The sequence below is a fragment of the Labrus bergylta genome, chromosome 5 (genome assembly GCF_963930695.1).
Source record: "Labrus bergylta chromosome 5, fLabBer1.1, whole genome shotgun sequence".
In the NCBI taxonomy this organism is placed as follows: domain Eukaryota; kingdom Metazoa; phylum Chordata; class Actinopteri; order Labriformes; family Labridae; genus Labrus; species Labrus bergylta.
This window is the reverse complement of record NC_089199.1, coordinates 14,415,180-14,537,075: the sequence shown is the minus strand read 5'-3', so window position 1 is coordinate 14,537,075 and position 121,896 is coordinate 14,415,180. Positions and strand designations below refer to the sequence as shown.

The window sequence follows — 121,896 nt, the reverse complement described above, 5'->3', positions numbered from 1 at the left end:
CTAGCTGGGGACAAGACAAACTGGCACTACTGAACGTCATGGCCACCATCACAAGAGAGGACCATAGCTCTACTGGGACAGGAGGCCTTCAGACAAGACTTTAGGCAGGACTGTTAGATCGTGCAGAAGGACTAAGCTTGACCCCTCTGGGTGAATCTGCAGCAGTCATTGTAAACAGCCATGCATGTAGTTTGTATCCCCACGACACATCAGTGTTTCCTCTGCTCTGAGAGGTAAAGCATGGCCAATATACAGGCAGAATAGGACATGAACACTATCAGTGTTATGTGTAAATATAATGCAAAGGAAATGGCAGAAAGCACTGAAGAGTTTTTAACACAGGATTAATACATGTACAAAATGTGCAGGATTTTGTGTGATTGTAGAATCACTTAAATTATTAGGATGGTATTGGATTTGTTGTATTGGATCAAGGCTCAACAGCTATTATCGTCCTACATTAGTTGTAAATATTTTGCTAAATATGTTTAATTTATTATAAATGTACCCATAATAAAGACTGTTTTGAAATGGATTTATGTGAAAACCAAAATACATGGAGATTCAAATTTCTCAAGTGTGGCAGATATACTAAGGGGACTGGCAGAAGATAATATTTTGACATGTTCGTTGTTTTCGTGAAAAAGAAAAAAAAAAACATCATGTGTATTTGTTACCAAGAGGCTTCTGTTGTTTAAATGACCACCAGGTGGCAATAAATGCTCAAAGACTGCACCCCATGTTCATGCATACAGGTTTACTGGAGAGAGAATTTGAAAGGAAGGGATTTGCAGTCTGTCGTCAGATGTTGGTGTATCCTCAGAAACACCTTGTTTATCTGGTATTTTCAGACTTCTTATAAGCAGGGAGACCAAATGTAGTGTGAAGAAGTGCTGGGAAAGAGCTTTAGCAGTGTTAATGCTAATGACTAATTTGACCCCTGCTTGATTAACCTGCTAAGACTTGTATGATTTAGACCTTATACACACTTATTTACATAACATATTTGACCAAATAGTCCGTTTTCAAAGAACAAATATCTCCAAGCATTTGCCTGATCTCCCATGTCTAATATAATAAATAACTGCTTTAGTCAAAAACAGATCGTCTTTCTAATGAGGGGAAATTGTATCCTGCTTATTGCTGAAATAGAAGCTGGAAGATAACATTGATGGTATGACATGAAGGGAAAAAAAGTCAATCTTAAGATGTCTGATACTGTAAATGGTATGCAGATGAATTACAGGCCTCTAAGTTCAAAAACGCTGACATTTGTTTAAAATGCATTATTTCAATCTTGTAGTACTTGCTGATATAAGGAGTCAGTTGTTTTAATTCTAATGACAGCAATAAAATGTAATTTCTCCTTATAAAAAAAGAAAATAGTGCTCTTCATAACATTCATGCACGGCCTGCTCCGAACTCCACCTCAGCATCAAGGAAGTGTGGACAACAGGAACACAAAGGAGAAATCCTTCCCGCATCTTATCCCATTTCCCCCATCTCATTTTTCTTAACAATGAGTATGGTCTTTTACATGCTCTTTTGTAAAGCGTCTCCAGATAACACTAGCTATGAATTGGCGCTTAACAAATAATGATCGATTGATTGATTGAATAACAAAGCAGATACAGTAACACGCTGATGATGGTTACATGTAGCAGTTTAACTTGATATGCTGGGCCTTGACATTGGTAATTAGCATCTAATTGTGACATTTTGCATCCATATGTTTTAATTCTCTGTAAATGTAGATGCACAATATTTAGTAACATCATCTCATGTCGAGTCAGTCATACAGCTTGTAAAAAACATGTCTTCCTTTCAGGGCTGTTGACAAGAAACAGATGGACTATGATTGCTGCCTCATGTGATTTACAGAAACTGTTTATCCTCGTGCGGATTCACTTGTTGTTCTATTAGTGGGCACAGACGTTTAAGCAGCAGGGGAGCCCGGCTGCAGAGCCATCATTACATAAGTGTTCCCTATGACACGAGTGCAGGAACTAAAACTGGACAGATTGCCTTTAATTGATAGATATTTCCCCCCCACACACACACATTCACATAAACAGTCAAAGCCATTTTCCACAGGAAAAAAAATACTTTATTTTTACACTTATATAATGTATATCAACATTTATAGACAAAATATGTACATCAAACATCTTTCATGTAGGTCCCAAAATATAAAATCTTAAGTACCTCTTTCTATAGAAAACTAGTCTTCTGGTAAAACGTTTTACATTCACTTCTCTTCACCTCGCTCCTTTGAATCCAGTATTCATAAGCAGTACAGAGAATAAACATCTGAGATTTATCAGCTTTTCACACGTAAAAGGCAACGGCAAGAACAAACACCAGGTTTGACTTGAGCAGAAACAGATGCATGATGAGTATGCAGACCAGGTCCAGCACAGTGCTACAGTATGTACACAGTTTCTGAGTACACAACGTACAAATGTCCACTTTGTATCTCTCCGGACGGACAGACTGCAAGAACAGGTATCAAAAATAGAAATGTACAAGAAGTCTATGAACAATAATTACAGAAAAATCCATCTTAACTGTCTGTTTTTGTCAATGAAAAACAAGACTTCTCATTCAGTGTGGTCATGTGCTGGCCCATTCCTTCATTCGTGCATCAGGTGTACCCTTTACTATTGTCTGTACACACTTGAGGAAACCCTTGAACTTTATGGTTTCCGGTTTAAATGGCGTTTTCAGTAATGACAATAGTGACCTAAAGGACATAGGCGACAAACTCTGGGTGAATTATTAAGTCTAACATTTGGTGCAACACTTTTCTTAAGTACAAAGATGCTGTGTCTTGCAGCTACAAGTGAGTGCATCAGTGTCATCTGCATTTATACTTTTAACAGCAGCATCTAAAATCTTTCTTTACATTCAACCGAGTGTGTGTGTGTGTGTGTGTGTGTGTGTGTGTGTGTGTGTTTGCGCAGGGCAGGTCCAGTCTATATGATACATTTGCATTGAATAAAACAACTGAGCTTTAAACATTCAACCAGAGCTTTGTATCCTCTCCTTTCCACCTCCTCTTGATCATTTCTACAAGTCTTCTTGTTTTGTGAGGAACAGAGGTCAGGAAAAAGGAGGGATTATGGAAAGGCTCAGTCATGTTCTCTTTCCTACTATCGTCTTTGATCCTGGGTACTAGAACAGGATAGTCTCTTCACCCTTTATCTTATCACTCAGTCTTTGGTTTCCAGGTTGAGGGGTGGTACCTGCTTTAGTGCCTGAAGGAGGGCAGGGGAGTCCATGGGGGTCTGAGATATGGATGGTGCTGGAGAGCCTCCTCTTGGAGACAACACAAGCTGAGGTGGAGGTGGCCTTTCGCTGGATATGGCAGATGCAGAGCCTCCCATCCCAGAGTAGAGCATGGGCACTGCTCCAGGGTACCAGCACTTTTCCAGCATGGGCAGGTAGGCTGCAGCCGAGGGAGGAATGAGGTAGAAAGGCATACAGAGGGGATGTGGAGGAGGGGGTGGATGATTGGGAGATACACTCATGTAGCTACCGAAGCCACTTGAGGACGATGAAGATTCCCCACCTGAGAGCTGCTCATCCTCAGACGACTCCACCCGGGCTCGTTTGTGGCGGAGCTCATCATCCTCTCGCTTCAGTGCTCGCTTCAGCTGGCTCTCATGCCCGTAGTAATCTGGACGAGCCTGCTGAGCCCCCGAGTCGTTCTTCTCCAGCTCCCCTCCATAGCCGCTGTCTGTGTCTGTATCACTGCCACTCTGCTCACTGCTGGTTGGAGCGTAGGCCCGCTGAATGACGGGCACGCAGTTCCTCCTGTAGCCCTCACTGGGTTTGGGTGGGAGGCTTGTGGCCATCTCCTTGTTGGGTTGGTGCTGGTGGTAGGTGGGCATCTCCTCCGGGCGAGGGCTTGCAGGAGTGCGCGGTCGGACTGGGCCTTGCAGCACCTCTGCAGCCACCTTGTGGAGGTGACTGATGACATGGGATGGCGAGAAGTCTTCGTCAGTCTCATGATTGGCAAGATACTGAAGAATTTCCTTGGCACACATATGGAAGCCAGAGCGGAACATCTCTTCAGACTTCTCTTGGCTGACAGCAGGCTGCTCTGTAAACACAAAAGAGGAACCACACAGTGCATCAGATACAGTCGTAGGTAAAAATCTTCTTATTTCATATTTTTTGGACTAATTAACTTGCAGTTGTACATAATCCTGTCATTGTGCTTTCAACTAAGTCATCTGCATTCCATCCAATAACACTATCCTGTTCCACATGCATTTTGATATGTGTGCAGGATCTTTAGCTCACCAATTTGCATGCCGTTCTGCAGGGCGAGGATCTTCTGCTGCTGCTGCTCCAGAAGAGAGTTGAGCGCTTTCACATGCTTGAGCGTTAGCTCTAAAACCACGGCCTTCTCCAGGTGTCCCAGAGTCTGTAGGAAACACACAGCGTCAGTATATCCTCTCCTCTTATGTAACAGAGACTACACTGTACAATTCATGTATGCAGGATTTTGGCTGTTCTAAAATCAGCAAACATAGAGGCAAAACTAACCAAAAACACATGTATTTCATATAATATTAGTCCATATAAATTTCATAAATAATAAATGTCCTGTATGAAAAGTAATCATATTACAATTGCATGTTATTGTTAACTGATGAAACTTTTTTTTTTTAACCCTCCAGTTTAAACAATGACACACGTCCTCATCAGTCGTTAGTCAGATTGCTGACGCACTCAGCACAGATGGTGTAATACCAGGAAACAGCCACAAGGTGGCGCATGCCGCATAATGCAGTGAATCATATTCTCCCTCCCTGCAGCGACTCCAACAACATGAACTCACCGTAAGTTTCAGGTGCTCTGGTAATAAATCTTTCAACTGAGCGATGCACTCGTTTATCCTGTCACGCCTTTTCTTCTCAATAAGTCGATGAGGCAGCTTGTAGGTTTCCTGCAGCAAAAACACAAAAGAGCATTCGATGGGTTAATTCAGCGGATCTGTGAAAGCACAAGCAGCCCTCTGTGATCACAGGCAGACACACCGATATGGACGACTCTAGGAGTTATGTCATAGCAGGAATTAGGTCAGCCATTTCTGGGACTACAGGACTACTGCCAGCACACAGCCCTCCTTCAAGTTTACACCTTTTTCATGAAACATCTGGTAATTATCTACCAAAAGAAGTATACAATACACAAAATAAGTACGAACCTTGCTCTCATCTCCTCTCTTCATTCCCCGCCTGGGTTTATATACATACATCGGGTAATCCATCCTATAAAAAAAAAAGAAGAAGCGAACAGTGAGATATGGTTCGTCCAAGAAGCAGAAATAAAAATCAAGAAGAAATCTTTTCTACACAGAGCCGTTCCGTCAAAAGACTTTTCAAAGTAGAACTTACCCGTGCACGTCTGACAGATCAGCCTGGTGTTTGGACAGGGGAGGAGGTTGTGCGCTTGGAATTCGCTCCATTCTTTTACTCCAGTCACGCAATTAAAGTCGGCGTACTTTTCCAATACAGTCACAAATAGCCTAAATTCGCATTTATTTACCCTTGTAGATCAAGAGGTAGAAAAATGCACCAAAATGCTTTTTAAAAAAAAAACAGGTGAAATTTTCAGTTAATTTTCTCCTGATTCATTACTAATCTAGTCAAGTCGTTTTGGTGAAGTTGGTCCCGGCGATCTCCACCCGTGATCAGTCCGCAGGAGGAAGGCAAGCCCTCTTTGGTGGCGCGATGGGAAAATGGGGGAGGACAGAGCGACGAGTTAAATAAACCCTCTGACTCTCCGCTTAGCATGACCTACCTCTGTCACATGAGGCTCACGTGTTAAACGGCGCTGTATCCTCGGCGGAGGGACCGCCCACTTTGTAGCGATAAGGAGCCTCAGTGGGCGGAAGGCTGCGGACGTCAGAGTGGGGGCGGTGCGGTTCGGATCCCGTGTACCACCATGCTGAAGTGTATGGAAACAAGCCTGAGCTAGCCACGGCTCGGGCAACGTGCACAGATCCAGAGCAGGAGTTCAACAGGCCCGTGGCACGGGACCAGTGCGTATGGTACCGATGGTCCTGCCAATAAAAACAGACAATAACACAGTTCAAACACTGTGGTAGCCATAGGCGTAGTGTTGTTATTGTGCAGAAATGATGTCATTCAGTGTCATGAAGTCAACATTTTACTGAGTGCTTTAAGAGTGGTAAAATTATTATTATTTTTTTTTTTACTCCTTCATGAATGAAATGCACTGCTTTTAATTTACTTATAACAAGTAAGCTTTATCTTTTTCCTTAGTAAACTACGATGTTATGCCTATAGGCTTACAGTCCGTTCAGCCCATGCAGTGTTTCTGTTTTTTTGAATTTTTTGAAAGAAAGTGTTCGATTATGAAGGGATGTCTCAAAAATACAAAAAAATAAATCAGACATTTATCATTTTGAGATATGTATATTCTTTTGTAGGAATAGACGCTGCGTTTGAACCCTTATTAGCCTTTTTACTTCCAGTTAGATTTTAATTTCTTGCCCTAAATCTACTTGCCAAATACTGCCTTAGCCCATACAATACTCATGCTTCAAATAATAATAAAACAGTCGGCTTCATTCAGTAGTCTATATATTGATGTAATTGTCAGCAGAATGCAGGTGAGCTTTATATCGACAGTGCTACCCCAGCACAAACACCACGTGCGTGGATGAGTGCGTGGAGACCTCGTTTGTTGTCATGAGGCGTTGCCGGCTGTCACGTTGATCTCCTCATGGACCCAGGAGCCTGCTGAGCATGCAGGGCACATCCAGCAGGTCAGTACATCCAGCACACAGCGGCTGCACCTGTCTGCTGCAGGCTGGGCGCACGTTCACATCACACCAGGGCCAGGACCACCTTACCCTTTAGAGACGCAGGTAAACATGAAGTCATTTTACTGTAGCAAATGAAAGAGGCCTGTAAGGACAAGTTAACTGAAATTTACATGGACTTTACCATGACTCCTTTAATATTGAAATTCTAAGAAAATATATAGCCTACTATTATTTATTTTATAGAGTTTTGAAAGATGTAAATTTAGTGAACAGATGCCTTCAAACCTCTTAATATCAATTCAATATTTTTGCATAACAACTGTAGGACATTTTGGGGGGATGCTTTGGGTTTGATCATCTTTGAAAAATTCAACACACAAGAGTTAAGTGTCTAAAAAGATGAGACATTTCTAGCTTAATGATCTATAATCAGGATAATAACCCTAATACATTAAAAGTGCATGTTTTTTTTTTTTTAAAGCTGTAGGTGATCAAAACAGAAAGTACAAGATTATAAGAGAATAATTGTGAGGTTTCAATTTTTCTTATTTAACAAATGTCTCATTATTTTTGCCAGGTAACCACTTTTAGCACAATCGCTGCAGTAGATGAATCATAAAGTATTTACTCACTATTCTTAGTGTAATGGGACAATTAATTGATTTCAATGACAAGAACGAAAAAACCAGCTCTGCAAGCCTGATAAAACTCACCAGGTCACACAAACAAGCACCACTCACCTTTCTGCATGTATACAATTTGGAAAGCAGATCCTGCATTCATTTGGATAGATTAAGTTTCACCAACTCTTTTAAGATTATTTTAACTATTTACACACAATTTACAGGTGTTGAATGTTGTATTTAAAATGATTAGTGAAGAAGTGACAACTGCCACATGACAACCTTTTTAGTTTTGGAAAATGATTCTCTTTCAGAGTAACAAGTGGCATCCTTCATTCTTAGTAAGAGCATCCAAAGGCTCACATGCTATGACCATTATAGGTTAACTAAATTCCTAGAGTGTAGTGAATTTAATGCAATTGGGATGGGCTCCAGGAATCAGAAATTGCAATATGGGTGAAACACAGGTCTCAGTGATTTAACTGTAATTAGATAAAAAACAATGATGGAAAGCCCCCTTGAAGATAATCCGTGCAGATTTAACACGATTTAATACATAGAAAGATGCAGACAATGCTGCCCCTTTTCAGTTCAATTATATACCTTAAACATTCACAGGGAGCATTGTGGAAACCCCCTGTTTGTATATGATGTTAATAATTAGAAAATACTGCACATAGTCTTCCCGTGCTGTGAAAAGAATTCAAAAAAGGTCACATTAAAGTATCTGAGAATCTGGTTAGTTCTCAACATGCTAACAAATTTACTCATGCAACTTGGTGATGAGATAAATGAATTTACTCATTTGTGACAGACAACAGATTAGATTTCAAAGTTCATTTGTCTTAAATTCTCAAACTGACTTCTCTGTCTGAGGCTCTTCATCTAATAGCAGCGCATCAGAGGGATGGCACCACTCAAGTTGTCAATAAACAAGTGGTTACACAGACAAAGTACACTTCAGGAATAATAACAACATCCCTTTGACCATTAGTCCCACATGTTTTCAAAAATCACCCCAACAAAAAAATATTTTTACACACTTCTTTATTTAAATAGACTCCAGGAATGGAATGTACAATCAGACACAAACCATTTTATAATATAAAGTTCAGTTTGGTCAAGCAGCACGCCAAAAAAAACAACAACTTCATCTTCTTTCTTTCTCCCTCACATGCACCCAATCGCTCAAACAGTCATTCTCTTGTGGATCTTTTACACACTTACCAACCTAAACAAAACTATGTTTGCGTGCTACAAAAAAAGAAATCAGTGCTTTAAGGACTAAATGTATGAAAGGAAGATTAAATAATTCAGTGCAGAGAAAACTATTCAACTTCATTTAAGTTTCTCCCAAAATCCTCGAATCCCCTCCTTGGAGCTACAGTACTATTCCTATGTGACTTCACATCACGACTATAACAAAGCACACCATGAAACTGGCTTGGAAATGAAGCAGTCATATGAATTCCTTCTGTTTCTCTGTAGGTTTTTGTGATTTTATTATTACTCAAAATAATAGTAATGGAAAAAGTTCTATGAGCTCAAAATGATTTCACAATGTTCGAGTATAACCTTCATCTGAGATAGCAAAGACTTACAAAAGACATACTTGCCCAAAAAGTTAATTCAAAAACACTTCAGATTTTTTCACAGTTGCCGTTTGTCTCCACATTTTAAATAAAGATAATATAATTTGAAATATAAAACCAAACAGTTACCAAAAACAGTTTTTATCTGAATAAGATATTGCATATCATTGAGCCTTCCTATTGCTGTCGGACAAATGCTAAATATTGAATGTGTTTTAGAGTTCAAACAAACCTTGAAATCCACATGTGACCTGAGTTTGCTGGTGCAACACTGAGCGTTGAAACCTCAAATATTCAAGGCCACTTGAGAGGAACTGTCCCTCAGAAGAATGGCTGAGCTTTGGCATGTTGTTAGTGTGGTAAAACACAGAAAAGGCATTCTGGGTAGTAAAGCTGAAGTCAGTGTTATTAATCTCTGAAAACTTACAGGACTGGCTTCTCAGGTCCTGAGGCACTTGATGCACACTCCACCCACACCGACACATCCTCACTACAGGCTGTGAGTAACACACTCACATAGCTCTCACTTCAGACACACACTCAGAGGCAAACATGTTGTAGGAGTGTCTGGACAAGTGTACAGTCAGACGCTGACCTAAATACAAACTGGGTGGACATGTTTTGGCTTTCTCCTGACTAACATGGGTTACACTGTCTGGAGTGCTCAGGCACTGGTGAAACTGGACCCCCGAGGCCCTCAGGCAGGCTGCTGGGGATTAATGTTCATATGAGGTGGATGACCAAGAAGACCAATTCTTTGTTTCTGTTTCCTCTGCTCTGTCATCTGCACAGAAAAACAAAAAGAACAGTGTTAAGTATCCAGCTGCAATGCAATGTATTATCCTTCGGTCTCTTCTGATTCATGCTGTAGGAAAAGGGATGTGAGGATTTTAGGACCCCTAGGAGTGCTTAAGAGCATTATTTTTAGGACTGGGTCCCTGTGTTTGAATTCAATGGGGGTTACAGTATACACACTAAATCTGACAGTATCATACTGCTCTGTGGTATTAACAAGTTAGTAAATATGCATCTAAACAACGCATGATTTTTTAAGTAGAGGAAACCTCACAGAGTTGATAAATTGTGAACTTAAGGGGAAAGCTATGTTATTCTTTACCTCCAGTCGATACATAGTCTGATATGTATTAGAAGCAACAACCTCCTTGGCTGCCAGCCTTCACATGCATGTAAAACTGTAGATGCTCATTTGGCTACTTGAGGCTGGCTCCCCGTGAGTCAATTGAAATAAAGGCCACACTATATTGCCCAACTCTATAGAAGAATGAAACATGTTAACAGCATTCTACAACAAAAGTTAAAGTCTCTGCAGCTCAGTTGTTCAATAAAACTTTGATAGATTTGGGTCAGAGACTAATTCGAATGAATTAACAACCCCAGTCACCTAACATCACAAACTGAATCTCATTCTGTTCGAAAGAATTCATCTGCCATGTTTATTGGCCAGCTAATGAGTCTGCATTGAGCATCTACTGGATTACAGTATAACTTAGTTGCTTGCTTAACTCCTACCCCTTAAATATACTCACTCTTAGCTTAAAACAAACAAAATGGCAACCTCCATTATGCCATGTTCAAGGCTTCAAAACGGTCTTTCCCAAAACCGGTTCACCCTGGTTCCAATCTGTAGGCTAAGCTAGGCTAACTGGCTGCTGATAGCTTTATATTTAACTTCACATAACTGAGTGTGGCAACGACCTTATTATCTAACTTTTAGAAAGAAAGCAAGGAAGTTTGACGTGTGCTGCTGCCCTCTTGGTCAAGTCACCCTTGTGAAAGAGCTCTTGATCTCAATGGGTTAATTACCTGGTTAAATAAAGGTTAAATAAAATAATAATTAAGTGTCTTACCCAGATGAGAGTTTAACCCCTTTCAACATTGAATTGTTCATTTTTAACTAGTTGAAGAAGAAAGTCATTCAAGGCTAATGAAGAACAATAAAATAGACATTCAAATGTAGTTGGTACCTTGTGTTGTCTGGGTACAATGATGATGGTTGAACAACACTTCAAATCCTTCAACAATATTTTTGTTTTGTTTGCTTGTTTGGTTTGATAATGATGATTTGAAGATGGTTTTGATGCTGATTAGAGCTCTGAAGAACAGCTGTCGATGTTGTTCTGTGCCTCTGTTTTGCACTTACTGACATTGTTCCTCCTTTCTAGATCCCTGCTTGTGTTGTATTTACTCTCGGATGAACGTCGCTTTGGATAAAAGCGTCTGCTAAATTAATTGTAGACTTTCAGATTGTTGTTCAATAAAAACGTTGTGATCTAAAGGAAAAACTTCAGTGAAGAAAGTCTATAACCTCTTCATGACTGAACAGTTTTAGTAGGAAAGAAAATGAAACAAAAGAAAAATAAATAAAGACTGAGGTAATGTCTGATCTACTATCACATGACACACCTGCTCTTTGAGCTCAGTCAGCTGTCCGGACAGGTTCGCTACCAGCCTCATGGTGGACTCCAGTTTTTCCTGCAGATTCCTGATTTCATTTTGCTCCCCCTCTGCATCGCTGCTCACCAGAGACATGGCACGCATCCGTGGGAACCAGTCCAGGTTGTGCTCCTGTGGTCAAACAAGCATACCAGCCACTGACTTTTTTTTTGTTTGTTACAGAAATGTTTACTGTATACACTAAGATAGAAGTTAATCAAGCTGGATTTATGTCCCAATACAATGTGATATTTTAGCAGAAAGTTGCTACTGTTCGGTAATCAGAAGCTTAAATGTGAACTATAAAGGAGAGGGGTCTCCAATCACTTTTAAAAGGAACAGGCCTGATTTGTATGCGGGAAATCAATGAGAGGTTAATGTCCTGAAACTCTTACTAAGACTTTCTTCCATGGAAATCCCAGTGAAATGACCCAACATCAGTTTTTGGTTAAAACTGAAACTCATGTTGTCTTGTTCCACTGTTTGTGTTCACAAGTGTGTTTGTGTCATTAAATGTGCATGACTGCTATGTTTATCAGTTTAGAAAAGAGGAACACACATTACTGTACTAAGGTGTGTGTATGTGTGTGTGTGTGTGTGTAACACAGGCCTGTACTAGTTAACAAGACTGACTCAGTAGTATAATCTGATGAACTCTATCTGGCCAGCAGTGATAAAAAAATAAATAACACAAAGGGAGAAAAAAAAATCAGGATTGGTACACAACATCATAGTCTATGAAAATGAAATTAACAAAGACAGACAATAATTGCACGGCTTTGGTGAATAGAAGGAAACCGTATAGAAGTCATCAAGCAGAGAGAAAAAAACCCAGAAAAGACCTCTTTAAAAAAATATAATCCCTGTGAACACTATGAACACTTCAGGTCCTCATCTCATTAAGCACGGTGGATTATTATTTAATCCAAAAAAAGTGCAGTCAATACCTTAATGAAACCCATTTAAAAGGACAAATAAATCCCAAACAATGAACCGTGAAGGTAGATATGTGTTTTCAGGGTGTATCTGTTTTTTTTATTTTTTTATCAGAATCAGAATCATGTCCTTATTTACCTTGATCATCTCAGCCACGTAGCTCTCGGGCCCTGTGTATTCAGTGGAATCTTTCACTTTTACCAGCACGATGAAGAAGAGGTAGTGCCACATGTTGTGCTCCTCTTTGATGTGCTCCTCGAAAGTCACGGTCTTGTTGTCAAACTTGTCCCGCTCCAGGCCTGCAGAGGGGCAATTACAGACTCTATAAATTGTACAAAGTTATGCCAGTTTTTCAGAAAAACAGAGGTTAGCGTTTTATTACAAAGTACAGCTCTTTTTCTAAAGTGTCCTGGGAAAACTTTGGTTCTGAATATGCAGTTTACAAATAAAAAAATTGATAAATTTAAACAGTTTATATTTCAACATAACTTGGAGAAGGGAACGTTTCCACTTGTTGGAATAATGTCATTAAAGGTGAGAAAGTGAAGAGAAGTTAATTATGTGCCGTCAGGATATTTAATTGATTTAAAAGTATCTAACGTGGCGAAACATGAGAACATAATTATATTTCTAAAAGGAAGAAATGAGTCATTTAAACTCAGAGGAATCATTATCTGTAGCTGCAGTACGTGTGAGAGTTTTCCTCCAGGATTAAAAGTTGCACACTTCTTCAGAACCACAGTTAGTGTTTTGTTCTACACTTATTGAACTTTTTACTCTTGCCTTTGCTGTGATATCAATTTGATCAATAAAATTCTCTATTATCTCTCTATTAATGCTGAGTAAAAACATCTATAAACGGGATGCACCTAATATTCAAGACTGTGCATTTCCTCCACTCAAGGCTATTTAAGTGCACAAAAAAAAAAAAAGAAAAGGAAAAAGCACATTGGATAGTGCTGGTAGAGAAAAAAGTAGAATACAGACACCTTAATGGAACTTCTTACAAAAACAAGAGTATAAACACCAAATCATGGGTTTAAGTTCTGAGAAAATGTAGAACACTCTTATCAGGGAGATAAAGGGGATTGGTGTTGTGTCCTTTAATGAGATTGAACAGCATTTTCTCTTTTATGGTTAATTGTATTTAACCTCAAAAGAGGGGAAGACAAAGGATGATTTATTTTAAAATGTTCTTAGACTGAATTGACGAGCAATGTTTGAAACAGAATTTGCTTACTTTATAAGTGAGTACATTGAAAGATGAGACTTTAGGGGGCTAGATTTATACAAACAGGGGTTATTATGTACTATGTGTATTCATTCTCTATTTAATATAAAACCTGACTTCCAGGGATCTGGTTTCAATGTTTTTTCTGGAAATCTGTTTTAAAAAAAAACAATTAAAGGGTCGTAGAAGGCCAAAGATTAAAAAAATAAAGTGAAAGTGAGTTGTTTGGAGCAACTCTCCAGAATGTCAAACACAGTCTGACAGTGGTTTTAATGGCTAAACAGAACTTATACTAATGTTCATTGCAGGTCTTTCGAGATATGGAGTCAGTTATAACCAGTTGTTTACAGGAAACCTGTTGACTCCTGTTGAGTTCCTCTTCCCCTTTTCTATGCAAAATGGAGAGTGCATTTTTCAAGGTTAAGCCTAATTCATTTTAAGAAAATCATTTCATGTGCAGGTAAAAATCATCTAACCTGAACAGATAGCTCTCGACATAGATCAATCTAAAACCTAATACAAAACTGAGCGAGAGATCAATGACTTATAAAACCGAGCAGGAGGATGTAGAGCCACTTAAGCCCACAGAGGTCAGCTCCTAATCTCTGCATCTCCTGTTCCCTTGAGGTCTTTGTGGAAACCATGGAGACGGCAGCTCCCCCTGTGGCCTGGCCTTCTTTAACATGAGTGAGTCACAGCTGAAGGCTGCATGGTGACATAATACTGTTCTCCTTCCATATGTTTACCACTTGTCCTCACTGCCTGATCCAACATGCACACATCCTCACGTACAGAAAGTGCTGCTAGGCTCACACAAGTATACTGTAACTATACACACATCTGCACTATGTGCTTATATATGCACACACAAACATCATTTATATAAAGGGACATGCAGTTTCGGAAGTCAGCAAAAAAAAGTACCATAAAAAATATGGTATTACAGTTAAGTTTGTGTTTTTGAAAGTGTGGGAGAAAATGTGTGTTTATGTGCGTGTAAGACAGACATGAATTATGGAGGCGAGCAGAGCAGCAGCAGGAAGCTCAACATGACTCAGCCTTCTTTGGAACGACAGCGAAGTGAAAAAAAGGGGAGAGAAGTAGGGTGGGGGAGATTGCAACAAACTTCTTAGACTTCCTACAGATGCTAGCAGAAACCACAAATAAATAAAAAAGATATTAACAAAAGATATGAAAGATTGGAGAGGGAGAACTTGGGAGGCAAGCAGGTGACCTGAGATGGATTTGTCAAGGGTAAGAAGGACGCACAGCCTTTGAACAACAGAGCTCTTCATACGCAGACTGCAGCCCTAGCGGACTGACATGATGATTACAAATGTAATCCTTTCACTGCAAAGTTGGAGGTTTGATTCCCATGATAGAATTATTAGAAAAATATGCCACCATGGGCCACAGGCAAAGTTCATCCACAGAAGATTAAGGACAGAAGTAACACACAACTTTTTGAAGAATGAACAGCACTGTAGCTTAGTAGTCTCACCACAGATGAAGCAGGTCGTCTTCAGGACTTCCTCTTTCTTCTGTTTTTCACTCCTCAGGTCAGCGAAGGTGTCGATGATGACACCGAAGATAAGGTTGAGGACGATGATGATGACCATGAAGAAGAACAGCAAGTCGTATATCACTCTGGCTGCAAACAGAGGCTCCTGAGAATGGAATACAAACAGGGTTAAATGGAAATTTACTTCTACCACGGATCGAATTAATCATTTACTTATTTTGGCAAAGTGTCACTTTGTACAAGTTGTGGATCATTGAGGATGAGTCTTTAAAGATTGCCCCATTTAAATGTGTGACCTAAAGGGCGGCTCTTTATGTTAACATGTGTTGGGGATGATGTTATGAGTTTCAAACCAGGTTAACCTTCGCCATCATGGATGTTAATGGTAACACAAGACCGCAGATGTAATTTGCCAGATGCTACAGTAACAGAGACGACAGCAGGACGGTAAACCTGCTGTAGCCTCGCTCTGTCTCCAGGTACTAGGACACAGTTTGAAAAGCTCCACAGCATCATAAAAATAAACACACCCTAACTGACACACTTAGTTAAAACACTCATCTTTCAAAACAACAAACTCTGACAAATCCTGTTCCTCATGTGAGCCATGTCTGGCCGTCCGCTGTTTTACTTCAGAATTTCACCTCAGCAGTCAGCAACACTTTATTGCAAAAGTGTTGCTGACTGTGTTGTGAGTACGTGAGGAATACATTCACATCCGCTTTTGACATCATTAGTGGTTGAGCCTGAATTCAGTGGAAATCTATTCAGAGGTTCAATTCTCAAAACGCGGTAGAGGCAGTGCAGCTGGATGGAAACGTTGTGAAACCGCTGTGAGACAAAAACAACTTCAGCACACGATGGGCTCACAGCCAACTCTAATGACCCGTGCTGCAGCTGTGGGCGCTTAACACTCTCATCTTGTACACACAGGCAAAGTACAGTACAGTCAGGGGGCCTTTATCCGAGTCGTCGTACCTCCTTGGAAGGCTTTCGGAGGACGTCCCCTACACCCCCTCCACTCCTCAGGCCATGACTAAGCACAGTGACGATGCACATGAGAAGAGAGTCACAGGTCCTCTCCATGTCGCTGTCCTCCTCACCGTCATCCCCAGAAACTGACAGAGCAGAAAGGAAAGCTTTAGTTCAACAACTTCAGAGGGTGTTAAGGCAGGAGAAAGCACATTTTTTTATTTTTTTATTTTAATAAGCAGGCTTTTATCTGTTCATGGACTGTCAAAATGACTCCATCAATTTAGCACATGTACATAGCCATAACCGATGTCTGGAGGTACACCCGATAATTCCATATCTAAGCATCTATCTGCTTAAATTTGTTTAAACTCACACTGATAGCTCTGTAAGATTTAGGTCATCATATTTCTTAAACAAAATAAAGATTGGGGTAAAATGCAATGCATTTTTCATTATGAGTAGATCTTTAGCCACATTTATGACAAAGTGAGTTTATTATGATGTTGTGTATACATTTTGACATGATGCTATCTGTGTTCACACATACAATATTAACTCTAATGAATAATCTTCTGTGGTTTTTTGTTCATATCTGTCCTTGGCTCAGTTGCAGAACTTGCTATCTGTTGCAACCTTGTATGCATGTTTTGCTTCACAGTGTGAAGGCATCTAGCCTAAACAAAAGTGTTCTATATGAGATGACATTCGACAACAGCTTTGGTTTAACTTGATCTGAGGCCAACAGAAACAAATAATCAGCATAGGTGCATTAGTTCTCGCAGCTAGCTGTGTTCTTCATTGATGCACGAGCCGAGTGATCCACCGCTAAGAGTTGTCCAGGTTTTTTTGTTTGGATTTCATGGAGCGCCACAGTTCGGAGTTTGGATTTATGGGTTGGACAATATTTATAGTGAGTATGATTTTACTCGCCTGTACCCTGACATACATGGGCCTTTTCAAGGGTTGCATATCTAAAAATGCTTCAAACCACGATTCTTTATCTAGTGACAAACAAACCAAAGTGTAATTGAGTCAAAGATAAGTGTATTTTCTGGTCTAATTATGAAGACACCACACATCCGGAGACCACAGACTTATCAGGCCTGTAAACATTTTTTGGACTCCACATGCTGATGTCATGTGTGGAATGAAGAGGTCACAAGTCAATTGGTAGGTCAAATGGCAGTCATGTGATAGTCTGCAAACCATTTCTACTTGAACACAACTCTGTCTGGTTGTTTTTTTGCACTCTTTCTCAAAAATGTCTTTGGGGACATGGCTACAAGTCTAGCAACTTGAATGATGTGTGTGCTCAGTGTGTTGGTACCTTCAGGCTTCAGATTATCTTTACAGTCAGTGTAGGCAGTGAGCGATCCCAACTGTGTGTCCACTCCCCTATTCTCAAAAGTTAAATCTCTGACCTCACAACTAAATTGAACCATATCATAAAATGAGCTTCTTGCTAGAAATTGTCCAGACATTTTAAACATCAAAAAACAAATGGCACAACAACACCTGCCATTATTTATAAATTAACTCATTTTCAAGGAGTAAAACTTTTGACTAAAGACACATGTCTTCATGCAATACAAAATGACTGCAGTGTCTATTACCTTCCTGCAGGGCTCCTGTGGTGCAGTTCTCATCAATTCCTCCCTGACACATTCCTGCACTCAGAAATTCGCTGGCCAGACTGGCTCCATTTTCTAGAAAGTGTGAAAGGAGAGTGCATCCTTTTTAAAAGTGTTTTCTAAATAAGAAAGCTGGGGGGGGGGAGGGAAGAAAAAGTTGACAAGACAGAAGTTTGTCCTCACTCAATGTTGTGTTTGGGATGCGATCAACCTCCAGGATGAAGTCATCTTTGAAGAAAATGTAGCCGACGATGGAGAAGAGGTAGACCAAGATGAGAGCAAGCACAGCAGTGAGCACAATAGAGCGTCCGTTACGGGTCACACTCTTGATCACATTCAGCAACGTCTCCTCTCTGTATACCAGGTCGAACAGCTACAGGGCCAGAGCACGCATTCCAAAAAGATATGCAAATATAAACAAGGTTATTAAATCATGAAAAAATTCAGGTTCCATATTACTTTACATACTGTTTTACTTTGTAGCAAGGTGAAGGTGAAGTAATACAATCATGGTAAAGTCTTTGATTGGATATCTTTCCATTATGTGACTTTAATAGCCTTTTTCTTCCTCTGAATCCGAAATGTCTGAAATGAATCCCATATGTTTACAGCATCCTGTTATTACAGTTAAAAAGTATGGAAATATGTTTTGCTCCATCTTCAGGAGAGCAGCCCAGGCCTGTGTTAATGGAAAGCAGTCTAAATATTACTGTATCCAGTCTGACACTTTATAAAACAGACCTGAGGATCCTCTAAACACCCTAACTACAACAACAAAAGAAACATAACAACAGCACCAAATAAGGCAAAATCAAGCACGCAAATAGGATATGTCCTTGAATGCACCATGATAAAAGGTATAAGGCTATATTCAAAAAGAGAGGGATTTTTTTTTACTCATGGTTTAATTCAAAATTTGCTGCATTTATATTAATTATTTCTCTCACCTGCCTGTCTTCATCCCCTCTAAGTATGTGTGTACCCAAAGGATGTGTCTGTGTGTTTCTCTTACCAACAGACTGTAGAAAAAGACGTGGACAAACACCCCCAGACTGCAGATGATCAGGTAAAGGAGGTGGTAGAGGAACTCAAAGTCCAGCACCATGGCTTTGTAGCCACGTGTGAAGGTTCCTCTGTTCCCCACGAAACTCATCAAGAAGATGATTTTATTACAGACCTAGAAGAAAAACAGTTTGGTTCCTTTAATAAGTAGAATCCTGGATAATTCGTTTATTTTAACGTAGAAAAATCCACCTGGGACACAAAACACGATGACAGCAAGATGATGAAGATCGACACTGCTTTCTTTAATATATCTTTCAAAACAAAACAGCAGACTCGTAGCTGAAGCAGTCAGCTCAGTGAAGATCTGAAACATGCAACACGATGACATGATCTGGGACATTATTGGCAACAAACAGTTCTGTTTGAAGAGTACCCGAGTGTTTTTACATGTGTTTGTTGTCTTTCCGCAGAAAAATTATTTCTTAAACCTCAAACAAGACACCAGGGGAAGAGATTAACGACAACTCGGGTTACCACAGCACGGTAGAGAAAAAAACATGACTTTTTAGTTGTATATGTAGACACATTTCTAACAGGGTTTTTCCCTGTGCGGTGAAGAAAATTGAGACAGGACAAGTATCAGTGTGTGAGAGGTTATGAGCAGAGCATTTTTATTGGAAAAAATGAAGTTAAAGCCCTACCAAGAATGGAAAGGATGCTAAATAACACTTATTTAGTCTCTAGTGCTGAGTTAGAAAAACAAGCCTTAACGATATAGCCTCAAACGTAATGAGAAAAACTAACAAGGTGATATGTGACCACTGAACAGCTGCATGTAAACTATATTTGAAAGGGACCAGGTTACTGCAGGCCATGGTAACGTGTTCTCTGATCTCCTGCTCTAACCTGCTCTCCTTTAATAACCCGGTTTCTTGTGCTTATGTAAACTGAACAAATAAGAGGAGTGATGACGGCTAAACGTTATTTCCCGTGTGTGTGTGTGCCTGTGTGTGTGTGTGTGTGTGTGTGTGTGTGTGTGTGTGTGTGTGTGTGCGCGCGTGTGTGTGTGTGTGCCTGTGTGTGTGTGTGTGCCTGTGTGTGTGTGTGTGCCTGTGTGTGTGTGTGTGTGTGTGTGTGTGTGTGTGTGTGTGTATGTGTGTGTTTAAGAGCACATCAAGAAAATCTCTGGCGGGTGCTAGGGTGGTGTCACACTCTCTAGAGTCCAGTGACGCACTTCACACCCAATAACACAGTGCAAGAGAGGACTTCAGGGGCAGGAGTGGGGGGTGGTGAGAGGGGGGGTAACACCATAAGTAGATGTGCAAGTGGGCATGGGTGTGAGAGAACTAGAACTGGCGTAAAACAGGTTCCAATTACGTAACGAAGCATGAACGTGTACTTGTGGTAAAATACTGTACAAGTTGAGTTTTTGGTGGTTCTTTGGAAAAAGTGTCCGACATCGCACTCAAACAGGAGAGATATTTGACTTGAATTCATTTGATCTGCTCACATCCTGCTCGAAGCTTCTGAGGAACACCATTGTGTAAAAAATAGTTCCAGTGAAACAGTCAATAACAAAGTCTCTAGATCAAAACACTTCACTGTTGATACTTTTCATTACTTTGTCAGATGCTTTCAGAGCCAATTGTCAGCTAACCTGCATTTTTATTGTTCCACCCAAAACACTTTGAGAAATAATGATTGTTTCTATCGTTTTTTTTAGAGCCCAAGCTGACATTGTCAATTCCTTATGGGTTCTTACAAACAGTCCAAAACAACACAGTACTACCTGTATAATTATTTAATTATTAAAACATAAAATTTACTGCATGTCTTAATACCTTTAATAATAATAATAATAATAATAATAATAATCTGACACTTACAAACATGTTTACTCACATTAAAAGAACCAAGAAGGAAGAGGGTTGGCTCCAGGCCAACGGAAAAGATGAGACGGAGGATGGTGATGATGACGAGGGCACGGATGCCCAGTGGTTGAGGCATAATAATAACGATGGCCAGCGTTGCCATGACTCCCATCCAAAGCAGAGCAGACAGGTGGGGGTCAAGCACAACTACAGGAGAGAAATTTCCATACACAAATGACGACATCAACTTTATTAACGAAAATATGAGCAAAAAAGAAAATACAGTCAATACGTATTTGACCTCCCGTGAATTTAAAACGACATGTGGAGGATTAGAGTTGTGAGGATGACTTTGCAGTTTGCAGCTTAAATGAAGCCTTTCTCCGGATCAACAGATTTTTCATGGGCTTCAGCTCTGTTCTGCCTCTCAGGCAGGCCCCAGGCCTTCATTAGGGAGACTTTGAACTCAAAAACAGCCACTTACATAACACCCAAAAGTATATGACATACTTTTTTGTATGCATGAGTGTGTGCAAGACTCTAGTTAGAGACTCCCTGAAGCTCTCCTTGATCCTTAAAATCCAGGATTAGTCAGGAGTTTCATGTTGCAACGAATCACTTAGGCTAAAACCTTCTACCAAGTTTGACCAAGCTAAAAACAAGGCCACACCTAACAAACCTGCTGATCTGTAACTGATCCCTCTTTGTTTAAACACATCATGCACAAGTATGTGTGTTGGCAAGGGCTGTAGCTGTATCAGCACTTGGGACAGTCCTACCTCAGAGAACAGAAAAAAAAAAAGAAAATCAGAAAACGATGTGGATGTTAAAATGGTAGAAAAAGAAAGCAAGAAGGAAAATGGGGCAGGACTGTGAGAATTAAAAAAAAAAAAACAGAGTTCCTGTGGATTAGAAAGCAGAGCAAGAGTAATGTTGGTGAGGGAGCCTTCCTTTTCTTCCCTCCTTCCCTTCCCCTAGATTCTCCCCCCTCCCAATCCGTGTGGAGATCACATGACAGGTGCCACTTACATAACAGCAGTCTCTAAAAATACCTCCGCTGAAAGATTTATGAGGAGTGAGGAGGGAGCCGCACACAGCTCCAGTGATGTGGCAGCCTAAAAGAGGGGCGCTTACGTGCACTCACAAACCCTGCACTTATACCTCACACTTTAATGTGCAGGAGGATTATTGTGCGCTAAGTAAAATCAACAGTAGTGAAAGCTTTAAACACGGATGTCAGCATATTTAATGACGTGAATTTAGGATTTTCACCCAAATGTGGTTAGTGATGCATGAAGAAAGAACACACTGACACAGATCTCCTGCTCTTGTAACCTCATTGTATAGCCCCGAGCAGAGGAGGACGAGCCAGCTCAGTGCAAATGCGTAAGTTAGAGAAAGGAGGGTGCCTGTTACAGCAGGCCAAAGGTATGCTCATGTGACGATGTCTTCAACGCAGAGCAAGAAACATCGAAGAGGAGAAAATAAGTCAGACTTACTCCTATTGTGTCTTCTGTTTGTTGCAAATATGCATCTTTTTATGAATGAGTTGTAGTTTTGTCATAAGGTTTGCATTTTTACTGTATGACTTTTTTAAAGTTGTACTTAGTGGTACAGTAGCTGTTCTTCTCTGCCTGCACTAATGACAAATTGTTGTCATTCATAAAGTACACTCACACGTTCACATTCACTACATCCCAATGTACTGAGTCTTTTTTGTTTTTTACATTTTAGTTTTGCACAATGTTGGTTCTGAAATCTTTAACTTGAAGATGTTATTAGTAATAAGAGATATATGAAATGGTTGTAAAAGCTTGATGTCATATTCTCTCACCCCCCCCCTCCACCCCACCAGCACAGGAGTGCTCGCTGTGTGCAGCCTCCTCACTCTAACATCTCTCCATTAGTACATGTCCATAGGATCCTGTTTGTGCATGTGTGTGTGCAGCATGACTCAACAACTTTAATAATGGATATCTTCTTTTTCTTTATGTACTCAATGTTTAATTAATTGAAAAAAAACTTTGTCATATGATCACTTCTTTTTTATATGAATAAATGTAGGATGGAAACCATTCAAATGGAAAACTGAACCAACTAAAAGTAAATAGACAAACCTTAAACGAGGAGGATCCGGCAGCTGAATAGAAAGCCTTGTTCAAAGTGTTTGACATGATGAATGACTTTTTGTTTTTGATGATTTGACATGTTTGTTTGTTCCTACCTGAGTGATTGTAAGTTGTGTTTATGGAAGACTAAATGATAGTGGGCGCTCCTGTGTTTACTGTGGTCGCCATAGCATTGACAGACAAATATGAGTTCAAAGCCTCGACAACATGAGCTGTGGTTAGCCCATGTATTTGTGTGTGTTGGTGGTTGGATGTGGGTGCAGGTATCTTACGAAAGTAGAGGGCTTCTAAGGTCCTGATTTTAATCTTGGTCAGGTGATTTGAAGTCAGCAGATCTGAACTTTTTAAAAGGAGATCAGTAGGTCAATCGGAGCCTGAGTCAGAGCTCTATCAGTGTCGCTCGCTGCACCATGTCACCTGCCTTTTCAAATAGATCCTTAAACCTAAGTGTGATGGAAATGTAAAAATCTAAATAGTGAGTACAAGCCTATTTTGGTGACGTGATATAGTAATATTGTCAAGGCTTTTTGTACATCAAGGCTTTTTTTGCTTGCTGCAGAATTTAGTGCTATACATTCAATACAGCCAATCTAATCACAGTGATATTATTCTATCCCAATCTATCCAATATTCCATAATAGTGTAGGCCATATAAGGTAATAAGAGCAGTTCGAGACTGAAAGCATTTCAGCAAGTCTCCTCCTTCCTGTTTGCATCATTAAGGGCTTAACCTTTCTTTGACTGTGTTTCTGAAGAAGTCGAAAAAAAAGCAGCACACATAAATACGCCTCTGTAGAGCTGCATCGATACAACATAAACAAGTATTAAAAAAGTCCCTGCAGAGACAGTAAATGTTTGACATGCATGAAAGCATCTCATCAGACACTTTTTGAACATCTTATTATGATTCAAAGTAGCTTTCGAGAGTATCAGATATTGAAAAGCACAAAATGATTCTCTGTTTGAAGTGATTGAGCAACCAGAGTTTTAAACTGATATTAGAATTAGGGTTTAACAGGATGCACTGACCTCCTTGTACCCCCTCCAGCGGGTAGAAGAAACAGACGAGCAGGTTCATGAGCACAGCCAGGTTGAAGGAAACATTACTCCACACTGTCATGTTTCTAGAGCACCAGTACAACACCTGCTGGGCTGGAGAGGAGGTGGACACAATGAAACAGAAGAATTAATTTCATAATTTGACTTTATAGTCATTTAGGTAGATTTACATATTTTTGAGAAGAACTGTAAATTTCAAGTCTTTTGACAGGATGTTGCTGTCCAACCAATAGGCTATAGGCTTAAGAAATGTATTTAAAATGGTATTAAAACAAAGAGTAAATAAGCAGTTATCACAAATGCAAATATGAACCGGTCCTAGTATCTTAATTGTGATAAGAGACCAATAATAAATCTTGCTTTTAACATACTATTTCTCAAGCAACTACGATTTATTCCCCCAATAATCTTAGAGCATAAAAACGTTTGGGTTAATCTCAAAATATAAACTAAGACTAAATCTGCTTCTTTATAAGTCATCATTTTATATAAAGTAACACAAGGATGGAGTTTTAATGAAAGAAATGACAGCGGCCGAAAACTTCATTTAGATTTTTAATGTATTTTAAAGGTAGAGTCAGTAACTTTTATCTACAGAATTAAGTATAGAGTTATACAAAAGTAATGCCGCTCAGTTATCACTTATGGGCCTCCATACATGTGTGGTGGTGACTGTGTCTGCAGAGACCCTGTCCTATGCTTGGATTTGGATGTTTTATGTGTCTTGTTTGACTCGGGACGTTTCTGGGTGGGGAGTGGATGTGTTTCCCTCAGCCAATGACATTGGCAGGTGAGTTTGGGATCGTTACGATATCATGAATATTAGCACCCGGATGTATCGGCAAAGAAGAAATAAACAAAACTTTAAAAAAGTGAAACACACCGCTACAGATGTACAATATTAATGTTATATTTTCTGTCGTGTAGTTTTGTGGAAAGCGGTAAGAGGGACTTTCCTCTGTCCATCTAATCCTTTGAGTGAGAGACATAATATGGCTGTGGGTGGGTATGCAGACATATTCTTGAGTTCGAAGTGTGACTGATTGTGGGTGCGGGTCAGTATGTATGTGTGTGTGTATGTGTTTGCATGCATGAGCAACAGAGCTCTCAGTTGTGATTCATAAGGTTACAGTATAAATGTTTCACGGCTCAGAGAATGTGGAAATCCCCAGTCTGCTTTTAGACTGTGGAAACATGCACATACGCTACTTGAGCACAGACAATGAGATAGTTAGCTGTGACTTGTTGTCAGTTTCTAATACACATCCATGCTTCCTTCTATCTTCCATCTCGATTATCCTGTTGAGGCGCACAGGTCTACCCTAAAATGGATAATGCACTGGATATGATGTGCATAGACATGTCGCCAAGTCTGTCACTGGCAAACCTAATCACACAACATTCATCACTGTGGTAGATTTGGGGTTCCAGTCCAGACAACATACCCCTCAGGAGTAGTAATCACACACTTGTTAAGCACTTTCAGGATACTTTGACCAAGGATTTTCCAGATGATCTAGATTTTTATGTTCACCAGGATTGTTGATCCGTTTTCAGTGTCCCTGGAACCCAAGGGTGGTGATTTGAGTGGGTCCTTGGAAAACTGAATGGATCCCAAATTACATTTTCATTTGTCTCTATCATTCATATAATAGTATGAAAGACACAAAGACACTTTTTTTTAGTTGATCTACAGACATGTGATTTCTTTCAAAACAATCCAGAGACCTGAAAAAACATGTTTTGTTTTAGAGACAACATTTTTTAAGGCTAAGATGAGGTGCTTCCCTATGGACTGTGAGTTTATTATGTCCTTTTAGATTTTGATGCAGGGATGCAAGACGTGCAACAAAACTGAATACAATCGCAAAAAAAAAACTAATAATAATTTACTGGATTTTTTAAAGCCCACAACTTAATCAAAGATTGACATTTTTTGGGGGGCTTTTTTTTATATGTTTTGATTATGATTATTGAAAACTTTCATTGGGAACATGTGGTTTGTGTCAATTCTGGCAACCCCCCTGTTGGAAGATGTAAACAAAGGCTGTTTCATTTAGTCTGAAACCTGCATCAGAAGTTTGGGGAATTAAAAATCACAAGATAGAAATCCCCAATCTTGTCAAATATAGTCTAAGTTTGCTTTTGCTGGTAACATAGAGGCATCAGTATTCGTTTCAGTCGGTTTCATAGCCATTTATAAACTCCACAAACAGGAACTTTAATACTCAATAATTTCCAGCTGAAGGAAAGACCACAGGCCTTGCTAGTTATGAATGTGTGAACACGAGAAAAGAACTCTGCTTATTTCAATTTCATTTTAAATAACTGCCCGTTCATTACTTTGAGGGATGAAAAAATGAACAATTTAGCATGCTGTAATAGAGTGTCGGATATTCATCACAGTAATGAAGCATGACGCTTTTCCTAGAGAAATAGACTCTGCAGTTAGTCAAAACATCAGCTGATCCTCATGAGGGGCCTCTTAAAATAAACAGTCACAGTATTTTAAGAGGTATGAAGTCGATGCAGAAGTCCTCATAACCAAACTGGCTCACTAAGTCGTGTTGCTTTTCCTTGATTTGTATGCTTCACTCTGACTTGTTGCAACTTTGCAAACTGTGTATACTGACACCTCCTCAAGTGAATAAGCATTATTGAATAACAAACGGCGGTTCTCTATCATGTGATGTAACGGTAATATTGACGTGTGTATTTGACCTCTTCATTCACCACACATACTACATCCTGCTCCTACCCCTGAGCTTTTTCTGCCAGTTCATCTCGTTGAAGAGGTCCTCTGCGCTCAGGAAGAAGTCGTTGATCTTGCTGCCCTGCTCATCTCTCTCAGTGGTGTAGTACACTCGCAGCTTGGACTCCGAGGTCAGGAACTCACAGATGTTCGGCACGGGAAACACGATCTCCTCCATTGTGCGATCGTGGCGCACAATCTGAACACAAAGACACACTGTCACTCAAAAGAAGCAGAATACCTATTGTTTTGTTGCATATATACAGTTAGTATGCTGGGTAATTAGCTCGCTCTGTGACATGCAAGAAGGGGTTTTGTGTTTAGACCTCTATCTGAGCCGTGTGTTTAGCGTAGAACTCCAAGGCCTCATCCCCCTCTCCACAGGCCCCTCCTGGCTTTAGCATCATGGATAGCTCCTTATTGTGGCGCGCCAACTATATGAAGGAATTACGGCCAAGAAGTATGTTTATTTTGATGATTTCATAAAACTATATTATATTTAGATTCTGCAAAAAGAAAAAAACAGCCGACCTGATGAGCTAAAATGTAGATGTTATGTCCAACGTTTCGTGGTGAAGCAGCGTCATGCTCCTCCTCTTCCCCGTCTTCCTCCTCCTCCTTTGTGTCCTCAAACTCCACCTCTCCCTGCAGGTAGGCCTTCTTTATCACCTCCACCTGTGGATGGACACACACACACACACACACACACACACACACTGTAGTTTCACAGTATATGTGACACCTAGAAAACTATCCAGATAGCTTTGTAGCTTTTTGAGAAAAGGTGAAGTGTTATTACCAGCTCTTTGGGCCTCATATTGTAAAGGATCCTCTCAGCGTTCTCGCTGTCATGGCGGCTCTCCATGATGGCGAGCAGCAGCTTTGATGCATTGTTCTGAGATTTCAAAGGAAAAGAGGGAGAGAACACTGAAATCTTAATCTCGGGCTTCATCCAAGAGAAACAGACAGGAACCCTGCTCACTGTAGCTGTTTATCTTCCCCTGCGGGAGCTAATCTACATCAGAACCATGAATGTCCAACCACATGCTTCCATCCTGCTACCAGAGGAAGGTAAAGTTTGTTTTTTTACATTGTAAGACCCAAATCCAGAACTAACCCATATTCTAATTTTCAAAGAAAGTGTAGCTCTTTCCTCCACATACTTACAACACTCTTAGACAACTCACCTTAAGCTCCAACACCAAGTCCATTCTCTTTTTACCAAGTGGATTGATGTCATTAAGGATCAGCGCTATTATGATATCTATTCCGTTGGACTCGTGGGTGGCAATGCAGTTCTGAAAGAAAAAATGAACAATGTCTAAAAAGCACACACTACTGCATTACTACAGTCCAAGCAAAGCCATGACATGGTCTCTTTCTGTACCTGGTTTTCGTGGCAGGGGCCCTGGCAGTATTCTGTGAGGCTCTCCAGAGTTTGGTTGATAAGGGCCACGTTCTTCTCGTTGATGTAGAGCCCCAGCAGGCCGAGACCTCCTGTGGTGCTGCCACATATACAGTCCAAGAACTGCAGAGTCTCACACACCAAGTTGTAGTTGTTCTTGTTGTTTTGACAGCGAAGGAAGTTCTAAGGAGATCAAATTGGTTGGTTTGGTAAGACATAGTACTTCTGTATTAACTAAAACCAATAATAAACCATTGGTGACCAAAACAGTAAAATAAAGTTTTAGCTACATATTAAAATTTGATTTGGTTGCACAGAGCTAATAGGAAGTTCAGGAAGACAAAATGCAGAGCAAGTGAATAACCACATTTCTATTTTAAAAGGGGACTTTCCCTTCTTAAGCATGCTACTCTCCAGTCACAACACTAAAAGTAGAGCTCAGCAGACTGCTGTGATGTTAATCTTTTGTATTGCAGAAAATGAAAATTCCTTTAGGGTTTGCTCACCAACAGGAACACAACTTTTACATTGTGAGGATGTTATGACCCCTACTATGTTATCACTTAGTAGGGGTCCAAAATAATGAGGTAAAACTTTAACATCTACATTATGATATTTATTTTGTATACATTATACTTCAGATCAACTAGAGTGTACAGCTTTTGGTTGTCTTTTAGACTTGTTGACTTCTGATTAGACGTAATTAAGAGGACTGTTTGGTCAAGCCTTACTACAAGAATTAAAGTAGCTTTTCCACTCACACATTCATCACTCTTGTAGAGGGGAGCACAAGAGGTACAGTAAAGTTTACAGTAAACAAAGACCAGCTGAGATGTTCCCTACTGTGTAGTAAAAACATACTATAATAATATCTATACCTGCTGTATTCTTTCTGTAATAGATAAATGGCTAAATGGAAAAGAGGCCTTCTGCATTTCATAAAGAAGTATGTCCTGACCTTCCACACATGGCACAGGTGATGAAAGGATTTGCCATTAGTTATTCAATTGTGGCAAGTGTCTAAAGCCTGCAGTGAAGAATAAGAAACTGTGATCCACTCTAATCTGAGCCTGAAGCTTGGTATGCCCACCTGCAGGTCTCGATTGTGATTCTCACAGAGAAGCTGCAGGAAGCGAAGGATGGGTTGCATGATGACGATCACAAAACTCATTTCTCCCTCATCCTGGTTCTTGTCCCCGGAGCTTGACTGGCCGTCAGCAGAGTTAAAGTGCTCCTCTGGGTCTGCTTCTCGCCGGTAGGAGTTAAAGGCTTTCTTGGTTGCAGACGAGGCCTCTAACAGTTGCTCTCTCACGTCCTCTGTCATGACCACTGCTGAGTCTCTTGCTGCATGGACAAAGGCAGCAAAGGCTAAGATTTAGTATACATACATTCTAAAACAAATCTCTATGTATAAGAAACATCTTATCATCAAGTTTGTAAATTGTAGCAAGCTCATCCTTTCTCATCCTTTGTCAGTAAATTCCTATTTCAGATTCTAGAGAGATCTCTGACCTTTTTTGCGAACAGGAACATCTTTGTCCTGGCTGTCATCGTCTCTCTTCCTGTTTCCCAGGTCGCTGGTGTTAACTGTCACTGTGGCTTTGATCTCTAGCTGCGCCAGCTTCATGCGGTCATAGAAGACTCGAAAGAACTTTTCGGATTTCTTGTCATCTGTCAGGCGGCAAAAGAATGAACGCTGGAGACAAAAGCAAACAAAAAGAAATCTTAAGGATCTTATTGTCCGATCAATTCTGTAATTTTACAAGCAAAGTTGTTGAAGTCCCCTTAAGATCAAACTTCTCACGATTAAAGACTTCCTTCTTTTAGAAGTATAAAAGGTTTCTGTCTATATAAGTCATTTGAAGATGTTACCGTGGAATTTGTGAGCATTTACAATAATCATTTTCAGTTTTTTCAGACACTTTCTAGATAAAACTTGTTACACTATTAGTCTTCATAGTCGACATTATTTTTCTCTTCAAGTTTATATTATGCAACTACTCAGCGATTCAAAGTGCAGTGAACTTAGGTTAAATGACCATGCTGCTCAAATCGTGGATTGGCTATGTTGCCATGATGTAGATCTGGTGTTTTATTATGTTCTTTAAAATTGCTCCATTATGTCATGAAAAAAAAAAAAAGCTGAATATGAGCAATATGGTCTTGACTTGACCCTCACAAAACAGAATCCACAGTAAAGAGAGTCTGGATTTACTGCCACGCCAAGGCTTTAACGCTGCAGTTCTTACTGTGGAATGGGGTCACGCAGAATTAGAACACTTTGGAGCCTGCGAGCACACCGTGTCCCAACCCACAGGGCTGTTGTTTTGATTATGTAAGATCGGTTATCTGCTGCTGCTGCCGCCTATGGAAAGGCTTCGGCGAGCAGAAGCTGCCTCACCACACTAGCTGGGTGAAAAACAACACGAGACGAAGAAGCCTGGCCTACTTACACAGACAGAGAATCAGGGAGATGGCGGGGAGTGGAAAGAAGAGATGCTGGGGGGCGAGTAGCGGATACTAAAAGAGGGAATGAGGGAGCAAAAAGTAGGGAAAAAAACAGACGAAACTGGAGAGGGGGAAACAAGAGCAAATAGTAGGGTGGAAGGGAATGTTATCTGGCGGTATCTAGGCCAGTCCTCAAGTTTGTTACATAACCGTCAGTCTTTCCCGGTTAGATGTAAAACCAGGCTACTGGAGGAAACAAATAGATAATAACAGCCTTTTATTTCCTGCTCTTAGGTCATTACCTTAAGGTGTTCCGGCTAACATGATTACATGCGCTGGAATTTCTTGTTACACAATGCTTTATCTTTCCATACAACATTTAAAACACTGGCCAACAAAGCGACGGTGTGTGCAGCTCATTAACATGACACAGAGCTGGGCTGACCCAGATATGTGGCCAAGTTTCTTCCAAAGAATCATTTACATAACTGTGAGCTTGTGCCACAACGCAAATTCCAGAGCCTTATTGTGCCCCACCCCGGCCCTCCTCCACCACTGAGCAGTAGCTCTCCTGCACGTACGCACTGCCAACGCTCAGGGACGAGGAGATGGGAGGGGGGGGGGATGTCCATGCAAGGCCATCATGCAAAAAACAACTTGATGACAGAGAGGACAGTGCAGAGGGGGGGATTAGATGCACTGCCGGCAATTCACTTCAGCTAACAGCATGGACGGAGGATAGTGTGTGGAGGGGGAGTGATGGTCAGTCTCTGTGCTCACATAACTCTAGGTGTGAGGAGGGGTGAGGAAGACGAAGGTGAGGCATCAGGCAAAGGGCCAGGATAACACACATTGATTCTAGCCGAGCAAACAGGGAGAAAAGCACTCAACGTCACTACTCCTCCCCCCTCTCTACCATTACATAAGAAGCACAGATACACACACACACAACCGTACAGTATGAGCACACCCGAGCTGGAGAGTGTAAGAGCGCATAAGCTAATCCGCCCACTGACTTTTGCACTTGAAAACTATGTCAGCTGTCTCCGACTAAGGCACATGCCAATTTGGCGAGGACACGCCACATATCATACGTGCTCCGCAATACAGTATTCTCTAGCAATCACAGCAAACTTTGTTGTCATGTAATCACATTCATTTTGCACTGCCTATCAATTTGATTAAACCTCGCAGCTCTCAGCTGCATGATGTGGAGTGTTAGAAAGGCTGCGTTCAATATGAGCGTGCAGGATGAGCATCACGCCAGCAGGCCTGTTTCGTGTTAAACACGCGGGTTAGCTGAGCTATTATATTTCACTATGTTAGCGGCAAGTTTTTTTGATTAATGTTGGCCAGGAGGGGGTACATGTTGGTCATGCAAGAGTTATGAACTGCTAAGATCCAGCAGTGGAAGTTTTCAGCCTACAGCAGCAGACAGACAGAGTTATTTTTTAAAAGGCCTGTTTCCAAGAACTGAGCTGAGTTCAGTGGATGGAGTGAGTCACTGAAACAAAGACAAAACCTTTACTTTGAAAGGGAACACCACAGCGAAGGAAAAACACCATAGCAAACTTTTATGTAATGGGTCCTCTAGAAATGATGTGATGTGTAAAACCAGAAGAGAAAACCTGAACTATCTCACTAACTATGGCTAACCAGTATCTGCCTCTGAAGAATGTCCTGCATCTTTATACACTCGACGAGAAAAAACCTGTGCTCTGGATCAAGACACTGTACGCGTTTTTAAAGTACCCGAAAAAGCAAAGACAAGAGGGGTATAATGGAGGGATGATGTAATGTGTGGTGGCCATCGAGAGAATAGATTGATAGTAACAGAGGAGGATGAAGGAGAGAGAGATGGATGATCATCTCAGGGGCCCCCTGTAGTTTGGGTAAACACAGAGAATGTCTGTAGCCATGGTGACAAACCCTGAGTGGTATGAGACGGAGGAGAGCAGGGTGAGGTGGGGGCGGACAACACTGAAAAAACAAGGTCAGAGCGCTTTCCCTTCTCTCCTTCCGTTCTGCCACTTGGCATCAACAAAGGGATGTTATACAACATCTATTTATACGCGCGCTCCCTCTGCTCCTCGCCCTCCCTCCCGCTCTAACAGGCAGCACCGCATGCAAACCAAGTGAAACAGCAAATGTGTTCTACAAGTCCTTTTTCCTCCTCTCCTTTGATCCTTCCTTATTCCCTCAAATCAGGCTCCTCTCATGTAGTTTTCCGCTTAAAAACGTTTCAGTACTCCATTGTTTTTAAAAAAATTCAAATTAATACACCCTCATTGATTGATTGTGAGACGAAAACAGAACAGCATGCCATGGTGTTCCACTCCAGATGGCTAATAATTTAAATGTCATAGGTCGCTATGTGAGAACATCATTTACAGCTGAGATCTCTCCAAGCATTGCAAAGCAGGAATATGACTTAGATGTGATAGAAAAAAAAGGTTAACGCCAAGAAGTCTAGAAAGCAAAGGATAAAATGCATGTTAAATATCAGAAGTTCCTTGGACAGCTTTACATCAGCTTTGCACGACAGCAGAACAAGTGTGTTTGTACGTGACTAAGCACATAACCTTTGTGTGTACTTTTATAGGTCACGAGTAAATAGTTAACTGTGTTACGTGAGAACAAGATAGTCAGGAACTAACAGGTGCTCATCCAAGCATTTCAAACTAAGACACTGACAACAGAAAAATAAAGTATTTTTAGCTTTAGTGTGCTTCTTCAAAGAGTGCAGAGAGAAGGTTGTGTTATTATGAAATGTAGCTACCAGTATAATGTCAAACCATTTTAATAACTATTTTTAAAAAAGGGCAGTAGGTGAGTTCCTGCAATAACTCATGTCCCCTTAAATGTTTATGACATGATTCAATATCCTAAGAAAATGAATATTTGTACTTTAGGGTATACAGTATTTGTGCATACAGGAGAAACCTCCCTTTGCAGAACACATTTGGGTAAGAGGAGCTCCGGCTTCTCTTCAATCCCCTCTGTGTTCCCCTGTCCCCCCCCACCCACCCGCCCTCTCTCCCCACTGCCCCAGTTCCGGAGGCCCAGCATGACCCAGTTTGGGCCGGCAAGAGAGAGCGAGGGAGAGGCTGGAATGTTTTGAAGGCTGAGACATTCCTCATTGTTCATTCACACAGGCCTTATGTAACGCAGACTGATCACGTGATGCAGCTCTGCAGCAGTCGTGGGAAGGCAAAGCATTATCTCCACCACGGCGGCTTCCTCGCTCTAACCTGATTATGCAAGCAGAGCGGTTACACAACAGCGTGCATAGGGAAGGACAGACGGATGAAAAAGACAAGGACATCAACAGAAAGAGCAGCAGACACGGAGGGAAATACAAAAAGGGGAGAAGAAAGGACAACATGGAGGTAGAGGAGTCTCTTTTGTCAAAGCAAAAAGGGAGAAAACAACCTCTTTATACTGCCTTAAGATAAGATAAACAGTACAAAGTGATAGAAAAGAAAAAAATATTCAATTACATACTAATCTTCAAACTCCTGTCATTATTAGCAGCTGGCTTGGCCTTTGAAGCTACAAGATATAATTGTCAGATATGAGGAGAGATAATTCAGTAATGTATATGAGCAGCTATGGTGGCACACTGACCCACATACTGCAGATCCTCTAGTAAGGAAAAGACCCATCCATGACACACTAGTGTGTTTTTCCCCCTGATCTGATCTTGGGCAGATCCTTTGCAGATGCACTGTGGGATAAACTAAGCCTTAATGCCGATAACAGCAAATGACATTAAAACACTGTAGATCAGTTACAGTTTATGGCCAGGTCAGTAGGTAAGTGAATTAGTTTTTTTCCTTGTTGGATCATCCAACTCAGAAATCCAGACATGTTGGATGTCTCGTCAGCTTCCTGATGAATGACAGATATCTGATGAAAACTGACCTGGATGGTTGTGTTTCCACCTTCCAGCAGTGCGATAGCAAGCAGAATGCTTTCTTGGAAGACCCGGTCACTTGTGGTGTTCATGATGAGGTCGATGACCAGGTCAGAAGCTCCTTCTTTGTCCAGGTGACACTGAACCTCAGCCAGGCTCATTTCCCCACGACTCAGGCCCCCCGGACCCCCCAACGCTGCAGGACAGAGACAGTGAGGCAGGCCAGATCAGAGTCACATGTATGAGGTATACAGCCTCGGAAATACTTCCTCCGATTAATGCGATTATTTATCAACTCTAACCAAAAAGCTTCAGCTGCTAATAGTCCCTGCATTCGATCAAGATTACTACGTGTCACTATTTAGCAACAAATAAAGTAGTGGCCACAATGAGAAAGAATCCTCCCCAAAATGCATGCCTATGAAATAACTGACACGATTTTTTTTTTACCATCAACATATTTTAAAATGGACTCCTTATATCAGCATGACTCTAATTGATTTAACCATCACCAACTAACATACAAGTATTTGAAAAATCTCTGGTGTTTGGTTATTGTCGATTCATATTATTCTTTCAACGTTTATTAAATACTGTTTCATCAATACAATTTTCTGCATTTACAAAAAGTCATAAGAATATTTTACATCTATGGTTGAAGGCATTTGACAGACAAAATATCTCCAAAGACAAAAGCCAAAGAATAAACGGATACAGTTTAGTTCTTACTTTACCTGACCCCTAAGAATACTTGACAAAATATAAGCAAAGTAAACACAATATAATTAATTCATCCAAAAAGGTGTTATTGGGGTTTGTGCTTGTTTAAGTTTGGTGTGTTTGAAACATTAGGAGTCAACCAATACTTTAGACAAACAGGCCACAACCTCTGTCATGTTTTCTAACCTCTGTGAAGCGATCCCTGCTGTACTGACCCCTGACTATCTTTACATTGTGTACAGTATGAGTCTGCTGCACATTTCCCCTCTGAGGCCTCATCCTAAGGCTCAACATGGAATCTCAGCTCGACTCATGTTTCTGCAACAGGTGCAAAGGCTGTTTTCACAGAAAGTAGCCGCCTGTAACCTAGTAACAGTAAAAAAAAAAAAGGGATCACACTGGGGTGAGGGTGAGGGTGACGGTTCGGGGGTGTTCTTGGGGTGTTCTTGGGGTGTTCTACCTTCTGTACCAACGTCTCAGTACCAACAGACAGGACAGAGATGGTAAACTGGGAAGCATGAGGATTTAAGTTCAAAATCAAACAACATCTGTGTGATGTACACAACCTGCTCACATTACAATTTCACACTCATGTCACACTGAATGTGAAAGTGTACATGAAGCCGTTCTTGTTACTAAGTCAATATGATTGCACTGAATTTTATATGACCACCAGACTCGCATCACATTCATTGGCACCAATATGTCCTCCAGAATCTGTCTCCAGATAAAACGTTACCATATGCACGCTACATTTCAAGACACAGAACTCAAATAAAAGCAGAAACACTGAATAGATATGCAAAGCTGCAGTATTTTGACTGCAGACAGTAACACAATGACCGTGTTATCGTTTACAGATAAGAGTATTGTGCTCTGCGTGCTCAAAGGGCAGATCACAGCACAACTGTGCAGCTGATAACGTGCTCAGGGCCAGACACACACATGCACACACACAGTCATATCCTTATATAACATTATTAAAAGAAGCTTGCTTTACTACAACTACAGGGGCAGAAAACATTTTGGCTAAACAAAAAACAAAAGAGGTTTATGAGGACTTTGCTCTCTGATAGTATCTGCTGTTTTTACAGGCAGCAAAGTCAAAGCTCTCTCTGGCAGGGGCCTTTGGTTAATGCATTACAGACACATCAGCTCGGAGATGTCAAAATTAGTTTTATCATGGATATGAATGCACTGACCAAGAAGAACTTTTCCCAGCTGTAAAGAATAAGTCCAATATTGGTGATATGAAAGCGATTGAAAACAGCAACAACTGTCCCCACCTGATTGGTTTTTGCTGGGTCCTACCGGACTGAGGGGACCATTGCTAAATGACGTCAGGCTTTCCCTCCGCCCACCACTTCGATGAAAGTTGCCATAGTAACGGTTCACCAGAATCTGTCTGAGCGCCTCGCCCTACAGGAGGAAAAAGAAAGGGGAGGATGTAATAACATGATGTCAGCAATGAGGAGAGAAGCTCTTGTATAACAGGGGTAACACGTAGCATCAGTTATATCTTGTATATTTTGATGCATTCAAAGAGCCTAAAACACCCACAGACCACAGGAAACGAGAGCCTGCCTGTCTTTACGACCACGCTCTTTTATTTGTACTTATGTAGAAGTACAAACTTGAATACTTCATTTGCAGAATTCCTGGATGTCAATGTCCGTACCAGGACAACTTAGGTCATTAACACATTTCTGTGATCATTATTAGCATTGCGTTGACCCTGTAGTAACAATGAGAGGTCCTGGTTTTAGCTCAGACAGACCTGCAGCCAGCCCTCCCACACCATGACTCATTCTCCGCTTAGCAGCCACTGCACGACTTTGTCGTCGTTATGGCAACTGAGGCCCAGAGCTACCTGACAGACCTCCCATGGGATAAAGTGAAGGAAATGAAAGAGAGGGGATGTGTTTTTTGTGTGTTTGTGCTTAAATATGTGCAAATCATTGTCAGCTGTAGGCGGTCCTTGACAGATGACAGCGATGTTATGTAAGCTGTGCTGCCATCATTCTACTCCGGAGGTCAGGATTCTAACAATACTCTCATCTTTCCCCGGCAAGCGACTCATCAGCTGTATGCAGCGTGTTGAACAACACAGCATGATGGGGAGATGATTCTATCGTCTCATAGGGAAACACTGCCCTTCAGATAGCGATAAGTATTGAGTCACAAATCCTTGTGTCTGAACATCATCTAAACTGTCGGCACAAACCTGGTGTGTATCCAGCAATATCAATGAAATGAAACTTTAACGCAAATAAGTTATGACGCTTCAATCAAAGCTGGCTCCAACGACTTGCTATCTCTGCTGGTGAGGTCAACATGAAGGTTGCACCTGTAATGGTACAAAAATTCTATTTTTTGATTCTTAAGTTGAAGACAGGAAAAGTGTCACATCGATGGAGGTGTGGCTCAGAAAGGTTTCTGCAAGCTATTGTGTTTATATTCCTGCATTTCTGCCTCTTCCGTTTAAAGAAAATTATAATTTTAAGGGAATAGTTGTGTGTGTGTAAGTAAAAAATAAAATTGTTGGCACAAAATAAAAAAATATTCCAAATTGAAGGTTCACAAAAAAAGTTTTAGATAGGTTAAGTCCTCTCGTTAGGGATTCATTTAATCTATGTATATGTTAAATAAAGTGATTTCTGGAGATTATTCTAAAGTAATGAACTTTAATCAGCGTTTCATTCTGGATAACAAAGATGGAAAATGACTTCTAGATGGAAACATTTTAAGCTCTACAAAGTAGCATAAATACAACAGTAAAGAGACGGGTTGGGTGGGGGGTTGTGGAAGGGTTTGAATGAGAGTTACAAAAAAACAAAACAAGTTCCTTCCTTCATTCTTCCCTTTCTTCTTTGTATTATGCAGCTTTAATGAGCAGTTAGATGTTGCTTAAAGAATTGAATCAGGTGATCAAAGCAAAGGTTTACTTTTCATTGAAGTTGCATAACCGCTGCTTGTGTTGAGTTGTGCTGCCATGCTGCTGTGAGTACCTACCCTCTTCTGGTCCTCCAACAGCTTCTCAGGCTGGTTCTGATCCAGCTGCTGGGTTCAGTGAGGAGTGTGAACAAAGTGATCAACAGATAAATGCACAGGGTTAGTATTCATGCAGCACAGAATAACTTAAATTTCAGGATAAGAAAAAACACCATTCAGAGGCCATTCAGCTGTTTTTAGTGACCATGCAAAGATTTGTCCAGTGTGAGCGGGAATGCATTCATTGCTGTGTTAGACACCAGGGAAGCAGGCAGGCTGAGACAGGAGATGAGCACACGTTGACTGTCTGTAATTTAAGTATCAGTTTCTGTATTCACTCAAAAGCAATGCAGATTACTATTTATGTTGTTGTTTTTGTTGTTTTTTGACAAATTATTTCCTATTAAGCTTACTTTTAATTTCAGGTTAAGAGAATTTTAGAGAAATTGCTCTTAAATTGGAATATTGTTAAAACTGCCATTTCAGACGAAGCTAAATAAAGCAGGAGCTAATGAAGTAGCAGCCATTAACCTTAACTTAGCTAAGCTTAGTTAAGCTTGGCCCAAAAACTGGAAACATGGGGATGGTGGCGATGCTAGCTTAGCTCCAGCCAAACCTTAAAAAAAAAAATAATAATAATCTGCCATCTTTACAATAAATGCTTATTCTGTACAAAAAAACCTTGAGGAATAAAAAAGGACTCATTTGGAAGAGTGTGGGTATTTTTCAGCCAGGTGCACTTCCTTGAGTCTCTGCTGGTTACAGTGATTGAGACATTTTTTCCCAAAAATGTCAAGTTTTTTTTATAATACGTAAGTGAAAATGAGTAAATACAGTTATTACACTGGCACAGTCATTTAAAGTGATGGATGAGTAAACACAAGCTGAGGGATTCTCACTTTGAGTCAAATTCTAAGTTAGATGAAACACCCTGTCATCACATTTATTCTATTGGGATCCCTTGCTTTTGTCTAGCTTCCTCAATAGTTTACACAGACAGGAATTTAGCTGAGACCCCGTTAGCTACAGTGCCTTTTCTCTGACGGTGGAGAGGACACTGGTAAAAGGCAATGCTGCACATAAACTGTTATGTAAAAAGACACACTCGGAGGGGCGGGCGAGAGGAGAGGAGAGGGGGCGATGGGGTTAGAGTTACATAACCACTCCAAAAGGAACCAGGCCACTGATCTAGTGACACGGCGCTGCTTACTGTGGCCATCTGTCACCAAAAAAAAAAAAAAAACACAGAGAGCAAGAGGCAGGGTGAGTGACGGACAGAAAGAGAGAGAGAGAGTTTTGACAGGTGAACTAGTCGCTCTTTGTTAGTCGAGGTCAGGGCCACGTTGTACTGTACAGTGTTTAACAGAGGCGTGGAGCTCTTCCTGGCACAGTTTCTACATGTTTCTGAACACAACACGATTCTTCCAAAATATTTTCCCTCATTTGGTGTTTTGATAATGGATGTGGAAAGAGCTATGTCACATGTTACCAAGTAATCCACAGGTGTTCTGAGATCTGAGGGGATTTAAATCCTTTCCATAAAAACAATTTCTTCATTCATTATCCATTTCTCCTTCACTGAATGGAAGCATTGGTTCGGTTTCTACATTTTCTTTATTAAGTGAATCATCCAATTCAAAACGACTACTTGTGTCACTAAAAGATGAAATGTGTTAACCAAAAAAAAGGTTTCTGACTTAGTGAATTCACTGGTTTACCTCAGTGGTTAAATTGCATGTCCCATGTACAGAGATTAAAGCCCTCGAAGCAGTGGTCTCAGGTTCGTTTTTACCTTTTATTGCATGTCATTTACCACTCCCTCATCCCTGTTTCTGACTCTATTCTCTCTCCAGTGCTCTCAATGAAGGCATGAAAAGCCAAAAATTCAGTCGAAAAAAAAATTCACTGGATCAATTAATCAAATCAGAGACAAACTAATGCTCAAATGCAACACCTGGTTCTCTGAAGTTGTAGTTCTCCCACCCAAACATCTATAGGGTTTACAAAGAAGACCACTGACCCCCATCTGAAAGGATATGTTTTAAGATGTTTCTCATTTGTATGTTTGTTCAAACCCATGATCAAAACAGTCACACCGTACTTTCCTTAAGTGTTTTACATATGGATGGAATTAGAGTGAAAAGAAAACCCCGATCCCACTTTGAGAGCCACTGCCTGAAAGAGTACACTCTGGACCTTGTGTAGCTTAACGCTAAGGCTTCTTTATTTATAATGTAAAGCTGCCCTGACAAGAAACATCTGTGCAGAATCCCCTGCTCAAAAATGATATTACAGTGTCATGCTCAACACACAACGTCCTTATCTCTAGGCTGAAGGCTTTAAGAACCGTGTACACCGGAAACATCCCATTTTTTCAGAGTTAAAAAAAACACATCCTCTTTTCAGATACTCTAAGTTCCCTGAGAACTACACACCGTCTGGCCATGGTGATGGCTCACATGAAACTTAAAGTGACCTAGGCCAGCCAACAGTGATTTATTTTTTGTAGTCTTGTTTCAGTTTCTTCATCTTCTCACTGCACTGCTTGGCTGTGTGGTGGATACCCAATGGAGCAAGCTGGCAGGAAATACTTCAAAATATTTTTATACTCCGCTTTGACCTGTCAAATTTGTGTTCCTCTGTCGCATAAACACTCAATAATGCCTGGTGTTGGTTTATTTGTGTTTTAATCACTTTAAGAGTCTTGACCGACTGTTATTTTCTGCCATCCGCTAATGTTTACAGTGGGATTTTAAAACGGTGGTGGGTGATACTGACCAATCAACATTTATTTAGGTCACTCTATGTCCCTCTTGTGCTGCGAGAGTACCTACTCTGAGGCAGGAGCTAATGAGATTCCTCTAAACATGGTTTTAGGAACTAAATTAGTTCATAGTTCCTGCATTGTGGAATTCATAAAAAGGGGGGAGGGTTCCAACAGTTCCTAGAAATATGAATATGTTCCTGTGGACGACAAACTCCTATCGTCGGTGTTGCATAGCATTTCTAAAAGATAAATGGTGAAACAGAGAGATTGAGTTGTTTTTCTTAGAGCGTAGGTGCAGTGGGTAGGCAAAGTTGTAACAGAAAGTGAAAGAAGAAAGGGAAACACAAAATTTACTGCATTCACAAAACGGCAATAGTTACATTTCAGCACTCACGTCTGAAAGCTTCACTATTGAATTAATTATTTCATTGATTTGAATGTCTTCTTTTTTCACCAGTCCCTTTGTTAAAAAGCTCAACTTAAAGGTGCACTCTGTAGTTTTGGTAGAGAATTGTGAACACTGTTTGGAGATAGAAGTGAAGTGGGAAGTTGTGGTGAGGGGCCCGCAACAGTGAAAGCGTAACTCTCATGGTAGCTTTTAAGCCCTAAACAGTGTTCAAGGGACACATTTTCTTCTTTGAATACAGTTTGTGTATTCAGTTCAGAAAATAAAGCATTGGAATTGTTTTAATTCTCCAACTTTCACTTCTAAATCTACATAGTGCACCTTTAAAGTTTGAGAGTTGATCTTGAACTCCTCGGTCTTCACTTGTGACAGCATTTGGATATTCAAATCTTACTCTTGACGTGAAAAACACTTTTCCTCCCAACTGAACACAGAGTATATACTGGGACCGAGCTCAGCAGAGAGTCAGTGAGGTGCTCATGCTTACTGCTGCAGCTCCAACTGTCTTTTGGTGTCACCACATCAAAGTGATATGCAGAGCAGAGCAGATACTGTATGTGCTGTTAAGCTTTCCCCAGCCTGACCAGGGAGACCACAGCGTAACCTCTCACAGGCGCCCCACAACAGTGCATCCATCCCTGCACACTGGAAACTCCCTGGGACAAACCCCCAACCAGTCTCACACCTTTCGGGCTGTCAACAGAGGTGATACATTAAGCGTACACACACACACACACACACACACACACACACACACACACACACACTGTGTGTGTGTATAAACATGTCTTTACAGGCTGACTCATGTTTAAACCACTCTGCAGCTTGTTATATGCAGACACAAAAGTAGACTAAATTAAAAGACGCTAGTCTGACATTTTCCTAGCAGCTGACCTACTTTTACACCAACGCTGTAAAATGAATTTAACACTCAGACCGGAGCAAGCAGTGTGAGTGTTAAACACAATGTACTTAGAAGATTTAAACATGAACTAGATACTATCTTCAAACTGAAAGGCTTAAATAGAGGATTATTATTGTACATTCTTCTGGCGACGAGAAGAAACAGAGCTAGAAACAGAGACGTGGAAGGGATGAAACATAACTTATTCCAAGTGCTTGCATAACCACTCTGACTAGACCACACACACATGAGGCCAGGTGAAGAGGGGGAGTCTGTGAGTGAAAAGCCCAACACTGTGTATCCTGCTCTCCTCTGGCTCTTACATAAGACTGACAGTCGAAGAGCGATGGGTTATGCTGATAATCACCTCCCTTACATTTAGCAACACTGTGCTGTGTACACACCGAGGAAGTAAAAAACATATCTTCTGCTCTCTGGACTCCAAAATGTGCCTTGATTAATCACACCTAATACTTCCTTCTGTTTCTCTCATATCATATGCTCAAAACCACATCAACTTACTGTCATTGAGGAAACGTTTTACTACAAAAGCAACGTATAGGTATGTTAAAGCAGTGAGTCTAAAATGATCACAGATTAAATCAAAGCACTCAAAAATGTATTGAAAATCTTATTATTCCAAAATAAGGCTTGTTACTGACTTATTTTGCTTAACACTGCTTCATGTGGCCAAAACAATCCATGATTCCTGTTCAACGGGTTCACACCCTGTTGCTGTTGTATTATATAATAAGCTAGTACTGCTTTACACAAAGGTCACCAGAGGAGACAGGAGCCAAAGGCGTGTTTTTTTATATAACACTGACACAAACACTAGCAGACTACTTCATTAGGTTGACACTGAAAGGGTGTTTGTTTGCAGTACTTGTGGTGCAGAAGAGGAACTGTGCCACAATGGTTTATTGGGGCAATAAAGGGAAAAAAGAGGAATATGAAGATTAGCACGTGGGGGGAAGAAAGGAGCAGCTTTCCATTCAACTGCCTCATCTATATCAGAGCTTTTTGTGTGCAGACAGACAGACGGAATCAAACAGGTGTGTGCAAGGATCATCTTTCTGATTCTCACACTCTCATGTATAACCCCTCTTCTCTCCCCTTCTCCCCAAACTAGCGTTGATACACACAGGAGTGCACGCAGACAGGCACGCATGCACGCACACATTGTGGGTAAATAGCTCCTCCACACTTTTATTGGCAATTACTGCTGAAGGTCACACATCAGCGGAGGGGCTGAGTTCCAGGAAGAAAAAAAAAAAAGCCAGGTTCTTATGTAACCTCGGCCAGGACTTGGCAGGGGCCCAGGAATCGTGCAGCTCCCAGGCAAGGAAAACTAGGACACAGCCTGAATGACTGCCACAGCCTTGCACATTCATTAATTCACACGCAGTCGCAGCACGCACAGTCACAGTGCCCCCTATTGGCGCCTATAGGAGATGCAGGGGAAACACCCTGTAAAATGTCCAACAGCTTTGTAGACAGTAAAACAAATCTATAAAAAGAAATAAAGAAGGCAAAGAAGAGATACAAGTTTATGGCTTTACTATCTTCATCTATTTGTTAAACCAGACCTCATACAGATATGGAGTACAGATCTACATTATTATTACTATTATTATTATTATTATTATTAACATGACATCCCTATGAATTTCATTCATGAATTGTGTCATAATTTGCCTAAAGCTTCATGATACATCTGACTTTTTGTGTAAGAGTCAAATATAAAACTGTGATAATGTTAAGCTAATGTTATATACAAACTGTGATAATGTTAAATGATCAGGCATATATGTCCCCAAAGGGTTCCTTCACACCTTGTAAGATACAGTGCTTATATTAGCAGGAAGTAGAGCATTGTTCAATGCACCATATGAGGACAATGTGCAGACAGAGAATGCAGAACTGGAAATAATGTCACAATGTACAGCAAACATGTCCCAAAATGACTTTCCATGCGTGGTGCTTATATTGGCAGAAGGTAGGTCATGTTTAATGCCCCGTGTGAGGACATTGTGCAGACATAAATGCAGCACTGGCAGGTTGCCAAGCCAGCAAGTTCTTCACCTTGGAATAACATCGAGCCTGTTGAGTAACACGCAGTCACACCACAGCACTCATCTCTGCACACAACACTATCTCTTTTGTCTCTTAGGCAGTGTTTTCAGTTAAATTGACGTTAGTAATTATAGCTGAATGTGCAGCAGGTGACACAGAATCAGTGACCCCTGCTTGTTACCAGCTGTGCCTCTACAACCTACAACACAAAGCAGCTACTACGGTACAGTTACAGAACAAACTAGTACACAAAACAGACAGCAGCTAGGGAAAATAAGGGCAGTAATAAAAGAAAAAGAAGAAACAACCTTAGGCATATCCATCTCATCATCAAAGGCCCTGAGCTGAAAGAGAACACAGGTTTGACTGGGTTAGATAACATCACAGAGAGGAGGAAGCTGGAGAAGAGGTGGGTCATGTTAGTTAATGTGAGTTAAGACTGCAGAGATACTTCAGCAGCATAGAAAAATGTGTCTCTATGAATGGCTGTTACCCAGTGTGAGTAGAGTTAGTGCACTCTCAAACAGAGGTGAGTGTGGCTGAAAGCATTTCTGACACGTGCTCAGTGACTGCAGAGGTGAACTCAGGGGGACGTGCCAATTATCTTTAAGATAGTGTTCCTTTTTTTATTTTTGTGCTAAATCTGTGTGTGTTGTGTTTCTATCCATCTGATCCTGTTAATTATTAACAGAGACACCTTGATATATGATTTATTGAAATCAAAACATAATAATGAGCTTTTATTGTTGTTTTATTATCGACTTATTTTTCTTTGAAACTGATTATTTTTTTTAGTATCGATTTATTTTCCACTGAAATTAAAGTGAAATTCTATGAAATCGTGAGAAATAGAACACAAATTCATAACATTATAATGCAACAAAAATACAAAGCTCTATTATTTGTCAATAAATATATCTTGTATATTATTGCATGAACATCCAGTTACTTTTGAGAAAACGAAATTAAGGAAAACAATTTAAGGAAAACTTTCTACAGCCGTAATAACTCATTAAACACAGTGCAGTCGAGAGTATATGCTAAATCCTGGCATGTTCCTAAAGTGTATCTCCCTACCTTATCTGTGCTTTGCAGCTCATCCTACCTTTTCTCCGTATCCTCGGTCTTTTGTCATCATTTCTCGTAGCGTCTGCAGAACTTTGATGCACAGTCTCTCCTCATTCTCCTCCAGCAGCTGCTTTGTATGTTTGATCAGCCTGCAGATTAGATAAAAGGTCTTAAAATATAATGTATACTCTTACTCATGAGTCTTTGATACAAAAAAAAAAAATTAGAGGAGGATGATATTTGCAGTGCTTACTTGCATATGAAACCTCCACTCTCACACTTCTTGCGTGAGTCTGTGTTTTCAGGGAAAAGCAGCTCAGGCCGGTGAAGCACGTCCACCAGAACGGACAACTCGGCCTGGACCAACGGGCGCAGACGGTCCTCGAGGGCTGACACAATGTCCTGAAGTCAGGACAAAGGAAATGTCATTACTACTTGAAAGGAGTTAGCACACATATGTAAGCAAACAAAACAAGGAGAAATACTGCACCTGCAGCCTCTCAATGATGTTCCTGTAGTCCCGTGAAGCAGTCACCACAGAGTCTCTGCGGGTGGCATTACGGGCAGAAAGTCTCCAGCTCATGGCTGTCTTCTGGACGATGTTATTGGATTTCACAAACAGGTTGTTCACCTGGTTGTCCAGGTCCACGGGGATGGCTATAGCTCTACCTTTGGCTGTGTAGATAAATCAGATCATGGCTTGAAACTGTTAAACTTGGACTAGTCATAGACAACATTTATTTTAAGTTGATGTGAGTGCTCAGAAGAATTTTGGTCTTACCGACATCAGAGAGCACCTTGATACAGTTCTCAACAGAGCCTTTCTGCACCGGGATCAACCAGTTACAGTGGTAGACCCTGAACACAGCCTGCAGCAGCTGCACAAAGACTGGCTGTCTGGTCTGGAAACATTAGACAGGAAAAATAGCACAAAGGTTAAAATTATAGTATTTATACAACTTTTCTGGTACTTTGAGGAAAGATGTGTTCCTAGACAACATGAAAGATACCCGTCTGTTATCTACAGCACCAACATCTGGACCTTATGCTTTGCCTTTACGTTTTTAAAAACAGGCACATATTTCCACACAGTGATGCATAGAGAGAGAGAGACAGAGAGAGAGAGAGAGAGAGAGAGAGTGTGACTACACCTGTAGTCAGAACAGCTCGCTGACCCAGTGACTGTTTCTTACTTCCCCAGGAAAACCACGAATCCCTGAGCAGACACTTGTCCAACATAGCCCAGTTTCAACACAAAATATCACACTAACATACATTTTTAACAAGGCTTGTTGAAAATGTGTATCACAGCAAGCACCCAACTCTGTGTTCCCCTGCTGAATTAAAGGACAGCAAATACCTGGAATTTTTTCCCCAAGAGAGAAGCCTGCAGCAGAGGATACAAGCAGTGAAGACATAAAGCATGCATGCAAAATAACCAAGATGTATTACAAAGTTATCTACAAATACATTACTCTACATTTAAGAAACACATTAACATTCCTAGGTGACACGTTAAGTGCTCTGATGTGCATTTTCTATGAATGTAAAACTGTGTGAACCTGTTTGTAAAAAGTCTGATATCATAAGCCAAAAATGTTTTTTCTTCGTGTGTGTTTGCACAGAGTCAATCATACGAACAAATCTGATAATACTGGACAAATCGTTTCTAACTGAGCAGTGGAAATATTTTGTTTAACATTTATTTGTGTACATTTATTTCATTGTTTATGTATAACACATGGAGCTATTTTTGACTCCTTAAAGGAAGTGACTGATCAGAAAAAAAAGGCTTTCAACAATCTCGATACCTAGTCTAAACTGAAACTGTCTGAGCAGCTCGACAGAACTATGACTAAAAGAACTCTGATTAACACTTAGTGGGGGGAAAGGGTAGTGACGTTAATCAGAGTAAACAATTCTCAGGAATTAAAAAGTCACTGATTTCATCACTCCAGGATGCACTCAGGGAAAAGGAGGGCTCTGTTCAGGTCTTAGTGGAAGGATTTTGTACGGGGAAAACAGCTATTTGGTTTGACGTCACATGGTGAAGCTGGTACATTCTCTATCTGTACTTACATTCTGTCTGACGGCCACCTAGAGCACAACACATACTGAACATTACCACGCTTATCTGTTTGTCAACAAAGATCGAGCAACGTATGATGTTCCCTCAGCCACTGTTGTTCAAAACAACAATAAAATCAACGATTTGTCCTATTCCCTGTTAAAACATATTTCCTTCTGCACGCAGTGATCATATTATTCCAAACTTTAATGCTACTGTAGATTCTGTCAAATTTTGTGTACACATACCTGCAGGCTGGTGCTCTGGTCAGAGAAGGGGGAGCTGAAAAAGGTCGTTACGATGCTCATGACCGTCTCCGTGACGTAGCGCTCCAGGATGATGTCGGCATGCTTACGGTCACTGGTGTTGTTACACACCTGTAAAATGCCGAAACGTGAGAAAATGACTCCTTATCTAACAATCCTCATATCTTCAGTGAAGTTTAAAATGTGTGCCTGGTATTCCTTACTCTACAAATGTCAACCAGGAAGTTCTCAAAGAGTTTCCACATGTGGTTGGAGGTGTAGATCTCCTTCATCTCCACCTCGGTGTCTACATAGCAGTGGTTCAGGAAGTTGATGTAAGCGATCTTCACCTGAAAAGTTGAGACAACGCAAGAGCAGTTGACCTTACATGAAGAGATCGCTTGACTGTCAACATAATTCTGTTGCTTTTATACGTGAAAATGAAAGAAAATTAACCCAATTGTTTCATTTAACTTGTAATGATCCTTTCAATTTGATCATGTGTTTGCTCAGCATCTGCATGTACAGTGTGTCAACCAAGCCTGCTTCATAGGGCTCTCACCTCAGGGATGCAGTCTTCATGGGTCACCACCCGTACAATGTCATCAAGCGGCAACAGCGAGTTACACTTGATCTCTGTGTAGACATTCTTGCCCTCAGTACAGACTGCCAGGAGCTCCACCAGGTGTATGTGGTACATCAGAGGACTGTTCTCATCCATGCGGTCTCGCTCGGATCGCATCATCTGCACCAGGGTTTGGAAGGAGGCTCGGTCGTTGTAGAAGACCAAAACATCCTCTCCAGCATTCACCAGCTGTAGGAGGACAGAAATGTGTATCAATATATCCGGGGGAAAAGAAGGAAATGGTAGCCAAGTTGAAACATTAAATAGGAAGGTAATGATGCATGACCTCTGCCATGACGATGTCTTGACACTTTTTGATGAATTTATTCTCTGCTTTGACTATTGTCTGAAGGAACTTGAGGTACTGCACGTTGCGGCCGTGTGTTTCTATGCAGTGAACAAAGTGCTGGACCACACGCTCGTTGATCTCACTGCACAGCTGGAAGTTGTTCATGAAGATGTGCTGCATGGTAACGGCCTCTAAAATCTTTACAGGAGGAGCAAAAGAACAGAACCGCTGTGTCAGTGAGCTCAGTGGTAACACTGTGTGTTTTGAGTGATGCTTTGTGTGTCAGCATCGCTTACCCCTGGGTTTAAAAACAGGTTGATGTGTTTGTGCAACAGTGCTTGGTTCTGCTGGTTTCCTGCACAGAAGTTTTGTAGAAACTGGTGAGCCAGCTTCATGATATCCTGCATACGCAAATCTTCTCCCTAAAGCGTAAAAAATACTAAATTGAGAGTTCACCCACTTTTTATAGACAAGAATTAGGTCATTAAGCAATGTTTTTCTGATGAAACCTTCTCATAGGGGATCTGTAGGAGCTCCAGGACGACAGCATGAGCCCCCATGTTCCTCAGAAGCCTCTGCTGCTGTTTCTTGCTCTTCCTGCCTGACAGACCTTCCTGGACACACAGCCTGCTGAGCCGCAGCAGAATCTGATACACAACAGAGAGAAATGAAAAAAATGAGTGAGCGGATGAGTTGTTTGGAAATTTTTTATAAAGAAATGCAAAACAAAGAAATGCAAGATAGGCAGATCCAGGCTTGTTAATAATAAGAAAGTTACCTCTTTTACCACCCTGTAGTTGTAGCTGCTGGTGCTTTCTGCTTTCTTTGGTTTGTCAGTTCCCCCTGAGTCCCCCTGCAGAATGCATGAGAATCAAAAACAGATTGTAAAACTATTAATAGCAACAGGCTCAATGTGTGTGTGTGTGTGTGTGTGTGTGTGTGTGTGTGTGTGTGTGTGCGTGCGTGCGTGCGTGCGTGTATGTGTTTTCTTTTGACGTTCAATGTAACTAACCCTATTATGCTCTGGCTCAGCAGAGAGCCCCTCTCCTGCATCCATGCCTTCATCTGGCCCCTGCCTCTTGTACACCCACAGCTCAGACTTCTCCACAATGGAGCGCAGCTGGTCCAGGTCGGACTTTATCTGCTTGTAATTTTCCACATCCTGACTGGTGACAAGCAGCTGGACCTGCAAACACATTTAATGTAAATGTATTTAAGAATGCATGCATGCATAAAATTATTTTGGAATTTCGCTCAGGATCAATCAATCAATCAATCAATGTATATATATCTTTTTATCTATGTGGGAAAAAAAGTTAAAAAATCTCATGAAAATCACATTTCACTTCAAAATGTTATTAATTAAATTGCATGAGATGGTAGGATACCTGCTTAAAAGCCTGTAAGACTTCCTGCCTCTGGCTGAAGTGCCTAAAGAGCAGGTGGAGCGCTCTGGACACCAGAGGAGGATAGTCATGCATAGTTAAGTGGAGAAGAACCCTCAAAAAGGTACGGCCTCCATGATCGTCCAGGTCCAGAGGGGTGTTCTCTTCGCTAGACACACAGAGAACACACAAACACACTTCAAGGAAAACATCTACCATCTCTGTCATTTTGTGACTCTTTCTTTACTAAAACTGGGATTACCTTCCACCAAATATTCCCTCGGCCTGTTCTTCTATGTGCTCAAAATCCAAAGCCCCTGGAATCCAAAAGAAAAGTTATTCTTCACAAAAGAACTCAGTTATATCGTCCAGACATTTAAAAAAAACACAGCTGATTATGGGTCTGACCTGGCATATTGTTTGGCCCTTCCACCGCTCCAGTTATGGATAAATCAGTCTGGGAGTTACTCTCATCAAACTCCCTCTTGAATATAGACAGCAAACAGGAAATCCTGTAGTCCAGGCGAACATTTAAGATGAACTGCAGGGCAACACAATACAAAAACGTTGTTTGTTTTGTAGACTAGGAGAAAGAAGAGACTTTGTCTTTGATATTCTGTTTGCCTGTATATGTATTAAGGTGTAATAGTTCTTGTCTTTCACCTGCAGGATCTCAATAATCTTGAGCTTGGTGTCCATCACCAGTATGTCCTGTTTCTCAGGTTCTGTCTGGGTCTTGACCGTTTCTCCATTTGAGCTGCTGCTTAAAGTTGTGGGAAGGAAGCCCCCTCCTCTCAGGACCACTTGGGACATCAGCTCTCCTACTCCATGAATGGACCTCATCACATTACTGCCTGGAAACAAGCAAACAGATGTGCAAATCAACTCTTTGTCCATGATGGATTTCTGCTCCTTCTCTGGCCATGCATTGTGCTCATACCTTTACTCTCGTCCTCTTTTACCAGATTGTTGAATGGGAAAATGTTGCTCACGTGGACACAGTCAAGAATCGCCAGCAGGATCTTTGTCAGTCTCAGCAGGTCGCTGAAGTTGTAGAAGCCGAAATAAATCAGGTTCCTGGCAAGATTAACCACCTGAACATGGAAGATATAGTAGATGTAAGATGCACGATTTTTTACCATCCAAACATAACAAATAAGACATTAATTCGATTTTTTTTATCCAGAATAAGTCTGACTGACCTCAAAGGTGAGCTTGTTCTTCTCCTTATCTGCAAAGGGAAAGCTCTGACACACCACATCTCTCAGGTAGTTCTCTACAAACTCCATCGTCTGACAGAAACGCTCCTTAATTTCATCTTTAGATGTTCCATCATTGTCATAACTAATGAGACAACAAAAAGAGGTCAAATTAATTTACAACAATAAAAATATCAGCTCTCTGCATTACAGAAATGATCAACACTAACACAATCCACTATGTTTGTCTATGTACTCACTCCTCAATGTCGATCTCTGAGGGGATCTCAGACCAGAGTCGGGCGTATTTGACAGGTGTGACCTGCTCTTGAGGGTCACGGTCAACATGCATGTGCAGCATCATGCGGCAGAAGGAGGCTCGCAGGTCGTACGGCAGGTCTTCATCTGACATGCAGCGTAAGATCAGGTCCACATCCAGCTGGCCCGAGATCTTGTTGATGGCCAGGTATTGTCGGTCCAGACACATCCTGGCAAACAAATTCAGCTGGTACCTGAAGACACAGATACATACAAATAAAGTGACTGGGACTGTGCAGTGGCTTATATCAGATTGGACGACAGCATCATCTCCTTCAACACATTAAACCACAAGGAAAGTACAGTAATTACCTGTAATAGCTGATCACCTCCTGGTCCTCCTTCTGGCCCTCTTTTGCATCCTGGGCCAGCTCCTTGATGCTTTTACTCCGGATCTCTTTATTGCTGTCTTTCCAAAACAACCACACCTCCTCCTCGTCCTCCTCCGACTCCACAGAGTTCTCCCCGAGCGGTGCTCCCTCGATCTCGAATCTCGACAGCACAAGTCTGCAGGAAGAGGGACTGTTTCTTAGGGCGCGGTCTCACTGGCCATCCGTACCGTGCCCAAGCACGCTTCAACCCTAAAGTCCAGTTCGTTTGGCCAGTGTGACTGCTCCATATTGTGCTCAGGCACGGTACACTTCATGCACGAGCACAAGCATGCGGGTACACAACGCTGACAGCCTTCATTATGGAGAAATCCAGAGTTTCATGTCTGTATCTGACTAACGTGACACAATATAAGACACAAAGTAGCTGTCATGTTCTCTGTGTTGTTCTTCAATGTGCGGCTGCGGACTCGGCCGCGCGTCTATTTTATTTATTTATGGCTGTGTCTGATTAAAATGGCTTAAAATAAGCTGCAAAGTCAGTAAAGTAGCTGTAATGCTCTTTGTGTTTCTCTCTCTCTCTCTCTCTCTCTCTCTCTCTCTCTCTCTCTCTCTCTCTCTCTCTCGTCCGCCTGTTTGTAAACTGAGCACGCTTCATAATAACATAAAGCGTGCATGTGTTGTATTAAAACGTTATGTACAAGAGGTAATCGTGCTTAGGCATGCCGGCCAGCGTGGGAATGGCGCAGCGGGGGGGCAATTGTGCTTGAGTACAGTACGGTACAGGTGGCCGCGCCCTTAATGTAACCACCAATGGAAATAAAAAGAATGCATTTGTAACAATTTTTGAAAAACAGATCAATATGTCATCACTTTTGCACACTTCTGTATTGCTTTATAATGAGCAACTTTTCATCTTTATTTGATCAGACTAAGGATGCAGCTTTTTATAAATTGATAATTTTCTCAAATTGCATTTATTGGCGGATGAAAAGAAGTTAAACTAAAATAATAAAACACCCAATTGACAAGAAAGAAATTAAGCATCCAAGATAAGTTTATTCAAATTGTTTGTCAATCAACCAATTGTTTAAACTAGAAATGAACTAGAAATGAGTTCCTTAAAAATCCGTTTAAACAGAATTATTGCCTTTATAAGAAGGTAAGGCAAAATTATTTGTATAGCGTATTTCAGCAACAAGACAATTCAAAGTGATTCACACATAATAGAGCGAACATCAGGAAAAAAGGATATAAAGACACACATGTGAGCATTTAAAAAATATTAAAACAAGATATTAACTAATATTAAAATAAAATCAAAACAGCTAACACAAGTTAAAACACATCATAAAGTTGTAAAAGATCAAAGAAAAAGTTACAATGCGATGTTATAAATAAGGAATAATTTACTGTTGATAGAAAATAATGGTTTGATAATGATTACATATTTAAAACTTAATACTCGTAAGTCCTCTGTAAATGATAAAAACAGATATTTGTGTGAGAAGATCATCGTGACCTTACTCACTTCGTTTCTATGAGGATGTCTGCGTTCGCTGGATCAAGCACTGCGTTACAGATAAGCTCCTGAGTCACAGGGATAGACTTATTCATTGACACACACAGGTCTGACAGATAATCCAGGAACCTGGACAAAAAAACACACAAACACAAACACAAACACACAAGGTCTGCAAAATTCAATCGAACCCAGAGGTCAACCTCAAAAGTATCAAATGCTTTCAAACTGCACAGGTCTCATGTCTTAAGTCTGCTGACTTATTGACAGACTTTACTTTGACCCCCACACACATTTTACATGACTTTTAAGCATAAAACTGACTCTACACATATGTTCAATTCTTAAAGTTTAATGACTAAATGTTGAATGTCCTTACTTGTCCACTCTGCCAAGAAAGTGAACTAACTGTGTTTAAACATGTACTTCGTTGTGATAATATGCAGATAATAGTCAGAATACTGGGGCACAGATGGCCTAGCGGTTAGGTCGCGCCCCATGCATGGAGGCTATAGCCCTCCAAGCGAGCGACCCTGGTTCAAATCTGACACATGGCTCCTTTCCTGCATGTCATTCTGCACTCTCGCCGAAGTTTCCTACTCCATTCACTGTCCTGTCTAAATAAAGCCCGCCTCAAAAAGTACAAAAAAAATGCAGATATAATACTTTCTCTGAAAATGATTCTGTTTCTAATTGTAACCCAGATCATCGTGTTTATGGTGTTCATACAGACAGACGGAGTGACACAAACCTGGGCTCCCGGTTCTTGCGGACCAGGCTAACAAACGTGTCGATCTCTGCCGCAGTGATGTGTTTCTCCAACAGCTTGCGGTTGTTGTGGAGCAGGGCTGTGATTGTGTCCTCAGCCAAGACATCATAGCCAATCTGTTTCTGCATGAAGCGGAACTGTTTGGCTATATACTCCTATAGGGCAGAGGGATAAACAGACTGAGCATATAGACAGCAAAATGGGAAAGCACAGACACACTATGAAAAAAATCTACTTATTCTTTATCTTTGACCTGGAATTGACATTATCTGTTCCTGGAATCAACGGACACGGGCCAATTTGGCCCTTTTTCATCTTTGTTCAGAAAACAGAGCGTGTTCACACAGACCATACTGCCTTCTACGTATATAATGAAATGAACCGCGTACCAATTACACTGTAACGAGATTAAGAGAAATCGACTCTTCTTGGAAAATGGGAATGTTGTCTTCTACATTCTACAGAGTGAGCTTGTTTTATGTTGCTATGAAACTAACAGGAAATTTGATTAAGAACAGTGACCCTTGAGGAAAAGCATGGGACATTTTGCAACACATTTGTGGATTCTCTACTTTTGCTGTTTCACTAATGATGTTAGGGCAGCTACAGAGCAAAGGCCTCTTTCGTCAATGTTTTTTGAAATTCACTTTTTTTTTTTACCAATTTGAATTTTTTTGTCCACCCAGTACTAATCCACCCAGTACTAACGCTCATCAGGCAGGCTTTTAGACGGACAAACTGCACCTGGTTCTTGCGGTAGTCCTGCTGAGAGTGACGTAAAACCCGGTAACACAGGCGGCAGATATGTCTGAAAGGGGCATGACGCTGGTCAGCCAGCTCCTCCAGTCGGAGCATCGGCCCATCCCCACTGTCTGTGAATGGAGCCTGCAGCAGCTTAAAGATCTGAGCACAGGGAGAAGGATGTAAAAGTTGAAACTACAGTAAAGTTTAAGCCAAGAAAGCATGCTAATAAAAAAAAGCAAGAGATTGTTTGGTAATGTTGAAACAAGTTCACATTCAATGAAAAAAATGATCTAGTGCTAAAGATTGACCTGCTTGAGAATATTCTGCTCTCTCATGAGTTTCTGCCGTTCCCTGTTAGGTTTGTTGACCATGATCTCCAGAACATCCTGTCCATTATTGGGAATATCCACCACGAAGAACACCAGATCCTCCAGCAGCTTAGTGACTGCTCTGATCGCACATTTGAAAGAAACAGGTGAAACAATAACTACTTCGTAAACCTGTTAGAAATGTAAACTCTGGCACCATCAGGCCTTTCTTACCTTCTCTCATTCTGTGTGATTGTGCCTTTTTCCAGCTTTCCAGCGATGGAGGCCAGCACTTTACTGGCATCATTGGCAAAGTCGAGGTCTCTCACTTCAGCCGGAGAGACAGGGACGATGGCAAACGCCTCTTTGTCCTCCTTCATCGCTGACGTGCCAATCTTCAGTCACAAGGGAAATAGACAACGTTGTCAACTATCAGAGCTTTTTTTTTTTTTTTTACATTTATTTCTGGCCATTTTGTGCCTTTATTGGAGAGATAGGACAGTGGATAGAGTCAGAAATCAGGGAGAAAGAGAGTATGGAATGACATGCGGGAAAGGAGCCACAGGTCAGATTCGAACCTGGGCCACCCGCTTGGAGGACTACAGCTTCCATACATGGGGCGTGTGCTCTAACCACTGCGCCACCAGCGCTCCAACTATCAGAGCTTTCTATGATACTTTTAAGTATTAAACATTTGTACTTTGGCCAACTTATTCCAATCCTTTTTTTGAATACTCTAACAAGCCATAATGTAAAAAGCCATTGTACGTTTTCTTTTTTTAAACCACTTACACGTAGCATGACAGGTTTTTCCTCCTCCTTGTCGATTGGTTGGTTGGTGCTGTGGACCCATGTGTTTGTGCACAGGTGTCTCAGGCGCACATACGAGTTCCTGAAACACAAATTAACATTTTGACTACTCCTGATATGATTTGTGAATCAGAAATACTTGAAAGATACAAGAGGACATATAGAATATGAAAATGTTTGACTTGACAGTCAGCATCCTAAACCAAAGGTTGCCAATTACAGCAAACACAGAGAAGTGTTTTTTTCTGAGGTCCACCTTAAAATTAAAAGTTCACATATAGAGCAAAGTAAAAACACAAGCAGTCAGTACTCGCTGGTAGTCCAATGTTAATAACCATGCTGCAAAAGGGCCCTCTTGTATGCTTTTATGGTAAATACAACATGAAAAAGTGCTTTAATACCCTAGTGTGCAAGAAAACTGAATAGAGTGCTCTTTAGGGTGCCCTTAAAATGTGTATTTTGTTTTACTTCTCTGCCTCTCAGACAGCCTGCATTTCCTGCTGCATGCACTCATAACCATGTTGCAACTAGGAGACACACATATGACAAAACTGTCTGGCTCCATCTTAAATGAGCCTCATTACTTACTTCTTGTTTATCTCTGCAAAGAACTAGAGTTTTAGACCAGGTAATCAAAGAGTTTACTCATTTTGGTTTGTCTTATGTCAAAATATCCAGAATTTTAATGCCAAATATGTAAACAATGTCCACAAGCAGCATCAGCTAGATACAAGCAAAATGTGCTTACATGTCAGTGCTGCTTTGTGTTGCAACTTTAGAGGATAAAGTTTACAAAAGAAAAAAAACCTGCTGTGTCCAATTCAACACTCATCACACACCTCTTCAGCTGACCTCAAGATCACCTCACAAAGCTGTTTACTGATAAACAACAAGCACAACTGGACCTTTGTACGTGCTCACATGAACACATCACAACACGTAGATCTACACAGCTTCCTCCTTCCTAAGAAATTATGTTAAATCTCATAGTATGTCACAAGGAATTATGTTTTTCACACACACACACACACACACACACACACAGTGTAATTTGTAATGTGGAGAAGGAAACTTTCTCTACCACAAAAGTAACATCATGCCAGAAACATCATCTGTTTGCTTCCACTTTATTAGAGTGAAAATTCTTATTCATCTGTGTAACTACATGAAGAGAAAATCTACAAGTATAACCAGGATGATATATATTATCAAGAGAAACAGATGGTCACACACATCTTATGTTAACACACACACACACACTCCATCCTTGTTTTATAACCATTAAGATGACTTCATATCCTGTGGAATTCCCAGACTTATGACGTGTCCAAAGTTTGGATTTCAGTGGAAAGACTGACGGTTAGTGATTAGACAGTGCTTTTATCTTTATCACAGGCCTGAAACACTTCCCCGCCTTCACATTACGGCCTTCCTACCTGGGTACTAGTGAGTCTCCACCTCTCAATGTGGTGGGGTCGAGCTCAAATATAGAAGAGATATCATTTCCATCCGGCACAGACACAAGCGTGTACATGACTTTGTCCTGAACATTCCTCAAACGGGCCCGTAAAGCTTCATGCTCTGTGTCCAGCTGGGGGAGGAAGTAATTACATAAATCAGCCAGAATAACAGATCATCTTCTTAAAAAAACTACATGATTCAAATTGTAAGCATGTCACTGCCTAGGTCAGATCAAGATCAATAAATGTCAGTGAAAAGATGAACTGCTACTCCTGAAACATTTCTAGGAATTGACTTAAGTTTTCAAATGTGACATACAGGATAAAATTGAATCCCTGATCAAAGTCCCTCTTCCTCAAAAGAGCACAATGTGCATTATCTTTTTGCACCTGTCTAAGTTAGATAACAATGTTTTCACAAATTGACATATAATGGTTAACAGAAAAGACTCAGTCAAATTAGGGAGAGCTCTAAATTTGTGCATCGAGAGGAACATTTTAAAAAAAAATTCTCCTTCATTTATTTTTGGCCTTTAAAAGTTAAATTTAACTGAAAATTAAGAGCGATTTTTAAGTCCAATTTACAACAAAGCTTAGCTGTAATGAAAACAGAAAAGGCTTAACATGAGATGGTGTTTTTCCCTCAAAGGTCTACCACATTTTTAGCTTTTTGATTCTTATTATAGCTTTAAAAGCTACACAGTAAACTCACAGTCTGTGAGATGATTCACTTCCTGGTCAGCAAATGCAAAAAGCTTTGCGCTTACAGCAGTCACAGTGAACTGCAGCAAAAACACCATGGCAGCAACACAGAAATAAGTATTACAAGTGAACTGCTGCCATCTGCTGGTTCAGGATGGTGCTGCTGCAACACCAGCTTCGCTGAAATATCAAGCAATCCACAACTGAAATAGTCCTTAATAATACCTTTAAAGCACCTTTAGCCATGGACTGTTGATTTTGAGCAGACATTAACACTATAGACACTAACCAGAGCTGTAAATGTGTCATGAAAAAATGTAAAAGTGTGGCTACTGCCAGCCAATTAGAAACAAAAGCATTTTCAAGTGTCATAGTATCACTCCCAACCAGTCATGTTTCGTAATCCATTAGAATATAAATGGTAATTGTGTTGGTAGTTTCTTGCATATAAATGTTAGCCACTATAAACACAAGTCTCTCTGTTTGGCTCACTTACTGAGGAGCGAGACTCCAGGCACTCCTCTTCATACTCTGGATTCACCTGCAATGTTACATCATGATTCAACGGTCAGAATTATTGCTGAGAGCCAGCACTGCATTCAAGTTTTACACTTAATTAAAGACTAATGTATATAAAAAAAGAAAGCTTCAAAGAAGTTGTTGTTGGTGTTATACCATAAAGACAATTAAGATGTATACAGATACAGAATCTTGCCACAGAGATAAATACAGCAGATACATGAACTGTCCATGGTGCACCAACCTCTGCAGCCAGGTAGTGTCCTGTGGCCAGGTGTTTGAACCTGAACAGGCTGTTCCAGTAGCCGGCTCCACCTCGACATGGATCATGCTGCACAACCTGATACCAGAGCATACAACAGAATGTTTGACTCAACAGCACACCATTTCTTTTAACATGTTCTTTGACTTAAATGACCTTAATACTTATGGTGTACAAAAGGAGAAAAAGACTGTCCAAAAATGATGATATTACTACAACACTGTAACATCGTCATACCAAAATCAGCAAAGGAAAAATACACGTTTCTTGCCCACCTCTATCTCCCATAAGGCTTTGCTGCTGGTTGCCGAGGTAGCTGACTGACGTCCAGTAGTGCGCAGAAAAACATATTGTTTTTTTCTGTGGTCATCACATGTTAGGAATTTCTCCTGCTCAGCATGAAACAGCCGTACCACATCGCCCTAGAGAGAGGGAAGATATTTGCTACCATCAAAGACATTCAGTTTTATTATAAGTAAATATGAAATACATTTTTTCTCTCTATATTTATATAAACTTCACTCTAATGTGATCGACACGACTTACGCTGGTTTAACTTCTTCATATCATCTGAAAAATCCCCTAAACTATTTATTATTCTCAATTTTTATTATTTTTCAAACCAAAATATTTTGTAAAAAACACGGACATGCTGTTTTCAAACCCTTTTTAATAACTGTCAAAATAAAATGCATTTGTTTGCATGTACAGTAGACAGATTAATTCTTATGAGATCTGGAAAATAGCAAAGCCAGCTGCCCACTGAGGTCTGATAAGGGATGTTACACAACACCTCTGGTAAGACAATAAGATAATGTAAAGGAGTTTAATACATTATGTAAACATTGTATTGATTATCTCAAGGATGTATTTGAACTTCTTCACTGAAACGATGTTCTGTTGACTGCTGGTCGTATGTTATTAAAGTCTCTACCTGCTGCTGTAGGTATAAGAATGTATTTGTGTCATAATCCCTCAATTAACAGATTGTAAAAACTCTTTGTCTGAGAGGTACTATTAGACAAACCCCTTTAAGGATGATCTCCTGATTGTCGCTCCATTTCATGAACAGGACTATCTTCCAGCTAGTGTTACAGTTGACAGAGTTCACCTGAAACACAAACAATCAGAGATGTGACTGTAGGTACAATCTCCTGGCAGCGGTCCAACACAGTGGGAGCACACAACAACTATGTTGACATTAATGGGATAGTTCAGTGCTTGTGGAGTTTAATCTTTTCCTCATTACACAGAATCAGACAAAGGCACAAAGATTATATTGTATATATTATATATACAAAGAAAGGATAGACAAACATATTTCATGTTCTTGGGGATAAATGCTTTTTTAAATAAACAAACAGTGCTTCAAAATCACATTATATTTTAAAAATAGTAGTAGTTTGATAAGTCATTATAAACTTAATGAAAATAATAGTATATAGTAATAGTATAATTTCTTCATTGCTGATCTGTTCTCATATATAAATTGACTACCTCAAAACTGAGCAAACCCTTTAAGTAACCTCTGTGCTTTTGTAAGACAGCCGTACGGCTCTCTGATATAATAACTGAGGTAATATGTTAAAGTAACTCAGAGCACTCTAGTGTTATGGGGAGAGACTACTCTAGTGTTAGCTACACTTGGATGACAAGAAAACAATCATGATGTGTTGGACATCAAGGAGCAAATAACCAAGAAGCAGTTCTGAGAAAAACAGCTATAATAAGGTTTTGCAGACACTCCCACACAAACATGTGAGGAGTGATGATGAGTTGCAGCCAAACCTCATTGCAGCCTGGATTATCCACGAGCTGGTGTGTGCTTGCATGGAGAGGCTGACCGGCATTGACTGGGTTAAGGACCACTTTGTCTCCAATCACAACCTGCAATAAGACAATAAGATGCCAGGATGAGAAATAAAGGATAAAAAGTTTAGCATTGCCATGTAGCACAAGCAGAGCTACCAAAAAGGCAGTGAAGGATGAGAAGTTAACTATATGTAAGAAAGGGTAAAGTTATCAGCCTGCATCTATTTCATAATAGACATACTGAACCGTATTAGCAATGTTTACTAGAGTTTTTTTTTTCTCAGTCTATACAATAAGATATGCCTTCAACTGAGAAAATGCTGTTTTTTTTCACAAGGCAGTCAGATAAGTAAATGATTGTAGGCCTACACCAAAAAATGTGATGATTCTTCTTCACCTAAACAAAACATGTAGCCTAATGCTTTTTTATGACGTGTGCTGCTGCCCTCTTGGCCAGGTCACCCTTGTGAAAGAGATCCTGATCTCAATGGGTTATTTACCTGGTTAAATAAAGGTTAAATAAATAAATAAAACCCTGCAAAGCAACAACATGCATTATTGCCTTGGCTAGCAACTACTCTTTAAGAGCAGAGCAGCAAAGGATAAGAGTGTGCTGCTAGCTAAGACTCTCAGGCTAGTAAAATTTCAGAAATAAGTGTTTTTCAATCACTTGTTCTAGAGAGGATTTTTAAATGAATCTTAAGTGAAATAACTATAACTGGTAGAACTACAGAGTTAATAAGCTTTCAGATAAAACTTGTATTTTTGCATTTTTTAGCTAACAGGATGTCAGAGGGCTGCTAGCCACGCTGACGCTAATGTTCGCTTGGCTTTTTTCAATGTGCTCAGCCTGGTTTTAGGTTAGCATTTCTCCACGGTACTGAGCCAGCTAAACCAAACCATTTTTTCACTTCAATACAGGCTAGTCGTACTACTTCTGATGGTACTCCTTGGCTAATACCACAAAACAAATAATTAGCTAATACCAAGTCTTGGGGCTGGATCCGTATCAAGAAGGTAAATGGTATTGAGACACCTCTAAATCAAACAAACTCTATGCACAAATAATTTATATATATATATATATATATATATATATATATATATATATATAGTAGAGTGCAACTCAAATGCAGTATGAACTTAACATTGACTCTAACATGCGTACAGGTGACAGTGGAAGTGTATCTTCAGTCCTGCTGCTTCGTCCATGTGCCATGCCTAATCTAAGAAGATCTTAGTAGAGAAGCCCTTTTCCCTGCCCAGTTTATTCAGTCCTTTGGCACCAGCACATAGCTTCCTGCTGCAGGGTGGACAAGCTGGTGCCAACAAGAGCTTTGTAATCAGGAAAAGACCAATTGGGTGTTGGCACACTTCCATTCAGGGATAGATGTAATCAGATAGATCCCTAACACGGAGCCTAAGAATGGTAAAGAAGACCTGTGCCCTCAAGGTCTGAACCTTATAATACTGATTCACAACAGTAGACCTATATCAACTTGAAGCTCAATATTAAAGAATGAGACCGTCCATTAAGATACACATCTGCTACCTGTATTATTAAACGCACACAATGTGTGTTCCCACAATGCACCATGTCAACCGACATATGACACAAGATGACTCACGCTATCCCCGATTGAGCGTAGCTTGTAGAAGGGCTGGATGTAAAACCAGGAGCCTTCGTTCCCCGCAGTGTCCAGCATCACTCTCATGGCGTTCTTCTCTAACAGAGCGGGCAGACGCTTGTTCACTGTCAGGTATTTGTTGCTTTTCAGGTGGAGGAGCTGAGCAGAAAGAAGATACAGCGTTACACAATACAGACAAATGCAGAAAACTGAAATGAGGAGAGAGTGCTGCTAAGTACACTGACCACAGGATTGAAGATTTTTAACAGCACAAGAACCCATATTCCTAACTAATAAATTGCAAATTACTTTTTTATAACTTCTGTGGCTTACATTAGGAAGTGTGTTAGGTTTATTATTTAAAAAGCTATATCCATTTATTTCCCCCCACATTTCTGCTTTGCTCAGGATGCATTTGTATATTAGTGTTGAATAAATTTGTTGTTTGGCTGTGACTGCTGCAAAAATGTTTTCACCTCCTTCATTATCAATGGAACTTTGCCAAAATTCACCACACTGCAATATAAGAACATGCAACTTTTTTATTTTTTTTATTTTCATTTTTGCACATGCTTTCAGTTTGATTTGTAGTCAGCCCTGATTTTATATTTAAGATTACAATTGCTAAAAAATGTGTGAGATTAAATCCCTTTCTGTGATACCATGTCAGACCCATTTCAGTTAAAGCGATAGAATACTTTTTGACTTAATACCAAGCAGAAAATTAGGAACAAACCTGTATGACATTCCCGTATTGAATTACTGAGCCGAGCAGTTTTTTGTTTTCAGAGTCATTTTGCTTCTTTTCCAGGTCAGCTGCACTCTGGAAGTAAAGAATGAGATTAAAACTGGCTGCAACATTGTTCATAACACCAGTTAAACACGATAATGTGATCAAAGTAATCTGACTGGTTAGCTGCTAAACAGAGCATAGATGCAACAAAGTTTTTCAGACAAAACGTGATGCTTAAACAGAAAGGGCTTTGCCAAAAACTCTGGCTCACATCTCCATGGAAACGTAGTAGAGATTTCTTTCATTTTATGGTCAGAAAGCAGATTGCTTTAAATGGTATTGTATCCAAGCAGATAAAGAGAAAAGGAGTGTAGAGGGCAGAAAGGTGGGACAGTAGGAGTAAAAGCCTTCAGAAATGTCTATAAAAGGACCTCAGCAGATATACATACTAACTCGACATTGCTCTTAAACAGCAGGAACATTTGTGCTCCGTGCTTTGCATTCAGTTTCAACCAAAGCTATCTTGACTAATACCACTACTTCTTGAAAAGTAATGCAACCCTGTCCCTTTTCTGGATCCTTTGAGGCATGAGGGCACGTCTGTATGTGCCATGCTGCTCTGTGGTGACTGCAGGCACTTGAACATGTTGTTACTTCACTCACATGGAGTTTGTTGAGCAACACCGTGTCCGTGTTCCCTCCGGGCTTTGCTGCTTTCCAGAACTGCTTCTGGGCCGAATAGCGGTTCATGGGACACAGTCTGAACAGACAGTCTGGACAGAAAGACAGAGACAATAAATAAAGATATACAAGACGCATTGATAGAGGGAGGAAAATACAGACATGGAGTCACAGCGATAAATTCATATTAATTTGTGTACACAAGGTGGGGGGGGGAGGAACACAATAACATATAAACAGACAAAAACACATGCTGATAATCGAGTGGAATATCAGTTTATAGTTAAGAATGGTACATGGGTTTGAAGCTAAAAAAGAAATAAAAATAACTCAAGAAAAGTAGACAGAACATGTTGATGCACTTTGCAAAGGTCACTTCTACAGTGTGGGAGATGGGTCACTGCAACAACTTAGCATAAACCAACACACACTGAAGGACAGAGCAAACAAGATGATACAAGATGTTCACCCATGGACAAAAAATGACATAGTTGTATGTCGATATGTCACTGAAAAAATCTTATACCTTATAATATAGACCTATGATCTTAACACACTACTCTGTCTTTGCTTGTATCTGTGTGTGTGTGTTTGTGTGTGTGTGTGTGTGTGTGTGTGTGTGTGTGTGTGTGTGTGTGTGTGTGTGTGTGTGTGTGTGTGTGTGTGTGTGTGTGTGTGTGTGTGTGTGTGTGTGTATGCACTTACACATTCATTATTCTCCTTCAAAGAGATCAAAGGGCGTTGTGTGTTTTAGGGAGCAGAGATGAGGTGCAGGGAAGCATGTGTGGATTTGTGTGTGTGTGTGGGTGGTTGTGTGTTTGTGTGTGTCTGTGTATGTGTGTCTTGTGTTATACAACTGAAGCAATATGTGGTTACATCCTGCGGTCAGGACATGAGTATTGAAAGTAACTTCTGTGTATGTGTGTTGTTGCCGGTCAGAGTTTGCAACCACAGCACCAATGAGATTCCGCAGACGTCACCGATCTTATTGTGCTGCTCATTTTCATAGATACAGTAGAAACATGCTGGGGGGGAGGGGATGGGGGGGATTCAGACCGTTAATTTGCATGTGGAAACAGATTTAGCATCGCACAGTTCCTCTTCTGTCCCAGGAGAGTTCCTCCTTTCTGTCAAGCACACGTATGTGTTTTGAACCAGCTAATAGTGTGGTTTGGCCGCTAAGAGTTTACCAGAACAGAAACATGACAATTTTCCCCCAACTCCTGCACATCAGCGACTCCTCCCTCCGAGGCCTGGCTTTCCTCTGACTTCGCCTCTCATCAGACTAAGTCCTCTGTTCTGAGAGAGCAAAAGAGCTGAGAAAAAGAACAATCCGTCCATCCTTCCCATTTCTCTCTCTCCTTCTTTCCTTCTGCTATCGCTGCAGTAACATGACCAAATAAGGCCAGCCAAGAGAAGGGGAGTGGGATGAGAGAAGTAGAGGGTTGGGACTCCCCTATCTTCCCCCCTCAATGTTCTGTCATCCCTCCTTCTCCCTCCTGAATTCCTCAACCCTTTCACACACTGCTCTCCCCGGCTCTCTATCTCGCTGATCTTCCTCCTAACCCCCCCCCCCCCCCCCCACCCCCACCCCCCCCCCCCCCCACCCCAATAAGATATGGTTTACTTTAGTTTGACCCAAATTGCAGCAAGAATACCACAGAAAAGGGAAGTGAAAGAAAAATTAGGAAGACAGGAAGAGAGTAAAAGAATGAGAAACAGAGAGGGAGTAGTATAGAGAACTGAGGCTGTTTCATGCAGAGGGAGATGCCCTTTCAGTTGACACAGACATGTATCCCTCTCACACACAATCACACAATCACAGCTGCTGTATTAGTGACAGAGGATCAGAGAACCCACTTAAGGCTAGCCTTTAATCATAAACAGCTTGAAGAAACAGCATGTCAGCTCAGAAATCTGGAGTGAGAATTCCTTCTGGGGTCACTGGGCAAGATGGAGAAGGGGGAAGATGTTGGGCGAGTCCAGAAGGCAGAAAAACTTCAATGATTCATTAACATTCCTCCAGTTTAAAACAATCTTTACAACAACAACACCACCCCATGAACTATATTTTATGAAGCACACAAAATATCTTGTTGAGTCGTCTTAGAAATGACCAAATCCTGCTTTATGGGTGCCAAAGAATCTAACCGTTTTGGTACTTGACCTATAAGAAATATATTTGAAATTAAACATAATTAAATGCTGTCCAATCTCGCTCTGATTTAGACCCTTTTTTTTACTACCATGTCTTAAGAGTGGTCCAAAATTGGATGTGAAGTGCAGTTCTCTTTTTTCCCCCACAGAGAAGGAGATGAATTTCACTCTCACTTCTGTCTGTTAAATATAAGACTTGACCAGCAGCCTCTTAGCTTGGCACAAGGAATGAAATGTCACGTCTCAGGACAACTCAAATGAGGTTGCCGAGGTTTTCTCATTTAGGTGTCTCACTGTAACCAAAGACTATTGAGGGAAAATTAATTAAATTATATCAGTCAAGAATTCTGGGAAATGGTCTGTGTTTATCCTCCAGTGTGTCAATGCCTCTGCTGACGGGCATACCTGTGCACCCTGCAGTGATGTTAGCTTGTTTGTGGTTGTCACATTAGTGTTTGTGTTGCTGTGGGCATGGCATGAAAAAGTTGCGAAGGTTGGCTGTATTTGTAAGGATGGGCCAATCACAGATCAGTGTCAAACAGGAGGAAATAAGTCGATTCTGGTCACTAGCCGGTCAATCAGTGCATCGCCTAGCTGTCAAACTTAAAGCATCTCAGTTTTTCAATCCATACAAAAGTCTAAAAGCTGCAATATCTACATGTTATATATCTTTGTAATGCCTGAATAAAAGTCAGGAGGGTTCAAGGATTCAATGAGGTTGATTGTCAAAATCTAAATCTAAATCTGGATTTTGAATATGTATAAAAATAAAAGTAAAAATAGAGAACACTTGGCTAAGTACAGTATAGTACAGTTCACTTGGCAGATGCTTTTATCCAAAGTGATGTACATCAGAGAGTAAGTACAACACTAATCCATTCATACACTGCCACGGAAGCAGCGGGAGCAATGCAGGGTCAAGTGACACATCAGTTCGAACCCTCTACCTTTCGGTTGAGAGGCGACGACTCAAGCAACTGAGCCACAGCCGGCCCCTAAGTAACCTCAGCAGTACATTTCAAACATTTAGCAATAGCATAATTAATAAGAGAAAATAAAGAAATTAAAAAGAAATAAAGGTTTAGAAAAATGGGTAGCTTCTGAGCCCCTGAAAGCTCAGGTCAAATAAAAATATATTTGCAGATCGAGTCCCGGAGTTTACCTAAGGGTGTTCACGGACTTGTAAACTGTGCACACTGATTGTAAATTGTGCACACAAATTTCAAAACCATGGGGATGGATTTACAAACCAGTTTTTTGTATTTTATCTTATGTGAAACTTGTGGGACTCCTGAGTAACAGCACTGATTTGAAAAAAAGTCAATGTGGTCAGTAATCAGTGGGGCATACATGTCTATACCGATTCCACTATTTATTTGTTTTTCAACACTACTTCATAATTTGTCATGTCTGATTTTCATTGTATGTATTTAAATTGATGTAAGTAGTCCCTCCTCTTAAAATTTCTATGGAACATGTCTCACAAACTCCGATCTTTCACAGAGACTGTGTAAGACGCCATCACTGCCGAGGTTTTCTCTCACTCGATCATAAAAACAAATCAGAGCTCATCCAACAGGTGACTTCCTCTGCCCAATAAAAAAAACTCCTCTCTGAATCAGCAGTTATACTATCATGTCAAATTGAAACTGATTTATGGTATAATTATACATTTTTTGCTACTTAAATCTGACTTATATGTTATACAGTATGAAGTCTCACACTATAGCTACCATTGTTACTACGTCTATTACCATGAGAATGTATAAGTCTAAGGACTCTGGACTAGGACTTTGTCAGTATGCTGGAAATTCTGTGAGAATAAAATACCTTAAATTAAACCGTATATATGAATGAGGAGTAGAATAAGGAAATTTTTTAAAAAAAGATACCATGACCACACACATTAAAACAAGCATGTCCTCATAATAATTCTCCTTCTTTAAGCAGCTCTTGACAGCCCTGCTCCCTCTCTCTCTCTCACATCATGTTAGCCTCAGATTTTGACGCTGCATTTTAGCATTAGCTGTGACTTACAGAAAACTACAGCGGCTTAGTGTTAATGACATGCAGGGAAGGTGTGAACTCTTAAGCAAGTAACACCCCAGTTTTTATCTTTTGTGTGTGACTGTTGTGGAGACACAAAGAGCTTAAACACCACATTGATATATGATAAACTGGTAGAGGAGAATAACTGAACTAAATATCACCATGATGTGTGTGAGTTAAGACAATAAACAACTGAATATTGCTTTGATTAAACTTTTACATAGCAAAGATTGTATTAAATCACATTTGAGATACGACGATCTGATGATTGCGTCAAATAATCATAGTCATTTTTTCATTTTTAGATGTTTTTCTTAGAATTTTATCAAGAAATTCAAACAACATTTAAATGTAAATTAAGTAAATATAATGTCACATTTTCCCAAGCATGCGTAAACAAGCATGTTTTTAAGGTTAAAAAAAAAAAAAAGAAGCAGGGCCAGTTTCAGTATACTGAAGGAAAATCTGAAGGTTTATTTTTGTAGAGGACCTGTTGATGATGAATATTTATTTACATACAAATATGTCAGATTCAGGACTTGTTGGCAGGAGAGAAAGGAATATTTTGTTTAACTAAAAATGTAACTTGTTTTTTTTAGCTTTCAGACAAAAAGAGACAACATATTAAAACAAGCAGAGTGCATGTATACACTTTAAAACAAGGCGTCATGCATTACTGCTTCAAGTGGTTTTGCACAAGGGGCAACAGTTGTGTCACAGAGATCTCTTAGGCATGCAAAGAGCAAAAAAGTAGCAATAAAAAAATCCTGCAGTCACTGAGCTAAGCACCACATTTAAGAGGATAAGAGATGCTTGTAGCCGTGGCGACCTTAAAAACTACTGAGGGAATCTTAAATCCACAGAGATGATGAGAAAGTTTGATCAGAAAGCAGCAAATATTCTTTTCTCACTGTACTGTAAAATATATTTGTGACAGAAAATAAATAGCTGCATATTTCACAATTGTAACTCCAAATGGTCATGGTCTTGCACTGTAGAATTCAAGTTCCCCATAATAATGTCTGCCGCCATGTGATAATAGTAGCTGAATTACAAGAATCACGACTTTTCTAAACACAAGAACAAAAGCCGACTGTACCTCTGTGACAGACCTGAGCTGCTCTTCCCTGCTGTAATTAAACCACATACGCCTTAAGGAGGGCCTGGAGAGACACACATTGCACAATACTACCTCTTTGCTGTGCTAAATCAACAATATCCTCAGTGATGTGTCTTGTATAAACTGCTACGTATGTGTGCCAAGGTTCTTATCCTGTTGGAGATATTATAGAGGAAGCGATCAAACACGTGTAGCGCATCTGAGACAATAAATGGGTCTTGAGACAACAGCTTCACCTCACTGTTTCCTGCAAGACCTCTCCTCTCTGAAGACAGGAAAGAAGTATATGTGGATATTAGGAGAGGAAGGGACTAAAGACAGAAGTGTTTCTGGTGTTTATCTCACATGTACCACCCAACTAGTCTGCAGTGTGTCTCTGAAAGTAACACTGACAGCAGATTGTTAGAGGCAGGTTAGTGCTACATAGCATGTTTGATTGTATGATGTTTAAATGTTTAAATAATTCAAGATTAGATATGAAACCAATTTAAAAGTGGAGAACTAGTGCATTTTTGTTTATTATTATTTTTATATTGTCATTCTAATGTTCCTGTGTATGCTACCTAACATTGGATTATGGCTTTAAATCAGCATTCTTGCTAACTCAGAAATGATCCCATCTCGTATTTTTATACTGGAGTGTATTAGGGGCCGTGACACGTCCAGACTTTTCTGAATGGGGTTGCCCAGCCGGGGCACTGAGTAGTGCAGGGATGGCATGAAGTGTAACAGAAAGCATTCATTTACCCGTTCTGTCACAACTAATCATATCTATTTAAACTAACTCTACAGTATCCTATAGTTGTTTTATCCTGTGTGTATTTTTCAAGTCCTGCCTCTGACAAATAATGTAATAAATAAAATCATATAAAAAATACTGAAGGATGTCAGTATTATCAGTTGGCACCAGAGCTTCCCTCCTGGACACACTTCATAATGTGCCAAGTCTCTATCACATAAACGACAAGTCAGGGGCGTAGATGGCCTAGCGGTGAAGTCATGCCCCATGTCTGGCTTAGCGATGAAATGTCAGGCTGATAACAAACTAACATCTGTCGTTGTTTCAACATCTTTCTCTGAACACAGCGGACAATACGGTGCCTTCATCTTTGTGTTTTGTTTCAGACATTATTGTAGCTCTAATCAAAGGCGTACAGCTCCATTGTACATTTATGAATGTCCATTATAACTGTATTGGGCTTATATATGCATTGCCAATTTGTAGCCTTAAGAAAAAAGACAGTTTAAAACACTTTGAAACATTGAACCAATTAAAGTCTTTTAACTCATAATGATTCAGTGAAAAGCAAAAGCAGACCATTTGGAACAATTCCTTCAATGACTTCAACACCAAACAAAAACAGCAGCTGTCACAAGCAACACATGTCATGACACATGTTCAACACTTCAACAAAGTCCTCAATAATCCAATGTAGAATTATTTCAAATACAACAAGTGCTGCTGCAGTGCTTCCTCTGCTGACTGCTGAAGAGTATCTGACCTCTGAGTGTGTGTAGGTGGATGTACGTGTTGTTACATCAAATAAAAATTAACTGAGATACAAAGTTCCTCAGTGTGTGCATACAGGAAAGATGAGCAAGAATGTGATTGTGAGGAGGGTGCTTGTGTTTACATGAAGTGGAAATGTTGAGCATACCTCAGCAGTGACAGTAAAAGGTCCTGACTGTGGACACAGCTAGTCTGGCCCTGCGTGTGCCCTTAGTGTCCATAAAGAAGGATTATCAGTGCCCGATTGTGTCCCTCTCCAGCAGCTGAGGAGCCTCCTGAATGTGTAGGAACTGAAGATATATATACTTACTATATACAATATACTCTGCCACTTTAACGCAGAGGCCTCAGATTTGAAGTGGCTACAGAAATTTAAAGAAAATAATTACAGATGTGTACACACAGAAAGCAGTGCTGTGTGTTTGTTTTTTAAGATTGCTTTTTGGGCTTTTCCGCTTTTAGTGATTGAACAGCTTTAGAGAAACAGGAAATTCAGGCACAGAGATTGGGGGATGATATAGACCAAACAACATCAGGATCGTGAGTCGACCCTGTCACCAGTATGATGAGGACTATAGCCTAACCCAACTGAGCTAAACAAGCCCCCCGGGAGTGGTTTTAAAAGAAAAAAATATATTTTCTCCAAGCACGCGTCTGTATTTATACAAAAAAATAAATGCTGGTAGGTTTGGAAAAAAAACATGTTTTCGAGAAGAATAAAACTTTGCCACAAAGTAATAATTGCAAATCCATAACCGTAGAATTTGATGTAATTTGCACAACTTTAGAGAATATATTTCGTCACATGACCTCCGAAATTGAAAGTGATACAAAAAAATCAGTGCACTGTCCCTGGCATGGGTCAACACTGAAGCCTACATTTCCCATAATGCAACCACAAGTTATTTTTCATTAAAACCCCCTGTGTTTTAGAAGATACATATTTTTACCATACTTAACTTACCACTATACCTACTTTATCACCTTACTTTTCAAAAATCTGTAGTCTCAACACCAAGGTTGACAACAACGTCATCATTTTGTCACACTAGATCCAAGGTCTACAGAACTACAGACAATCTCCACATGCTGAGTATAATAACTCACTATACTCACTTGCCACTGTTAGTTTGCTCAATATTGCCAAATGCTTTTCTCATGGTGGATTAATGTTAGGCCTCAGTCAATAATATGACAAAGATAGTTTGATAATATATGTTGTGAATTGACTCTATACAAATAAATCTGATGGATTGATTGATTTAACGATGAGTAGGCCTAAATGTTGAAACAAATTAATTGTCTTCATTGCCAAGCTAATGTGACAACAAGGTTACTGTCTCTTTAATATTTCAGAATGGCCATTTTCCATGTTATCTTTCAGTGCCTATATTGACCTCTTTGTGCCTTCTGGTAGACATCCAGAGGCCTCTCACAGTGACATGAGGGCCTCTTCAGGTCAAAACCAGCTGACATGGTTATGGAGTTACCAAAGCCCCTTACAAAACACATATAGCTTATAGTATGTGAACGTGTGTTTAGTATACATTTACCAAAAAAAGGATCTTTAACAACCAGTTCAGCCAGTTTCCTTTTATTACCCAAAAGTATTATTGCACAGTGTCTAACAGAAAAAGTAAATGAAAAACAGCCGCTCAAAAACATAACCACATATCTATCTATCACGTAGAAATAATGTAACATTTTTCATGGAGATATACTGATCTGGGTCACGTTTAGAACAAGACCTTTCCTTTGAGTGCTCTAATCTCGTGATGAGTTTAATAAGTGCGTCAAGGAAAAACTAAGAGTGGGAGGCTTGAAGATTAAATAAGGCATAGTGATTAGAGAGAGGCTTCTTGTATAAGTGAGCCATTAGACAGTTCCTACAGATATATGCTTAATGCTAAAAAAAAAAAAATACAACCCATTTTTTTTAGACTACAAAAAAAAAAACGTTTTAATGCTGCAGATTTTAAACTTAAAGTTAAAATTGTGTTTTCATTCTCTAATCCTGGCCATTAGATAAACTCAATCCAAACTTGGCTGAATCTCTAGTGATGCTACTATACCAATTCATCTTCTCATTTTAGAGCCTGATTACAGCAGAGAGAGAGAAATATGATGAATTAAACTTCAAATGTCGTGGGTGGGTGGATGGATGGATGTAAATTAATGTATTCCAACCTCTCTCAGCAGGTCTATTACATTAAGTGGACAGTTGTTGAAACACACAAAGCAACAAACACAGGGAGTGTGAGACTCATCTTTCACGATGCCGCAGTAGGGGACGTATCAGTCGGCAGTTTGTGTTCATCTCAAAGACTGGGATTGTCTCTAGAGGGGAGATAACCTTGTACCCGAAACATGAGAGAGCCCATTGAAGAGTTGAGCTGTGTGAGCGCCACTCAGATCAAACCTTTCTATTTTCTAAATATAGTGCAATCATCGTTATGCTCATGAGACGGCCGACAGCATCCTAAATGCAAAGTGGGGGCATGTGAATGGGGAAACACTCATTATAGAACTGAAACAAACTGCTTTACCTTAAAATACCTCACATTGCACATAGTGCCTTACATTATTACTGAACCCTCCCTAAATAGTCACCCTGCAGAGCCTGGCCCCCTTCTTTAATGTAACTTAAAAGTATCTTTTTTTATTATTACTACCATTATTATTATGCATATGTTTTTTACATTCACCTTGTCTAAATGTGTTGCCTTGTGTTTTACTCGCACCCGCGATCAATAACTGATCCATCAAATCTCCAAACCACAACAAAAGTGATCTCATGACACCTTAAATAAAGAGCAGGTACACGTCATACTCTTTAGTTATTATCAATTAGTAGTTCTTACTCATTGGTTGAATAATACTGAGTGTCTCTACTAGAAGAACTTCCTTTAACAGGCAGAAGCCAGACTGATTGTCCCCATTGTCTAGAGAACGTTAGAAGGGGAGAGGCAGAAGAAGCAACATGTGTAGAAACAAACACACAAACAAAGAAGCAGACAGACAAAAGAGAGCAGTACTGATGCAAAATCATTTCTACATGAAGTTTTTCTTCAGTACTGAACAAGAAAACATCAGTTTTCAAATGTATTTTTGTACCATAACCTGTAAGATATACTACACAAGCCTTCAATACACTCATACTCTTTGTACTATAATGGACCAGCTCTCCCCAGAGAATTAACCCTCCAGCCTGAGAACTGAGGGTCATGAGTTCTACTTCCTGTATGGGAGCTAATAATAGCGGGTTCACCCAAAGAGGCATCTCAAAAAGAAGCTCTTCAACTGTGTTGTTTTCCAGCAACTCTACATTACAGCTCCCTCTCTCTCTCATCTTCCTTTACATACACACACACACACACACACACACACACACACACACACACACACACACACACACACACACACACACACACACACACACACACACACACACACACACACACACACACACACACACACACACACACACACACACACACACACACACACACACACACACACACACACACACACACACACACCATTAACATTGTCAAAGGCAGGCCTGTTTGAAGTCCTGTGGGCAGAGATATTGTGGTTGTCACCAAAGAAACACAGCATAACACATTCAGCAGAGCCTCTCAGTATAAACACACAGCAGTTAGTGTGGTGATGTCAGGCCTCAGGAGTCCGCTCTGTGTGTCTCTTACCTCTGAACTTCTTGGGAGGGTTGTTGAGGTCCCCTGCGTCAGGCTGGACCACACAGCGGTCATCCACCAATCTATGGATACACACATTCAAAAAGTATTAGATACAGGACACACACACCTGCAGTAACCTATCGGTCTTTGCTCTTACACTTTTATTTAGTGTACTTTGGCAGGTACACTATGTATTGTTCTATTGATCACCGATGGTACAATCAGCTGCAAGGTTTCTTTTTTTTTTTTTTTTAAACTGAAATAGTCTAAGATCCGATATCTTTACTATGGAAATAAAGCATGAATTGTTTTAGAACAGCATTTGTTTTTATAAGCAACTTATCTTCAAAGACGTTTTCTTCAGCAAAACTTCAGTTTGACTGGAATTCTTGGAGTTTTGTACATGTTGGTCGACCAAAACAAGACTTTTAAACAGTTAATTTTGACTCTATGTTGGGCATTAGGTTTAACAATGTTGTTGCTGGATATGGGACAAAAATATGAATCGGCTACACACAGAAAATAATCAGGAAACTATCCAGAGATAAAAGAAAATAGGTTTAAGCTGTAGCCTTTATTTATGGATTTATTTTTTTTAAAGTTGAATGCAGTACTTTTTGTGTCAACAAATTGTAAAAATTGCGCTTTTAAAATATTCAAACTACAACATTATTTCATTTGTAGTAACACAAGATTTATTAAAGATAGAGATGCACTGATCCGCTCTTTTTCAGTTTTGATCTGATACATTAAAAGTGTTTTGGTTGTTGTTAGTATTATATGTAAGACTACACAAAGCTATAGGAAACCCAGCATTGCATTTCTTATTGAAAGAGCAAAAATAAATAAATAATAAAAATGCATGAAAATAAAATCAATCCAAAGAAATGTATTTAAACTTTGAGCTGGCTGCACATACAAGCAGGTAGCAGCAACAACTGTCAGGTTTTCATATTCAATCTTCTTAAACTGAAGTGCAAAAATGATACTTTTTTTATAATTTCGTCTGAACGTCCAGCTGGAGACGATTTGTGAGCGCTCACAGTTCAGTCTGAATGTCTTCAAAGCGAGACAGTGCGAGAATGACAATTTGTGCCCAAAGATCTTTCTTGATCAGTGACGTGGATGTGCACCGTCAGTCGTCTGATATCCAATATGTATAACGTCAATATCGGATCAGATACCGATATCAAATTGAGTCCGTCCTATCTCTATTTTAAGAAAGCTGTGATCTTAACATTTGGAAAGCTGGAAGCATTTCATGTTTGTTATATTTGCTTGATAAAGTACCAAACTGTTTTGATTTATGGAAATGTATTGCTAGTTTACCTTATGTATCTAAACGAGGGGTATGTATCTCTCTGAGCCCTGAGAGTGTGTTAAGTAGTAACCGCCATCCAAGGGGTTACCAAAAAGACAGCTGAATACACAATACCTTGACATATCCCATTCATATTGAGAGTTCTCACATTTTTGTCCCCCACCCTCCACAATAATGAAATCATTCTGGATTAGATGACCTGCATGTGGGCAGGCTGGACTCTCTGGTGACATGCTTAGCTTTTACAAGTTAAAATAACACTTGTCTGGACACAAGCCAAATCCCACATCCATTTCAGTCCTTTTCCTGGGGAATGTGTACAGTTGTCCAAACAGACCTGTCTGCTTGTCCAGTCTGGACACCTCGAGGAAAGACTTAGAATAAGAAAAAAAATTCACTATTTGTATGTGCTTAGTAGATACTAAACAGTGTGTGTGTGTATAATCATCTGCATGTTTGAAAAATACACACATAACTTGTTGATCATTGCAGGACAGGTCATTCATTAACACTAGTTAGTAGTTACACATTTGAGCAAACAGGACAGGTCCTACTGAAGTGCAAAGCAGCATTTTTCACATTGTTAACCTTTGATTTGCTAATGGACCCCCTCTCCTGTTACCAAACAGTGGAAGGGAATGCTGCTCAGCTGGAGATGTTATAATGCTCAAAGAGTTTCTCTCCCCTCAATATTCTCAGTATAGTTTCTTCCTCTGAGGGTAGAGGATCTGGAGAAGGCTGCTGAGTTGTAGGTTGTGCGTGGAGAATATGGCTTCCTTCCAAAACTGTCATGACAGTTTAGTGAATACATGCACTTGTATGTTCGTGTGTGAGTGTGAATGTGTGTGTGTGTGTGTGTGTCTGTGTATGTGTGTGGCGCGTGTGTGTGTGTGTGTGTCTGTGTGTGTGTGGGAAGAACTGGAACTCGAGAAAAGGCCACAATGTCTGTACAGTGACTCAGTCTTTGCTGCAGGTCATTCCATTTTTTATGAGCAGGGGTGGAGGTCCTGGACAGTGACAGTACTGACAGCATTACTGATGCTAGATATCCTCTTGTGACAACAAAACAAAACATTCATGTACGATAACTCTTTTGCTCTCTACATTTTGAGCAAAAGAGGATTTTCAAAGGTCAAATGCAACAAGCTTCTTCTGTGATATGAAAGCCAACACATCAATTCCTAGGGCTATTTTTCAATCCCTACACAAAGAGTACAGGATCATTTTACTCCTAAAAATCAGCTCATACTTGACTCCAAATATGAGGTACAACTGATGAAGAAATACAACAAAATATAACCGTGACTGTGTGGGTGAATGAGACGCTTGCAAGCAGTTTAACCAATATTGTTGTTGAGCACTCCACACCCACTCCTGCCACACTCTCACAAACATACACACTTGTCATTATCTGTGCGTTTCCCTGCCCCTACATTTCCATTTCTTCCGGCACTATCAGTGGTAGGGTCAGCCATGGCCACAGGAGGACCAGTTCAAACGGCCTCAAACTGTTCCCAGAGCTTTGATGATTCAGATAAACTGCAAGGATGTTGTTGTTTTCCTCTTCATTACTTTAGTCCCAATTTGCCATGAATTCATGGAAACTTTGGAAAAATGTTTACAAAAAGTTGCCAGTACTAGTGTGACTTCCCCCCCCTTCTAAATTCTTCCCAACTTGTGGTAGATAGAAGTGTGAAGCAGGACAACACACACGATATGTTCAGCCAATGAGATGGATGCACGTACCCCAGGGTGCTGATGAAACCGTTGGTGGATCCCTCTGCATACAGGGAGCAGATGTCCCCAATATGCAGGAAGCTGGACATCTTATCCGACATGTTGACACAGGAAGAGGACACCTACAGCAGAGAAAAGGGTTCAAACTGAGTTGCTTATGCGAAAAAATAAATGTAATGTTATAATGCCAAACGTTTAAAGAGCGTATGAAGAATCCTAATTTGAATTATCATGTTTAACTTAATCTATAAAATAATTATTTGGGGATTCATCTGGCACTTAATGTGAAATTATTGCAGCTACAGAGTACCTAGTTATGTGAAGTGTCACTTTTTTTTTTAAAAGCGAGGCTTCCCCCTCCCCTGAGAGGACTACACTATACACTGAGACTATATCTGTCTGTTACCTTGGATTTGCATACAAGCAGCAGGGAAATATTTTGGTTGATGAAACTGTAACCTGTTTGTTTTGTAGCTTTCGACTGGACAGTTAATGATTCAGCTACAAGGAAGGTTTGTGCACCTGCAACAGGTCATCTGTGCCAAGGCTGGGTCTGTGTGTAAGCAATGCTGGTCCACTTCACTCAGTTTATCTGCCTGCTTTTGAAGCACTGCCTCTCCCTTAGGTCGATTAATGATGGAAAATAAACTAACGGGCTTTGACTGAATATTGTTTGTGGGAAGCCTAATCCAAAGACATACATGAAGACTTTTTTTTTTTTCTGCTATAGTCTAAACTGCCTACATGGACGCTTTTCTGAACACTTTTAACACATGGAACTTGAGTAAACGAGTCGAAAACTGTCATTTTCAGTCGCCATCCGCAATCACACTGTTTCACCGCAAACCGAAATAATCATCATGCTCACTGTCTTGCCGGGTTTTTTTGTTTTTTTGGGGGGGGGGGGGTTGTAGAGTGTCACTGAAGGCATCACAAGCTCTGCTCATGAACAACGCGCATTTTTCTAAACTATTAAAGACGAGCAAAGCAAACATTTTCTCCCTTGCGAGAAGACAGAAAAAGGAAAAGAGGAGGATGGGTGAAGTGAACAAGTTGTGCGCGCAACTTTACCTCGACTGTGATAAACGCTGCGGTGTTCAGCTCTCTCTGCAGCAGCTAGGAGAGCATGACTGCGGCTTTCCTTCTTCCGACGGGCCGAGGGCGAGCTTCAGCCGTCGGCGACTCTAATAATCCTGTTTATGTCTCTTTTTTTTTTTTTTTGACAGCTGTCGCACCTCTCTGCGCCTCTTGGTGCTCCGGGGCTGCGTTCACTGAGGCAAGGCAGCACACTGGTTGGTTGAGCTGCCTGGCTCACTGCCACTTCTTCCTCGTCTTCTTCTTCCTCGTCTCAGGCGGTGGTAGTGATAAAAGCTGGGAAATGATGTCCATGTAGTGACATCCCTCCAGTAAGGAAAATCTGAATTATATTATCTCGCCCACTGTTAAGACTTGACTGATAAGGTGAGCAAAAAAAAAAAAAATTTATCTGACAAAAGCTGCCAACAGCACCCCCTTCTTTTGTGTAGGCCTGTTAGGCTACTTTTTCAGTTTTCGAGTGAATAATTCCATTGGCTGTAAAAAAATAAAAAATAAAAAGTAATCCAATGTAGGCTAATTGAAGTCACTTTATTGTCATTATTTAAGTAGCCTATATTTTAATAAAAAATGCAGTAGGCTAGTCGGGCACGAAAGAGTCAACTTTTGTTACAGTGCCCCCAGCTGACTGACCACGTGACTTTGCGGAAGTGAAAGTGACAACAACATGAGCGGAGAGTGAGCCGACCGAGCCGTGTACCGCGAGAATGGTGCGTAGTAGTTTGGCGTTTCTCTTCGTTTTTGGTTGTGTGTGTTTGTGTGAATCTGCAGCCCAGCAGGCAGGGTCGAGCTGCGGCTGTGACAAGCTGAGCAGAGCAGCTGCTGAGCGGCCGGCGGAGGAGAAGACGGAGGCAGCAGCCCACAAATACTCCCAAGGCGCCAATGAGAGACTGTATGAGGCACGGGGGAATGGGAAGACAATTCAAAGTCAGGTAAAGATATCGCTGCTCTCATTGTTCAGTCTGTTGTACCATCCAAACAGGACTGAATACATGGGAATAGAAGCAAAAAGCCATTAAATCACCGCCAGTTTTCCTCTTATTTGAGCTGAAAGTATGAGTGGATGTGACGGTACCATTCAAACAATATCAGATAAAGTAAACATGAGTGGTTGTATTTTTGTGTTATAAAGGATGTTTGGATACCTGATAGTCCACTCTAAATCCTTTTTTGTTTGGGTCTAATTTGTAATTCATGCTACGTGTCCTTCTGAAACTGAAACTTTCTCGGGTAATGCGCAGTTTCCCTTCAGCTCATAGGAAGGCACAAGAGGGAAGTGTGATAAAATGATAAGACCACTCTTTACCACAGGTTGGTTTGGCTATATTGTCTGAGAAAGATACTGAAAGTGGAATTTTGGTTGCTACTATTTAGACCTGTAGGCTATCTGTCTATTTGAAGAAAACGTGTGATTCTAGGACTTCAAATCAGTGGTCATGTTTGTTTGGTTAGAAAAGGTAAAACAACACAGTCAGGATTTAAACATTTCAGTGAAGTTAACTCCTGTACCTGGTTTCTGTTTATAATATGATATGTTGGATCTATAATTATTTGTTCCTTTTATTGCTGTAGGGTTTTCCCTTGTGTTTGCGGCGTTAATTGAAGCTTGTTCAGCCTACCCAAATCTATCTCTGTACTTAGAATAAGTCATTCTGGGACCTGATCAAAAGGGCTGCTTGTCTGTTATACCTTTCATACAGATGGTGCTGATTCCTGGAGGAGAGTTCCTGATGGGAACGGACGACCCAGGCATCCCTGCTGATGGGGAGGGCCCTCAGAGACTGGTGTATGTGGACTCCTTCTACATGGACATCCATGAAGTTACTAACAGACACTTTCAGAACTTTGTTGAGGCCAGAGAATATGAAACTCAGGTATGAATGATCACTTCATCTTTTTTTTTTTTTGGAATGATTAATTTTTGGGCTTTTTATGCCTTTATTTGAGATAGGACAGTGGATAGAGTCAGAAAGAGAGTGGTGAACGACATGCAGGACAGGAGCCACAGGCCGGAACTAAGGCCTCTCGCTTGGTGGACCACAGCCTCCTTACATGGGGCACGTACAGTCGCGCACTAACCCCTAGGCTACCGGCGTCCCCAGAATAATCACTTTATCTTAGCTAAAATACTAATTCAACATGTAACATTATCATAAAGTCTCCACATTATATTGTAATAACACACGTGTTAAGGAATATATCATGTCTGTTAATTCTGTAGTGAACGTTTTACACATCCTTTGGTCAATAGCTACAACTCTGACATCAATTTGCACCTGTTTCTTGGCATGTTCTATGGCATGTTACACACACACACACACACACACACACACACATATATATATATATATTTTTTTTTATAATCTGTCTGTTTTTTAAATTTATGTTACTAGGCTCTTGTAGAATTTGTTCGTGCTGTATTGTTTTCTGTATCTTTATTGTCCTGCAATAATATGACCATGCCCCTTTGACATTAAGACTCTGTGCGTCTTTCAGATTATTTGTCCAAATTATGGTGAAAATGATCAAATCTATATACATATTTTTTAAATATCTAGGCCAATCCCTTAAAGAGATCATATTTTGCCCTTTTTGGGGTTCGTATATTTAATCTATGTATCTACTTTTGTACGTTCACAATAGCTAAAGTCCTAAAAGTGTCTGTTTTCATGAACTGCTCCTCCTTGCTCCCTCTCCGCTCTGAGTCCATCAGCTGCACTCTGTTGAGCCCACACTGTTAGACCCCACGTGGGCCAAGTCTGCTCTGATTGGTCTGCCGATCAGCTCTGTCGTTATTGGTCAGTTGCTCAGCACGCTTCTTGTTAAATTTCAACATGAGCTGCAGGGCTTACCACAACGAGCCAATGGACTTCAGTGATCTCACAGTGACAATGACGTCGGACTGACAAATTTTTATCGAGGGGGGCTAGAACTGAGCGTTACATGCAGCTAATGCTACAGCTAACAGGAGGACGTAGGAGAAGCCGCGTTTCCGCGGACTTTGAATTTTTGCACATAGATGTACCTAAACATGCACAGGACATTTGGAAAACACACTGAAGGGCATATAAAACCAGAAAAAGCATAATATGCTACCTTTAAATTATAGAATTAAAATGTCATGGTTGAGAATCAATTGAATACATGTATATCATAAGCTGTTTTTCATTTGTTAAAATTGTGTTGAATATATCACTTCCATAAAAACCCAGTATAAAAAGCAAATATTTGCCAATGGTTATTTAAATGTTTTTACTTCTTCATGTTTTCATTCTTAAAGGCCGAGATATTTAAAGACTCGTTTGTATTCGAGGGACTTTTGAGTGACAGTGTCAAAGACCAAATTGCCCAAGCAGTAAGTATGACTTTTCAATCGTTAAATGACCTTTACAACTCAGTTTCTAATGCTAAATGAGTATGTAGCATTGGTATTGTCACGTCTATTTAATAGATACAAATTACACATTGTCTGGGGAAAAATACTGACTGCTAGTTCGGACAACTACTGCATTTAAAAATGTTTCCTGTAACAGGTTCATGTAGTTATCTTCACATCGTCTTATAGACTGCCAGAAGTGTTTTATTTCAAAACAGTTATTTTTAATACTATGGTTTGTTTAATTATATCACAAATTTCAAGTATTAGTACTGAAGAAATTGGAGTTATGTCAGATTTGCTCTGTTGCAGAAGTGCTTAAAGCACAATGTTATGTTTCCTGCCTATTGGTAAATATGTAAACATGGCAGTGATTTTCCAAAAAAAAGAAGAAAAAACATGTTTTATTGTTCATTAAAATTATAATGTGAAAGAAAATGTTAAATCTCTATAATGTCATAATATTTTGGTGTTTTTCCAACTATAATGCTCCTGAATATATCAAGAACAGTTGATGTGCACTAAGCCTCAACCTGGAGGGCTTTCAAAGTACCCGCCCTGGGTTGCACATACTTTGGCTTCAGGCTCTTATTTAAGAGTTTTGAGAAGGTTCACAGATTGGTTAGAAGAGGCCTGAGCACAGCAGGCCTCCTGTAGACGAAAGCCAGACAGCAAGGAATTAGCTGCTTCATCTCAGCTGTCATGTGCAGCCTGATCCTACGGCTGAGGAGGTGCTCTGTACCCATTAGGTCAGCAACACTGGAGAACGTTAGAGCAATACAATTCTGTACAAAAATGAAGATTCTAGATAGACATTGAAGTGTGATTGTTAGAGAAAAGAAAACAACAATTACAACAGAGATAATACGTATATCAGTCACTAACCACTGCTGCTGTCACTGTTGAACCAGGTTGCTGCTGCCCCCTGGTGGCTACCAGTCAAAGGAGCTGACTGGAAGCACCCAGAAGGTCCAGACTCAACTTCAGCTGACAGGTCAGAAGATACTCTTTCTACACAGGAAACCCCATGATATTTTCAAGAATATATTTGAATTAAAAGCTAACATTATTTAACTTTGTCTTAAAATATGAACACAGTGTCCTATGTGAGTGACGGAGTAAAATTCACTTCTTTTTGTCATACTTTATTCACTTGAAGCATGTAGATACAGCTCTACTTCCAGACACAATTAAAACAAAATTAAAGAATTATGATTTTACAGACTTGCAAACATTTAATCCTATTTTTGAATCTAAAAGGAGGATTTCTGTCAGGCTTCACTGAATATGGTTTGGCTGACCCAAACTGAAAAAAAAAATCAAGCCGAGTAATAATTTAAAAACCTGTTTTGTTTGTAGGCTGGACCATCCTGTTCTCCATGTGTCCTGGGAGGATGCTGTTGCCTACTGCTCCTGGGCCAACAAGAGGCTTCCCACAGAGGCAGAGTGGGAGTACGCCTGCAGAGGCGGCCTCAAAGACAGGTAAGATACATACTGTATATGATATGCCACTATAAAATAATTCTCTTGTGTGCTTGTGGCCTTCATCGCATGTGGAATATCATGATGTACTTCCTCTTCATGTAGACTATACCCCTGGGGAAACAAGTTGTACCCGAAAGGAGAACACTATGCCAACCTCTGGCAGGGAGATTTCCCCAACAACAACTCTGGGGACGATGGATACAACAAAACCTCACCGGTAGGACCCAGAGGGAAAGATGTAGACTTACTTCAGTTGTTGCAATAAAGACCCTTCAGCTATTCTTGAGCCATTGATGTGAAACTGGAAACTGAATTATAATCAAGATGCTGCCTACAGAGTCTACAGGAAATGAAAGGTGCCTGAGATAAAAGCTTGCCTCTGAAGTTGATAAAGTCACAACTGCAGCTACCAGATATCAGATGAATAATAATTGGATGGTATTAATTTTGTTCTGTACAATGGTGGACTTTAAGAGCAAATATAGAATTATCAATCAGGAGGGTATGCACATCATTCTTGAAGGTGTGAGCTTGCTGAGGGAAATTGTATTTTTGTGATTCTGTCAGCTAAAATAATACCAACTCCCATACTTCTATATATCTATTTGAGCAAAAACTGGTTTGTATCAATATAGTTCTTTATCAGAACTGTTTTTATATGACACCATTCTCACTGTACCCTGCAGGTGATGTCCTTTCCTGCTAATAGTTTTGGTCTGTATGACATGGTGGGTAATGTGTGGGAATGGACCTCAGACTGGTGGACTGTGATTCATACCACTGACCACCAACAAAACCCAGTAAGAAGACATTATCTTTAAGCTTTTGTGTTTAATTAGGTTTCTTTTTTTCCCCTGATGTTTCATCATATTTCTGTTTCAGACTGGTCCTCCATCAGGCACAGACAAGGTGAAGAAGGGAGGATCATACATGTGTCACAAGGTAAATGAGACCCCTGCTACTACATTGTAATTGCTGTATTGAATCAGTTGATTGAAACCTTGAAAAAAAATTGCAGTCTGAATTTTTTGTGACATATTTTTTTTAGTTGTTTTCATTATTGTAATTATTTATTAATAATATGCCTAAAACAGGCTTACAAGACACCATTATTTAGCACACAAAAAAAGACCAGAAACCAAATAATACGCAGTTTAGGACCCTAGACAGAATATTGAGAATTAAATCAATGACAGTTTCTTTTCAATCTCTTGCAGAAAAAAAAGTGGCCATCTTTTAAGCCATTCCGTTCTGACATCCTCATTGCAGCAAACATTTCAGGCTAAAATAGCTCACTTGGCAGGCAGTGAGACTATTGTATGCATATAGGTCTTTTGTGCAACAATTTAAATGAAATGGTTCTGACTAAATTTAAACATTTTTGTAGTATGTATTGAACCAAAGCAACAAAAGGCAACACACGCTCTGACAAAAACATTTACAAAGGATGCAGTAGAGCTTGTTGTTACTTTCCACCTGTTGTTAGTGCAGGCACAGCAGCCTGACACAGTATAGTGCTCATACTAATGCATGTGGTGCATTTACTTTATGTGCTACACTATTTTTACCGCCCACTGGTGACCATTTCAGTTTGCCTGCCACCAGCATTTGTTGCCATGGGAATGTGACCGAATGCATGCTATACAAGTCCTGAGCACAGAGATCTGCTTGTTTCATTTGAATAACCCATGTGATTGGAGGGAGGATGACAGTTAGAAATGCTTAATGAATGCATACAAACATGCTCAGTACAGAATGAGCAAAAAAAGAAACTGAAATAAAGTTGTGACTACAATAGGAAGTTACTGAGTATTAGTCTTTATAGTTTTTGATTTTTTATGCTTTCAAGCACAGTTAAGACAATTGATGTATTAACAGTATGTTCCCCCCTCTTCCTCTTCTCCAGTCTTACTGTTACAGATACAGGTGTGCAGCCCGAAGCCAAAACACTCCGGACAGCTCTGCCTCTAATCTTGGTTTCCGTTGTGTCTCTAAGGAACAACAGTGACCTCAGCTGTGTGTCCGAAACACTGTGTCCTTTATTTAAGCTTATCTCTGGCCTCAATGTTGGATGTGGAAAAAAGTGTGAAAGTGGATTCCTAAGTGCCATCTCATTAATGTGCAGTTAAAGATGAGAATGACAGAGGACTGGCCGGAGGTAAAAAATGTCTTACATTCTAGTAGATCATCTCAGAAGAGGGAATTTTATAATGGTATTATTTTTGTATTTTTTTTAAAGAAACAAACAGAAGACATAAAAAATGTTTTTTTAATAAAACAATTGTATTGATTATCAGCAAGGACTTGCTGAGATTTAGACTGAAAGTCCATGAGAACTTCACATGCTGATGCTTTCAGAGATGTTTCTTGAAAAATGGGATAATTCATAATTCCATTCGTCTTGATGTGAATTTGTGTTTTTTTATTTTTTTATTTAATTTATTTTTTATTTTACTGTGGGATTTCTGTTGTCCAAAAAGAACCACTTTTTATTCAGTCTTGAGTCTTGAATAACAAGACAAATGTGGCTCTTTTTGGCATAATATGACTCAGAATGGTAATTTTTGCACTTGTATGGGAGACTTTAAATTTATTAAAAGTAATGCCTTGCCTCACCTATACTTTGTTATCAATGTCACTTTAGCATTGTATATGTCAACCAACTACAGCGTTGTAGGATAAAAAGGTGTAATATATTTGTAATGACATCCAGCAGAGGGCAGCACATGCTTAAATATCTATCTTATCTTTCTAACACTGTCTCTGATCCATCCATCTGTCTGTTTGTCTGATGGTCAGTCAAATATATGAGCATATTTGAGAAGTTAAGCTGACACAGTATGAGTTCTGTCTGTGGCGATGATTCAGGGCAGTCTGGGCCGTGACAGTGAAAAGCTGATTCAGGCAGTTTTGGACTGAGCACAGCTTAAGTTCCTCTAAGTAATAAGATTAAGGATCCAAATGAAACCATGTGCATGTATCCTCAGGGAGTACCGCTAAGTGTGCCTGTCAAAACTGAAAGATTAAGAATAGAGCAGGAATTTAAAAAAGACTACACTTCTTGAAAAAAGGCCCAAAAGTTATTTATTTGTAACTTCTTTAGTAGGCTATACATATTGCATGTGAAAATAATAAACTAAGCAGACAGCAAATAATTCTAGCAAAATTGGATGATTAAACAGGGAAAGGGAAAAAAGGATACTAGTGCACCATAAAAATAAGTAACTCAAAAATGTTTAACAAGCATTTGTATTTCTAGCATTAATATCACAATATAATCAAACTAAAATCCTATTCTTGTAATTTAAATCAAATTTCAAAGGTATAGTTGATACAACATTACTGCACAATTGCTAACATTCAGTTGACAGTTTAAAAAGTCTAAACCCTGCTGTCAGCGTTAAATTGAAGTTCAGACAAACTTCATTACCTATCAGTGCACAACAGATTACCTGTCTTACAAAGAAACACTGATTCCACTAGTGCTACACGAGTTCCTTCAGTCCCCGCTGCTGTATAATTAACTCAAAAAAAAGTGAGTCAGAAATGCACCACATGGACAAAATGTTAGCAACTAAGAGACAACCTGCAGGCTAAATACAGCTGCTATCTTCAAGAGTTCAAAACCATTAAAGAGATAGAAAGAATCAAATAAATGCGATACGCTATACTAATAAAAATCATGTCCTTGATCACTCTGCCTCTGTAGCAAAGCTGAGAATACAAAAAAACTTTGCAATTTTACTTGACTTTTGCACCAAAATGGCAAAAGTGTGTCTTTTTGTGCTGCTGGAGAGGCAGCAAGGCCTCCTTATTCAATCATCACCACATGTAATAACTACGTGTTGTATCAACAGGAGAGGGTTTTCCCTCTGTGCCGGCGTCTTTGTCCTTCTCACTTTCAGCCTCCCACAGGTTGATGAGAGGAGGGTAAAGCTCATTCAGAGGGATGGAGGAAGTCTTCAGCATGTATTTCTTTAGAGAGTGGTGGTAGTTTTTTCTCTTCCACCTACGGGCCATGTAGACACCCACAGTGCCCAGACTGAGAAAGGCTAGCATGGTTGCCATGACAGCTAGCACAGCTACACTTGGATGCTGGTCAGAGAGGTCCAAGGCAAATGTAGTGCTACGTGTTGTGACGTTAACACAAGACTTGTGTGTCTGCAGGTGTACGTTGGAGACCGTGAGGCACACCTCATACTCAGTAGCAGGTTGAAGGTGTGTTAGGTTGTACTCATGAACGTCTACAGGCACACGAGCTGTGTAGGTGATGTGTGGGTTGTCAATCTTCATGGTGGCTGAAGCCCATTTCAGGTCAGAAGACAAGACATTAGAGTTGACTTTCCAGGAGACCAGGATGGAGTGCGACTCAGTCTGCTTGACATAGATCTTCATCACCTGGGCACTGTCAAGAAGGGTTCCATTTACGCGGACAGTGACAACTCGGGTGTCCGCTCCTTCCGTGTTCTGCGCCACGCAGGTGTAACGACCAGAATCCTCCACCTGAACGTGGGACAGCCAAAGGGTTCCCTCACTGCTCAAGTGATGCCGCTCTGACACAGTGTCGACTGTGATTTTGGACCCAAGAGGGGTCACCCAGTAGATCTCCGGCTCGGGCTCAGACATGGCCCTGCAGTCGAGACTGATGCTCATGCCCAGCTCGAGGTTCAAGTGGCTTGGGAAGGTATTGTGGGATATTAGGGGGAGGCATTGCTCAGGGGAATCCAGCAGCTTTAGCCCTCGAACGTGCTGGCCTCTGAGTTCTGGTGGAGAGCTGCACAACATGGCCAGAGGCTCCATGAAGCGTACTGTGGTCCTGTTGGAACTCATCCACTGAATTACACAGTCACAGCGCAATGGATTGCTATGTAGACTGATCTCTCGCAAATTAGGTAGCACTTCCACTGTGTGCTGGTAAAGGGCAGTGAGGGCATTATTGTTGAGCATCAGGCTCTCCAATGAGGGCATGTCCCTGAAGGCCAATTTATGCACATATGACAGCTTAGGATTGTTTGTTGCCTCCAGCTTAGTCAGTTCTGGTAGGTTGTCCATAGCATAGCGGTCAATCGAAACTAACTCCATCATGTTATTGATACCCAGCTCCTTGAGACGTAACATGTTCCTGAAATCTCCCTCCTGGATTTTGTTGACTGGATTTTTGTTTAAATCCAAGAATTTCAGATTTGGAACTTTCTGAAGAGCCAGTTGAGGGATTCTGACCAGTTTGTTGTCATAGAAAGAAATGCTTTCAAGGGTATCCAAACCAACAAATGCATTTGCTGGAACAACAGTGAGGTCCATTCCAGCCAGAACAAGACTCCTGAGGCTTCCAAGCGGCTTAAAGTTCATGTCTAGAAGGCCGATAACTGGGTTTTCCCCAATCATCAGGATCTCTAGGTTGGGTGTTTCTTCAAACCAACGGCTGTCTATGACATGGAGCTTGTTGGAGTTAAGATGAAGGCGCAGCAGGTTGTGCAGGCCTGCAAATGCTCTAGGCGAGATGGAACTTATCTGGTTGTGGTTGATGTAGAGTTCCTGGAGACTGGAGAGGTTTCCAAGGCAGTGGTCTGGCAGCTGGCTGATATGGTTCTCTTCTAGATGCAGGGTGGTCAGGTGCTTCATGCCTGTGAGGCCTACAGCTTCCACCGTGCTGAAGTTGTTCTGGGATACATCCAGCTCTGTCAGGTTGAACAGCGCCTCCAGTTCTCCGCTGGTGTAAGAAATGGCATTACTTTGGAGCAGTAACACCTGCGTATCAGTTGACAGATTCGTAGGGATGCGAGTTAGCCTCAAGTCATTGCAATCCACTGTGGTTGCCTCCTTGTAGGTGGACTGGGGTGTGAACCAAGGGCGGACCTCGCAGACACACAAATGGGGACATTCTTTGCTGAGTATAGGCGACAAAGAGGAAAGAATCAATCCCATGCACAGCCATAGCAGAGGAGGCCAGGGCTTTGAGCTCACTGCCATGTTGCTCTCTCTGCTCAGACAAAGCCTAGACAAGAGGCAGGGTTCTGGGAAAAGGCTTGCAGGTAAGGTTCATGAGCATTAGTCTTCTTTACTGCTTACAAGATGCTGTAGGCACTCTCCAAAGCGGTGATCTCTTATCCAGGAGAAAGTTATTTGCTAAAGTCAGGGCAGCGGATCATCTGGTCCAAACGTCACTTGTTAAGCCTAAAAAACACACAAAAAAACCCCAGAAATGTTAAAGCCTGCGATTTGAATATGAGGGATTTTTTATAATCTGCATGCCAACAGTTAGTCAAACACATAACAGCAAGGAAATTAAACTGCAAAAAATGATGCTAGACAGTCACAGCGTCATATTTGGTTTCTTTGTAGGGGGTAATAAATGAGGTGAGTGGCCGTTTTCCACAGTGCTATACCACATATATTATAGGGAGTAATTTGATGTGTCGGACGGGGCAGAATGAATCTTTCAAATGTACTTTTTATCCTGCAATCATGTCAACATTATTTACAACCAATTAATGATCTCTTACACAGCCAGCCACGATTTGTGAATTGATAAATTAAAAAAAGAAGACAGCTATGAATGACATTGAGACCATACATGCTAAACGACAACTTAAGACTAGGGTCAGGGTTAGACTTTTTATTGTTCCACAAATGAAAATTAGAGGTTCTGTTTCTTTACATGATGGATAGAAACTAGTCTCAACAATGGCCTGAAATGTATAACTCCCCATATTAGCGTTATGAGAACGATGTAAAGTTTTGGTGAAATACGCTCTGTATTTATCAGTATCATGAATAGTTTGATTTAAGCACTGCCTCCCTGATGTGTTGCTGGCTGTCTCTTTAGAGATTACCAACATGTATTTCTCTATGCCCCGGGTAGATTATCTGCATATCAGCTTGGTATCAGTGATCCTCTTGAGCAAGTGTGGGGTGGGCACAGCCGGCAGCTCTGGCTGTGAGCCCATTACACAACAGGTTTAATAATCATGGAGTATGTGCTCTTCACTGTTAATCACTTACTACTCATGATACAGGCCAGTGGATAACAGTTGTACACATTTTAAGGGCAAGTGTTGAGGATGTACTGTGATGGGAGAATTCCATGACTGATATAAGACAAGCAGAGATAGACTGGAGTGCTCAGACAGACTTCATACCCATATGAATTGCACTATTTTATGCCTTCACTGTCATTTGTGATGTTATTTTACAAAAAATAGACAACTTTATCTGCTGACTCAATCATTTGTGTGTGTGTCAGTTATTGACTGTATGTATGTATGTATGAGAGATTTGGCAAAAGTGGTAATTATTCAACAACCAAAAAAATAGGCAGTTTCTGTGTTAGTTTAATTTGTCAAGGGGGACAGAAAAAGATACTCGTGGCTTTCTCTCACTCAATAAAACTAAGCACCACAGTGTCAGCTTGTAGTGTGACTCAGTCAGAGAAACTCAGATTTATCCTCACAAATAAACTGAGGCTTTGCATTAATTTGGGTGTGTGTGTTTATGTAAGAGAGAGAGTGCGTGTGTGTGTGTGTGTGTGTGTGTGTGTGTGTGTGTGTTCACACAACAGGGAGAGATTATTTTGTTTTACATGAAAACCGACAAGTTTCTCTTATATTAACATACAGATTGTTTTCTTTCCCTTTTCGGTTCTGTCAGTTCATGTCCTGCAATGTGTTGACATTTTTTTTTTTTTTAACCAATGCAACTCTACACTATAGAGTGCAACACTATGGTGTGGCAAAAATGGCATCAACAGATTCATCTGAAAATGTGATATATATGAAGTATGTCAGAAGTGTGTCACTCACTGCATGGTCGAAGCAGCTTCGACATGCAGTAGAAAGATAAAGCATCACAGCTTGTCCATGTTTGTTTCCCTCGGAGTGAAGACACATTTGATGCGTGATAAAAGGTGGCTACAGGGCCTTCAATGACTTGGTCACACTCAGGCTGATCTAATTGATTTCTTCAGTGTGACTAAAGTTTGGCAACGGCCCTGCATCAGTTCCTCAGGGCCGTAGCTTAGTATCTACACTGTGCTATGATAACTGCTAATCACGTGGCAACTCTTTCTGCTTTTAATTGTCCATCATTTAGTTTCTTCAACGATACAGCCAAATTTATTTTAAATGAAGCTCCCTGCCCGTTAATACACTTTGATTTATAGACATTTATGTATTCATATCCGTCTGTCTCTGTCTTTCTCCATGCTCAGGTATCAAATAGGAAGAGGCAGGCAGAGTAATCACTGATTTCATACTGAGGCCATAAAACTCAGACACCTGGCACTAAGTTTCTGGCAGACTGGCAGCACTGTGGGGATCTGCATCCGTTCCCACCTACCTCTCACTGTGCGTACGTGTTGACCTTAGTGACCCAAGAAGGCTCTGCTGAGCACATATGTTCTTTTTCACTGATGGCCCACTTCATTATTAATACAGAACACTAATCCATACTTACAGACACAAGCATACTTCAGGTACCTATTGTTTGGCACAGAGCAGCTCTACTGATGGTTGGAGTGAAGCATCATACTATAGGATACCTTAAAGCCAAGCTATGCTGGCCGGATATGAGATCCCTCACTTTACACATACCCATATTACCTGACTCCTGATAGTCTAGGGTATAAATAAAGTATCCTGCTCTGCTTCCCTGGATTAAGTACTTAAGCCAGAAATTGTTGACATTTTGAAGATAATAGCTTTCATTTGATGGCATACAACAAACTAAACTTCACAGCTCTATCACCAACATTTTCCTCAAAGCATCTATCGAATAAGTGGCATAACCTTCACACTTTTTTAAAAATACTTTATTGCAGGCTGTTTTACTACATTACAAGTTGTCATATTTCATCACATATTTTGTTCATCCTGGCACATTTTTATATAGAATTATTTAAACATACAAGAATACATACAACATGAAATAAAATAAAAATAAATAAAAATCCAAAGAAAAGGTACGAAGAACCTTCATACAAGAATGACTTTCTTATTTAGATCAAATAAAACTAAAGCTGACTTTCATTATAAGGGCAAATATTACACAAATTATAGTTTTATCGAATTACTTAGCCCTATGTTTGGCTACACATGATGACTGTTGATGTTCACAATCTTTTACAACTCATCAAACACTTCCAAGTTTGCTACTATGCAAATCATATTGTTTGTGTTTGTTTGTTTTTTCCCTCACCAGGATACAAATAGGATTTATATTCTGTTCAGTTTTTTTCTATTTTGATCGAAGTCTATGGTAGTCTTGCAATGACTCTTCTCTCCATACAAGACAGTAATTACACCAGAGAAGAAGTGTATTCCTACAGGATCATACTGAAGAGGGACTGAGATGATGCTGTACGGAGTCACTTTGTTGAAATAACAATGTTGTTCTCTGGGATGTGACACACATTGTGATTAATTCTCTCACTATCAAAGCACTATCTGACCAGTTGTGCACCAGGCACCAGCAACTGTATCCTGAAACTCTACCGCTAATCTCTTGGCCAGAGCTATGAAGGGCAATTACACTGCAGGATTCACATTAAAAATGCATGCATATACATATGTATATCTGCAATGCATCCATCTCCAAACTGCCACAAAACACACACAGTTTGTTTTCCCACTCGTATTTGACATGCATGCATACACAAAGCACTGGAAGGAAACAGAAAAATCCCTCAACAGCTCGGCATTATCCAGTTGACTGTCTGATCTGACGCCTCCAGCAGGAGGGATTTACTGTCTTTACCCACCCAATCCTTATGAGGTTTTTAATCCATGCACACACACACACATACACAGAACACACACACACACACACACAACCATACATCTACAGTATCTGTTATTTTAGCTAAGTTTGCATTTATCCTCAGAGCATCACAGGCCTGGAGGATCAAAGTGAGACGGCGAGATGGTATTGTGGGACATAATGAGCTCAGTCTGCTTGATACTGTGGCCTCATAAATGTATTTATATGCCAGGATCTCTGGGAAAACACAGGGAGCAATAAACTTAAACAGAGAAACACGGTCCTGCAGTTAAATGCAGAGAGCATTTCTCTTTAAATCTGTGAACTCTTGGTCTTTGTGTGCAGGCGGCAGTGTTTGTTTTCAGTCGAAGAAGCCAAAAAAGATTCTCTGTTTTGCAGGGCCTTAAATCAAATCTCTTTGGTAGGTTTCAAGAACTTGTCTTTAACTAAATTTAGTTTCAAACTTTCTCAGAATTCACATGTAACACTGCTAATAAACACCTCAGCATGTGCCACTGGTGCAGCCAGGAGGAACCTCACTTGAGAGCAGATTGCATCTTTTTTTATAGGACTCTGTGCTTTGCTCCCCCTTTTAGTCCTCAGGCCCTTTTCATCGGGTGCAAAATGTAAGCAGTGTTTCTGAATCAGCAGCCCCTCAACAGGCTCGCAGACATGCCGTCACCATAGCAACAGCTATGCCACTGGCATGTTTGTTTCATAACCACAGGAAGACAGCTATTAGTGGCATCAGGAAGCTAAAGGCAATGCTTAATGTCCAAGAAGGTGACTACAGGATACGGCACCTTTGTAATAAGAGTTTTCTCTAAGTTTTTTCACCAAAGCTATCAGATTTGAAATACAACTTTCAAACCAGAGCTATGATGCAGGGCCTGAAAGCTAAGTACTCCTGGCTGATGTTTTCTCCATGTCCTTACTGCGCTGGCCTGCCTGTGAGATGTCCTGTTCTGCTCCATTAGTATGCAAGCATCTCCCTCCACATCACACAGAGCTTTGGTGCAGCTGCTGATGGCAGAGGTGTGGAGCCGAGGAGGAGGAGGAGGAGGAGGAGGAGGAGGAGAAGAAGGATGAGTGTCCACTCAGTCAGAGAGGAGAGAGAGAGTAAAGAGGGAGAGGATGGGGAGCTCTGTTTCAATGAGAAGGCCACAGGAGGAAACCGCTGAGCTGAAAACATAACAGGCCTGAAGGTAAAATGAGTAAAATCTGAAAACCACATATGGATTTAAAGAAGGCTAAGTTATGCATTGTGTCTTCAGACTCTATTAAGGTTTAAAAAGACAGAATAAGAATGCACTATCTAATTTTTCTCCTCTGGCTCTCTTTTTTTTCTCGCTTTCTCCCCTGACCCCCACCCGTCCCACACACACACACACACACACACACACACACACACACACACACACACACACACACACACACACACACACACACAAACACACACTTCATCCGTCTTTACAGTTGCACTGCTGGTGAAAAGCCAATTTGTCATCACTGGAGAATCAATCAATAAAGCTGACAGTGCCAAGGTTACTAATCTCAGGGGAATCCCTTTTTGAAACAATGCAGGTTCGAGAGAAGAGAAACTCACACAATGAAAATTGACCTCCACCACCACAAAGGATCAAACTAAACCTGATTTTCATAAATGTTTCTCTGCTTGATCTGCTTCACAGTTTGGTGTACTAGTTTTTCAGCTTTAATCTCATATGAGTTCAGTGGGATTCTATTTCAAAATAGTTTTCTTTAAGCAATGAGTCAAAGTCTTTTTCTGACCCTGTCCATCTAGATTAATTTTTCATTTCATTGCTTAGAAAAACAAAGGATGAAAAAACAGCTGACTCAGTTTTTTTTTTTTTTTTTTTTTTAATGAAACTTCTAAATGCCCCCTCTTATTCCCATATTCGCCCATTCAGATCACGCACACAAAAGGCTGAAGGTCAAGCTGTTGCACCATCGCCTCCGCCTCGATGGAAACCTCAGTACCAGCACATGCTTAGAAGTAAGGCTTGATGACACAATGGCTCTTGCCCAAACACACACAAACACACAGTCTTTGTTTGTGGAGGTTCTCACACTCACTCACTACCAGCTGAGGAGATACGTCACTGTGTATTGTGAAGATTGGGGGAAGGTGCCATGGCCCTTTAAACTCCCTGGCTCATTGGGTGACATATGTATCAATTATCTGCGTTACTCCCAAGACAAAGAAGTCTACGTTTATTTGTAAGGTAGAAAACAAGAAATGAATAATATGTCTTTACTGCTTTTAATATAACTTGATGAAACTAACTCCTATGTGAGTTCTTTGTGATATAACCTCAGTAACAGGTGCCGGTTTAATGCAGCAGCTGAAACAACAGAGCCCACTTGACAAAGGTGACCCCAACAATACCACCACACTCCCCCGACGTCTCAAACTTCTGAGTAGAAAACACTGGATTGCCTTTTTCTTTCTCCTCAGTGTCTTCACTTCAGACATCTGCCAATTTCCTGACCCTTAGACATGCAAATAGGCTCTATGGAGCAACTGAGCCCAGAGCTGCTGTTTCAGCTGCTGTCTGCACTGTGAGTGATGCTGCAGTTTGTGTAAATGTTCCACTGTTAGGTGAACCCTGTGTCACAGAGCAGTGAAATGTCAGGGCTGCAGGTTTAATTATGAGCACTTCAGAGAGCCACAAATCACACTGAAGTTTGGATTTTATAGCAAAAAAAAAAAGTATTAAAATAAAGTAAATCAAATAAAATAAAATCGAAACTTAATGAGTGTGGTGCAAATATTTATCTAGTCCTTTTTTTTTCTTTGATTCCCTTAATCTGATATCTGACTAAATCATGTTTATCACTTGTCTAGAGCTGAAAAATACAGTAACACTCACGAGTTTAGTATCATGCAGAGGCGTGTGTCCTTGCAAATCATTATGTTCAATTGTCAATTTCTGTTTCGCATCGCAGTTAAATGATGATTTGACATCGATCAACATGAATAAACTTGATTGGATTCAATATTCTATCCAAATAAAATCTTTCTTAGTTTATGCTTTAATAAACACTATATAAGTCCTCTCTGCGGTATAAACACGCGGTGCACGAGGACCCACGCCATGAGGAGAAACGCGTTATTGTTTCATTTTTGTTGATCTATGCATTTCCAAAAAGAAAAGAAAGAAATCATGAAAATGACTTTTTTTATCGATCAGGACTGAATTTTCATCATTTTATCATCATTCTCTACTCAACATCAATAAAGGTAACCATCCAAAATAAATAAAAGGGATAGACTATGTATCACAATTTTAGAAGCCTGTATGCATAACCCACGAAGATTTGTTCTCACCTTTAGAGCTCCGTATCCTCTCTGCGCGAAGCTGCTGCAGGCTACTGTGTTTGACCCATGCGGTATCCGCATCTCCAGGATAATGCGCGATGGGAGAAGAGTAGCCTTTATTTCAGAATAAAAATAATCAGCCGTAAGAACGAGAATGAATCACATCGGTGGAGGAAAAAAAGAAACCTTTCCCCGGTGCTGCTGGAGACACACTGACACTTCAGCAGTCCAAGCGCTGCAGCGGTGCACCGTGACGAGCAGCTGCCTGGCGCAGGTCAGCTGGACTCAAACGACTCTGACTTCGACAAAACAGGCAACCCTCACCATCTGTTCTGTCATCAACATGCACCATGGGAACCAGAGTCCCACCCTGCTGCACATGAGCTTCGAGGTGCGAATATTATGCTGTCAGTGATTGTGGAGCCAATGACATCAGACTGCACAGAGCTGATCTCATTGTTTGAATGTTTTTAATGTTGTTGATGACAGAAATGAGCTTCACACTGATTTTATTTTCATATTTAGAAAGGGAAAACCTTGTTTCCAAAGTTATTCTTCACTAAATGATTTGCTTATTAATAACTCATAGACTTTAAAAATGATCTTATAAATCCCCCTCCTCTCTTTCCCCCCTCCTCCCACACACACATACACATGCACATGATGAGAGATAAATATTTTCTTTCAGACCTGTCCCTGTTTGCACCCCCCCCCCCCTTCTCCAAGGGGAGCAGTGAAAATGACAGTGTTTCATCACTTGCTGTTTGACGAGCTGCTTTGGGAGCTGTCTACTACTGCTTCTTCATCTGCTCTGTAAAGCTACAAAGAAGGAGTGTGATTGTCTCAGTGTCAGAACAGGAAAGTGCACCAGACAGTTGTCACCTACAAGCTATATCACAAAGCAAGATGTAAATGGTGAGGTTCCATTATAAGCCCTCCTCACATTTTTTTTTACCTCACCACCACAAGCCTGTCTCCTCTCTGTTGTATTTTATGTGTTGGACTATTGCATGTATTTTGTGCAAACAAACAAACAAATATTTGTATAGGAAATCTACATTTATTTTCATTATATTCCATAGAACACATATTTGTAGCATATGGAGGGTCAGGCAGGTTCGACTTCCTCCATCTCTGCTGAATAATCTTTAAGCAGAATATTGGATATCTACATGAACCAAGATTATAGTCTTGGTGTGCTTTTTAGGGCGTAAAAGAATCCAGAGAAGCATGTTTGACACGTCTATGCCTTATTAATGAAATGCATGAATAGTAAATGCAGTTTGATGCATTTATCCTAAAGCTTTATCCGCAACACAAACAGGTTCAGCAAAGCTGACATCTTTTTGGGCATCTTGGGTCATTGGTTTTTATAACAAAACATTTAAATACTCAATGAACTTTTCCAGTTTTTAACTCTGGAATACATTACCAGCCAAGGTAAATTTAATCCCATATAAAATAATTCTTAACAAAGGTTAAATGTTTGCTTAAAGCATACCAAAGCTGTACTTTTTAAATATTAGGAAAGAATACACAAACCATTGGGTCATTGAGACATAAAATAAATCTTAACAAACACAACTCTAATCTAACAATCCTTAAATCTTTTTTTTAGTGAAGCAATAGCCGAATGAGGGGAAAGAGTTAAAAAATTAGCAAAAGCTTTCAACTCTTGGAGCAAAACATCAGTTTCACACTCTGTATTGGCACAGAGTTAAAGTGCATCACCCTCGTTGAAGAAGTTCTGCAAGTTTAAAGATGACAAAAGCTCGAGACGCTGGATATCATAAGCAGATAGGATCTACGTCTGCCAGGTCAAACCTACTCGTTATTTAGTCATGCTATAGGCTACAATGTGTTACACACTCAATTGTTCATATTTAAAGTCAAAGTATTGTTTGAACAGCATCATTTTTTGTTCATGGAGACTTGAAGTATGCATTGACGTAGTAAGAGAAAATGGTCCTTTGTGGGTGGAATCCACTTCTATCTTAGTGTAAGCCTGATTTATACTTCTGTGGAATCTACGCCAAAGCTGTTGTAGTAGCCTACACCGTCGTGAGCACTGCATGTGCGTGTCTGCGTAACACTTTCCACCTAACGCTAGTGGGCAGCGTGAGAGTCCATGTTGCAAACTGTTACCTTAAGATGTCAGAAGAAATGAATTTTATAAACTAAACGTTTAAGCTGTTCTTTCATACATAAACTATTTAACTCTTTCACTTCAAAAATATGTTTTATTCCATCTTTTTGGCAATGAATCTTCTTTCAGTTTTGGCAAGAGATATGACAAGACATGTAGGCTACATAAAAAGAAAGCTATAATCAGGAGAATCTTAACTTAGCTTAGCACCAAGACCAAGAGGTTATGTCATGGGCAAAGGGTTATTCATAACAAGGGCTGCTCGCATTAACTAGTTAATAGCGATTGATTAAGGTCTGAAATGAATGCATACATTTTTTATAATCGCGATTGATCCCATGTTTTTTTGTCCCGAAGGCGCACTGTGGATAGGCCGGTGCAGCGTATCTCTGTAATCACAGTGATGAAAAAGATCAACACTTCTGCATCTTTGAATAGCTCATTACCCTTTAAAAAAAACTTTCAGACAGCTCAGGGAACGAATCAGAAGTAATATCCACTTCTTGACATCAAACATTTCACTTTTTATCATTCCTTTAAGATGTTTTCATTAAGTTTTTGATCCATAATGAGTTCCTTTTTCAGTGGTTTAATGTTGTAACCTTCTATCTACCAGAAGGTCCTTACTTTATTTCAAAATAAAAGCAGGGTTGAATTCAAACAGCAATTAACGTTGGCTACTCTCTGCTTAAGACAGTACAAAAATTAAATATTAAAGCCTAACAATTTATTTCTAAATGTAAAATAATGGAATTTCAAACATGCGATTTAGAATGTGATTAGTCGCAATTAACCATTGAAACCTAGCAAAAAATATCATATTGTTTGATAGCCCTATGAGTTAATAACTTTGTAAATATGACGAGTCTTTGTTTAACAGTTATTTATATGTGCCTGAATATATCCTCCTTTCCAGTCTTCCTGTTAATCTAAGCTTACTGACTGCTGACTCCATGCATAAAATGGAAGGTATCTCAGTTTACTCATAGCAAGAAATCGAATGAGGCTTTATTTAAAAACATGTCAAACTGTTTCTTTAATAAAGAGACTCATGCTTGGAGGACTTCAACCTCTCTCTAGGCTGCAGAATCGATATTCCATCCCTGCTGCTATGATGACTCATGCTACAGCGCTATTAAACTACAAATGTTATTGCAACCAACAACCAATTGTGATCTTAAACTTCTACATAACTCAGTACACCAAAGTGTTTTTCTGTAAACTTCAGTCATCCTAAGGATTAGAAACCACTAATAGGATAGCTCTTTGAAAGATTCCATCTGAGTACATAGCAAATAAAGATTACAAATGAGTGAAATTGAATTCATTTGGCTGGGAGACTAACTGGAACTTTTTCAAAGAGTCTGGTGCTGTCCAAAAACGGCTCTGTGGGGGCCGCTCGTATCACTCTGCCTCCCCCAGGAAGGCTCAAAGTGGATTCAGCAGTCACACTGTGTGCTAGTTGCAACCAGCAAATCATAATTTCCCACCATTAACCTGCAGCGCTTGTGGTATGGTTGCTATGGTAACAGCTCCCTCCCAGGAAAGGCGCTGCAGCATATCCACGGGTTTATTAGATCTCTGATCACACAGCTCCCTCCACATGGCCATCTGGGAAAAACAGTCGCACAGAAACGTATGCCCCCTGTTTTACCTCTCCTAAGTCTTCTCATCATTTTGCCGCATTACACTCTGCTTAGACAGGGTGTCAACTCTCCTGTCAGGGCTCAGTTTCAGTTGTTGATGTGGCATATACTAAGCTTTAAGTGTTGAAGAGATGCATGTTAGAGGAAAATAAAAAAGGCTGCTTAGAAGTAATCAAAAACCCACACACTGTTAGTGAACTGGTTACATTTCTATCTTTATCAGAAGAGTTCACGACAGCTTATTTGGGCTATGTTAAATATTTATTTATTATAACTTAGGGAAAATAAGTTACTGCTAAGATATGGAGTACTTCTGATTAGATGGTTTTGAATAAACTGTTTTTGATTGGCATTAGAAACAGCATGCTGTCGTGAGCTGTAACCAGAGCAGGTGCAAAATTTAGCAAATCTACCGCCTTTTGAAATGATTTCACAATGACACTATTCTTGTTATCATCACCACCTTCTGCAAGATACAGCAAATACAGCTGATAAACAGCAGGCGCTGATCCAATCTCTGGCGCACACTCACACACATACGCTTTCATGTAGGCTAAACATACACAACAAGCATTCCATCTGTGTCGGTTTCTCTTCACCTGCAGGATGACAGTATAAGTGCTTCTGTGAGCTGGACACAACAATGGCGTACAACAGGCAGTCTAAAACAACAATAACACAAATTATAGCCTGAGAAAATCCCCTCTGAGTTGTGTCAGCACCTCTGAGTCTCAGGACAAATTGAACATTATGAGCCGCACTGAGGTGGAATTTATTGTAAGGCTGTTGTATTTTATTGCTACAATAGTGTGCAGGTGGGGTTTATAGTGTTTCTCATATCGGCCTATGTGGTAGATATATTTAACATCATATACACTGTATGATCACAAACTACTCATTCACTAAAAGGAAATGTTTTGGTAAATTCCTTGCTCTAATGTCTAAAGGCTTACTTCGAAGCCAGGAGACTATTAGCTTAGCTTAGCATAAAGACAGGAAACAGAGGAACCATTAACCTGGATGTATTCAAAGATAGCAAAACATTTTACGAGCTCATCTGCGTTCACATATCACTTATATAAGATATGCTATATCTCATTTGTTCAACAGCACATTGTGGTTATTTATGGACCATGGGGCTGGCATCACTGCTATGTGACAACCAGAGGAGACACCAGGGAGTTACCACTCCATGCATCAAGATTTGTTAACATGTTGTTTGTACAGCTATTCAATTTTTGAATAGATTAAAATAAAACAACTTATAACTTCTTCATTATTTTGCTTAAGGGGTGCTAAAAGATGCATTTTGTTAACTTTGAATAGAGCCAGGCTGTTTTCCCTTCACTTCCAGACTTTATGCTTAGCTAAGCTGGGCCAGAAGGAAGCCGTTTGATTTTGTTTTGACCTCTTGGTGGAAGTAATGTTTGGTTTTGAACATTTCATGTGATTCTTGGATTGATTGATTAATTAATACATTTTTTTAACACTATTTTTTGGGCCTTTTCTTGTCTTTATTTGATAGGACAGCTGAAGAGAGATCGGAAACTCAGGGAGGACAGGGGGACAACATGCAGCAAAGAGCTGAGGTCAGACCTGAACCCACTGCCACTGTGACAAGGACCACAGCCTCAGCACATCACATAACTGCTTGGCACCCTTCAATTGATTACTTTACTAAGACGGTGTGTAAAGTTATTTTAAAGATATATTTGTCAGTCATTATCTATCAATTATAAATGCAGGGCAGAGCTCCTCCATTGCTGTTGGCTAAGACTATTTACATCCATCCGTAAAGCCAAGGCTCAGATGAGTATGAAATGTCTCATCTGAATTGCTCTTAATAGCCACAGAGGTGATGAGGTCCTGACTCCTGTTACACATGTCACTTTGCATTAGTGTCCACATTAGAGCCTGCCACTCCACAACCAATCAGAGCCACTTCACAACAAAATCAACAGATCCTTTTATAATTGCTCCTGAGCAAAGCAATTTAGGGAGGCTCTAGGGACTGAGTTTCATTTGGGTTCGACAAACACAGGCCCTGCCTGATTTGTTTTGACCCAGTTCAAGATGAAAATAGTTTCTGAAGCGTGTGTATGACTTTGTGAAGAGGTTGTCTGCTCTCATTTGCCATATAAAAAAATAAATAAAAGTAAATGTTATTTGGATGTGGCACCCTGTGATACAATAAAAAAGGAAAATACATTTTATTTACCCATCTTAATGTTTCCTTTCAGTTCATCCTGACAAAACAAGCACATCATTTATATTTAGAGGATATTGCATCAGCAGATTTTACTTCACTTAGTGAAGTAAAAGTTTCTGCAAAAGAAGAGAAGAGTACACATTTTACTGCCCCCACTTATTAACAGTAACAAAAGAAAAGAGTAAGATAAGTCTTAACTATCTCTGTCTCATCATTAATTTATTTTCAATACTTTAAGACCATAAAACAAGACAGGCTTCTTGAGGCGCTGCAGGCACAGGGGTTAGGCTGCGCCCCATGTATGGAGGCTATGGTCCTCTAAGCAGACGGTCCGGGTTCAAGACAGACCTGTGGCTCTTTTCCTGCATGTCGTTCCCCACTCTCTCTCTCCTTGATTTCCTACTCTATTGCCTGTCCTGTCTAAATAACGGCAAAAGCCTAAAAGTAAATCCAGAAAAAAACATAAAAATGTTTGGAGTTAATAATGAAACAAGTTAACTTTGATTTTTCTATAGGTCAGATCAAAACAGTCTGTCTCTGAACTTCATGCTGGGAACCTACACGTTTATAGATGTTGTTTGATGGGTTTGTTATTTACATTATAATGTTAAAAGTCAAAGATGTGTTTTCTTGTTTACTAAGGTTAAAACCATCCATACCAATGGATGAACCCAGGGATAAGCAATGTCAGTTTGTTTAAGTTAACTCATCTAATAAGTCCAGACTGACACATTTCAACACCAGACAGTGTATCCCAATGATTCTGTTAATGAATGTTTCATTGCTTTATAGTCCGGTTGACATTTGCAGTTTAGGGGGAATGTCTCCAGAAGTTTTCAATTTTCATGAGCCATGAGAAATATGTATATCTCATTAATTTGAGTTATTTTGCCGACCCCCTGACTTTTCATGTAGCACCACTATCAGGTCGAAAATTCAATTTGATCATTACTTTTGTTTATGACTAAATATCTGCCAGACTTTCTTATCAGCCTAAGCTGTTATTGTGTCTAATGCTAGTGCATTACAACAAATACTGGCATTGATAACACACTAAACTTACTGCTAAACATGACCATTTTATCAGTTTGGCATCAGCATGTAGATATTGTAATGAAGAATATATTTGCATGCGAGTGTAACTTTTAGCTCAAAACTCGGCTGTGGCTGAGAAGAACAGAGTTGCCAACATGGCAATAAACTAATCTAAATTCTCTTCAAAGCATAAACTGTTTGTTAAAGCAATACAATACATATTATATTTAATTAAAGTGTTTTTCATGGTCAGTGCAGAATTTCCCTTGTTTTCGGAGACCCCAACTATCACTAATTTAACCGCCTGTGTATTCTACACAACCTTTCAGTGTTCGTCGATCATAGCCTCTTTACCACCAATTTGACATTTGAACCTAGAATCCCAACTTTCATTCACTAAGCAGTTTAATTGAAAAATATATATATATAAAGCCTTGTAAAATCGCAACATGAACTGCAATTTTTTCCAAGGCTGCCATGAATTAAAGCGTCTTAGGTTGCACAATAATGTTCAAGAACATGCAACTCAGGTTTCTGGGTCTTAACAGGTAGAATTATGTTCTGTATGTTGTGATGATGAGTGGATTTTGCTTTTCTGCTCTTTTTTGGGCTCCAGTAGAAAAGGGGAAATCAGAATCTCCCCCATCCTCCATCGTTATCCCCCCTTATTCCCCCTCCCTTTCCTGCTCCAGCTGAACAAAGACAACTCCTCTTTGTTAGCTACTTGCTCTGTATGATACATGAATATGTCTTTTTCGCTGATGCTGGTGGCAGATATTGAACCTGCTGCTCATGCGTGTCAATGAGAGGCAGAGATGGGGGGAGGAAATAATCCTGTCAGGTCTCTTCCCCACTTGGTTTTTTCTTTAGAGCATCGTTTTTTTTTTCAGGTATCTTCAATAGAAGATAGAGAGATAGATAGAAAATAGACACAGGGTGAAGAGCTATCTCTTTAAAAGTGCTATAACCAGCACCTATTTCTTGTTCAAAACACTCCACCTTTTGTTTTGCTGCTCTTGGTGTTTCTACTTTAAAATATCTCAGATCTTCTGAAGAAAGCACAGCAGTTTTACTGTCAGGGGGATGATTTGTTGTCAAAGGAACAGTAGCTTACACACACAGCAATTTTCTTTTCCCATCACCACACAAGCACTTAATCTCTGCAACTCGCCAGTGTTTTTCTGCATAACAAAATGCCCAGTGCTAATTAGGCTTTGGGTTAATGACAGGCTTGGTTGTCAAGCAAGGTGAATACATATTTTATTTTATTAATACGGGGGGGAAGGGGATTTGCAAGAGAGAGTGAAGGAATTCCGATTCTTCCTGCCCCACCCATTTCCCTCTGTATATGGCAGTGCTAATTTGCTGGGGGCTGGTGACGTGGTTTACTAGTCTGTTTTCTGGGGGTATTTGGGTTAGGGTGTAGAAGGGGGTTGGGTGTCCTCCTTTGCTAGTCTAGTCTAGACTGTTCTCCTTTGAAAATCTTCTTTGTCTGTGTTTCCTCTTTTTTTCACCTCGTCTTGAGATTGCCTTTTTTTTTTTTGCTATTTTGTAATGCTGCTTATTTATACTGTACTACAATGTTGAAATAAAAAACCTTGCACTTTAAAAAGAATATTTCTAGGACATGATGATATTGTATGCATATTTAAACTGTTATGCACATAAGTAGACGTCAGTGGGTAAAGATGTGTATGTGCACTGCAAGAATGTAATAGCGTAGGAGAGTCCCATTTAGAGGTTAAATTCTATGGACTGTTAAGGTCAGCTGGTGAATGGGACAATTTAGCTCCATTTCCTAGAAGGCTAATATCAATAGATGGAGAGTTAAAGAGCATGAAGAGTGTGGGCGGCTATTAGCCCCTATAAATCACAATGATTCTAGAGTAAAGATAGAAGTGGAGACAGGGAGAAAGTAGTAAGAAGGAGTGAAGGATGTCAAAGGTAGAAAAAACTTTTTTGAATCTACATGCAAGACAGTTTTATAGTCCAACAATATGACCAACCTTCTTTACATATAAAATGAGATGCATGACAAGCTGTAAAACTATAATTTTATTCAGTGGTTGCCTCAGTACTGCGCTCTTTTGTACTTGACATGTTTGTGTTTCTTTGTGTAGTTTTCTGCTTCCCTTCTCTCCATTATCAGATAATGATTTCTTAACATTTGGCTACCTTCCACCAAACTTTTTTTTTTATTAAATCTTTTTTGTTTATTTATTATTATAAAATATTTTATTATGCTTTCATACATAGAGCACAGTCTACAATTTCCTTGTATGTAGAAGCATACTTCTGATTCTAATTCTTAAAGATCAACCTTGAGCCTGGATATGCTTCCATATGAGCACATTACATATACAGATCAGTCGCATTATCTCTATTTACTCTTTTCAGCAGTGTTCGACAACTGAGGCATACAGGATCCCAAAATTCAAAAATTTTATGTTGAGCATGTGTTTCTGTGGTAGGTAGAGATCCACTTATACTGGACATCACTGCACATCCCCACAGCCCTCCAAAAGCTCTTGCACGTATAGCTTCAGGATTCTTTGCAGTAATTGGAATAATTTGGGATTTCTTAAAAGAATGCTGTTACCTTACCTGGAGGAATGGTGAAAGTAACATAACAAATAATTACACACGAGTCATTGAACTCTACATAAGAGTGTCTGCTTCAACTAGACAGCTGTGGACCGTACCAATCTGAAGGATGTTTGCCATTTAATTGGTAAGTTAAATGTGTGCTTTGGTTAGCGGAAAGGCTGGGATGTAAATTCCATTGCTCAACCATCCAGACCCCTTTTTAAAGACGTCACCAGCACAATATGTCAGCATCTGTTGTGGGGATATTTGGACTACCCCCCCCAGACTGTTCCAGACTCTGAAACTGTGTTGTCAATCTCTGACCAGACAATCACTGCGTGTTTCCCTGCCACAGTCTTTGTTGTGACATCCCACAGTCAGCGCCAGCTCCAGTGGAACTGATTTTCTCTGTCAATGCTGTCACATGGAGTTTATTTGTTGTCAGTTATTGTCTCACACCGGCAACTGTGTGATTCACATTAATCAAAACGAAAAAGCCGAACAGCCCACGGATCAGCTGTGATCCGCCGTTTCTCCACTGCCACACTAACAATTTAAAAGTGTGTGTGTGATGACGACCTCTTCTTTGGGGTTCCTGGCTATAGCCTTCATCCAAAACCCAGTGGTTTGGTTGCTGTATAAATGGCTACCCATATTATTTGTGTCACAGTATTCTTACCACTGTTTTCCTATTTGTTTTTTGATGATTGATTTACCTTCTGCTTAACTTAACAGAATTATCATGTTTACTGTTTGTTATTTAAGTGGTTGTTTAGCCATAATGTCATCAGCCTCGTTCCCTTCTACCCCAAGATGAGTAAAACTTGAAAAGAAACATTTCGCTCCATGTCAGTCTTATTGCTGAAAAATGGTTGTGAGACCTGAGACAAACGATAGAGAAAAGGGTTAGGTTGGCTTATATACACACAGGTAATGACACATTTGAAAGAAATGATGTGCACAGTTGAGTGAATTTGTGAGGGAAGTGTGGTCCTGTTATGGAACCTGTGTAATAATGTCCTTATATGGCAACTGTCATAAATTCTGAACCTGCTCACTAAAACACAAACCAGTGACTGACATCACAATTAGGGTCCCAACCGATATGGAATATTTGGGGCCGATACTGAGACTGATATTGGGGAGAGAAAAATCTGATACACATACAGTATATTGTCTGATTTCTTTCTTTGATGTAAATTTGATCAGTTTGAAAAAAAGCATTACGTCGATCACTCAGATGCAGTTATCAACCACCTGTGGTAAAGATATGTAATGAGGACAAGATGTTCATGTATGTGCTACAACACTTGACTCTCTGGAGATTGATGATGCTTGTTGTAATCCATATAACACACTCTGCTGGTGAAAGAGAACTGCCAGTGTAATTCAACGATACTTAAATAAAATTCCTTTTGACTGGTGAATAAATCTACTAATATCGGCGTATATCTGAGACAGATTTAGAAGATACCGATAGTCACTTGATAAGTTAATATCGGCCGATATTATCGGCTGGCCGATCAATTGGTGGGGCTCTAATCACAATGGCTGCATCCACTTCTTTAATACATTGAACAGACTATGGGAGGGAAACACTTGTAGCCCACAGCAAAAACAGTGATCTCAGTCTCATATGAGTGAGACCTTCTGACTCATCCCTGACCCACCTGGAACAGCTATGTTACCCCTCTCTTCTTTACCATCCCAGTGCTGTGGTTCTGGCACTCATCACAACATGAAATTTAAATATTAACCACCTCCTCCGACAAGAACTGACATACTCTCTGGGATGTTACAGATGGTGGTCGTGGTGGAAGCAGGTTGAAATGAGTTCAAGAAGTAAATCTTCAATGGTTGAACCAAAGCCATCTCATTAGAAATGAATACTCTGTTATCGTTGGAGTCATGTGACATGAATTGGCCTATGAGGGCCCTGGAAATCTCTCCTCTAGAGAAGAGTTAATATAATTTCCATGTTAAAAAAAGTGTTGAATGTAGGACTACATACTGACCTGAAAAATTCATGATCTTTCAAATTCAGAGTGCTCTAGTTGGCTTATGTATGAGCCTAGTTTCACCAGTAAATGAACTTCACTATCAATCAGCGGCTGAGGGCGATGCTGTGGTGCGTGAGAAAGCGACAAGAAAGTGACAAAATAAAGGCATGACTGATATCTGTCTTTCAGCAGCTGCAGCTGAGAGATGTTGAGTTAACATCAGGTTTAAGGTTTCAATAGATTACTGAGCTATCTTGACCTTATGTCACCTTACCTTAAAGTCAGTGACATGTTTGTTTATTCAACCTAAGGCAAAGGCAATGCACTCATGCCAGGGGTATACTTTTTCGACAGCTGCGATATAGTATGACACCACAGTCGCACTGTCTTCCTGTGGCTTCCTACTTTCTTCATGGAAATGAGGAAGTGTGTTCAAGCATGCCTGTTGTTCCCCAGTGGAGAGTGAGGTTCCATTTGGTATTTAAATGGGTCAAACTGTGGTGATTTATTCATGCTCTGAGTCTTTAGTGCCACTCAGCCTGAAAGCAAAGCTTTAGGCTCACAGACTGAAACATAAACTTTACATATACATACGTATCTACTGTATGGAAAATATATTTACAATCTGTTACTGTTTAGGGTAGTTTAAAATTTCTTTCCATGTCTTAACACAACTATACCTGATAACAAAGTATTGTTGTAGAATCTCAGCAATGTCAGTAAACGTATATTACAGAACAGTTGAAATGTAATTGTTATGGCATTGCACAATACCTGAGAGTAATTGAATTAATCTGTGCCCAACTTGTGGCTAATGAGCCACAAACTCACGTCAAATGATATTAAATGACTTTGAACAACTGGAAATAAAAAGGAAATACTCAAAATTCATTGTTTTGTAACTTTACAAATGAAAATATTAGCTTCTTTTCTTTAGTAAATTATCCTTTGTTTGGGACTGTTGGAGACACAAGATGTCACCTTGACATTTTCTAAACACTATTTCAATTCATTTTAAAGATGACTCGTTTTATTAATCAATTAATCAGAAAGCTTTTGGTTGGTTGAGAATGAACATATTTTGTTGTTGTTGTTGTTGTTGTTGTTGTTGTTGTAGCACTAACCAAGGAGTGAATTTGCCACCAAAATGACAACAAAGAAAATATGATATTTGGATAATACTGTGTCTGTATGAGTCTTACCAAGAATAGGACCCTTGGATACTACACTCACAACAAAAGAGTCCATTTTGTCTCTTGTTTGTATTTCCTCCATCAACAAGCTCTCAGACGATACTGTCAGATGTGAAAGTAACAACGACCCCTCTCAATCTTGCTTTGAAATCTGCAGGCTGGCGCTTTCATTGACTCCAGGTAACCTGTATCAGTGAGTACTACAAACGAATGGGAGCATTGTTCAACGCACTCAAACATGAAGAAATACTCCAGAGACAAACATATATCCTGACAGCCACTGAGACACAAAGATGCATAGTGTTTTTCCACTCCTGGGAGAGGGAAATGATGGAAAGAAAGAGAGAGGGGAGCAGAAGGATGGCAAGAGGTCGACCCCTGACTCGCCTACGGTGAGAGTCGTCACAAAGACTCCCAGTGTGAGGGACAGAATGTGATTCTTATCAAGGTCACCAGACAGCTGGGTGTAAATCCATTTCTAACATTTATATAGCCTATAGAAAGGTCAGCTCTCTTCGGTGAATACCATTACATGCAATTGTCCTGTATCATAACCTTCAGCATATCCACTCATTTTTAATGAGCTTTGTTTTGGCCTCTTCAACACAATGCCTCCGTTAAGTATGCAAATGTGAGTCCCTGAGTCCATGAGTTATTACTTTACCATGCTCAATGCTTTTTCTGCCAACGAGGTTAAAAAATGTCTTTTAAAAAATAGATAGAGACTTGACTTGGTGCAAAAAAAAGGTCCACAATGATTTAAAATCAGGGTTGTTGCGTTCATATGGGATGTACCTTAAAGGACATGATCAACGGGATTCCCAAGGAGATATATTCACAAATATGTTTAATAAAAATAACATATGAAGACTTATAAATGAATAACAAAACTAGAAAACCCCTAGTGGTATTCACTGTTAAACAAATCCCCATCAGTCTCTCCATTGATTACATTTTATTAGTCACAGAACACATGACTCACAATCTCATTAAGAGATTGTGATCCAACTCAGCAGAAGCCCAATTAAGTAAAACTAGAGGCAGGGTATACAAATGAGTAAACTTGTAACAATTCCTGAATTTTCTGTTTTTGTGTCAGTTAAGTCTCATCCACCTACAGATTCCCAGTGTAAAAGGAAAACCATCATTTACTGAGGCTGTTGTTATTTAACTGTTTTAATTGATCTCAGTGGTTTTTGTCACAGATTCTGAGTGTTTGTTGTGTTTTTGCATGTTTTACTGTGCTTGTAATCTCGACGGCATTGGAAATGAGGGAAACCGCAGTGTCCTTTCGAGAATAAATAAAGGTTTGAAATTTAGTCCTGGGAAATCCACAGTAGTTCCACTAATACTTTACCCTCTCAGCAGGCTCATTTGTTGAGCCTCCAATGGAGCCGGCCAGATGGTCCCCTGAGCCCGGCAGTCGTCCATATTCATGAGACAGAGTTTGACCCTGCCATCTCTGAAGGGCTGACCTCTAACCTGGACTCTTTACGACATCAATAGGGTATGGAAGAGGGCAGAGGGAGAGGAACGGCACCAGGCACAACAACCCCCAACCACAGTCCCTTGGGTGAGCACCCCACCCATCTGACTGAAGGCATGGGATACATGTGAACGCCAGAGCAAGCCAAGCCGGGCGAGCCTTCACATGAGTTCCCAGGCTCTGAACATCTGTCCCAACAAACTGAGGAGTGGGTTGAGGTTTTGAATGCAAAAACATTGCCAGGGAATCACACTAATGATGTCAGACCATGTCAGTCTTGTTCAAGAGCATGGCACTGACCTTTGAGCTCCCAGGATGTTGTCATGAGCTAACCCAACCTTTAGGACCCTTCAGTGAGTTTATCTAGTGTTTAAAAACTGATGTAATACTCCAAACAACAACAAAGGATGTTATTATTTATGGGAATAACAAATATGTCAAAATCTGACCAATACTCTTCAAGGGAAATAATTAGAAAGTGAAAATACTAATCTCACATACTGTAGTTTAATAACAAACCTTACAGTGTCTAAAGAAGATATGTTTATTTTTGTGTGATAGATCATTCTTGCTTATTCATCAAGTGTAATATCTTCTGTGAATAAGTTTGACAAAAAGGTAGATCAAATTGTTCTACACAAAGAGATGGACTGGAAAACTAGCTAAAATCTCCTAATTAAAAATCGAATTGATAGAATACATTAAGTTCCTGTAATCCTTAAACACTACAGAGAAAAAAAAAACATTATTAAGGAAGCTGTACTGTAACATTAAGTCAGCCAAAACCAACCCACACAGACATATTGTGCGGTGGAGCTCCTGCTGTGTGGAGGCAATGATCTGTTGACATAAATGTATAAGAAATACATGCAGCTTCTGTTTTTCATTCTGAAAGCACAGCCTGAAGCCAGATCTAATGACTACGTCTGTTTACTGGCAGCGACTCGGCTGTTACTCACTCACAGACGTTTTTGGCATTTTCTGTGTGCGAGCATCAGAGACTGTAGTAACCATACTATTGTTCACAATCAGACGAGATGTTAAGAGAGTGAAATCCCAAAATAAACCACATCTTTAAATGACAGCAAATTATCTGTTTGTAGTTTCATAGAGGCTTTTATTGTTTCCTTTATGTGGATTGAGTCCTGCGACTATTGCATAATGTCTTCTGAGGTTCTTGTCAAGATTTGTCAAGATTTGTCAACTATCTCTGGTAATGTCATAGTGATGTAAGTGTTACATGGCTGACCTAATGAGGTGTTGTTTAGACCTTGGGAACCTTATGTGAAAATGAGTTTTGGTGTTCTAGAGTTGCATTATGGGCAATGAGGGATTAAGGGACCCTAATGGTGTGTTCAGACAGAAAATATATTGTCATTCAAATTTAATTGAGACACCAAACAGATTGTGCAGCCAGTGTTATTATGTCACAAAAAGCTTGTCTACAAGCTGTATTGACATATGCTAAAAGCTAGTTAGCAGCTAGCAGAAACACTTCTGTTATCTGTTTATTTTCACGTCCTTTCTCCGCAGCATTTCCTGCAGTCTCTCCTTTTCCCCTTATCTCCATACATTTATAAATCAGGTTATTAAAGCCCCAGGATAAGGGTGAGTTTTCTGTTCAAAATAGATCATCACTCCTCTTCATTGAATTTGTGCTTACAAGGATGTGTCCGCCATAAAAGCTATTTATCGTCCATTCAGCAATGTTCCAGCTCTGAACGGTGTTATGATGAGGTTAGAGTATTTATGGCAACACATGCTGGTAACCTCTGTTATTTATTTTAGGGAAGCTGCTGTGATGGCAGAAATATCAACGTTGTGATTCTTTATTACTGATTTTATCTGGGCCTGTTCGGTCACAGTAGTTTACCGAGCTGTGTGTGCCTGCATGGTGGAGATGAGCCAGAATGGAGATAACACTGCGCATCAATCTGACTAATTAGCTCAACAATGCACGCAGAGGTTAAAAAAAACAAACTCTGATTGATAGAGCTGGCGAATGCATTTTCTTGCTTTAAACATAACTATCCTCTATCCTCTTGTTAACGACTGAATTTATGGCCAATCAACCAATTAAAAATGTGGTCAATGATCTCATTCAAGACCTTCTGTCTGCAATGCAGGTTTATTGTATGCCTTTAATAGAGACTTGTAATGCTCTATGTCATTGTAGCTGCTTATTGAATGCTTATTGAATGTGAAAAAACACAAATGTGCAAAGCGGTGCCTCCTCTGGCAGGCTAAAAGCCTACAGAGACAGGATGTACAAAAGAGATTCATGCATATAAGCAGATTATGCTCCTCCTGGAGATGATCATGTCACACTTTATTTTTTTCAGTGGCCAAAGATGCTCTGCAAATTATAGGCACAAAGGGATCTAATTAACTATTCATTCATAATTTGAGACCCTTCACTGTTATTGTCCTCATCCTCGATAGGCTCTAACAGCAACACTGCAGGCTTAAGCGCCTTTTTCACACATACTATATCCCCGGGGTATCACACACAGTGCCGACATGCTATCTAATGACATAAGATAGACAAACTGTCCATGCCTGTCACCATGAAATGCATGCAACTTTTTCCAACATCACACTTGTCACGGGGATTCCTGCCGCTGTCGATACAGTCACTGTCACAGCTGATATAGGAAGAGACAGCAGGGGAGTTTGTGGAAAGTGAGAATTTGACATCAGTGATGTGACAGTATCAGGGATTTATCATATGTCATATTCATTCCAACAGAAACATGTATGTTTTAGATCTAATTTATTTATTTCAAACAACAATTTTAAATGTTTTTATTGGATATTAACGTTTGCCACATTTTTGCTGCGTCTCACGACTCTTTCACTAAATTCAAATTGTTTGTTTTCAAATTTACTATGGATACAACAAATGAGCTACAACAAGTGAACAAGGACTTTTAAGCTTTAAAATTAGCTTACAAGTAACAGTATAAATCATTGGCTAAATATTATAGTTAAAAATATTCATCTGGCTAGCATAACCTAGATGGTCTGATCAAGTATCAGGCCAGGATTGGAAAAAATCCATATCCCTCAGGAGCAAATATGTATACCTTAGTCCTCTAATAAAGAGCCCTTGAACTCACTGTGACTCTCCAGTGAAGCAATAATGTGAAGGTGTCCATGCTGTCACCCCAGCTCTGACGAAGACCCACTCTTCTCTCTTGCAGGAATCAAGGTCTGCACAGTCGATATCCCACAGATGGTGGCGGGAACAATGTGATCCACGCAAGCCACTGGTGCCACTTGACTCATTACTGTGAATGGGCAGCCTGGGGTAAATGGGGAAAAGCACAAGGTAAGGAGGTGGTAAATGATCCCACAGCTGTAGGAACAGGAGACGGCGCATTAGGCCAGTAATGAAGCACTGAGAGGCAACAGACGGCGGGAAGCTTTTCATTTCTGAGGGGAGTGATTGCTGTGTGACATAAAGTAATGTTAGGTATCCACTATTACCGATATTCTACTCTAGGGTCGTTGAATCAGCGGGTCAATAAGAAAATTGAACCATTGACCTCGGCCTATGACATTAATCAATTCATCTGCCATCGGACTTCCATGCTTCATTAACTCCGGAGTTGGTTTAATCAGTTTAATGACAATGAAACCATTAGGGAAAATGTATGAGCTTGTTTTGCATGTAATTTATCATCTTAACAATCCTAGTGCTGTTAGTTTTCAGGGGTAGATATTTTCACTAAAATATGTTTACAACAGCACAACATGTACCATGAAACAATAGATGCTTATTGATTAAAGAGGCTGCAAAGACATCTGTACACAGTAACAATAAAGTGTTAAAAAGACAACTGTTTATATTGCAATCCAAAGGTCAGCTGACCAGAAGCTTGAATGACAAAATGATTCTGCTTTTACATCAACTGGCCTATTTCTTTGCCAACACTTCTTCACACCCAACCCAAGGTGATACACTTTATACTAAAAAGAGTGACTGACCTGTCTGCCAATCATGTGCTCTCTCGGATGATTGATTGGTTCCACTCTGTGACCGCACACCATCAGTCAGAGGGAGGAGAAACACTCATCAATATTAATTCTTTGTCTTCTCATCTATATTCATATCCTCATTCATATGTATCACTGCTTACACAGAGCAGATTAGGGGGCTTTGTGTTCATGTCTTCAGATCATTGTTTGAGATGAAGAGGTGGAGAACCACCATGGTCTTCTTACTGACACCGACACAGCTCTGTGTCTGCAGGTTGAAAATCAGCTTTGACCTGAAAGGAAACCCTGCAGGAAATGGAAAGTTTGAGTTATATATATCCTACACAAATACCTTTTTTCTAGTCAGCTAAGTTTTTAAAAATATCCTTTAAAAAAAAAAAGTCAGGAGATCACGACATGATTATAAATGTCTACACACAATTTTAATCTAATCCTGCAAGTTACGGATTGATGAAAGTGTTTTGCTGGGGAAAAACCTCTCTAAAAAGTCTCTACCAATTTTAATAAAACTCCATCCAGTCCACTGCTAAGCACTAAGCCAGGTTTTCTGAATATCTCACTGGTACCTCTGATTTGCAAAATAGACATAAACAATATCACACAAGTGGGAGTGATGATATAGGCTACTGAACATCAGGACTGCTGTGATTTTGGTCGAAGGCACCATGCCTCAGTCCGAATGCGGCTTATCACAGTTATCATCTGTGGACAATACTTTCCACCGCACCTTTGTTCTTTCTTCTTCTCATACCTTGCCTTCTTCTGCCTTTCAACAGTTGATGTTTATTTCCCCCAATCTGAATCTATAGTTGGCTGATACACATCAACAAAGGCAACGATAGAACAGTCTTACACACTCACACAAACATAGCCTATACTGAAAGGACATGTGTAATAGCAGAGAGGAAACAGAGGCAAAGCTGCTACAGATTGTTCCTCTCTTCCTGTGTTTAATATTATAATGCCTTTTGCAAAACGTTTCAACAACCAAATTATAAAGTAATAAAGTTTTAAAAATAAATCTTACCTAAAATTGAACGGTTGCTTAGAAACCCAAACACTCTGCCGCACTGTTGCTACTTTGTTTGTGTCAATGGTTGCCACAGATCAGCTACTTAGTTTGATGAACATTTATTTGAATGTTTTAATTTATCATGCAGCGAGTTAAATAAGAGTGTGTTTGTCATTCAGCTAGATTAAGCAGGACAAACTCTGTCTGCTGTGTAGTATACAGTATTCAGAACACATGCTTAGGTGGAGTGATGCACATTGTGAAAACTCCCACTGATATTGTACTCTTTTAAACATCCCTCCTGTGACCCACACGAGCACTGCGGAGAGAGCTTTCTGTTTTTATGCTCCTAAATTGAACTCACTGCCCCTGGACATCAGAACAGGATGCTCTCTGGGTGTTTTTAAAACATAAACTGAAGACTGACTTTTACTTTATTTTTTATCATTGTTTTTACATTTCTTTTATGTAGGCTGTTCTTTTTTTATTTCGTCAGTTTTTTATCAGTCAACTTTCTGCCATGCGTTTTTAATTAACTGATATTTTCTCCATGTTATATTGATTTAATTGATTTATGTTTTATTTCATTGATCTCTTTTTAAATTCATTTGATCCTTTTTATTATTTTATTACTTTTCCTTATTGTTTTTATCTCTTTCAGGTAAATAAAGCTGAGTTGAGATGAGTTATATAAGCCCTTGTGAAATGCCTCTCGTCCAATCAGAATACCTGGTCGACACTAACTGTTGTATCTTATAGTTTACCGTGTGCATTACTGAATAAACAGCTTGATCCACTGAGAGTTTTTTTTTTAAATGTACCGTTCCTGCAATCAGAACCCTTCTTTGTCTGTACTCTGCATTGCTTTTGTTGCAGAGAAGGCTTAATGTTGACATTTTAAGGCCAAGTGTCATTTTCAGACTATAGATTTAGTGTTGTTCTTTTCTTTGTTTCAGCATGTATTGTAGCTGCTGCAATCAGCAGAAAATTATTTTTCATCCTGTACAGTAAAAAAAAACAAAAAAACTCTTTGTCTCTCCTACGCTCAGCTGAGTGAGGCAGAATCTCTGCCCATACAGCTGGTGGGAGAAACAGCGTGGTCTCTCAGGACACAAGACAAGTACAGGACAGAGAACTGTGAACAGACTCCTCCTCTGAGTCTTAAATACACATCACCAATGTACTTCCATGTCCCTTTCTCTGGCTTAATTTGTCCTGACCTCAATAAAAAAAAGAGTCCTGATTTGATTAATATTCCTCAGTCCTGAAGCATTGGCGCTCATGTGAGGACTGATTTTAGAAATGCTAGTCCCAGAGTACAGAAAAGCACATCGTCTTGCTCTGTCATATTCAACAAACCTCTAAACCTCTTCAAGATCTCAGCAGACAGACCTCCAGGTTTAAAAGAAGTAAGAAAAATCCTCATGAAATACATCCCTTTCCTACCTTGCCCCCATCGCTTTAGCTTAAACTCACAGCTGCTGTCAGACAGCAGAGCTTTTTCTGTGTGATTTTTAAATCCCGACCTAAATCCTATATATTCTCCCTGTCTTCAGACTGCTCATATCTGTCTACATTTGAAGGGATTAAACAGTCTCTGTGTGAGTTCAGGCTTGTTAAGGCATATGCAGGAGCTGTTTTACAGTAACTGGGGTGAATATTTTCAACAGTAGTTTAGAGTATTGGGCGCAGAGTACAGCCCATGGGTCTTCTTTACACGACCTCTGCCTCTTCAATCCATCTCTCTTTTCAAGAAGAGATAAGGACTGCTTGAACTGAGTCTGAATATGCTCTTGTCTGGACAGTTTGAAATGCCTGCTTGCAATTTTCTACATCCTTTTTTTCATTTCATTGGAAATAATTCTGACCTCTATTGATCAATACATAATTATACTTAATAAAGCTTTTTTCTTTCATTTTCTTTCTTTCTTTACCCCCTCTAGTCTTATCTCGGAATTGGTCCTTCAGAGGTTTCTTCAATGTTTCCATGCTGAGGTACTTTGCTGTTAAGTTTTCTACAGAGCTCTTAAAACTTAGACACCACGGTGACTTAGACACCATGATTAGCCATTGTTCATGTTCCTTTTAAAATCCAGTTTCACATTGTGTGGAATAATAAGCAAAATAAACCCACTAAAATTATCTTTGCTGAGAGAACTCTTATAATGCTGGAGGAGGCGGATGATAAATCACAGAATCTGATCATGCAAGAAGCACACAGACAGCAGCAGCAGATGTTTTAAAAAGTCTAGCTAGAAAAACAGTTTTGTATATAAATATGAATATCAGTCCAAACTAAAGACTGCCAGCATTCTCTGTGGGAGCTAAACACATATTCTACTGAAGACCTTTCAATCTGTAAACATCCCTCTTCCTATCTGAATCAGATCATCTGTGCATTTTAGTGTAACCCCATCTTTTCATTCTCACATGCTTGCACACTTACTTGAGTGACCTTTATTTGTTTCTGAGACGCTTAGCCACAAAAAGCCATCAGTGGAATCAGGTTTGATTACAGTTTGTGTATCTAGGGTGTACCTGTGTTCATTACAGGCAGACTTAAAATAGTTTAAATACATTCCTGTTTAAAGGTTAAACTACTTTGCGTTGTGTCATATTGTAAGTCATGTTATGCAAGTCACATACAGACTATAAATACATCTATTGGACAAATTGAGACACTAGTTTACCTAAAACGGTGCTACTGAAATGATAAACCAGATGAAGGACGAACCCAGAAACTAAAGCCTTGTGTTTCCCAAGACTTTAGGGACCCAAATATTCAATTTTGCCTAAAAGATTGATAGAGTTGAACAGTAGAGATTAAACCAATATAATTTGTTTCCCCCCCACATTGTTTTTGTTCCATCAAATCAATAATTTCTGCAGCCACACAATAACAATGGAAAAGGATTATGTTAAAATCAACGCTCATGTACTTTCATTATGCCACAAACAATACACAACATTCCTCATTTGTCCTTGGAGAAACAAGAAATTGTTACTGCTTGCTCAGCCTCTTTTGCTTTGTTCCTCTTTCACCCCCTCCTCTCGGCTCATGTTTGCTCTGCGGCAGGAAGTATCTGATTAAAAAGACTATCAGCACGACCGGAGGCCCCGTGCCTTCTAATCAAACCATAATGGGAGTTTACCATGTATTATCTCTGACTGGGATTTAATGAGACTTTAGCATGCATTATCTCAAAGTGAAATTTAACAGCAGTATCCTGGGGGTTTTGCGGTTCCATCTGTATCTGTTTGCCAAGTCTGAGTCAGAGGAAACAACAGCAGGAAAGGTGAGGCGAGGCTTGTCTTGGGAGTTTGGATACATCCCTGCAACAGATGCTCTACCTCTGTTTGCTGTCGGTGCTGGTTTGACTTTCCATCTGGTTGCTTTGCCCTTGTATGTTTGTTTGGAACATGAAGGTGGCACAGTGAGCAAAGAGGCTGTCCTTCAGCTACCAGGAGGCTTTAGTTTGAGCTCCCTTTGCAGCCAGAATCATCCTGCTGAGGTGTCCTTGAACAAAACTGTGAATTCTGTGCAGTTTCAGGGGGGCAAAGTAAAGAAGCTCGCAGGTTAAAACAAATGAAAAGGTTTTCTTTGAAAACTTTTTCATCAAATATTTGACAAACAAATTAAGCAAGCTGAAGAGATTTCCTTTTGTTCTGCAGATGAGTGAAGTTGGTGCAGTGCTTTGCGAGTATTATCCGCTCATGGACTTTCCACATGTTACAGTGTTACATCCATGAACATATAGCCTAGTTGTTGTTATTTTACTGAAACAAGAGTTGTCCTAAAGCAGACATCTGAGTAGTCTGGGGGCATTGGTTTATCTCAGTTGTTAGAGCAGGTGCTTCCTTTGCTGAGGTTGACGCCCTGTACGCCTCAGCAGAAGGTTCAACTCATCACCTTGGCCTCGGCCTACAATCCACATCTACAGGCTGTCCTGTCAATAGCGGCAAAAGGCCAGGAAATTAATTCAAATAAAAAAACAGAACTTGAAGTTGTGGGAACAGAATTTTGTTGTTTTTGGCTGTATCCAGGAATACAGTGAGTGTGATGAGCAAACGGGTCAGAACGCATTGATTCATAATGCAGGCCCAGAAGTCATTATCAGTCATATAACTTAGAATTAGCTTTAGCTTGTGTTTCATAACAGGCATCGTCATGCAAGTGCAGCTAACAATCAGCTTTTAGACGTCATTTCTAAACATCAACCTCAATCGTGTTTCTAAAGTTGCAGTTCAGACTGTAATCAATGTCAACGAGCAAAGTCAAAGTCATATTAAGTCATCTATCACTACCTGAGATCTGAAGCAGGAGCCCCAAAAGTAGGCCGTTGCTCCCAGATGTTATATATTGTTTTCAGCTAATTTCAACTGTTGGGATTTCATCTACAGTAGTCTCCCGAAGCTTCAAAGCTTTTCATATTATATGTTAATCATTTTGTATACCATACATTATCTCGCTGAATTCAACTATTTTGTGTTTTCAATTATACAACCCGAATAAAAAAATCAAAAAAATCAAATACAGTTTTAAAATGAAAAAATATGGCAAAGGTCAATGGGACTGAACATTTGTGTAAGGGAATGTACAAAGCTCTCCTGCCCAGTTCATTACATTTTTATAGTTAATGGCAGCAATTAGAATGTGAAGATGGGAGCATCTGCTTGGATCTCACTTAATTTTGACGAATCTTTCCTTTTAAGTTGTGGAACAAACACTTGGAAATGTTTCATGGGTGAAATGATTTCAGCTCTTCCATGTTGCAGCAGCAAACAGCAGCTACAGTAATATTAACAGTAAGAGCATGTCACTGTGCAGCAGCACACAGTGTGCTGTAGGACACACTCTGACTGAAAGAAGGCCACATGCTCAAGCCATGTGACTGTGTGACCTCTGCCTGATTGTGTGTTTGTGTGTGGGTGTTTGCCCTGCTACTCTGGTCAAGCTGTGATGGAAACAATTGATGAATAATTGATTTGACTCTAATGGATGCATTTGTATTTGTGTGTGTGAGTGTATATGCACTATAAATTTGTTTATATTCACTGTACTGTACCTTTGCGTGACCAAACATCATCAGAAGTTTTTTTTTTTAGTGTTAACCTTTAGTTGTAACTGGAGGCATGAAAGATTATAATATGAGAATGGGCTGATGGACAGTTCTTCCTCCACGCAGCATGTCTCCTGTTAGTCTTTTTCCCATGTTGTGAATCAAGAAGTCATCACCTCAGCATGTCAGCCTGTCCACAGGTTCGCTGCTGGCATTATTCTTGCAAACCTAATTAACAATATCATACCATCAGCTGCAATCTCTTGAAGGCATGACAAGCAGCCAGGAGGGGAGTGTGAAAGTATTAATATTTATGGCTCCATTCAGTTGTGAACAGAGAACTGGACTAAATTAGCAAGTCTAATGCTTTTCAATGCTGTAATGCACTGCAAGGGAAGGGGAAATTGATACAGTATAGGCTCTCCAAATCACAGGTGGATTGCTGCCATCAGGGTTGATTTCAGACTAAGAGGTTCTATATTGTGGTATTTACTTCTAGCCATGCCACACATTCAGAATGGGGTTTTCCTTATGGTGCTGTATAAACTACAGATGGTTAGGGCATCTGCATTATGGCATTCATCTCGCTCTCTCTTTTCTTCTCTCTCTCTGTCTCTCTCTCTCTCTCTCTCTCTCTCTCTCTCTGTGGCTCTCTCTCTCTCTCCCCTCCTGTCTCATTCTCAGTCCAACAAACTTTTAATGAGTCATAATCTGTGTAGGCAGTGATTAGATTTAATGAGGTGCCAGTAACCTTGGGTTGACTCAACTCCGCCGCAACACTAATTTTTGATCGAGCACAAGCGAGCCGTGGACCTCATGACAGCAGCACCATGCAAGCGAATTCAGGATTACGTCTCAGGAGGTGGTTGGGTTTTCTTTTTTTTCATTTCTGCATCTGTAGTAATTGGTAGCGATGTCAAACCTCGACTGAAGAGTTTGCAAAGGAAGGAGAAACTTTCATATTAGCATTCTGTAGTCTAATTCTGTTCCCACAGCAGCCCCAGAGTGGGAGATCCTCAAAGATTGCTGTGAAGATGGAGACGAGCAATGTTGACTTCTGAGGGAGGAAACAAGTCAGGGAAGAAAAGACAGAATTTCTGATCTATCACCACCATCATATCTCAGGGTTGTATTCAGCAAATTAACAAGTTTTTTGTTTCACATTATTTTGCATTAAATCTAG

General features: G+C 40.1%; 4 protein-coding genes across 4 annotated transcripts; 1 reads left to right on the top strand and 3 right to left on the bottom strand.

Annotated features, from left to right (window-relative positions):
* Positions 1 to 2,084: 2,084 nt before the first annotated feature.
* LOC109992505 (class E basic helix-loop-helix protein 40) lies at positions 2,085 to 5,830 on the bottom strand. Its single transcript, XM_020645140.3, has 5 exons — positions 5,409 to 5,830; positions 5,219 to 5,282; positions 4,850 to 4,957; positions 4,309 to 4,432; positions 2,085 to 4,105 (listed from the first exon to the last, which is right to left on the bottom strand). The coding sequence occupies exons 1-5, from the start codon at positions 5,477 to 5,479 to the stop codon at positions 3,213 to 3,215; spliced, it is 1,260 nt and encodes a 419-aa protein (XP_020500796.1). The 5' UTR covers positions 5,480 to 5,830; the 3' UTR covers positions 2,085 to 3,212.
* A 2,628-nt stretch (positions 5,831 to 8,458) lies between these two features.
* Positions 8,459 to 78,496, bottom strand: itpr1a (inositol 1,4,5-trisphosphate receptor, type 1a). The gene is made up of 60 exons (XM_020645112.3): positions 78,358 to 78,496; positions 77,296 to 77,408; positions 74,238 to 74,308; positions 63,677 to 63,786; positions 63,017 to 63,103; positions 62,281 to 62,439; positions 60,629 to 60,727; positions 59,868 to 59,951; positions 59,116 to 59,262; positions 58,823 to 58,918; positions 58,556 to 58,600; positions 57,334 to 57,488; positions 55,880 to 55,979; positions 55,322 to 55,482; positions 55,088 to 55,229; positions 54,780 to 54,938; positions 54,018 to 54,190; positions 53,276 to 53,395; positions 51,728 to 51,922; positions 51,358 to 51,609; positions 51,101 to 51,242; positions 50,839 to 50,992; positions 50,562 to 50,752; positions 50,307 to 50,439; positions 50,161 to 50,215; positions 49,902 to 50,067; positions 49,526 to 49,699; positions 49,292 to 49,366; positions 49,023 to 49,160; positions 48,810 to 48,935; positions 48,511 to 48,711; positions 48,162 to 48,413; positions 47,824 to 47,949; positions 47,603 to 47,731; positions 46,068 to 46,188; positions 45,777 to 45,961; positions 45,540 to 45,688; positions 45,324 to 45,435; positions 44,527 to 44,562; positions 38,087 to 38,134; positions 36,361 to 36,493; positions 34,363 to 34,550; positions 29,503 to 29,686; positions 29,081 to 29,334; positions 27,973 to 28,173; positions 27,773 to 27,883; positions 27,385 to 27,480; positions 27,117 to 27,260; positions 26,912 to 27,019; positions 26,592 to 26,784; positions 23,804 to 23,926; positions 20,677 to 20,852; positions 18,782 to 18,946; positions 17,953 to 18,142; positions 17,752 to 17,844; positions 16,142 to 16,281; positions 15,143 to 15,308; positions 12,549 to 12,709; positions 11,445 to 11,606; positions 8,459 to 9,804 (listed from the first exon to the last, which is right to left on the bottom strand). Exons 2-60 carry the CDS (start codon positions 77,385 to 77,387, stop codon positions 9,718 to 9,720), a joined length of 8,235 nt encoding a protein of 2,744 aa, XP_020500768.1. The 5' UTR covers positions 77,388 to 77,408; positions 78,358 to 78,496; the 3' UTR covers positions 8,459 to 9,717.
* Positions 78,497 to 78,500: 4 nt separating this feature from the next.
* Positions 78,501 to 85,859, top strand: sumf1 (sulfatase modifying factor 1). Its single transcript, XM_020645111.3, has 9 exons — positions 78,501 to 79,313; positions 80,082 to 80,255; positions 81,662 to 81,736; positions 82,669 to 82,751; positions 83,117 to 83,239; positions 83,345 to 83,459; positions 83,929 to 84,042; positions 84,125 to 84,184; positions 85,149 to 85,859. The coding sequence occupies exons 1-9, from the start codon at positions 79,089 to 79,091 to the stop codon at positions 85,248 to 85,250; spliced, it is 1,071 nt and encodes a 356-aa protein (XP_020500767.2). The 5' UTR covers positions 78,501 to 79,088; the 3' UTR covers positions 85,251 to 85,859.
* Positions 85,860 to 86,300: 441 nt separating this feature from the next.
* Positions 86,301 to 96,773, bottom strand: LOC109992484 (leucine-rich repeat neuronal protein 1-like). Its single transcript, XM_020645109.3, has 2 exons — positions 96,348 to 96,773; positions 86,301 to 89,416 (listed from the first exon to the last, which is right to left on the bottom strand). The coding sequence occupies exon 2, from the start codon at positions 89,210 to 89,212 to the stop codon at positions 87,065 to 87,067; it is 2,148 nt and encodes a 715-aa protein (XP_020500765.2). The 5' UTR covers positions 89,213 to 89,416; positions 96,348 to 96,773; the 3' UTR covers positions 86,301 to 87,064.
* Positions 96,774 to 121,896: the final 25,123 nt, after the last annotated feature.

Coding starts and splice junctions, on each gene's coding strand:
- LOC109992505 (XM_020645140.3), bottom strand. CDS start 5,479: ATGGAGCGAATTCCAAGCGCACAACCTCCTCCCCTGTCCAAACACCAG. Junction 5,283..5,408: donor GATCTGTCAGACGTGCACGG/GTAAGTTCTACT, acceptor TTTTTTTTATAG/GATGGATTACCCGATGTATG. Junction 4,106..4,308: donor GCAGAACGGCATGCAAATTG/GTGAGCTAAAGA, acceptor TTGTGTTTACAG/AGCAGCCTGCTGTCAGCCAA.
- itpr1a (XM_020645112.3), bottom strand. CDS start 77,387: ATGTCGGATAAGATGTCCAGCTTCCTGCATATTGGGGACATCTGCTCC. Junction 29,335..29,502: donor TGTTCCTGTTCGCAAAAAAG/GTCAGAGATCTC, acceptor TTGTCCATGCAG/CAAGAGACTCAGCAGTGGTC. Junction 11,607..12,548: donor ACGTGGCTGAGATGATCAAG/GTAAATAAGGAC, acceptor GTTTGACCACAG/GAGCACAACCTGGACTGGTT.
- sumf1 (XM_020645111.3), top strand. CDS start 79,089: ATGGTGCGTAGTAGTTTGGCGTTTCTCTTCGTTTTTGGTTGTGTGTGT. Junction 80,256..81,661: donor CCAGAGAATATGAAACTCAG/GTATGAATGATC, acceptor TCATTCTTAAAG/GCCGAGATATTTAAAGACTC. Junction 81,737..82,668: donor AAGACCAAATTGCCCAAGCA/GTAAGTATGACT, acceptor CTGTTGAACCAG/GTTGCTGCTGCCCCCTGGTG.
- LOC109992484 (XM_020645109.3), bottom strand. CDS start 89,212: ATGGCAGTGAGCTCAAAGCCCTGGCCTCCTCTGCTATGGCTGTGCATG.